This window comes from Ciconia boyciana, chromosome 15 (assembly GCF_034638445.1).
Source record: "Ciconia boyciana chromosome 15, ASM3463844v1, whole genome shotgun sequence".
Classification (NCBI taxonomy): domain Eukaryota; kingdom Metazoa; phylum Chordata; class Aves; order Ciconiiformes; family Ciconiidae; genus Ciconia; species Ciconia boyciana.
The window spans coordinates 16612388-16756566 of NC_132948.1; the positions used below are offsets into that span (position 1 = coordinate 16612388).

General features: G+C 44.0%; 1 protein-coding gene across 1 annotated transcript; it reads left to right on the top strand.

The window, feature by feature from the left end:
* Window positions 1–16274: 16274 nt before the first annotated feature.
* HIC2 (HIC ZBTB transcriptional repressor 2) lies at window positions 16275–89931 on the top strand. The gene is made up of 4 exons (XM_072880203.1): window positions 16275–16686; window positions 82328–82471; window positions 83918–84050; window positions 87204–89931. Exon 4 carries the CDS (start codon window positions 87240–87242, stop codon window positions 88950–88952), a length of 1713 nt encoding a protein of 570 aa, XP_072736304.1. The 5' UTR covers window positions 16275–16686; window positions 82328–82471; window positions 83918–84050; window positions 87204–87239; the 3' UTR covers window positions 88953–89931.
* Window positions 89932–144179: the final 54248 nt, after the last annotated feature.

A 144179-nucleotide genomic window follows, 5' to 3' on the forward strand; every position in this document is an offset into this window, starting at 1 on the left:
CCATATATCTACATGCAGCTTCCTCTACTATATCTCACTTTGTCTGGTTAATTGTGGACATATTCTCCACAGGGTTCTTGGCAGTTACAGCATACTATGAGGTCACTGATTCACCTCTGTGTTTTCCGAAACCTGCCTTACAGTCCCCCCATGTAAAACTGAAAACTAGTCATATGTGAGAAAACAGCAGTTTGCAAGAATGCTCACAATAAAAGGGTAAACAAGATCTTACACAGAACTGTGCCCGGGCTTGCATCCAAACACATTGTGTTATATCTTTAATATAAAGGGGTGTTTGTAAGATGCATTTCATTCTTGCTGCATGCACTCTGCTAGTGAATGCTCTAATCACCAGACACTAACTGTGTGCTATGCACCAATCCTGCAAGAACCTGCTGGTGAAATAAAACCTCCTCCCACACTTAAAGTACACCCCTGTGCTAGTTTTTGCAAGTCAAGCAGCCAGCGCACAGCTGTGCATGTTTCTAAAGCAGCAATGGCCGTTCCACGTAGTTCAGCTCCAGCAGGTGGTATTTGGGGTGTACACAATTGCTGGGAAATTGCACCTAATTGCAATTCTTTAAAATATTCTCTCAGGTCCAGTCTGGTCCGTAACCAATATCTATCTGATGGATTGATGGAGTACTGTCCAAGTGACTCCCATTTTGTTGCTGCTGTCAGATCAAACCCAAAATGGTGTCCTAAGGAAACCTGCTGCATCCCTTTCTCTCTCACACCGACACACTGCCACTTACTTGCCTATACATGCAGAATGAAACTCTTCTATGGAGAAGTAATTTTTTCCAAGTGCAAAGCTGGCGTAAGCAGAGGATATGTGTGGCCAAGATCTGCACAGTGCTTGAACTAAACTGGGAATTTCAGGGCCCAGTTCTTTATTGTTATTTTCATACCCTGCCTTTGGCTGTAGCTATCGCTCGTTTGAATTGGTAACCCTGATCCCTCTCTGCGTGCAGGTGTAAACAGAAACTCAAGCCACTTACCTGCAGGGAAGAGTCAGTCCCTTATTTTTCCACACTAGAAACTGTATCTCCCTATACAGAAGGTGCTGCAAAAGCTCAATTGCTTCCATCTTAAGATACTTTCTAGTATATGTTATGTCTGATTTCCCAAATGGTTACACCACTTCACACCAGTAGATCTCCAGTGACTTTGGTGAGACCTGCTAACCTACATTAATGACAGCACTGCTGGTGCCATGAAAGGATGAATCAGGGCCACTGAGTGCCTGGAAACTGCTGTGAAGCCAAATGTGCTGTTTATTGCCATTTTTCATGAAACCCGCTGTTCTGCTCGAGACTCTGTGCAGCAAGAGATTTACTGTTTCTTCAGCACTGCATCACCTGTGTCACACAACTACTTCTTTTTGGGTTACTTTTTCAAGGTGCTGTGAAAAGAGCATTTAGAAAACACTGCAGTTGTCCGCTACTGTTATTAAAATATGAAACATAGTTTTCTGAGTCTCCTGCCTGCTAAGATCAGCTCTGGTCCAGCAGGTACCCCATCCTGTTCAGGATCTTATCTCACTTCTATATCCAAGTTCCTGAGCTTCTGGATACTGAATGGATACAAGGAAGCTTCTCTTTTGACAGTAAGTGGCATCTGCACACCCAGGTCTTGGGTGTCATGCTAAGATCTAAGAAAATCAGAAGACACTAGAGAAAAATTAAGAGTATTAACATTGCTAGGGTGATAGCTCATTTGCCAGAGCAGTATCAAGAAATACAACACACACACCAGCGTGTCTTGCTCCAGTTTCAAGAAGAGTCATTGCCACGGATGTTGAGGCGGTATGCAGAAATGGATGTTAGATACCTCGAATGCAAAGCACAGGTACTGGCATACAGGATGTTATTACACATTGAACATTGAAATGTTCAGTTTGGTAGTGACTGGAAATTTTCATTCCACAGATTTTGAGTTGCTATGTGAAATGACATGAAAACCACCAAGTTTATGTTCACATCAAAAAAACCTACAAGCACAGATGGTACCTTGTCTTTCTGGCAGTGTCAGCAGGTTGAACAAGGATTAAGCAGGTAAGAAGGGTGAAACACAGGCTCCATGGCTGCCACTCGTAGAGCTCCCCTGCTACAATTGATTTCAACAGAATTATGATTCTTTCTGAACAAGAAACAGTCCCGTCCTGTCCCCTACATGCCCACCCGTCAGGCCTGAAGCTCATTAGTGGAGCAGCAAGAGATGCTTGCATTGTCACTCTGCATTTGGCACTTTGTAACTAGAAAATTTCTTTTTTCAGCTCTGTCAACCTAGCAACCAGCTAGCAAGTCAGTTATGAAAATGAGTTCTTTTGGAAATATGGTGTGGGGATGAGAGAAGGCAGGAAATTAATGAGTGATGAGCACTGAATGCAAGTGGGGAAGGAGGATGTTTACAGGTATGATCCTACAACCCTGTAAATCAAGTTCTCTGTTCAACTTGCTACTGTAACTGTGAATTCTGGGTTGAGCACTGATGTGTCAGGAGTACAAGCTCTGCAGGACAAGGCTGCAAATTCTGAGCTTCTGTGCAATGGCTCTTACCCTGCATTTGATATCATAACCAAATAATCATATTTTAATGAGGGAATAGAGCCTGCAGGTTCTTTTTCTTGTGCTATTCTATCCTGCTGCAAATTAAAGGAACACCAGGGAAGCAAGAATTACAGCCCTCTGTTTTAGGGATGGTGCACACTTGCTTAATATACAGCTTGACTGTTTTGCCACAGCCACTTCATTTGTATGATTTGCTTTGTAGCCCATGGCTCATAACAAAAAAATGGATGGCATTGGTTTTGTCATTGTGACACCAGGCTGGTGAGGAAAATACTCATGTATTTGACATTTTAGACTGAGCGTACATCAGGAAATTATGGGACTTTCATTTTATCTTAACAGCACATTTCCCACAACTATATGGAGAAAAGCTGCTAGATACCAACTGACACTCTCTTGTATTTTAAAAAGAATTGTAAGAAAGTAAAAATAATGCTAACAAGAGTTGCTAGGTACAATTCTGGAGCATAATCTAGTGTGAATTTGTTTCCTGTTATAAATGAAGTATTTGATTCTGTAAATACTGACCCCCATTTCACCGGGTTTACAGTTTATATTCTGGGATACATTTTAGCTTCTTCCAACAAAAACTGCTTGGAGTTTGGTAAATTTACAGGTTTTTACACAGTCAAGGAAGAAAGATTAAGTCTTAATAATCCTGACAATTAACTAAATTTCTCTATTTCAACTAAGACCTCTCTTCCACTGAGCTGAGTCCTCGGCACACGGCGCTGTACATCTCAGGCACTGCAGTACTTTGTTGTCAGGACCGTCTTTCGCTTGCAGAGCTCTTAAAAATGGATTCCAGCTTGAAGCAAAATTTCTGGTGACTAGTAACTACATGGTGATGGTATCTTCTCGGAACTGAAAACTGAGGGCTGACTACTGGCAGGGTTGCAAGCAGGTAAAAAATGACAATAATTTCATTTAAATTTATTTCTATGTCCAGGATAAGACAAGGGAAAGAGGCAGTAGATTTGGACAGCTGAACAAAACTTCCCTATAAATATTTGCAATTATTTTCAAGAAAAATATGCTTATTACCCAGTAATATCTTGCTGTCAGCCATGACACTAAACATTTGAATAAGTGAATTTTCACATTGGGCAGAATGATTTAGCACTTTCTTACTTTCTGGGAAAGTTTTTTAGCAAAACCAGCAGACTCAAGCTGAGTACTGGCATGATGGATCTTTTTAGAAATAAATGTTAAAAGAACCTGTGTTCCGTAAGTCCAACCCTTTCATAGGGAAACAAGGACAGCAATGTGTGAGGACCGCTACATGGTGTAGTGTGGTTTTGTGCCTCACGTTGGCGGAAAAAACAAGTTGACAGCAGCACAATTTGTAAACCAATTACTGCTTCTGGAATTGATAGTCTTGCGCTGCTAACTGGGGGTCTAACGGAATCAGGTGTTTGACTGCAGCACTGGCCAAACAAGGACAGACAGCAAATTAAGTGCTATCCTGAACAGCAAAGAAAATAGTACATTTCTTGCTCTAAATTAGCAACACTGAAGTTTTTATTTAGACTTCAAAGGCTTACATAGAGACCAAAGCAGTATGTTGCTCTGTGGTCAGTTTACATTAAAAAAAGTAACAATGCTAGATTGAAAGGAAAACAAAAAGTCACAGAATTTGCTCTTGCATGGAAAAGACCACAAAGTCTGGGAGCGTTTGCCACTGCGCCATGTGACCGACCTTCCCCTGCCCGTGGATGGTGGATTATCGTCAAAACTATTTGGACACACGCACATGACCTCACAAAAATGTGCACTAGCAAAAATATACTTTTTCTCAAGCCAAAAAGGGAACAAAGTTTTTCATAAAAGAGACCTAAGCCTTGCTCTTATGCTAGTGATTGAATTAGGTAATGACTAATTAGATGAGGTCATCACTTTCTATGTCATATATATACAGTATTTATGGAAAATTTGCTCATTCTAATTAACAGAGTAGAAATAGTTTCTTGACAAACTTCATTTTCCTGAAGCTAAGAGCCTTGAATTTGTTCCACTTTTGATCTTTCTTCGGTGGCTATGTTTGCTTTACATTAAAATAACTTCTAACATTCCCATTAAGGATAATCCCTCCAGCAGCCACAGTATGACATTTCTATATTAATCTTTTAAGCATTTTAGAAAAGCAAGGTTTCATGTTTTAATAATCACAGTGTTTTTCTCCGAGGAGTTGTAAAAATTTATGGGGCCTTTCTATCCTATTTGACTTCTACATCTTTAGAGTTTGGTGCTAATGGCCCATTCAGCCTGCTTACTCTTTGACTCCTTTTTTATTTCTTTTTCATCTTCTTACAAAAGAAAAATTGCTTCCGTGCCTTACACTGTTGCAGATGCTATTCAAGTCTAAGTAATTTCAATCTAACTAGCTGAAAAAAACCCACAGTTTGCCCTCATCTCGGAATCACTTGGGGGTCTCCACTGTAGACATGTGCATACAAATCCTTTAATTCTTAATTAAGAACAAAATATAGCCACTTGTTTAAAGCAGCAAAAGCAGCAGCAACAATATACATACATGCATTTTTAACAGGTTATCAGCCCATCTTAAAAAATACTTTTTCTGTTTTAATATTTTATCCCATTCTTGCTTTTTTAGCAGAAAAATAACAGTAATAGATTAACTATTTATGTGTATTATAATTTTAGGATGGCCATAAAAGTGGTTCTCCAGTGCCCCTGGAAGCATTCTTGTCACTCACACTTTATTCTACTCACACTTTATTCTGTGCAGAGCCAGGAAAGCCATTGCAACTAATAAAAATCCAGTCACGCAATCACAGTAACAAAACAAGCAAATTTCTTGCTGTATCACTGAGACCTCTCTCACTGCTCACAGTTTCACCTTCTGAGAGCCAACAAATGTCGGCCCTTTTGGACAAAGTAATTTCCAAAGTGGAGAGGAAACAATATGCCCACTTTAAGTCAAGACTGCTTCTGTTGATTTCTGTTGCTGAAATCCCTGCAGAAGAGGAGATACAGGGTCGCAATTAGGGAAGTCTCAAAGCATTTGTGGTTACAGAGAACAAAACCAATATTCTCTGTTCCAATGCAAGTGGAAGACACTTAGTGGGATCAATTTATTGTGAGATGCTTCACTCAAGAAATAGATTGATGTGATTCACACAAACAGCGGTACTGTCAGAAACAGGGTCTTTCCCCTTACTGAAGCCACCACAAGTCAAGTCTCACCTGACTGCCCTGTAGAGAACCAAGGGGATCAAAAAGTTTTGCAGTGTCTTATATAGCAACAATAAGCTGTTTCTTGATACAGTCTACTACGGCCCTGCAAAAAGACTGGGACAGAGAGGATAAAGAACAGAGCAGTCAGCAGCACTTTGCAATAAGTTTGATAATGAAGGAGACAGGAGTTTCAGGGGCTGGGAGCACTCACCAAGGAAACTGCAGTAACTATAGAGGAGCGGGAAAATGTAGTTTCTATTGCATATTCAGGGCTGTAATCAAAGAGATAAGTGCCAAGAAGATCTGCAGCATCCAGAAATTGTCAGGGTTGTCTTGCCACAGCTTCCTCAGTGATCTTATCCTAAGACAAGTGTTTCATAACAGATTGAATGATAACTAGAATACATGTTTAAGAATAGACAAGGAAGAAGCAACCCTTTTTTGTACGAGAAGACTCTATGCCCTATTTAAAAATAAAGTAAATAAGGGCATGGTGGCAGTTCAGTCACCACCGCCAGAGTCAGCACTGCCTCAATGCCCCTGGCAGCCAGCAGGCAGACGGGTCTTCCCTCACTACAGCCTCTGTGATTTACTGCACGCACATAAAGCCTGAGTAACATGAGTGCCTCCTGTATGATTTACAGAGGCGTGGGTTGCTCATCTAAGCAGAGGAGTGGGATGCAGAAATGCTTGTGCTCTAACCAGTTTCTGACACGGACTCCTGCAGCCCAAGGCACGTCATGTTGTTTCTCAGCCTCTGGGCAAGTTCTCGATTCCTAAAGCAAATCCCGAACATTTTGAGATGTGCTGTTAAAGGTTCCAGGAGAATGGGGAGAGCTTGCAGAAGTGCCCAGCTGTTCCACTCCAGCTCCCTTTCCTTCTGTGTATCCAGCTCTCCTCTCATTCAGCCCCTAACAGCGAGTACTGCTGAGTCGCTTGATATGCAAGAAGGTGCAAAGATTTTCTTCAGGAGCCATCCTTTGCCTCCTGCTTCTGGGAGAGCAAATGCAGCATTTCTGTTGTGCTGGATGAAAAGGGCAGCAATGATATTCATCTGTTTCATAACTACATACTTCTGGTCCTTCACTACTCCAGAATTTTCCTGTGGCTCTTGCTTGCCTGAGCACTTGGAAGAAAGATTTGCCTTTGTTTCTCTATTTGTACAATTATGAGTGTAAAATTTACTGCTCCGTATCCTTCTCTAGTGTTTGTAAAGCCACTGAAAAATGTAATGTCCTAAATGCTGCGTTTTTGCTGACAAGCTAAAGATATTTTTCAGCAAATGTTGTTGATGATATATACTGTTTTCCTCTCTACATCAAGTTCAATCTTTAGTGGACATTTTGGATAAGTAGACTATTACCTGGCAACATGTCACAGTTTGCAAATGCTACACCAAGGAACGGGGCTAGCATCACAATTTAGAACATCAAATTTGTCACCAGAAGTTAAGCAAAGGTTGAAAATATTTTGCTCTGATTCAGCCCAGAGTCCTGCTATGGACCTCCTTAGCCTGTGAACACCACATGTGTGGTACCAGGTGGCCACTGTGGTGTCTTTGGTGTTCAATGATACTCGTAGTTCCCTGTCCCTGCACCATCCTGTCGCCCATCATTGGCTAGAGCAGGCTAAAAGCTGCTGTAAATGACACTGGCCCAGGGGTGATAGAAGAGCACCAGGGACCAGCATCCGGGTTTCTAGTATGTTGCTTTTTACATGCATTGTCCTTAAGCTGAAACAGTGTGAGAACATTGCCAGAGATGTCGTGCCTCCAGAGAAACAAAAGGAAAAACAGAATGCAAGTATTAAAAAGAGGAAGGAGAAGCAGAGGGTCTGCATTCCCATGGATAACCCCTAAACTGGTACTACATCTAGAAATCTGCAAGAAAGCGCCACTCAGCCCTCAGCACTGGTACAGAAAACAATGAAACTAAATCACCCCAAACATTCATAACCAGTCTTCTGTCTGCTCCTGAAAAAAATCCCAATCTCTTGTTCTTTGTCCTCTGAACTATAGTCGCCTTGCATTACACGGTATGAAATGACTAGCCAGGCTTCCCATTGTCACTGGCGTTGATCACAGAAGATGACTATGAACTGACCAATGGTGTTTATAACCTTGTTTAACAATGTCAGGCACTGGGCTGGAGTCTCCTCTCCCTTTCACCCATGTCATTCCAGTGGCTCCGGCGTAGTTATTTCTGGTTTACACCAGTACCAGTGAAGTCAGATTCAAACAGAAAGGCAGTTTTAGGACAGAAAAATCCAACAACACTTTTGAAAAATAAAAAGAATGAAAAGTATCAGAACCCAGTGAATTTCTTTGCTTTGCAGTGCAGGTGAACACAAAAACCACTTTCCATGAAAACAGCATAGCGTATGCTAGAGTAAGAGAGGCTGGCCTTTGAAGCAGATCCCCTGCCAGCATAAAGCAAAACACGTTTCACACCCATATAGTTTCACTAGCACTTGAAAAATCACAGTAAATACAGTCCATGTTGGTACCAAACACGAAAACATCTCTCCGGTGGTAGAGAAACTTTTATCTTTGATCACCAGTGCCCTGCTGGCACTAGAACATATTTATTTTTTAGCATTCAGTGACCTTTGATACCAGTAACTACAGACGGCTGCCAAGCTGCCCATGGGCTCTTCCATGCCAGTCTTTATCTGCTTTGTACACTGGGCAGTTTGAACATGAACTCTGCTTGTTTGTGAAGAGGTAGGTAGGATAGGTAGCAAACCCTATAGGGACTGTGCCCCGAGTCTGCGAGTGCATGTGAGCATGTTATGCATATGCCTCTGTGGGTGACACTGATTCTGAGGCCACTGATACTCAGTTAATACACACCTATGTATGTGTGCACGAAACCAAGGGAACTGCAGATTTTTTCTCTTATACAATATAAAAAGTGACAGCTGCACGGCCATTGGCTTTAAAGGGCAGTTGTCAGCTGGGCTACCATGTACCCTAATATTCTGGTGTCCACTTTGTATGGAAATTAGCATTTTTATTGTCCTTGTATCTTGTGATTATCTTCTCTACCACATTAATTAAAAACACTGCTGTGACCTGACCAAACCTGTAGTACTCCCTGGGTTTGTACTTCACCCTGGGCAGTGCCAGCTTTGGGGATTTTGCACAGCCCAGTTGCTCTACGACAGTTCCATTTTTTTCAGCTAAGTTCCCAGCTGGAGAGGCACGTGTCACCCTCAGCTAGCTGTGCCAGCAATGACAGTGCATGGCTCATGTTCACCTAGATGTAACTCACTGAGAAAATGCCAAGTTGGGGAGGGAGGAAAAGGTGGCTTTTAGTTAGACCTCCACCAACTAAATCAAGCTAAAATTACCTACGGCCTTTGCTTAAGTGCCACTGCTTGAGAAGCAATCTCATTACGTGTGGTAAACACATAAGCTTAAAAGCATTCAGCTAAAACCAATCCTTCTGCTGTCCCCTGGTCACCAACTGGCAACAAAGCTCCACATCGACACCAATCTGGCAACCTGTAGCGTTTGCCCTCTATTACATTTTGCTTCTATAAGCACAGCTATTATTGGAACTGCTTACTTGACCATATTGTATGCTTTACCTCCATCTGACAATAATTCATTCGTCCAGCTTGCAACATTAATTACTTATGCATACTGTATACAGCGCCACTCAAAGTACATATACACAAAGAAAGCAAAAAGATTTTATGTACAGCTGAATTTGGTGGGTTTTTTCCTATTCTTTTTATCTAATGTGAGGACAAGAAGAGATTTTTAGGTTACCTATAACTTGAAAGTCAACACCACAACTACTCAGAAATGTAGCACAGTAACAAATACCGGCTGGCTCTGTGCGTTATTACAGACAATACACAATATAGCTCCGTATCTCTATGCTACCCAATAAGCAGTAGAAGCAAAACTTCACTTAAATATGTATCTATGGATGGATGTGTGTGTGTGTGTGTGTATGTGTGTACACACACATAAATGTACTTACATGCCAACACAAAAAAATAAAAACAGGACCAAAAAAAGCTAGTCAAAGCATACACATGCTTTTGATGATTAACACCTTCCTATCTGTAACATTAGAAACACGAGACTGGAAGAGATCCTGGCACCACAGAAATTCCCAGCCGCTATCAGCAACGTATCGTACATCTCTCATTCCACGGATCAGCATTTGTCTGTAAAGTAGTTGCAGTTTTCAGCTCTCTGCTCTTGTTGGAAAGCTCATGTCTTTTATGACTACCCTGGGCATCCTGATCGACTAAGACCTGTCCTAACACCTGTGATGAGATCCTACACAACAACAGACATGATGGTCCAGCAGTGCCTTGTGTAACGTCAGCAGTGCCTTCCTGTTGCTAGTGGAAGAACCTTTTCTAGGATCACGTTTGTCATTTCCATTTCCGCCTCATGTACTGATGGTTCACAGTCATCCACTGACAAACTAATGCATCCTTTTTTTTTGTTTTTTTTTTTGTTGTAGTCAGTTTTATTCCTTCAAGAGAATCTATTTTTCTTCATCCTTTGCACAGGGTTCTGTAGAGTTAATAGACAGACACATCCACAGAACAGTTCCTCTTACCCTAAATTAAGAATCCAGAAGAGGCAGGATAGATCTCCATTCTTGAGGTATCTTCCTGTTTTCACTGGCTGCAGAAGAAGCCCTGATGAGCAGCTTGAAGAAGATGCCTAATTTTCGATGGCTAATGGTGAAGTGCATCCCAAATGTATGTTGTTTTTGTATGGAATTGCACCCCATTTCCGCTGCTCATTGCTTTCACTGTCTTCCAGCTCACCAGCTGGGATACTCTGATCCTGTTAATGACAGTGCCTCTTCACTGTTTCATCAGAAAATTTCTTTAGCACACTCCAGCTTAAATGGCAATAGATCATTATAGTGAATATTAAACAAGTTCAGTCTTGAATCACTAGTAATCTCTCTATCCCAACAGTAATCTATTGGCACCTCTCCTTCAGACAATTCCTTATGCATTTTACTGTTCTTGTACTAATCCCCATCTTCTCCATCTTAATTAATAACTTCCCATGTGGCATCATATCAAATGCTTGACTAAAATTCATATAGATTAGATCTACTACATTTCCCCTTGCTTAGAAAATCAGTTATCTCAGCAAATAAATAGTTCAGGATACTCGGCAAAACCAGCGTTGTGGTTGCACTTTATCCCGTTTATCTTCTCTTTCGTTCTCTCTTTCTTTTTTTTCTCATTAATTATATTTTCCTTCAAAACTCTTCGGAAAGCGTGAAATGGTCTCAAAATCAATGAGCTCAGTGGCTACTTAGATAACTTTCTAATAATTTTTAAAATAAAAGTATTATATCTACTGCTTTCAAATCATATAAGAACAACCTCCAACTCCAAAATTTATTTCAAACTTTTGCTGTCAATCTGGTACTTGTTCCTTTGGAGTTCGGGGATGGAAATTACCTGGCCTCTCTCACTTGAAAACGTTGAGCTCTTTTAGATTGGCTTTCACCTTTATTGTGATAATTTCCACTTTCATTCCCTCATTCCAACTAATCATGCTGGTTTTGCTCCCTTCTTCAACTCCATTCTTCCTCTTAAAAGCTATGGCAAAGCTTTCATTTAGATTTTGGGTACAAAAGTATTTTTAATCTTTTCCTTGTCCACACACTTCGTAGTAGCACCAGTTCTTTTCTTGTTCCCTGTTTATTTACATGGCTGAAGAAATGTTTCCTTTTTGTTTTAATTTCCTTCTGACATCTATTTCAGAGTTATTTTCAGCAAGTCTCACTTTATTCTTAACACACATAAGTAGTGGTTTTGTTCATTGGTTGTTTTCCTTACTTTTTATTGCTCTCCCATAGTCTAGTGAAATTATGCCATTGCATAGACTATATTAACTAACAGGGTAGACATAGTTAAATACAGATGTTTTGTAGATAGGTACAGAGTGAACATATTAGCAATGAAATTCACAGACCAACAGAAATCAAAGACCTTGTTATAATGGAAGCAATGTTTTTATCTGATTAGAGTCACAAAAAGCCTTGCATCAGCCTTGTGTATGCCAGAATGCCTAGCAAAAAGCTTCAGCTTGTAGCAATAAAAATATTGTATGTTTCTTCTCTTCCAAGGAAATTAAAACTTTCTATCACTAAGAATACAACAGAATTGTACAAAATAGTACCTTGTACAAGCACTAAACGACTAGCCTAATTTCTCAAACTGTTACCTCTGTTTATTTTTTTTAAATTGGGTTTCTAACCCCATGATTTTGAACAGAACCCTTACAATACAAGCCAATGCAGAGCTGAGTGAATCTGTGAGCCATTGCAGCATAAAATTGGCTCTGAATTGGGAACCTTTCGGGCTATTTTTGATACTAAGGATTCAGATTACATTTACCGTTTCTGGTTTTCCTTGATTACATAAGATTTTCCTGAAAGATTGCATTTTGATTTTCAGCTGTGGAAAAATTATTTGGAGAATTTGTGCACTATCAAGTTTTGAATTTGTAAAAATAGGAACAGATATGAGAAATTAAGGTATCATTACACAAAGGTCAAAACGTAATGTGTAATGTTCTTTTTGTCCCTCTGCCAGCCGCAGTCAAAAGACCATAGATAGCAGTGGGGGAACCAACGAATCCAGCTAATTATAAAGGGGCTCTACCAAGGATAGTGTAATCATACTTAGAGCATTTGCAGCTAAGAGACAAAAGATTTTCAAAACCCGCCTCAGCATAAGACTCCTCCATGGACACTTCGGAGTCTGTTGGAAAAGACCTTCCAGACACAGATCTGACTGTAGAGGGATATTTCTATTGAGGGGACAGTAGAATAACGTTTTAATTTCATGAGCTATCACCAGCTGTTCTGTTACCATTCACGCACAATTTTCCTGGGTCACTGCAATGCCTCAGAGGATGCCTGTTTCAGCTCCAGTCTGATGTTCTGGTCCTCAGCATTTTCAGTGGCACTGTCAGGCGTACCCTACTAGAGAGGCAATGACTGCAAACCTCTGCTAAGAAACTTTTTTTTTATTTTTAGGGCTAAATCCTTTTTTATTCTTGAGGAGCAGGCTGGTTAGCCCTCGCCTTCACTTTGCTTTCAGACGTACACCCTACGCTGGCATTCTCTGCCCTGTATGTTTTGCTTGGTTCCTTGAATTATATTTTTTTTCCTTTTCACTTCAACTTTTCCGCCCAGCTTTACCCATCAGTTTACTACTGTAAACAACTGTTTTGCCTGCTAGATGGCACTGGACATCCACTAGCGTTGGGACTGAAGGCAGGTGGCACTGAAGAGCTGTAAGGGCACATGGCCACCCTTTGGTCGTTACTCTGTTTACTTTCTGCAATGGCATTTTCTTTCCTCGGATTACTTCATTCCTCACCCACAGCACTGGTTTGCCACTACAACAATTCTACCCATGCCCTCTTCCTGTTTTATGATGAGTTTAAACTTGCTATTAGCACAGCTACAAAGGACTGGAGCTGCTTCTGAACCCATCAGTTGGTCAAAAATGACTAAAACCAAACTGAAGCCCTGAAATTCCTCTGGGTTTCAGCCACTGACTTGGTTTGAGTCTAAGTATTTTGCAAACAATAACTTACTTTGGGGAGCTAGTATTAATTAAACTTTTCTGCCTGAAAGCATCATTATAGAGCTATTTGTGAATAGATACTGAGGGCTAAGGATGGTGTGAAATCTGCTTGTTCTTTGGATTCTGTTCTGGATTCTTTGTATACTGTTAGGACAAAAATCTGTTCGTCATAGCTACCTTGGATGCGTTGTACTCAACATATTCATCCACACACTGAGGAGGAAGTTGAAGCTTTCATTTGGGTCTGCAGAGCACCCAGCACAATCCACTGCTGCCATCCTGACTGTGCTCTTTTCAGAAAAAATGTTAAAAAACCCAGTCAAACAAAATTAGGAATCAAAGTTAATCACAAGTATCTGGCTGGAAACAGAAACGTCTCTTTCTGCAAAGTATCCACTAGCCCAAACCACCCTTCAGAATATGCTCATTGCACCACAGCATCTGTAACCAGAGTGCCACTATTACCCTTCTAGTCCGGTCTTTCACCTGAGAATGCTGTTCTCTGCACCTCAGTAACACATTTGCTTTTCTCATACACGGACACATGTTTCACCCAGTGCCAGACGTGCCCACAGTGGGTGTGATTTCTTGGAACTTGAGGGTGTACCCACTGTTTGGATGGCAAGTTCCCTGGTTGTGGTTGCTTGGAGACATTAGAGGTATCATGGTATCTGCCTTGCATGCCTGTAGATGTTTTCCAGGTAGGTGTGGTCATACTTCTACTTGGCTCATCAGATTCTCCACAGATGTCCATGGTTCTAGTGACAGTGCCAGGTCTAGCTTTCTCATTAATTCTTTTTCAACCTTATAATTACCATGTATATATGAAGCTGAATGCAGTGTTGCATCCTACCATATCATTTCTAGGTGCCAGACACCTAATTTCTATCTTTTTTTGTGTCCTCTCCACTGAGAATGTATCTCTCTCTCCATTTCCTTCGGGATGCTCGGAACTGATTGTCCGCAAACCTAGAGAAGATTCAAATACAAGTGAAGCTTTTTGCAGACTAAATCTTGTGGTGACATTTTAGGATGTTTCTCCCCTTCTTCTCAACCTTCTTCACTCCCTTCACTCTCAAAAGTTATCACCCACCTAGCAAAGTTGGCAGACAGACTGAAATACTTGTGCTTCAAGCCATTTCTGTGCAAAGCCTGGCACCTTTGTTCAAATGTCTGATGAAAGCGGGTTTGAACTAAGATGTTGGTCTGTGAACTGGCAGGGGCACGCAGCCTGTTCTGCTGACTGTTTCTGGGGCGGTAAGCTTCAGTGGCAGGAAGGAAGACTGAGGGCAGACGGTGGCATTGTTGAGGTCTTGAGATGCCACACAGAGATTCACAAAAGCGGGTCTTTCTAAACCTAAATGTCTAAACTTGCCTGAAATAACTCCAGGATGCATTTTCCCCCTGTTTAGATAACATAGCACAAGGACTTCTGTGTATTTGCCTACCAATTCCTCTGGCACAGCGTGAAGCAAATGGCTACCTACACTTCCCTGGCTATTTGCAAGGCCACTTAGCTTTAAAATACAGCTAAGAGCAGCACCACCAATCTTAAATTAACTTTCCCGGTGGGGGAAGAGTCTTGAATTGATCCTTATCTACTTCACTGGGTCTTCTGCTGACAGTCAGGTTTGCTGTTCTCACCACTGTTAAAGTGTTCTGCTCTTTATTGGGTGTACTGTGAACAAACCACCAGTTCAGACCTTTCTGATATGGCTGTTGTGATTTGCCTTATCTTTATTTGCTCCTCAAGCCACTTTGGTAGGGCTGAAGAAACCATCTCCTGTAAAAACTTTGAACTCTGGATGAGCAACTAGAAAATATCTTTATTACCAGGGAAGGAGAGCTTAGGTTGCAGCTGGGATCCAGCTGAAGTGTATGCGAACTGCAGGGATCTGCACAGGAAGTGGCTGAGAGAGTCGCTGGCACTGAGGCTATTGGGGAATTCTTAGAGATGTGTTAAATGGTAGGGTCGGCTTCACTAATGAATCACCTTGCTCAGGCTACAGAGAGTTTTGGTTATGGGTGGCTCCGAGGGCACAGAAGGAAAGAAAATGTCATCTCACACTTGCACCTAATACAGTGATTCCTACATGGGGTAGTGGAAGAACTCCTGTGCACGATTACAATAAAAATGTTTATATGTGTTGCTCCTGCTATTACAGATTAATTAGCTACTGAAGGGAGAAAGTGCTACAAAGGTATAATTCAGATTTCTGCACAGTTGTACTTTGTGGCAATGGTCAGTAAAATTAAGGTGATATCAGTTCACTTAACATTTTACAAAATAATAGCTTGAGCTTGCAGGCTGTGCAAATGCTTAGTGTAAGCATGTGAATAGCCCCTTCTTGCTCACTGTGATTACAGATGTGCTTAAAGTTAAGCATGCATGAAAGTCTTCGCAGGACCAGGGATGCAAAACACAAATAACTTTTCCCCTCGATATACTTCCAATAGGTAAATAACTAAAAAAATGCACAAAGCAAAACTTCAGATTTCTATAGATTCTATGGGTGCAAAGGCCATGTCTTCATCTGTGTCTTGGGTGGTGCAAAATACACTGTCAGTCCTTAAAAAATAGACAGGAGTGATACAAAGCTAATATGCAAATTGCGTTATACATGAGGATGTTTTCTTCATTTGTGTACAAAGCTCATTTCGGATTCCAATACATGAACAAGCTCTAATCTATATAATTTCCCTTAACACACACTTGAGACCTCAGCAGTGATGGGAGAAATAATCTTAACAAATGCCTTTTTCATTGCTCAAAACCTGGGCGGGAGTAGCAGGATTTGGGTTGCCGGGAGGCAGTGGTCGGGCTCCGGGCTGGGTTTCGGGGTGCGGGTGGCAGGGCAGGGGGCGGCTCGGGGTGGGGGAAGCCCTGGTCCCTCGGTGGGAGCTACCCAGCTCCCCGTCCCTCTCCCAGCCCCGCCGCGGCAACATTTATTGCAAAAGCAGGAAATTGCTTATTACTAAACTCGCTGGCAAGGAGCGGGAGCCGATGCTGTTCCACACCGGCACAGCACTTGCTTAGCTGCTGCCTGCCCTGCCTCTCCTGGCTCCGCTCTTTCTTCTTCTTCTTCCCCCTCTTTCTCTCCTCTCTCCCTCTCTCTCTCCTCTTCTTTTTTTCATTTTGGCTTCTATTCAAATGTGGGTCAGGGGTGAGCGGCTCCCAACGTCACAAGCTTGCAAGATGGCGCTGGGAGGAAGGCTGTGAGATGAGGAACAGGCTGGTATAAACCGAGAGGACAGGAGAGGGAGAGGAGGAGGAGAGGGGAAGGGGAAGAAAAGCTGCTGCTCCAGATGCAATAAGAAGGTAACGCGGAGCGGGCGCGGGCGCGGGCGGGGGCGCGGGGCCGCGCGTCCCGCTCGGGCGGCCGGGCGCTGCCGGGCTCCGCGGTGCAGCCCAGCCCCGCGCCCCGCTCTTTATTTGCAGCCCCGGTTATTTGCCCGTCTGCGCGGGGCCACTCGGGGGAGTCGCCGGGGTGGCGGGGGTGTCCCCTTGTTCCCTGCCCTGCAGCAGCCGAGCCCGGCACCAGCCGTAGTTCCATCAAAAAAATACAGATCGCTTTCCTTCCCCCCTTGCCCCCCGCTCTCCATGCCCCGGGCCCCCTCCCCTCGCTCGCCCGGCGCGCTGCCCCGTTGCTTTCGGGGCCGGGGCGTACCTACGCTCTATTCGCCACCGTGCCTGTCTGGGGATTGCAAACGTTGGCTATTTGGTTGAAGCGGCTGGAAACTTTCCCCCTCCTCCCGTGCCATTTGTGTGCGTGTGTGTGTGTGCGCGCACGGGGGTGCGCTGCCCCTTCCCCGGCGGCGGTGGGGTCGGGGCGGGGGGCCGCAGCTGCTGCCCGCCGGGGCCGGCCGGCGTGGGGGCGACCGGCGGGGCGGGCAGGCAGCCCCGGCGCAGCAGCCTTCTTCCCATCGCCGCTCGCCCCCTGCAAGTGAGCCGTATTTTATTTTTTTTTCCCCCGAAAGGAGGGAGCGGAGCCTCGGGGTGCCGGGGGGCGTGTTTGTGCTGGGGATCCGGCCGCATTGTGGAGGAGAGGGCAGGGAAGGGGCTCCCGGGACTCGCATCGCCTCCTTCCCCCCGCAGTCCATCCGCGGGGCTGCAGGGCGACGAGCCAGGCCGGCATCCCCGACCCCAGCGCCGGCCCCTGCCCCGCTGGGCACCCCCTGCTCTGCCGGGACCGCGGTGAACTTTCGCCCTGGCTCCCCCCGTCCCCGCCGCCCCCCCTCGGCCCTTCGGGATCGCGGAGAGAAGGACCCGCCGGCTCCGCTCGCCCTGCCCGTCGCTGCGGGTCTCCGGCTTTTGTTACGGCACCGTCTCGGATGCAATGGACGGAGCGCCGGATCGCGCACCCTCCCGCGGCCGGGGGCTGGCAGGACCCTGCCCGCCCGGCTTTGTGCCCCCGGAGGAAATGCGCGCTTCCCCGGCCCCGCCAGCCGGGCGCAGAGCTGTCCACCCAGCTCAAAAAAAACCCCACCAGCGCGTACGTCCCGGCTGGCAATGTTGTTGCCGAGGCGCGTAACACTGTAATTCAGGCAGCCGGGAGGGCCGATCGCTGCCCGCGGCTGCCCGGTCCCGGGCGAACGGCGCCGCGGAGCGCCGCGGAGCGCCGCGGAGCCGGGCCGGGCTCCGCATCCCCAGGCGCGCCGGTGCCGGTGCCAGCTCGGCGGCGGGCGGAGCCGGGCTTTTTTTGCTTTTCTGGTTGCATTTAAAAGCGACGCAAAGCCGGCGGGGGAGCGGGGGCGGGGGGAGGCCGTGTGCGCGGCCCCCCCCGCGCAGTGCGCGGCCCCCCCTGCGCGGTGCGCGGCCCGGGGAGCCCCGCGGCGCCCGCGGCGCCCAGCCCGCTGCCTTGCCTGCTCCCGGCCCCTTTTGTATGGGGCGAGAGCCGGCGGGAGAAGTCAATTATTGACTTCTGCTTGGACCGGCCCCAGGTGGCAGCGGGCACGGCGGCTCCCGGCGCGCCCCCCGCGCTCCCCGTTATCGCGGCCGCCAGCCGCGCTCCTCCCGGGGCGCTCCGCGGCCGCCGGACACCGCCCGGGCGCTGCCCCCGGCCCCGCGGTGGGCGCCTGCCGACACGCGGGGACGCGGCCACTCGCGGCTTCCCGCTGACACCCGCGGCCGCCGAAGCCCGGGGCCGCCGCGGCGCTGCCTGCGAGCGGGGCGGGCGGGCACCCTGGCAGCAGAGGAGCGGGCTGCGTAGGAAACCAAGCGCCTTAGCAGGCGGCTGCAGAAGTCGCCCTGGATGCTACTCGGTTGTTAGAACAAATCTGAGAGCGCGGCCAGAAACCAGTTAAGAAGAGCACCAAAATTAGGTTCCGCTAATAAGCTGTCCTTTGACCAAAACTGGTTTAAATTTATTGCGGAATGCTGTTTATATTTGAATGGCTCCCATGTTTTTCCACAAATTAAAGGGGAAAACAATACGCAATAGTCACTTTCATTGGAAAATGTCAGAACTACCAGCAGATGTTTGCTGTGCTTGATAAATACAGTGTATAAACAACTAGTATTTCAAGATGACTTACTACTATTTTTTATGACTCACAACTATTGTCTATACTACAGCAGCTCCGGAGAGAAAGCTGTAAATGACTCCTTAGGATTTCACAGCAAACCTACATGGCGAAAATGACATATGGAAAGAAAATTGACTTATTTCCACAACTGCAAGTGGCCTCCTTTTTGCGCCTTTTCATTAGCAATCTAATCCTAAAAGCATTAGGAGCAATTATTTGCAGTGGTGCCTGACATTCTAGGTCTAATTATTTAAATCAGTTTAACTTTTGATGGTTGACCCATTAGGTCAAATCTGTGTGCCCTTTGTTATATTTATTAAAAAAAAAAAAAGGAGGGGAGGGGGGTCTTCAAACTTGCCACCTGCTACTGCCATATCATTTTAGCTCTGGAGGAGATCAGCGTTAAGAATAAGCGACCTCTTACATTTGTTACTTTCCATTCTAACACGGGTAAGGAAATCCCGCATAAGTGCCGTGTTCTTTTGCGTCTAAAATCCGTTGCTTAACCACAGCAGGCTTGCATGGCCGCAGGGGTGTAAGCAGGAGGAATGGGAGAATCTGAGGATATAGCAGGTTTTTCTTATGTTGTGCTTCCTAATTACGCGAAATGCAGACGAGATGCACATACATAAAAGGGACGATTTTTCAGTGTTGGGGGGAAAAGCTTCTTCCAAAGGTCTGGGAGAGCTCTAAATCTTTAATGCATAAAGAAATAGCTCACGTTAGTATGCACATACGTTGCTGGGCGGAATGACTTATGGATGTGTAGATAGCAATAAGTATCGCAAGATGCTTGAAGCACTTGGTATCACGTGATACGCTGTAGTGTCGGTGCTGAATTGTTTGGCAGAAGCCAATGTGTGACAAGGGGTGGGGGGAGAGAGAAGGGGAGAAAGAGAAGGTGAGAGGCCTTATTCCAGAAGGGTGCATGTTCAATTTATTTTGATTAGTCCTTTAAAAGGACTAGAACACAACCTAATGCTAATCAGTTTGGCTATGTAATGGATTGAAACTCCCTAAAACATCCACGGCAGCCCAAAATTGGTGGTCACAGCATGAAATTGGAAGCTGTGAACAGCAGATCTTGCTATGAGAGTTCTCATCTTCTACCATCTTTACAGCTCATAGTAATTAAGAACTGTCAAACATAAACTGTATGTTGCGCGTTCCTTTGGCCTTGTATAGAAAACAGTACGTGGCTATTCTTTGAGCTCCTGCTGGCTTCTTTGATGACAGATGCTGGGAAATAGGATAATGTTTGAGAACTGAGGTGCATTTGCCTTCATATCAGAACTCCTGTTTGTGCTGACTGCAGCGTTTAACCCTCTCATCCAGTCTGACGAACGTATCGCAGCTTGATATGTAGAAGGTATTGGTATGATGAGGTTGTCACGTTTCCTCTACAGAAAACCACGTTTCCCATCCCCTAACCCAATCTGACTGATAAAGCATATGTACACAACTGCAGTTTCTGAGAACATCCAAGGAAGAACGTTGCCACAAAGTGGCATTTCAGTGCAGGAGCAAACGTGGTCCTGGAACGGGAGAAAGCAGAATCACATTGGTGACATAGCCATTATATTGGCTGTATTGTGACAGGCAAAGCTCAATGCGAAGGGGGACCATTTCAGTGTCAGCAGACATGCCTACCCTGCTGGGCTGGGAGAAAAATTAACAGGGCTCAGCTGTGGGACTGCAACGACAGAGTGTCAACCCAACCATAAGCAGGAGAATATATTTTAAAAAATAAAGATGACTTATCCTTTGGCTTGATGTGGATTGAACACCAGTGACTAAACCACTAGGGCTACTTAAATTGTTTTTATCTTGCTGTAGTATCAGGAGCAAGGACAATGCATCGCAATAGAGATTTCACTCTGCTGTGCTCTAGCTCATTGGCAAAGCAACTCCATTGGTTTGTTTAGGTCTTTTTTAATCAGCGGTGACAGTGTGCTTACTTCTCTCAAAAGTAGCAGAAACAATGTAAAAAAAAAAGTGTTCCTGAGAGTTGTATTTTCTTGTTCAGTTAGCATCTCCAGGTTCCAAGAGGATGCCAATTTTAGGCTGGGTTTCTTTCCTTGAAGTGTACGTGTATTACAAGCTAGCTGTCCAAACTTGTGTTACTCATGCTTCTTGTTTGTAATTCCTGGAAAGAAAATTCACCCTCCAGTGCTGGCTCCCACAAAACAAGGAAGAAATGAAACAGTGAGGTAAATCCTGAATTTTAAGCTGATATAAAAGGGGTTGTTACAATAGCTGTAAGGAGGAGACTAAAACACTGCAATAGCTGTACCTGCTGTAAGTGACAGGTGAGAGAAATTTTGTTCTTTTTCATCTGTGTTTGGATGCCGGCCCAGTGCTGGCCACAAACTGCAATCCAGGATTAATCCTCACGTAGTGTTTTCTTTCTCTATATCAGATTTCTCATTTTGTTAATAAGCACAGCCTACATGCACTTCAAGTCAGCTGTTCTGGAGTGGAAGCAACAGGGTTTTGCATTATTGAAATGACGGCTCTTACGCTTTCCTAGAGCCCGTACTGTTTGACCAGGGCAGGGCAGAGGGTGATCCTTGTAATCACAAATCCTAAACAGGGATTCTAGTTACTGATTTTACTTAATGGAAAGGGGTGGGGAATCTAGTTTATCCAGGATTACACATGTACTATATCACATTTTCTGATGTGCGCACTGTGGATTGGAAGGGGCTAAAGAGTGATCTTTTAAACTGAAAGCCTCAAGCAGGCGTTTGGAAATGGACCTGTTGTGGGAAACGGTTGTCAGCAATGGGCTTCCTTCAGCGCTGGCTTTCTTGCTAATGTAGAAAAGACAAAACTGCTCAGCTCTCCTGCAGAAAGTGTCAGAAGACACATGCACTGACAGCTAAGCTGGGAGAGGAAGGGTCCTAGTCCTCAGCTGGCAATAAGAAGAGTTCAGAGAAGTGCAGGGAGTTTCCTGCTCAAAACTGTCATCAGGGGCTGCTCTCCCCAGTAGAAACGGCCCTGAAAAGAGGGTGTACTTCTTGCGTCTGTTGCTAAATGTTCTGAGAGATCTATGCAGGAACTAGGAACAACTCCCTCTTGTTCTTCCAGCTTTAGATACTGGATGGAAAAACTTGCCAATGTTGTCCTTGCCCAGGTTCTGGATGGGAGGTAGAAAGCATTTCGTGTCAGTATGCTGGCCTGAGGCATTCGCTGTCCTTCGGTCTCTTGGGTAAAGGAAGAGGGGGTAGCTTTCAATAATATATCAGTTTGCCCTATCCGCTCCCTTCCCCCACTGAACCAAACACTGCAGAAGATAAAATTGTCTTCAAATCAGTCTTTTGCCATGACTTTTAAAAGAGATACTTGATGGACTGACTGGGGAAGAGACCTCATACGGTAAACAACCTTACTCTGCTCTTCATGCTGGGTTAGTCCCATTCATTCCTGGACTGGTTTAAGATGACAGGGGTGTACAGCAGATTCCTGCCCCTAAATGTGTGCTCATTTCCCGTTCCATAAAGAACCATTCGGTGTGTGGATTCAGTTTTCCAGGAGTCACGATTAGACACTGCCATGTCGGACTCCACTTACTGCATTTCCATCTGCTGTCAAGATGCCACCAGCCAGTTTGATGGTTTGGAAATCTTCTCTCTTGTCCGATAAAGAACAGAATAGAGTAATTTGCATTGCCAGTTTTAACTGAGAATTGAAATCAGCCAACAAGAAACCTTATTTTAAAGCTTGCTTATTTGTCCATGTGGTAGTTACTCTCCAGTGGAAAGACTGGATCTCACTGGTTTGTACCTATTAAAACATGTTGATGTGCAACTAAAAATAACTTTAAAGTAAATTTGGTATTATTTTCTGTTAAGCAGGAGGACAGTGTTTAACACATTCGAGCTATGATTTAACATGCAAATCAGAAACAAAATTAATTTAGTATGTTATTGTTTCTGAGAAATGTATCAAGCAATTTCTTATATAGCATTACATTCAATGAAATGCTAAACCTGAGTATTTTGAAGTGTTAAATAAAAATATTTGGAAAATATTTTCTTATCAAGGTACTTTCTGATGACATCTTGAGGCCCCTTCCTATGTGACTTGTTCTGTGATTCTTAATCAGCTCCACTTTAAATGCAAAGCAAATGAAATGTTCTTTCAGCAGAAGCAAATTGATTATTTTCTAGTTATGCTGCTCTTTTATGAGTTTAGAACTAGCAGATATTAGTCTCTGACACCCAGTTTTAATTTGGAGGGAAGTAAGCTTTCCTGCCCTTCTGCCCCTCCTCAAATCTCAATTGCTTTCTCCAGTCTGAAGGAACTAGCTATTGAACTAAAACTGAAAAAACCATCCTCTCTGTCCCTTTACAAGAGGCTCCTGATGTGAAAGGTTAGTTAACTGCCCAGGATTGGATGAAACAATAAAGTAGTGGCTCTCTGTGTTTAGGGATTGACTTTCCTCAAAACTTCACTAGCAAACACACACAATTGAAGACCGACTTTTTTTTAAACAAGACCTATTTAAAAGAAGGTTTGAAATTATGCCAGTGTATAGTGAGACTTGAACTTGTGCTGTTTTTATTTAATGTTGTTTCCCCTACCCCTGGAAGGGTGAGGTGCTTTGTTATTCCTAGTTTCTGTTTACCCTTACAAAGTATTCAAAATGGTCTTCATGTGGAACTTTTTGCATCAAACTTCTTGAGTCCTTGAAAAAGGCTCTTTGTTCATTTTCTAGGCAGTTCAAATGCTCTTTGATAATGTGATATTAGTGACATGGTTATGCCCAGTCTTCAAAGAAAAATGTGGATGTCCTTCTAGGCAGGAAAAATATCTACTAAAGTTGTAGACGGCAGGGAATCCACTAAAAAATATAGATGTGTGTGCACATCCATGAAGTGTATATAGCCAGAACTGTAGTACCAAAATGCTCAATAAAAGGAATTTTGGCATGAGAGTGAGAGTTGTCTTGTAATTCTTCAGATGTCAGCAGACTGATGTTTGGCTGAGTGTGTTTTAAAAGTAACGTAACTTATGACTTGAAAAGTTTTACCCAGAAAACTTGGTTATAAGTACTTACTGTTATGAATTGGTGCAGTGGTTGAATGTCTGCATGCGTTTAATTCTTCTGGGTGAGCTTGTGGTCTAGGGAACTCTGGGTTTAGTTTCTATCACTGATTTAAATTTTCCATGCTATGGTCATGAAGGAAGTTAAGCAACTTACGTTTTCTTCATCTTTAAAGTATGGAGAATACAATGTCCTTGGTTTGTCTTGTATATTTATCTTATAAATGCTCATCATATTTAAAAGTTTGCACAATGGGACCCTGACCTTAGCAAGGGCCTGTAAATGCTGTCATCATACACATAATTCTAATAAAGCTTCAAAATCGTGAAGTTGCCAAAGGACTAACGCTTTCGTATTATGCAAAACCCACAGTGGGGGAGGAAGAATAGAGAAGATTGCCCTCCAGTCCTTCAGAAATGCTACGTTTCTTAGTCTCCACTGTACTTTATCAAAGAAGGCTTTCAAAATTGTAATGAAAATTGAAACATGCCAGCTACAAAAATTATTCACTTTTTGCTACAGCATTGAAAATATTAACGACACTATATGTCCCTGCAGTGAACACTGGGGTTTTTTGGAAGGTCTGTTTTGCACTACCAGTCTCTTCCTGGGAATAAATAAATGCCTCTAAATAATCCCTTTCAGGATGCGCAGAGCAGCAGCTTGTATTTTTTTGTTTTTCCTCCCTGGGTTGCATGGTGCAGTGCCAGTGTACTGCGTGACGCAACAGTCTTGGAAATTCTTGGAAAAGCACTTCCGTTTGCTCTAGGTAAAAATTGTGTTGGCAGCAAAACTGACTCTGCTGTTTACAAGCTGGCAGCATTCTTAAGTGAACTCCAAGAAAAGTAGTTTAATGTATGCGGTTCTGCATATCCATCCAAGATGCAGAGGTGTTTGGGACTGCTGGCCTGTTATTATGGGTGGTGCCTCTGGAGAAGGAATGTCTTGAGTGTTTCCCCAAGTGTGGACCTCTTTTTAGTAGCTGTAGTCAGCTGGCTTATTCCAGTTGTGCTGGGTCTCCCAGTTTCTGGTTGCTACTTGTAAGTGATGGGTTTAATTGCCATAATGATATTCCTTAGCTCCTGAGCGAGGGAAAAAGTGACCTGCGTGAGGAGAGAGGACTATAAGCCGTTATCTTCATTCTGACAATCTCTATTTTGGTGGCTAAACCAGAGTTGAGTATGAGAATTTGTTTGCCACTGATTTGTTATTTGATTCTGGAAAAATAATTTAATCTGTCTGTACCTCTCTGTGTAAGGGCATGATATTTTGAAGATGGGCTGAATTTCCATTAGCATTTAATGAACAGTAAATAACAGTAGTAGCCGCTATTGCCTAATATTTCACCCTGTTATGGAGCAAGAGGATTTCAAGCTGTATGCTGTACTAATAATTCAGTGTCTTTTAAGTGGAACCAAATGCAGAGAAAACTAGTACATTTGATAGTGCTGTAGTACTGGAAATCATGCTGTTATTTAAAAGCTGCATGGAGGTGTAACTAACAACAGAGGACAGTCATGGAAGGAAAATATATTTTAAGGGTCCTGCTGGAACAGTGATCATTGGAGTATGGAATTAAAATATTTGCCTATCCAGCAAAGAGATCCTTTCCACCCAAGGATCTCAAAATGCTTTCATAATTAGTAATCTGTGACTTACAGCTGTGTCTCTGGCATCTTCATATAACCTTTTTTGAGCTGTTTATATGACTTTCTGAAAGCTGCACAAGGGTTCTTCCGTAACAGAACAGAAGCCATGGCCATAGCCAGACAAACCAGCTTCCACTCCCAGTAGATGAAAATGACTGATTAAGCATCCCAGTTTCTCTCTTTCACTTGTAATAAACAAACAAAATCTCCGTCTCCCTTCCAAATTTTGAGGGTTCATATGAAATGGGGCCTGGGCTACATGACGCCAGCTGTACCGTTTCAAAAGACTTATCAGTAGTTTCCTACCTAGTACCCAGAGCATCTAATATCATATGCCAGAGGCTTGGGATGTTCCCCATCCATGAACTGGTTGGACAAGAAAGGGGGAAAGGAGTCCAGGTGAGTCCAAGCAAGTTTCTGTGTGCACCTACTCTGCCATTATTCAGAATATTTGCCTATTTGTGCTCGCTTCCTCCGTGGTAACACATGGACCCATGCTACCTCTGTGTTTGTCTAAAACAGCTTGCGTTGTGCCCCCACCAAAAAGCAAAAAAAAAACCCCCAAAGCATCCCCCCCCAAACCTTCTTGGAGCAAAAGGAAAGCACATCCCCTTTTGAGGTGGAGGGGAAGCTGTTTCATTACAATGGCTTTGACCATCAAAAGTGGTGAGTGGGAGGGAATCTGACAGTGTTAGATCTGTAGATTGACTGGCTGGGGTCACGTTTTTGTAAGTGAGAAGGTAGCAGCTGTCCTTTGTGGCATGCAGGACGCAGCATTTCAGGGGAACTTGCAGATTTTTTTTCCATAAGAACCGCTCCATGCTGTGCCATGCTGCTGTCCCACCCCTCCCTCTTCTGTGCTTTGGGAGGGGGGAAGGGGCTGGGTGCCCATCAGGAATGCCTGCACTGGCACGGGGAAAGCAAGTCTGCCTCTACTAACCTTACACATTACTGGAGACTACTCAGTCAAGTTTGTTGCTTTAATTTTGTTTTCGGTTCCCAGTTTTTTAAATCTTCAGGGAAGAAGGGATGGCAGCATCTCGAGTGAAGTCAGTGTAATGCCAGGGTGTGGGATTTCCAGAATTCAGTGCCTGTCTTACTATTTTTTAACAAAATGCTTGAAATGAAAGAAGCGGAGAGGTAGTATGAACATGGCGGTTTTGCAATAAAATAAAAAAATGAACAGTGCAAACTGGTTGTTGGTCAGATCAGAGTCTTCAGGGGAAACTGTCTCTAATAGATGTCATTGTAAGGGTAATGCTGCACTTGGCACCAAAAATTAGATTTAATGCCATAAATGGAGATAAAGCACATTGCAGCTGACAATATACTTCCAGACCATGTCCCTGGCTAAAGAGCTTGCAATGCAAGGCACAAATAGGTGCAGTATAGATAACTGACTGGGGGGGGTCAGATTCTGCAAATGCTTACTTAGGCACTTTGCTTGAACTCAGTGTGACTGCTGGAGTAAGAGCTTGCACAATCCAGCCTGAGGAGTGGGGCTGGAGCCTTATAGCTGTTGGGTAAAACAGAACTGCTTGGGGGTTTTATTTATTTTTCAAGTGCCTGGTGAGGCGGGCTTTAAGTAAAAGCCTGCTTCCGACCCTGACTTGCATGCCTGTTTATTTGCTGTAATCACCTGTAACCTAGAATTGCAAAACTCCTGTGGATACACTGCTGATGCCTTTGTAAAGTTTCCCTAGCAAAAATTCAACTGGATTTTAAAAGCACATGCTTCTTTCAAAACGCTTAGCTATAAAGTTCAGCCCTGCCAGCCTGGTGGGCTGAGAACGTTTCAGAAAAGCTCAGAGGGCCACATCGAATACTATGGGTCCCATTTCCCAGTCTGATTTGTTGCCTGAACTCTTTGAAGGGAGTGGAGCACCTGCAAATCCCCTTCTGGGGATTCCCTTAAAATGTGGGGAAGCCTCCAACAGGTGTGTGGAGCTGTCGTGGCCTTGGCCCGAGGTGGGGAGAGGTGTGGCTGGGACCCGTCTGAACCTGCTCTTGGGCTGGAGCAGGGAATCAAAGAGGCTGTAAGTGGTAGCTGTTCTCAGCTCCTCTCATTCCCCTGAGCCTAGGGAGGGGATGCTAACCTTGGCCGGGCAGAGTTCAGTAAGCTATTCTCTGCTTTTCTGCAGCCTGTTAGGAAGCAGGCAGTGGGCAAGGGAGTTGCAGCTGCTTGTCCCCCCCTCTGAGAGGCAGCGGGTAGGCTGCCGGGGCAGATGCTGACTAATTGTATCAGGAAAGAAGTGGGAGGCGATAGAGCTGATTCAGATCCCTGGTTTAAAAATCCTGAGCCTGGCTGAGTGAATGCCTGATTAATGTATTTTCTTCTCGGATTCATTTGCTTTGAGGTCACAGTTCAGAGGCTCAAGAGAAAACAGTCAAGACATTACGAGTCTCGCTGGATGTGTGTCACATGCTCGCTGCCTAGGTGCTCACCCTGTAAAAGGCTTTGACGACGTGAAGTCCCCGACAGACTGCGGTACTACCGTGTCAGAGAAGGCCCTGGCTGGGATGTCTGCTTGGGTAGGGGTTTGAATCTTTCTTTTTCTTAGGAAGCAGTTCGTTGGCTGGCATTAAAAAGTTATTCCTTCTGATGGGTCATTGGATTGCCTTCATAAGACCTTTCTGACTTATTTTAAAAACTTAATGTTTAAGGGATAAACAAAGCATTTATTTTGCTTTCATTGAAAAGAGTGTAAGCACTTCCTCTGAGTAGGAAAGAAAAGCACAATTATTCATATGAAGTCAGTCTCTACAGTGAATGACTGGACAAAAAAAGTTCAATTGGAAGAGTACATAATTTCTACTGAGGGCAACAGACTTTTTAATTCTGTTCATCCCCAGAAGTCTTAGAGAAAAATGTCTTCTCCCTCCTGATTCTTGTCAGAGGATTTGGCAGAAAGAAATCTACCTCCTTCCTAATCTAGTTTTTAGAACGTATTTGCTCTTTAAGAACAAGCCAGCACAGTAATCCTGTTTCATGTTAACTGCTATGAAATATGGTGTTAACTTTTTAGCCCTATAGTGGCAGGAAATGGGATTTAAGATTTTTTTCCTTGAGTATAGAAGAGTTTAGGAGCAGGATTTAAAAAAAAAAAATTCCTTATAATCCTGTCTCTGATTCTATTTCCATAGACTAATCTTTCAATTAATCTCATTTGTCTATTATGCAATTCGGTGTATGATTTTAACCATGATAGTCTTTAAATGCAAGTTGACACTTCAGATCCCTGTGCTGGCTTCAACTCTTCATCCATAGTGTCTGCTTATTTCGATTTATGCTCCGGTTGTTGAACCTGTTGGATTCTTTGCTTCCTCCAGAATCCTCAGTTGTGCATATACTTGCTTTCTCCAACCATTTCTACGTATTTGCCGTATCACTGTAACCTCTTCATTCTCTGGACTGTGCCTATTCCTTTCTGTTTTTTCTGCCTCTTTCCACACAAACTTTGCACCATGTTTTGGGCTGTCCTTCATAAATGTAACAGTAATTTCTTCACTGTAAGCTACTCCAGAACTTCAGAGAGTCACCAAATAGTCTAGGGTTACATCCATGCAAGTGTTGGTGTAGCATCTGTTTGTGCATGAAGACTCTCTTTAGAGTAAGATCTGTGTTTCAAAACTCTCTGCAAACATCCTTCCTTTTATAATACTTGAAGGCCACTTGGCACAAATCTTTTTTTTCCTGACTTGTATGAAACTGATATCCCCGTAAATAAGAAAGTATCATTGCAGATACTTTTAGGGACAGGGAAAATGAGGAACATGTACTGTGACTTGCAGGAAAATCTTCTGGCTGTTCTATTGATGATGTCCTTCTGCTTCCCTTAGTATACTTTTTAATGTTTGATTAATTCTTCTGAGCAGAAGAGTCATATGATAAAGTTCTAAGGAATATTCCAAAAGAGACAAGCTTGAATGTGTTGCTGCTTTGTCTTGCTAGATACCAGTGGTTAGACTGAAGCCTCTGGTTGTACAGTTCCCACTTGTTCTTGACCTCAAACCTCCGGCCTATGTCAAAGTCTGGCTTTCCAGAACTGTGTGCCCTTATGTCTAGGGGAAACTTGTGACTGAGGGAAGGTTTGATATCAAACGCTCTCAAATCCTGTTGAAATCAGTAGGTTGACGGTGCTCATTGCTAAGATCAGGCCCAACAGCTACGATGCAATTTGCAGATCAGATCCCTCCTGCAGCTGGGTCACAGAGCCTTGGAGAGAAGCAGTAGACAGTCTCGTTCCCTGCCATGGACAGTCTTGAGCCTTCTCATTAAATTGATCATTATGTATTACACACACACACATATGCACTCTTTCTCTAATTTGAATGTATGTGAATAATACCAGACGTGAGTGTTCCTGTGTGGAATAACTGAACTCAGTTACGCTTGGTGTTCAGTTATGACAGGAAAAAATGGGGTTTGGTACTTAGTGCTGAACAGCAGAGGCCAACTCATCAAGTTTTTCCATTGCAACAATGCTATGTCTGAATTTCTTAAATAGTGTGTGTCTATAACAGGCCCAGAGACATGACAGCACATGTGGAGCACATGAAGGGGAAGACACAGGACATGAATTTTTCTGCAGGTTTTAACAAAGCCAGAATCTTCTGTGCCCTCTTTGGTCTGCCACACAGAACAAAAGCCCCAGGGGGTTTGTTTCTAAAGTCATCTCGGAGCTGCCAGCACAAAATGAAAGCCCCAAGGGCTTCTCCAGTCACTGAAGGGGCATCCACAGCCTATAAATGTGAAAATGCAACTGATCTGCACTTTGAAAGTGAGAGGACAGTGGCCTGGCACAGCCACTGGGGAGTCACTGCACAGTCAAGACTGACACAATGTGGAACTTGTGAACTTGTGCCTAAACAAGTCGTTCGTTTAACCAGTATGTGACTTATCGCACGCTGGTGGCTGTTGGGCCCCACATCCCGAATGTTCCTCTACCACCTTCCCCGTGTTTGTGCATAAGTCAGCTCCCCTTTGGGAGGGGAAGGACACTTGATGTGGCACAAAGCCTGCTGGAAAATCCCAAAGTCGTGCTTCATTTCAGACCTGGGCATGTGGGATGCCTGGCTCTAACAAGTAACATGAGTTTTCCTCTGCTGTCTTTTAAGAGGGACTGCCCACCTCTGTGTCTGGAGGCAAGGGTCTGCGTGGCCTGTATGAGGAGCAGCATGAGTCTCCTCCCGTTTTTGGCTCCATCCTACAGATATGCAAGCCTTGGAAGTGAGTGATGTTGCTTTCCCTGCAGGCCTCAGCATGCAGCTCACCCTTAGCGAGCGGGGCAGAAAGCGCTGTAGGAGGGAGCCGGAGGGCACTGTGGGCAATGCAGGGGTTCTTGCTCCAGCCCTTGGCTGTCTGCATCCCCGGCAGGCAGAGCTGCTGCATGGCCACCGTCACGGACAGTTGCACCTGATGTGTGGGAGTTACTTGGCACCTTGTGGATGTAGTTTCCCATTGATTTTTGGTGGAATTGATTTATAGAGCTATTTAATGGAATTGATTCTTTTTACAACTTTTTTCCCCTCTTAAAGACCAATTGTTTTTCTTGAGTGATGGCTACAAGTTTGTGTTTATGTATTAATATGCTCATGCACCCGCAGTCCCAACTGTGTTCTTTCTACTCACACTGCAAAAGAAAGTCTCAATCTCAAATGCGATCTTAAATTTTAATATTATATTTGATGTACGACCTGGAATAAATTAAACATGCTCGAACTTGCAAGATGAAATCCTAGTGGTGGGTATAACCACAAAGCAGTGTTCTGTTAAGCCAAGGACTGTGGAGAATGTCTGTTGTGGTTGTGTCTGGGTTACGAGTGGCTCCCTTTGGTTTAGTGTAGGTGGATATTTTTATTCTGCCTGGCTTGTGAACAACGGGATGAAAATTCAGAATTTACCTATGAGAAGTGTAAGACTCGGCAGAGTTTTCCTTTACAAGCCCATAGGTAGGAACCACATTTTTATCCTAAACCCAGTATTTTTATTGTACTTTATGTCTTTCATTGATTGTCACTCCAAAGTGGCTTGCGTTAAGAAAATACGATATTCTGTACCTGGAGGAATATTATGAGAAACGGTGAATAATTCTCTGTTATTGTTTTGCACTTTGCAGGTCAGTTCTGTCAGTAAGTTTAACTTACAAATTTATGTTGTGGTTTTGGGCTTCTTTCTTTTTTCCTTCCTTTCTATCTTTCTTCCTTCAAGAAGCACCAAAATAAATTTGGGCAGGATCCTAGCTCTGGGTGGGACTCCTGAGCATAAATTACGCCACCCAAATTTCCAGATCAGAGAGACTTAAACATGTGCTGAGGGCTTAGGACCCAGCTAACAACTGCCTGTCAGGATACAATGAAATAAATAATCTCTAAAATAGCCAGACCCAAGCCATACAAGATATTAGTAATCCAAAAGTACCTCCTTGAATGGCAATGTGAAACAAACAGGACATCAACCATCACAGTTGTTCTGTGTGATCCCCGTGTGAAACTTAGCTAAGCAATTTGGCAGCTGTATGTAGTACTAACTGGAGTTTCCAAGTGGTGGTCTGATGTAGCCCTAAGCATAGCACATTTGGGTAATCTAGTTATCACCAGAGAAGTGACAGAGATAGAGTCAGCACTAGTCAACATCCTATTTGAATAGAAAAGCTCTCAACTTCATGACTGCTTATCAAAACTTCCACCCTTGGCCAGCTATAATCTGTAGCCATCTAAAAACTGTTGAGAATCCAGCAGGGCCCCCTACTGTGCATTTCACTTATATTGTGAGTTTAACAGGATGACCAAGAATAATATAATTAGTATGCTGAATGTGCAACTGCTGAAGAAGTGGCTTGTACATGTGAACAAAGCTTAGCAGGAAAACTGTAGATGGTACGTGCATGATGCAGAGCAGACAATAGCAGTTTATCCGGTTGTCTTATATCTACAACTCTAAATCCCACATACCATTAATTTTGGGAAAGGACTCCAAATTGCTCTGACCCAGATTTTAAACTGGTAAAGGAACTTGAATTCACATGCAAGACAATATGGGCCCTTTTGCAAAACATGGTATTTAAATGTGGCTTGCTTAGAGAAGCCTGCAACAACAACCAACCTTCACCATGTGCCCAGAAGACAGCAAAGACTTTATTCAACATCTTAGTGATCCTAAATGGCAGTCTTTGAGAGGGAAAACTACATCATTACTTTGTAAATTAAACCTGCAGCAGTTGAATTATATTGTAGTTTTACAGAGGTGTTTTATATACCACAACCACATTGTAACTAGATTTTGTTTGCTTGGAATTATACTAGTGATTTGCAGTCTGTCTCTGACAGATGTGCATGTGTCTCTCTCTAACCATCACATGCCCTAAGCAATTATGCAGAGTTAACAAAACCTAGAGAAGGCAACTGCTCTTATCTGTCTTGCCCCATGCCAAGTCTTTGCCTTCCAGTCTCTGCTGGGAAATAGTAGAAATTCCAGGCATTCCTTGGAAGGGAGAGGGTTAAGTTTAAAGAGAAGGGTATCTTGTCTTTCACCACTACTGGGGTGGAAAGATTTTAACTGTGTCTGCTCCCTAGAGGTGCTTTGTTATGGGTGTGATGATATGGCCTTGGCATGTCCTTGTGGGATAGGTTGGACATTAAAGATCCGTACTGCCAAGGTTCTTCCTTGTCATATGGCCAGATTCTGGCATCGCGATTCTCAGGACATCAGAAAAAGCATTTACATGAGAATACGAGATTTCATAGTTGGTGTTATGTAAATTGGTCTATAGCAAAGTCTTTATATAAAAGCATTGTTTGGCTTAGGGACTGCAGAGCCCTAAGACTGTCACTGGGTGCTGTACAAGCACTATCTCTTCCCTGAAGAATGTCACAGTCTAAATGGACAGTATAGGCGAAAGGTGAGAAAGGAAGCAGAGACGCGAAGAGATGCATTATTCAGCCAAGGTGGTGTGACAGATGGAGAGAACTGGGAGGAGAACCTACATTCCTTCAGTTCCAGTTTACTTTGCTACCAGAACAGACTACTGTTATTACAGCACTCTTTTTTGCATCCTTACTCTTCCAACTAAATTAACTTTCCTTGCCTCAAGGACTGACACGGTCCCTGTACAGCCTTCTGGTGTATTTTAGCTATTCCAGAGAACTGGAACAACAAGCACACAAACAAGTTACTGCACACTGACTGATCATTGCTTACTCTCTGTTTGTGAGGCTTTAGCTCATGGCAGTGAAACGTAACCAGATAAAACAGCTTTGTGCCCAGGACAAAGCCAGCCATGCAAGTAGAAGTTGCTTCTGGATTTGCACAGCTACATGTCAGTCTTGCTTGTTCTGGAGATGCCTACCTTCTGTTTTGGTTGTTGGGTTCCTGGTGCTGTGCACAAATGGGTATAAGGCTAGGCAGTGCTAATGCCACACCAGTCTGCCCTAGCTCCATTTCGGGCATGCATGTGCATCTTACCTGGACTGTGTCTGAGCTGTAGCCAGCTCTCCCATTAAGTCATAGTGGTGTAAGTTGTTCTTGACTGTGCAACTTAAAAAAGAGCAACATCTAAGTCTGACCAGACTAAGTCTGACCTCTAGCCACCTACTCTCAGAACACAGAATGGACCCCGTTTTTATGAGTCTCCTTGAGACAAAGTGGCAGTAAGAGGAAACAAATGCAACTTCTAACTGCCCTGTACTTTGCCCTGGCTCCATAGGATGGTTTTATCAGAAAGCTCCTGTGGTTGCCCACTCTAATCTTGCTAGTGTTTTAAATTCCTTGCCAGACGCCTGCTTTACTAAGAGTTTGAGGGATTGCATTTCTGTAGTGCTTGGACTCGGAAAGCTACGAGATGGAAACAAATATTCCTGCTCCAGAAGATGGTAAACAGGACCAAACAGTTACTTACTCTTTGTGTGTTGCCTTGGTAAATTTAAAGACTTCCATGTATTAAATGATGCAATAGCAAATTCCTTACAAAAAATAAAATGCCTGTAATCAGATAATGGTTGCTCTGGTGCTAGCGGTAACATGGCATTGAATATCTCTTGGTTTGGTTTCCACAGTTCAGGGGTGAGGGGAACTGGAGTGGTGTTTACGGAGCCAATAAACTTCTCACTAAACATAACTCATGGGCTCTAGCTGGCTAATAACCAGGACCTCAATGCCCTAACAGTTGGCCCCATAGATTTTAAAACAAAGCTTTATTTGAAGTGAAAACTTTAAGAAAAATAAACTTTAGGATTTAGTGGCCTCTAATATTATCCGCCTCTACTGGCCATGAGAGATCTCATAACTAGAGAGAGCATTTTTAAATATTTCTATTGCAGTCTCTTTGACCAATGCTAAAAGACTGCTTGCTGCAGAGATTGCCTCAGCATCATTTGTTTGTTGTTTTCAAACTTACAGGAATCCATACACTTCTTTTAAAATAGCACTGTGGAGGGATTTTTTTCCCTATTTATGTTTAAAAGGAACTTCTCCTCACCATTTGAGTGCTCTAGGCAGTCAGCATTTCTTCAGTTATAAGAATAATGTGAAGAGCTGAAACAAGGCTTACTCTCTTTAAGATGGCATTTTAAAAATTATTTCCATAACCTTTCTTACAGTTCTAGTTTTTCTCTGGAGAGGAGAGATCTTCAGCTGAACAGGTTTATTTAAACACTTGCTAGATTATGTAGCAGGATTTCCCTTCCTCTCCTCATGAATGAGGACCTGTGCTTCTGCAGGTTCACTCAAGGAGCGCTCCTCCTCGGAGCACTACAGAACTTAAGATTTGGATTGGTTTCAGATCCCCATCATTTCCCTGTGTGTAGAATAGTATTCTTGTGTTCCGTGTTTGTTTAGTTTCTCATGAATGAAATTTAAATTCTGAAAGAATCCCTAGCAATTTTCAGAGGAGTGTGGGTGAGTGGTGGTTCTGCTCTCTGGTGCACGTGTAATTTGTACGGGGAGCAAAGTAGTTCATTTTTAAGGACTGGGAATCAGTTAATTTAGATTTCTACTAATGGTTTTACCTTCTCTAGGAGACCTTGCCACTTTTTGCTTCAGCTTCTTCCTTGGACGGATGAAGAAACAACGCCTGCCTGCCTCCTTTCAGATGCTTTGAAGTCTGTAGATGAAAGATACCATATGAATGCAAAGTACTTGCCAGTTAATGTCAGCAAGTCATTTTGCTTGTACCTTGATGGAAAAAGCTTTATTGTAGGCTTACAATGAATGGATCTGCATATGCACCAGTAGTTCTTTCCCTTTTACTTAAGTCTTTTGGAGAATTATACTGACTACCTCTCAGAAAGATAGAGGGAGGTTAAATAGCAAGCAATAAAAGATTATTAGAGGAAATTTCTTGTCATGTGATACCTTAAAGATAATACTTAGTAATATTTTGAAAATGAAAGAAAATAACGACTATGGACCCAGTCACAAGGAGTTCCTGCTAAATACTCTCTCATTCTCTGTCTTTCAGGGATTATTTTCTGATGCAGAGCTAAGCCTAGTTTCATCAATACACAGAGAAGTTCTATTATTATACACTGATTTGATAAGATAATACAATTAGTGTCTCGGTCCATTGATGCAGACCTCTACTGTCCAAAAACAACATTAGGTTATTAAATCAATTCTCATATTTGTTACAGTAATAAGTTAAAATAGCATTATTTAGATACTGCTTGTCTAAACTGAGATAAGTCATTCAACTGTATCTGTGTTTGCTTATCCACATTCTTCTGCTTTTAAAAACCAGCACAAATTCACTAGGTAGGTGTAGGCTTTGGATTTCCTGGGTTTTATTGTTTGGTGTGCCGAGGTCTTCCCCGTCAGTTATTTGTGTCTTGTCTGTGTGGCTCTGCCTCCCCTGCAGCAGATGGGCAGTAAGGAAATGAGGGCTCCAGTGGATAAATGCAGCAGCAGCAGCAGCTGCTTTCAAGAAGGGTATCCATGAAGCAGGTCACAAGTGAGATAGCGTCTGGGCAGCTAATCTGGACAGACATCTACTAGCAATTTCTGCTGACACATAGATTGGGAGACCTGGAGTTGAAGGGTAAACTGGCACAGAGCCAAAGTCGACAGAGAGAAGAATTTGTAGGTAGAAAGGCAGGTCTAAGTTTCCCCAGATTACAGTTGTCTTGGGGAGCATGGGAGCCTTCTGGCTCCAGAGGAGGAAGAAAGAGGCCTTGCCAAATGCCCATTTCAAGTATAAATGCTATCCCAAGCCCCTAGTTCATAGGCTGATACAGGTATTTACCATTCTGCTGGAAGTGGGTTGGCTTACTCAAAGGGTGCAGGAAATTGGTTTTGTAGGTAAACTTTGATGTGTTTTGCCTTTTTTTAGCTCTAAAGGCACAGATCCTATAGGACGATGACTGATTTAGCCTGATGCTGAGGGACCATTGTGTCTAGTGAGATCTGTTGTTTTTTTTTTAAATATTGTATTTTATATTAGCTTGGGCTGCAGACCACAATTCTGCTCTGTCCCCTGGTTTTGGAGCACATTTACTTGCATGGGAACATCCTGCTTCTTGCATGCATGAGGACTTCCAGGGTGAGAGCCGAGACCTCTTCAGCTTTGTTCCCAAATTCTGCAGTGGAAAACAGGACTCTATGAGAATGCAAAGGGCCAAGTTGTGCTGCTGTGTGCTCCTGGCATGCTGCTGGCATGACTGGGCAGGGACAGATGGAGAGGGAAGGCTATTTAACAGGGCCGTGTGCTATTGGAACTTGCCATCTAACATTCCTCACTTTCCCCAGTGTGTTCTCCCCCTTCCAGGGTGGAATGCAGTAATTGCCATACCAGAAAGAAGGCATGATCTGTCTGTCTAGTCTGGCATCCTTTCTCCAAGAGAGGCAAACACCAGATGCTTGAGGGAAAGCTACAAGAAGTCCTAAAACAAACAACTATGGAATAACTTGCCCATAGAGGAAGTTAGTGGTTGGCTTATGCCCTAAGGTTGAAGAGTTTCTAGCCTTTACATGAGTGTTCTGTGTAGCTGGGTATTCTCTATCATATACAACATACTTGCACTTAAGCCATTCTTGCTGTCTCCCTGCCTCTTGAACTGGGGACCAAGGAACTCCACAGGTCAGCTGCACCACTGCACACTGTGTTTGAGTGGTCCCCAGTCTCGAACTTTTGGAGGGACAGGGATAGCAAGGTGTGATATTGCTCCATCGTGTGTCACTGATATCGTTGCCTGTAGACCAGCGATCACTCTGGGCAGCTGTCATTCGCATCTCCTGTTTATTTCGTTTGCTAGTTTTGATTGTCTGCTGGCTTTTCTCGATTGCCTTTTGTCAGCAGCCCGTCTCTTGTGCTAAAGGCATAAACTGTGTTTGCCTGTGTGCTCTTTCTGTAGTGCTCCATTTTGCATACCTCCATCCTCTGCTCTCAGTCCCTTCTACCTCTACCTCTACAGAAGTCTTTCTACGCTGTACACAGCTTCGTGCTGTGTCTCACGTCTTCCCTGTGTGTTAGGCCCGATGAATATATTAGATGTTCCTGGTCTTTCAGTAGCTCTTCCTGGAGAGGATCCTGAGAGACCGTGTTCCAGGCGGCATTACCAAATGACAGGATTTACTCTGTTCAGGAAAGTGCGATCTGAGCTCTTCCCTACTCCTCCCTTCTAAACACAAGAGCAGGAGGGTTGGCTCCACTGGGTCTCGATCAAGGCCACCAGTAAGGGACCACTGAACTCTATTGCGAGCCAAGATAAGAACTACTATCTAGTTCCCTCCCTCCTGGTGTTCTCCAGTGACTAAGTCTTTCATCACAAGCTGCACATACGAACAGCGTGTCCTGCCGCATAGGAACATTGCTGGTAACTGGTGTGAAATAGCCGCCAGCAACTGAAAGCAAGAAGGAGAGAGGCCTGGCTAGAAATGAGAAAGACCTCAAGTGATAGCTTCATTCTCTGGTGCTGGTGTAGAAGTCAATATTACGCAGGACCTGTCTTCACCTCGGGGACAAGGAAGGGGAGAGTGCTTTTTTAATTATGTATTGCTAATTCTTTCCCAACCAGCCAGCCTGGGATTTCCTTGCATTCTGAGGCAATGCTTTCATCTGTCTCCTGTTTAACAATCTTGACTTGTTTGAGAAGTTGGTTTTCCTTCTTGTGGAAGATTGCATTGGAGCCAGAGTGTTGTTTACTTAATATCCATAATAAAAATTCTTTATCCTTTTTTTCCTTCCTCTCCTACTCAAAAAGGGGTGGCATGGAAAGTAGCACGTATTCTGTGGGGGAAGATCTTTTGGGTTCAGCCTATTTAGTAACCACAGTTACCAGACTGCTCTCACTTCAAGCAGTTGGTCAGTCTCCCAAATGCTAGCTGGACTTCTATAGTCTATGGTTCTGAATGGCCGCAAGCTCTCCCAGCAATCCTAGGTAAACTGAAGTGGAGAGGTTAAGTCTCTTTTCTAAATGGCAGCTAGAAGTTTACCATTACTTGCCATTTCTCCTCTGTGAAATTATTTTTGCTGAGCCCTTTTGATGAAAAAATGTTGTGTCCACGCAACTAGCTGAGTTGTGGTGTTGTATGGCCCTTGAAGAAGCTGTTAGGGGTCTGTACTGCTTAGGTAAGCTGGAAACATACCCAGTTGCTTACAAACAGCACAACAATCTCGCTTCTAAAACTTGAGAACTATCCTCTCTGTTAGGTGGTCAGATTAGTAGCTCATGGAAATGGTGGAGGCCCAATCTAGATCCAGGTCCACAAGCAGACTGTTGCACAGATGTGGCTAGGATCTGGTGTCTGTCTTTTCTGTATGTGAAGTAATGCCATGAATGTTTCTTATGTGCTGTTGTCTTTTCCCATTTTTTATGCTATCAATGTCCTTTTTCCTTCTGATATTTTAATTTTTAAACAACACATATGCTCCGGTAGATTCAAACAAAAGGCAAATGCAGAGCCAGAGGTATGTTTTTTTAAGGCAACTTGAGATTTGTAGGCATGGATAATTAGAAAAATTTAATTTATAATTTTAGTTAGCTTATTTTTAAGTGGGGGGGAAATTAACGTTCTTTAGCATGGAAGTGGGGAGACTTCCTATGCCACATTCAACTCCAGCATAGCATGTAACTTAATCCTTTGTTCAACCCACTAATCCCTGCCTGGGCATTCTTAGAATTAAAATGCTCTTAATTCAGTAAAATGAGATAAACCAAATTAAAGTTCTGTTTAATACTGAATGAGTGTGTCTGTACAGAGATATGATGTGGTTTAGCTAATTCACTTTAAATTCACAACTTTAGTTAATCTGAATTAAGTTTCCAAAGTCCTGCGTGTAAAGACCTCTTTATTTAGAAAAAGCTGCTCTTGTGGAAAGAGCAATGGACTCAGCCCTGTCCTGAGGCATTCTGGCATGCAGCTAGCTTTTTCAGAGAGAGAGTTTCTGGGCATTAGTAAATTGTCTACCACATCCTTTTCTTCTCCTCTCAGAACGCCTGTGTGCCACCTCCTAATATTGAGGTTTCTGAGCCATTACTCTGAGTAACTTGCTCTGTTTTTATTTGCTGTGCAGCTGAGGAAACAATATTTAAGTAACTTGCGTCATTTCAGAACAGGGAAAGTTAAACTCATCCTAAAACCAGCCATGAACATACCCTTTGATTTGAAAGGCCTGTCCAGTGGATGTTCACTGCCCAGGCCAGATACAGAGCAGGAAGCAGAATGCGGGATCTCTACAATAGTAAAGGTTTGTGCAGTAAAACCTGACTTCTGTTGCATTTAGATGGGAAAGCCAAACCATTAGCACAACTATCTTTTAGGGTCGGAACTTGAGCTCAGAGATTTGCTCCTGGAAATATGTGCTTTTCTGCTTGGTAATGATCTTGTGGTCATGTTACACTTTTCTTAAGAAAGGAGAAACTGGTCACATGGGTCAAGTAGAACCATTTAGGACAAACATGGCTTCATGAAACTTGCTGCTTGCCAGATGCAGGGAGTGCTGGACCACGTGAACTTTGACTGCAAGTTTCACCTAGTTCTGCTTATTGGACTGTTGTGTGACTCTTGCCCTAATGGGAAATTGTTCACAGAATCATTGCATTGTCTCATGGGCTGCTGGTTTTGCCAAAAGATCAGCTGGGGGGGATCAGTTGCTTTCCTCTAAAATTTTTCGGTTGGAATTTCCACTACGTTGATCATGGATGTTATGAATAATGGGTAGGAGATAACAGAGCAAAAATTATTTTCTTTCACTCCAATTTTGAGCTCGAGTACAGAGGCAGATAGACACAGGGGAGGTGGTTTTCTATGGGTCAGTCGATGAATTCATGTTCCTTCCATCTGACAAAGTCACACCTGACATGCTGAAGTCTCCAGAAGCCCTGAAAGCATCATGCACTGTGTGTGTGTACTATAAATAAACTTTTAAAAACATAATTTAAAAACACCTCTGGCAAAGCACATGCTTAACTGAAACTCACCTGGTGAAGGTTGACTCAGGGGTGTAGGAAGGAGATGGGGAAAGAGCAAGTGGGAGGAAATAAATGGAACCTGCTGTCAGAGAAAAGCCACTCGTTTGTAATTTTCAGGCTGTCCAAGCTCTTGGCATGTCAGCTTTGGGAGATCCCTAGCTACTTGCTGGATATTTGCCCTTGGCATGCATGTGTGTGCGTAAACTGAGAATTCCAGTATTAACAAAGCTGCATGAGCAGGTTTAGTCAACCTACTAGAAAAGGATCAGATGTCTTGGAATTATGGTTGATTCTCCAATTCTAGGAATCCAAATAGCTCCTGCTGACAGTCTCCAATTAGTTAGACAGAATAATTTCAACAAGTCCTCTTAATGAATTTTCACGTGTTCAACCTGCAATTTAGATAGCTGCATCCCTTTATTTTAAATGGACAATACTTTTGATCTGCACAGAACCAGAGGCTGTTTGGGGAGATGGAACTCTTAGGGTAAATTCCCCTGATAATATCTGTGTAGGTATATAATCTGCACTGCTGCTGTCTCAAAGCAGGGCTGGCTTGCTTGTTTTTTAAAGATGTATGAAAACATGATGCATCTTCGAGCAGGAAAAGGAAGTCTCCTATACCAAAGCCTCTTTAGATTGGCCACTAAGAGGTTAAACACATTGCCCAGTTCTGAGGAAGCCTGTTCCAAGGAAGACATTCACTGGAATAAGGTTTTGCTGCAGACACATGCTGATGTGCTTGCAGCAAAGACTGCAGGCTTATCAGTAAAGATAAACATGCAAGAGCTTCCAAAATGGTGTGTCCCTGCCACTTGTTTGGGATCCTTTCTCAGAGACCAAGAGAAAATACAAGATCTTCTCCAAGACAGATGCTACTTCGAAGAGGGCGGCCAGCAGACTTTGTAGAAACAGAAACCATGTATTACTATGTGGTTTGGAACAGGTACAGGAGATATTAGTTTACCTGATTCAAAATAGTACTTGAGACCTTGCAGTATCATGTGGGGTTGGCTCTTCCCACTCAATCATCAGTCTTTTGCTGAGTGTCCAAACGCTGGACAATGCTGGGTTTTGTTGTCCTCACTTAGTTACTTGCCATAGCTAATTTCTGCATGTGGCTTTCTGCTGCCAAGCAATCTCCAGGCTTTACTACCCATTTGTTTGCCATTTCCCACAAATACTTTGAATGTTATTTCATTTTAATCCTGGTGCTTGAGAGGAGGGGAATGGAGATAATGTTTCTTTAAAAGAATGGAATAAAAATGCACAGGATCAGCTACAGAATTTCTGGGCACAGAACAGACCTCTTGACTTGCCTGCAAAAACAGTCACAATGGTAATATTAGGTATAATTATGGTGTAGCCTTGTGAATAATACATTTTTCTTTATTTCCCTGTCTTCCTGCTTCTGTCACCAAACACTGCAAAGCAGGAGATGCAGAAATCAAGTACCTGGCTTCTTGAGGTCAAATTCCAAAAGTCTGCATTGAAAAATGCAGAAATTATTCCAGATGGGTGAGGACTGGCACTTTCTTTCTGTCCAGGAAAGTCCGTGCCATTCTGAAATCTCAGCCTGGGTCCCTCTGTTTTGCCACCGACTCTGATTGACACCTACATGTGTGTGGCCCTTTTACACAGCGGTGGACTTAAGTTTGAAAATCCGGACATTTTTGGACTGTGACAACAGTTGGTATGGTGTTTCAATCCATATTTTAGTTTTTAAAAATTATATATATTATTTAAAAAGGGAGTGTAGCAACTTATTGCAAAAATCAGAGAGGAGAACAGTTTATAAAAACAATTTAAAAGTTTCTCTCAGTGGAGTGAGCCTTTGAATGTGGAAAGAGGGACTTGTACAATTTCAAAAAATTCTCTTAAACTTGCAATGTGATAGATAAAGCTAGTTCTGAGAATGTGAAAATGTGGGCTCCATGTGCTAAAGCTATTTGAAAAGAGGTGTGAGTGAAGGGGCTGAGGTTGGTGTGAACGTCAGACTTCCTGCCTTCTGCACTTTCTGTGTCGCAGCTGTAGCACGTTCATAGTGTGGCACTTCTTTTAAAAGGGACTCTGAACTAACCCAGCCTTTCAGGAAAAGGCTAGCTGCAGCCAGAAATTCTGGCCCATCGCAGGATGACAAGAGGAAGAGCTTTGTTACTAGCTTGTGTTTGATCTTAGCTGCTTTTTTTTCTGCTTGCAGTAGCATGCTAATGATACCTGTGGGAGGTGAAAAATGGGTGAATTCCTGCTAGGGTGCGGACAAGTTCGCAGTTTAGTTCTTGTCCTCTTCTTCCCCTCTGGTAAAAATTTTGGGGGCTGTCCTAGATACATAAAAAGGAACTTTTTCATAGAATAATTTTCTGTCTTACATCTGCTGAGGACTCTGAATCAGAAAGGCAGTAAGCAGTTGACTCAGTTTGTTTTGTCTCTTCTCCCCCTTTCTTATGTTTAAAATTATGAGTATTTATGGGAAATGACTGGCTTGAAAGTCTGGGACAAGTCTGAGCTGCCCATAAGCCATTCCTTTGCTACAGTTCAGTTTTGCCTCATTTATTTTAAAGTTTAAAGCTGAAATGCCAAGTGTATCCTGAATTCCCATTCTGTTTCAAATGCCAGAGTTGCCGGTTTCACATTTCTTAGATGTGATTCTCTACACGTTACCCCACTCCTGGTATCAGAGAATCCAGCAGGGTGGGTAGGCTGCACCCTGGGTCAGAAGAACAGGGTGATGGTGAAACAGAAGGGTGCCAAACGTGGAGGCAAATATGCCCCAGTTTCTGCTGCTGCCCAGGGAGAGGGTCTGCAAGTCTGTGATAAGGAATGGAAAGAGACCAAAAGGGATGGGTGGGCCCCCAAAGGCGGTGATCTGGATGCCAAAATATCTTGCTCCAGCTTTGCAAGGAGCAGCATGCAAGTGCTTCAGAGGGAGGGCTAGCTGTGGTTTGTGGTTTAGGGAATTGACACAAATACTCTCTGGACCCTTTTTTATGGGCCTGCACAGCAGTGTTCTGCCTGGGGAATCGGGGTCTCTCCTCCTTGGTGTAATCCTTTCTTGCTTAGCGGGTTCGAGGCTGTGCTCAGAGCAAGCAGTCATGGCTGTCTGTCAGAAAGGCTCCTAGCTTAAGAAGTAGGGCTTAGCATCCTACGTAGTTTATGCTATGTTAGAGTTAGATTAGGATGAACATGTCTGTAATTAAACACTTGGGTTTGGGTTTCTGTTTTTAAACTACTCTTGTAAACCAGCAGTACATACTGTGGCAGGCAACCTATGACAATGTTTTTGTGCCCAAGAACTGTATGGGCTAGGCTATTTTTTCCTTCTTTCAGTAAGTGAACTGTGTAACTTTTTTGTGAACAGAAAATACAGAACAGCATGTTGACCTTCATTGCTGATCAAACTTCAGTTGCACTCAGATATAGGTCTGGTAGCAGGTCTTACCTGGTGACTTTCTTTCTCTCAATGCACACAGCTGGTCACATGGAGGGGAAGTGAAATACTTCGGTAATATATATAGCACAAATGCCTGGATGGAACAAGAAGAAACAAAGTGTGTCAGAGGGGAAAATGCACTGCAAATCTTTCAAATTCAGTAAGAAAACATTTCCATAGTTCAAATATTTAATTCTCCATGAAAGGCTGATGCCGAACCTGATAAAAGTCATCCAGATGGAGAGAGATTGCTACCTAGTACTAAAATACCAGCATGCCTGTTGACCTGTCCTGTGCTCCTCGTACCTGGCAAAGCACTGGTTACGGTAATCTCCCAGTCTACTTCCCTTCCAATTGAGAGTTCTACAGGGATGACCAGAGGGAATCTTAGTGATACTACAAAGGAGCCTGTTTGCTTAAGAGGGCATATATACATCTTTTAACAATCTGTTTGTGTACCTCCTTTGTGGGAGGATCCCTGACCTTATACAGAGAGGGACAAGTGCTAATTAACTTAATTCTGGGAACAGGAGGTGGTATGACCTTTTCCAAAGTGATTCTTTTGGGCTAGAGTTTACACAGAGGTATTTGCTAGGACTGGTGCCTGGGTTTGCTATAAAAACATTATTCATAGAGAGGTGTAAAATTCCCTGGTGTGGCCGGGGGAAGAAATTAACCTCCCATGCCTCTGGTTTGGGTTCATGGTTCCTTGCCTAAGAATTGTTGGCACTGTGGCCAGATTTATGTTATTGAGTATCAAAACACAGTTATGTTTTCTGTCTTATCTTTTAGCACTGAACACAGCAAGTAGATCCAAGTTATTAGACCATTGTTTCGGCCACCACTCACCTTATGTTGTGAACATCCCATCTTTTATTGGCACCCCAGGAGGAAATTTTTTTTTTCTAGCTATCAAGATGTTGTCTGTCCTGAGCATCTTCCAAATTTCTCTCTCTTTTGCCAAAGAAGTGGTAAGGATTCTTAAAGCCATTTCATTGCTGTACTCCCTCCGAGCAGCTCAGGGACACAATTACAACCACCCCGAGTGTGCCTATGCCATTTGATTTTTGTTCTTGCTGCCAGCACTAAGCAATCAGTCCCAGTTGCCCCAGTGTAGAAAAAAACGGAGGCAGCTACAGCACTGCCTTAGCAGCAACTGCAGAAAGCAGGGCTTGTGGAGGCGTGCCTGAAGTGAGCAGGACAGAGGGCCATTGGTCTGACTCTGTTGAGGAGATGAAACTCAGCCCCCACGAAGGAGGCAAGTTGCTGAGGACCCCCTGACTGGCCATGCGTCAGGCTCACAAAGTATCTAGGAAGCCCTGGCTGCCTAGAAGTGGGCAGAAAGCTGGCCATGGGGTCTTACAGCTTGAGAAGAGGTAACAAGGCAGCTGGTGAGACTGAATTTTCCTCAGGGAAAGAAAGATCTTTGGTCCCTGCTCCCTGTTGTCTTCTAATGTTTTTTAAAAAACCCCAACAAAGCAACTCTTCCTCATTCCCCACCACCACCCCCAAAAACAAAAAAGCACAGGTTCGCTGGACCCTAAGAGAAACAAATGTAAGCACCTCTTTGGAAAACACTCCTGAGGCCTGCGGCCATCCCGCATTCCTGAGGAGGCTGCAAGCCTCCTCCCCAGCGTGCCTGCCCAGCAGGGCAGCTGGCTCCCGGGCTCTGGAGGCCACGCTGCCATGCTGCCCCTCTCACCGCACCAACATACCCACTCAGAGCCCGATTAGGGACTCGGACCTCTCTTAAGCCTGTCCGTAGCCATGTTTTGTGCTGCTCGTGCTCGGGAGATGACTGCTCAGGAGAACAGAAGCAGCATCTTTACCATGCGGTGTTTTCTGCCATATTCATTCAAAGGACGGCTCCATGTCTGAAGTGCTGCCAGACTGATCTATGAATGTTGCAAAGCAAACAGCTGCCACGTCCTCATCCTACTTCTTGTCACGGCATCGCCAGCAGAGCAGGAAGTTTTTCGGTAATGTAACTAGGTAAGGGGTATTTATTTAGATGAAAATGAAAGTGAAATCACTATTTCCCAGTTGGTTTGACCCCTATTTACAAAGATCTAGTAATGCATGTATGTAGAAGAAATATCTACATGAGTGAAAATGTGCCCTGCTAATATTAAAAGGTACACTGTGGAATTTTGCCTAAGGATAAAATGTAATTTTAATTGAAAGGTGCTGTAACTTGATAGGGAATATCCACAACAGTCTTGAGGATCTACTTTAAAATACAGTTAAACACAGAGCCAACTCCCACCACTCTGTCTCTTAGAGCTACGTGTCCTCTTTGATCCATTCATGGTGCTTACGATTCCTAAGAGACATGCATACTGCCAGTAGTCAGAGCTCATTAATATTTATATGATACCTTCCATCTGAAGATGTGCGCTTTGCAATTATTACTTAAAACAATTTCACAAACCCCTAAAATTTAGCTCCACTTCATAGCTTACAAAACTGAGACCTAGAAAATTTGTGTGTCCTTGCATGAGACAGAATGAGATTAGGAATGTGGAAGAGGTGCATGGACTCCTATTATGCCATATTTCTTTACCTTTCCTTCACCAGTAACTTTTGAAAAGGCAGCACAGGTTTCCTTTGGCAATAAGATGCACTATGAGCCTGTACTACCTACACTTCCCTTCACTCACCTTCTCTTTCATTGTGGTTCTTCACACAGCGTTTGCTTGCTTTTTAGAAAGCCTCTTTAAAAATACAACTTGGAAACGACTTGTCAGCCCCACAGAAAAGACCCTGAACGAATCTTTACTTGAACGTGTTAAACCCTTCCCTAGCACACTGTATTTTAGTTCCTGTGTAAGAGTAGACAGAAGGGATGGTGGGTTATAATCCACACCAGACGTGGGCTCTCTCCTCAGTCCTTCCTGGTGCATGTGGAATGAAGGAGCTTGGCTCAGTGTGAGACTGATATCGGGAGGGAGGGCTTGCCATGCAATTAGACCAGTTCACTGTAAACACCTAAGTTGCAAAAGTGGCTCAAACTTTGATCTTTTTGTTGTGGAAAAGAAAGCAGAGACCGTGAAACCTGCCCTCAGTCACAAACAAGGAGGTGGACATTACTCAAACCCAACTGTGGAAAGTAAATACAGATAAATGTGGTCAAAATGAGAAAGCACTGCTTTCTTCCCCATCCCTTGCTCCCTGGTGTACAGTCTGCTTTCACCAGGGGCTCCTAGTCTGACTTGCTTAGCTCTGTTTGTGAGTGCAGACCCCAGTCCCACACCTGAAACACCCAAATCCAAATGCTCCCCAGTGCTGTCTGGGATAAGGTTTAAGCCACAGGTGCAATTAAGCTTTTAAGTGGTAAGCCTATTTGGTTAGGGGCACACCTAGAGCTTGCAACAAGCTGAGAGAAAAACGATCAGTCTTTCAAACTGACAGGCGGTTCCTGAAATACTGCTGGAAGGGTTAAGAAGAAGCTACAACATTTGTAATTCTCCTGGTATTTATTGTAACAACTCTCTGAACAAGTTCTCTGTGGATGCATCTGGCTGCCCTAGTGAGGTGGGACTTGATTTTAATTACAACTCCGGTAATGGATTATCAAAACGATGGTGTTGCTAAGGCCCTGGGCACACTTTTCTTAGACCTCTCTTCTTCCCCCCCCCCCCCCCCCCCCCAAATCTGCCTGAGCAAACACTGGAGCAAAAGGAGAAGTTTCACAAGTGTAGGCTGTTAGCCTGTGGTCTCTTTTCCTATTGGCATTTGGAGCTTTGATTAGATTTTTTTAAGGGAAAAATGTCATAGCAGGTTGTCCAGTAAAACACTGGTGAATGTTGTAAGATGCAAATGTTCATAGGCATTCAATGAGTGTATGGAAAATGCTGGATGTGAGACTTCAGTGATTCCTCGACATTCTGATTTCTTTGCGCTGTGTCATAGCTTTGCTTTTATAATCATTAGGACAACATCAGAGACCTTTGCTTTGCATAGCCTTGAGTTCTTGGGCAAGGATTTAAAAGTGGAACATTAAGATGCGTTAGCGAACACGTCCTAATTAGTCTCTACCTTGGCTACCACATGCTCAAAGGCCATGAGCCTTACCTACACTATGCCTCTCAAATGCCTTCAACAATATAGCATTTTATCCTAGTCTAGACAAAGTCTTAAGGGTTACGTTGTCTAGTCAACTAATCACTCCTTTTAGTGGGAAAACTGCTTTCCTTCAGGATTGTTTCTCTGCCTCCTTTTTCCTCCTTGCTCTTTTCTCCCTCTTCCCCCTGCATACCTTCCCTGCAGCAACTCCTGTTCCATCTGCTGTAATGTAAGCATTAACTATTTAATTGCTGATTAGGAAGATCTCATCACCTGGGCTTTGGAACAATATTGGAGTGGGAATAGAGGAGTGGGAGGCAGAGGAAGGAGATGTGCAAATTTCCAGTTCTCTATCACAGGCTGACCTGGGAGGGCATTAGTCATTCTTGATGCCATGAGGGTGTTTAACGTCTCTTCAATCTAATGGGTAGAATGGTTGAATGGGATTTGGATGTAACTGAGTCCTAGTCATCTTTTACTGCTGAACTTGCTATTTGACCTTGAGTGAGCTGGGCCTGGCCTTTCATCCCTTAAGTGGATAGAGGGCAAGTACTGTAGCTAAGGGCTTTGAGATTCTTGAATGCAGAAAACATACTCATGCAAAGGACTAGTTGCTTTTCCTCTATAATGAAATACTGTGGGGTTTTGGAATTTTTTCTTTATGTTTCTGCACCAAGTTGCACAGAGATGAGAGGCTGGAGGAGATCTGCAGTTCTCCAGGCAGTGAAAGCCCTTTTAGCTCTCTGTTCCCAAGCAGCCATATGGGGGCTTTTACCCAACTGACTTATTTCCTTGTGTGATGCAAATTCAGCTGGTGGCCCCCTTCCCTCCCCCTGGCATCAGCTCTTCTAAGCATTCTCGTGTTATCAGCATTTCAGCTCCTCTTTGCACTTGCAGTACCTAGTTGCCACGGTCAGATGTAGTCTGTAGTGTAATACTTGTGAAAATTCAGCAGACTCCTGAGGGACCATGGGTGATGTGGGGAGAGAAGGTGTGCAGGTGGACTCTGCAACCCATGTAGATGGTCTCTGCCCCGAGGACTTTTCATGGCTAGTCATACTTGCCAGTTTCTCACTTGGTTTTGCAGGACCCTGAAAGTTGAGTTGGAGATGGGAATTGGACCTTTTCCTTTCTGTCATGAAAGAGAAAGGACTGAAATATTTTGATAATTGGAGAACTAATGAAATTGCCATTGTAAAAGACAAGAAAATGGTATTCTTAGCAATTAGCAAGGGAAGGCATTTTTATCAGGCGGAAGCTATCTTCTTATTTGTATGGGGAGTTTATTGTTAGCAGATGTTTAATTTCCGTAAGCAATTAATATTTGGAAAGCTTAAAAATTATTTATACACATGTAAAAAACCCTTGTATTTTACTTCAGTCTGTGTGAGTGCTTACTCCCTGTGTCTCCTCAAAGACCCCACAAAGACAAGAACTGGCATTCTTGATATTTTCAAAGAACGGATGGGCCAACGTGTAGGAGAGCACAGAGAAGAGGATAAGTGTATATATGGGCAGGGAATGGAAATAAAGGAAAAAATACCTTTGAGGAAAGGGACAAAAAATGCCAAAATACATCTCATGCTGTCTGCCTTCATCACAAACAACTCCCACCTCCTCTCCCCCACCCCCACCTCAAAAAAAAACCCAACCCAATTCCATTTAGAAAACATCCTTGCAGATCACGTGGCAGCTGGCAAAGGCTGCTAGCCCTTCTGCCAAAGACAGCTTAGACTCCTGAAACAAAGCAAACTGGGTTGAAATTCTAGGCATTAAAAAACTAAAGCAGCTGCCTCCCTGACATCCTGGGTCAGACTCTGATTTCAGTTTCGCTTCTGCTAGATCTTAGGTAATGTCGTTGCTACAGTGTAACTGAAATGAGAACTGTGTCTGCTAATCTTGACGTTGGGTCACCCATTGGTAATCCATTTGTTATCTCTGTTACATTTGTGGGAGCACACACACCCGCTCCCTTTAGACTGCAGTAATTTATTTGGCCTATTTCATGTCTGATGGTCACTTGAAACTGTACCTCTTGCCTGTCAGCAGCTGTAGTTGTTTCGCTAAGTGACTATCTAAAGTGCGACTTCCTTGTGCAAATGTGTATTTTAGACACTGTCACCAGAAATCCAGTGGTTCTCCTCTCTCCCTACCCCTCCCATCTCCTTCAGCTGTTTTGATTTCAGGACACATGGCTTAAATGAACGTATGCTTGGAGTTTGCAAAGTGGCTTGGATGACAGGAGAAATCGGATCACACAATGAAAGTTCAGAACCCAGCCACCAATTGGTACAACAGGAGTCTGCAACTCCCTTAACGCTCATTACTGTCTCGGCATAACATTTAGCAATGTGCGTTTCTCGCGTCCCCCTCTGAAAAATGGTAACGCAATTGAAACGAGCAGGCGGAGGAATGTCACCACCTCCCTCAGAGCGGCTGGGCTGTCAGCCTTCACTTTCTGTGGTACCCCCAAGGGCTGTGGGTATCGGGGTGGAGAAGGGCCTGCACACCTTATTGTGCCTTCTTGCTTACGCTGGAGAATCTTCAGCTTATCCTGCCAGTGCAGTGACTGCATGTGGAGGAGGGGGAGAGGTTGTGTTGCAACCTCTGAGAAAATTAGTTGTCTCTATTTTATCTTTTGCAGCTGCAGCACTTTTTTTTCCCCCTCATCACCCCCCCCCCCCCATGCGAGTGGTATGTCTAAACCATATCCTTCAAAACCAGTTTTCTAAGCAGATTAGATGGGTAGCAGAGACAGCTATGCAATCAGGCAAAAATGTGCACTCAAGCCTTCATTTTGTGTGGTGGCCGGAGCAGTAAGTGTCTACCACCTGGATTTTTTTTTTCTTCATTCTCTCCCTTTCCTGTTATTCTGCAGTGCTGTGGTCTGTTGCTGTTGTAGACTGAAACAAAATGCTCATTCTGGTCCTTAATTATATCAAAAATAGGGAGGGGAAGGAAGTTGGGTTCCATGCTAATACTCATTAACATGAAGAAACATAAAGCATGCTCCCTGGCTGGCATGCTTCATGCAAAGTGACATTTGCTCCCTGTGAGCGTGTTGAAGGGTAATCTGGGGATTACCTACGGGTCCTTCAATACCAATCCTCCCCTGACTGGCCTGGAAAACCAGCATCTAAGTTTACTGCCCCTCTGAACTCAGTACACTCTCCTGAACCACCACTGCATGTGAATTTGGTCTCTTGCTGCCCTGTATCTTTCACTGCTCCCTATCAGCCTTGTTGCATGCTAGGAATCTGACAATAATGGTCTTCACCTGCTTTGAGATATCACGAGAACTCTTAAGCATCGGTATTGGTTTCATGTCTGATCTCTTATAGGAGAACGAGCTGAATTTAGGATTAAGCTCTATAGACAAGTTTGGAAACCTTACGGCTTGTTCAGTGTGGGTGGAAAATGGGGATAGGCTAGTGGGCTGAGTGGCAGACCTGAGGAAAAGAGAGTTGAGTAAGCTTTGGCTTTCTTCCAGGAGAGGAAACGGAGCAAAGTGTCCCAGGAGCCATTTGTTGCTCCTCTGGAGGAGAGGAAGGAACCCAGAGCAAGGCGATCAAGAAATGTTTTTCCCTGTGAGTCTGGAGAAACACCGTGGCTAAGAAAAGGAGGGAGAGAACTCGTATGATAAAACTAGAAAAGAGAATTTGGGGATTGAGGTTTGGGGGAAGAAGAGAGGAGAGAAAATAAACCCTTTATTTCCCATTTAAGGTATGGAGAAGGAAAGAAAAGAGAAACTAACCTGAAGACTTTGATGTGCTTTATGGGGTAAGAAAGAAGCTACTAGAAGCCCAGACAAAAAAAGTTATATTTGAAATATTGATAAAAAACTGTGCTTGAACATGTTGGCACAATGCACTTGATTATCTTCTGCTGATCCCTCAAAAGTAAAGAATTACTTTTGAGAAGAGGAAAAAATTGCAGACAAAAGAAAGGCTCAATCTTACTGGCATAAAGGGGGTGAAAAAGTGGGTGGAAAGCTGGTTGGATGTGTCAACCACAAAAGTGGTGAGATATGATCATACAGAATTCAGGTTTTAAAACACAAGGAAATCATGCAGAGATATTTTTCACACTGACTCGTAAACAGCGTCTTTGGGTGTGCAGCATTGCCAAATTTACCCTTGCTACAGGGGCAACTTACAGTAAGTTCCCACCGAAGCCATACACCATCTGTTTGAATTACTTAGAGGAAAGGTTCATCTCCTTATTCCCCTTCTATTAGATGTGACAGATTAATGTCTTTGAGGGCAGATCACTGTTAGGCTAAATCTTTCTCTGGTTATGATTCCTTATAACTATAAAACAGTCACAAGGTTATGGGGTTTAAAAAGAGAGGTTTATTGCAGTTTCCAACACTGAAACTACAGGCTAAGTGTGTCTCCTTTTTCTTTTTTCTAAAGTAAATCAAAACCATACATGCACATGCACTCTACCTTCTCTCCGATATACAGACCTAGGGGTAAGAACACACATTACAAGAGAAGCATTATAGAGTCTTCAGGAAAATTACTAAAATGGCTTTCTGGATGGATTAGTATGTGAATATATACTAATCCTCCCACTGAGTCCTCTCCACTTGTTTTAAGAGCTGTTTGTTGAGCATGAGTTGGTGGCACCTCTAACATTTGGGGCAGAACTCGGAGCCTTCAGCAACTCCACCAGCACTTGTTTCTACCCAACTATTGTAAAAGCCGTGTCCGTGCCTCGGCTAGAAGCAGCAAGGGATCGACTATTTGCACATCTGTTGCAAAACCTCTAGTTCAATACTTGTCAGACTCTCTCTAAACTAGTCGTTATACTCGCTTGATGAACTCAATCCTACAGTCCTTGGGTCACAACAGGAGCTGTGTAGGAGGCAGAGGGGTGCTGATATTGCTACAATTTAAGTTCCCTGCTGGGGGAATTTCTGTAAGAGAGCGCCTCATTCACTGGATTATTTTTAAGACAGTTTGTACAAATGCTGCTGTGGTTAGTAGGAGCTTGATTTGGGTTTTTCTTTGGAACGGCTTTTTCAGGGGAAAAACACAGTTTCTTTAAAATAGAACCTTTTGTTTCCTAGAAAAGCCCAATTCTAGTTTTCTGATCACCTGTAAAATTAATAAACTAGCTTTTTACCAGAAGTATTACACTGAACTGTCTATACTATGTGAATGGGAATATCTCTTTGCTTTGCTTTAACTGGTCTGAAAGGCTTCACTCAGAATTGGTTCAAAACATTGTGTTGGATTCCAGGTAGTGCTCGGCTGCTCAGAGAGCTGTTGTCTGATGTTCTCGTCCTCTTCTGCTGGACTCCAAGGGCCCTGGCATCCCCATATGGCATTACAGGTCTCCTGGTTACTGTGCTGTGCCATGGGACGCCTCGGTGTGTGCTATGGGAACTGCCTTCCAGCCAGGGAGTCTGACCCAGAAGTGAGACCAGGGTTATCAGGCTGCCAAACTGCAGTGTCTGAGGCAATGCAACATTGTGGGAATAAAAGCAGTTCGATAGTGTACTGACTCAGAACAAAATTTCTCAGGTCAGGTCACCAAACCAGAATGAACCAACTTTGGTTTCAGTAATGTAAAAATATTCCATTTCAAATGACACAAAATGCACTGGTGTTCACAAATAGGTTTGTGTTTTGGTTTTTTTTTTTGTTTTAAACTTGTGAACTTCCGTTCTACAAAGAGTCTCTAATTTCAGTTTTTCTCCCCGAATTGGGATGAGAGCGAATGTTGAAGTACTGGAATTTCTTCCTTTCTGGGGAGGAGGTAGCTGCTGAGTATGAGCAACCAGTTTCAGGGTTAGGACAGCTGACTCTGAAGACCTGTACAATGGAGCAGAGCAAGTGATGGTGGGGCAGATAGGGGATGGAGGGGAGGGGAACAGACAGGCAGAAGTTGGAGACAGGAATGAGAAGCAGCAATGAGGGCAAGAACAGAAGAGTAAAGAGGAGAGAGCAGAAGTTTCTACTTGGCTCCCTGGGCTGTCGAACTGCTACATTTTTGTGCTGTGTTATGCTGTTGGCTGTGCCTAGATCAGCACCTTCTGTTTTGCTGAGTGACCGGCAGACGTGCAAGCTGGTGCCGCACTGAGAGCTCCTGTCAGAGAGAGCTTGAAGCACTTCACAGAGAGGGCAAGAGCTGGGTGAGGTGGAGCTGGGGTTCACAGCAGTGCACAACTAGGCAGTGCTGCGTGGTTTCACTTCTGCTCACTGAGCAGTCGAGTCCTGCCGTGCATGCAGGACCAAAAGATGAGCGTTTCTCAGTTCCCATCCAGGCTCTGAGCAGGGTGCTGCAGCCCTTGCAAGTCAGAGAATCCCTCTGCTGCTAAGTCTTTTTCTGCAAAGTAGAAAGAACAGGATTACCCTTTTCTGGTGTGACTGGGAAGGAGGACTAGTGACTGTTCCTAACACACTGCAGAGTGTTTATTATGCTGATGCTTTTATTATTTAACAAGTTTCTTAACTTTTTTTTTTTTTAAATATACCGAATTGATACACTCCATCCATCAGCAATGCCCTCCAGGAATGAGTAGCTAATTAGAGAGCAGGACTTGTGAAAAGACAAACCCGGGTTATGCACAGAACAGGTTTCTCCAGTATTTATTGCCTATGTTACTGGCCAAGCTTCCTTGTAAGTAATAGTCAAATAATCGGCCCGGGTCCTTTTGTGAATGTTTTGAGTCTGTGTGGTCCTCCTTTGTTAGAGCAGCTCATGGTTTCTGAAAGCTTCTGCACCCCCTGTTCTGAACAGCAGAGCCTGGTGGCACCAGCTGCTTCTGCCTGGAACAAGCATTTGCATGTGGCATTAAAAAAAAAAAAAGCCAATTTCAAAATGTATTTGCTTTTCCTTATCCCCTCATTTTTCAGCTCCTCTTAAAACTCTGGAAATATTTAAAAGATTAATATATTTAGCTTTTGCTACAAGCATCTTTTAAACAAGTAAAGCTTGAAGAGGAAAGAAATCTTTCCTTCAGAAATAAAACAGCAGCCAGTGTTTGGAAATATTTTAACAATAGACCATATGGGAGTCCCAAACTATTAAGCTTTATTATTCAGAAGGCGGAAAATGTGGTTTGATATTCAATTGATATACAGCATAAATGAGAGCCGCAAACTCGGCTCCCTTGAGCTGGGATTCAGATGTTCTCTTGAATATAATAACTAACGCTTTGGCCTAGTTCCACAGAATGCATCCAGCCTGCTGATCATAAGCCAAGAAACTGTAGGCTTCCCCCCCTCCTTCTCCAAAGTACTTTTCTCTCCTGCCAGCGTGAGCTTTTGGCCTGAATATAAATCTCCTGATATTAGATGCGTATAGAAAATGGGGAGGATGCTAATAGCGCACAGCAGTAGAGCTGTGTGTGTGTGCATGTGTGTTTGTTTTTCTTCTGCTTTAATGATAAGGTTTTCCCTCTGTGATACGCTGTCGCTGTCGGGGGATTACGGTGGTCATCCTAGGTGGGAGCGTCTTTGTTCCTGTTTCACTGTTTTTTCCTTAGTGCTGTGGGAGCAGGTGAACATCTTTTGGGGTTACTGTGAAGTGGTGCCAGAGACCATGAGAGTGTGGAATTTGTTGGCAAGAGAGACTGGAAGTGGTTTCAGTTTCTCCCCCCTTCCCCCCGATTTGACTTGCATATATTTATAATTGCCCTTTCCCCTTTCTATCATGTCTCTCTTAACTTTCTCTCCTATGGGGAAAAGCACCCATAAAAGTTGCTTATAAAACATTACATACATGGACTAAGATAGTCTATATGCAAAGGGAGACTGATAGTTACACAGATACTGCAATCAAGTAATGGCAGGCTGGATCACCTGCTATTTTTTGACACAGGATCCCTGATTCACTCCGTGTACGGGATGGACCAGCTTTGTCAGTGTGAATGTAGGAGGTGTGGTATGAATAAGGAGTTGCAGGGACACAAGAAATGGTCTTGCAGGTCTGGCAGTTGAATGCTGCCCTGAAATACTGAGTTCTGTGTCTGTCTTTGCCAGAGAGCTCCTTTGAGATGCCAGTATTATCCTTGGAAATGGCTGAACTACGTCCACTGAAACTTTCTGCCCTATGCCCCTCACCAGAACCCAACTGCCTGGGCACAGACCTCAGGCATGGAAAATCATGCAGGCGGTGATGTTTAACAGTCAGGTATACCAAATCAAGTCGCGCTCTAACAGTCTAGAAGCAACTTTAACAGAGCATGTTTTGATTCTATTCCCTCCCTAGAACACATGCAACATGAGATGGCTTTCTATATATTTTAAGTTGTAGGTGTTCAAGATTTTTCTCAGATTGTTGTGCTGCAGGACTTGACCGGTATCTATAAGTAACTCTTCCCCCCCCAGTTTTGTGACAGACATCCTAAGCTATGTTGGGTCCTATCTTTTCTAGCCTCTCAGAATCTGAAATCGGCCAAAGAACCTTCTCTATGGTCTCTGATTTCCCCTAAGTAGCTAGAAGAGTCCAGCATTAAGCTGTCTGGCATTTTTCTCTGTAAGTGTGATGAGCCCAAGGAAAAGACCTTCATTTTACATTTAAGTCCAGGAATGCCTGTAATACAGAACACTGTAGAGAGTATAAATTATGCACTCTGAATGTGAAGTTCAGTTTTGGCTTCTGCCTTTCCTCCATTTCTCTTTTCAGTTGTTCATGATAGCTGAAGTTTTCCATGTTTTTGTCTCAACCCACACACAAATTTTTTCCTCTGGGGAAAACTGGAGCAAAATCAATTTTAGTGCAATTTTTCAAGCCTCTTTGACTTGCACCTACATCTGTTTGGTGTGGGGGAGTGGAATTTTATCATAAAACGTTTGATTTATTTAATGTATTCAATAAGCATCCAAGATGTGCCAGGTACTTTCTCAGCCTTTTTTGGATGAGAAATCTTGCAAGCTAAGAACTTAATAAACAAAGAAGCTACAGAACTCAAAATTTCCCTGCTGTTAAGGTCTCCATATATCTAAGGAATAAACCATGTTTGAACAAAGCAGATCCAGAGACTTGTAAAGTACAAAATGTCACATGCAGTACTGATGAGATCTAACATTATAGGAACAACTAATTTTTACATATTTCTTGATCCTGTTAGCTGCCCAATTTACAACAAACTCAGCTGAGATGTGTCCATACAGTAGCTCTACTTTCCTTGCAACTATAGGTCTATTTTCATTGATGAAGCCATTGCTATGATTGTATGATGCTGTACTAAGGGCTCATCTAAACAGGGTCATTGGTTCAGACCAAGGTAAGTTACAAATCTGAGCGGAAGACCTATTCCCAATTAACTTCATCACCCTAACGAAGGGGTGATTTGGAATAGTTAATAAGGAATAGCTGTTCTGGAATAATCCCTTTTTAAGACAAAGCCTTGTTCTTTCTATAATTGCATTCTAGGAAGCTATTCTGTACTGAATCAGCATGGGATAGAGTGCCTAGAAGACGTTCAGACCAAGCACAGCTAGCGGTGAGTGGGGCAATATACACCGGGATGCCCTCTTGCAACTATTATGAGTGAGCAGAACAATAGCAAAATTGGTTGCCTGTGCATCTCTCTAGAAGGCAACAGAAAGTATTATATCAAAATTGCTGTACAAAGGCCTCTCTCTTAGCAGGGATGAAGTATGAGCTGCCTGTTACTGTCTGAGCATTAACCCCGTGTTATGGACAGAATGCATGTTTCAACTCATAACTGATGACGATTTGATTAAATGTTGGGGTGTGGAAAGGACTTGTGTGATTTTTTTCAATGTGTATATTCACATTATTATGTGGGGAGCAATCAGTTTATCAAACCCATCTGATTATTCAATAGTGGGGAAAGACAATTGGTTGGAGGAAAACTTGTATTGTTTCTAAGGTGGACAGAAAATGAGTTTAAAATAAATTTGCACAGTCTTTTTTTGAGGAGAACCTACACTAACAAACTAATAAAATAAAGGAAAAGCCAATAATTTATAATGCCATGAAAATTTTCCTGCAGCATAAAATTTTGTGCTTGACCTTGCCAAGGAGGATGGGCTGGAGTAGAGATGGTGCTCTTGTGCTTTAATGCATTGTAGTTGTGATATAGTTGCTGTTAATTCATAGTTCTCCTGACTTTTGGAATTCATCCCTTTCCTTAAAAGGGAGGGTGGCAGCCTGGAGTGGAGAAGCTCCAACTGCAGCCCTTTGGATGTTAATCCACCCTGACTTTCTTAAGCCTCCTACTTAAATCATTATCTTAATGAATCACCATTGCTGCTATCTTCAGTGCTACACAGGAACATGCAAATTTTAAACAGCCTGGGGGAAAGACCTTTTTGTCTGTAAAGTGCTCTGATACTTGCATTTAGATGTTGCCGTGATAGGTACCTTGGATACTACTTTCTGCCTAACCCCATGGATAGATCATGGGGTATAGTGTATCACCAGTGTATGCCTGCTAGGTGGCTCTCAGGGCTTGCCCCTGAGAGGAGATGGATGCGATTCTGCTACCGATTGTAAGAAGCAGCTTTAGCTCAAGCAGTTCAAGCCAGATTGGTGTGCCGGTTTGTCATTCATCTAACTGCCTGTTGGCTATGCTTTTCTATAGTTGCAAAATGACAAGGAGTTAAGGGAGCGAGGATGGGGGTCCCTCCTCAGCTCTGCAGCTGCCATTGTGACTTTGGGGCAAGTTTCTTCACCTCTTTGCTTGACCTTTTTCACAGCACAAATAAATATGCCATGCAAATGTTAATGTAGCAACTAAATTTTCTCCCAAGTAGGTATCAAGAAATTTGATACAGCAGGAAAATTACCAGCTTGCTAGAAAATCCTAAGAACATTTGTTTGAGGAAAAACTGAACATAGCGAAGCCACTGGAAAGTATCTTCCAGACTTTCAGTATTGTGTCGTCCAGATTTCTCCTTGAAGAGTCAACTTGCCTAGGCATTGAGCTCTGCCCACTTTCAGCTCTCCCAGACAGTCACTTGAGAAATGTTTACTTGTAGACGGTGGGTATGGAGAGAGAGCCATGTGTAGCTGTTTCAGGTGGCAAATCTTTGTGGTTATTTGCAATATGCATTGAAAGATTTGATTCCTTTATTCATTAAACCAAGAGATGAGGTAGCTGTTTCATGCAAATGTCCTAGATGATAAGAAGTAGTCTTCTCAAATTGCAAAGTAAATTCACCCATTGTCCCTTTTCTGTGGCTTAGAAGAAGAGCCCATTCCCTTACTTTGGGTAACTTTTCCTCACCAGTAATAGTTCTGCTTCTGGAACAACGGCAGGATAAATGCGGAAGATACCAGGTGAACAGAGATCCTCTAGTCTCAACTGGGAGAGCACATACTAACAGAACTGAGCTTAAGTGCATTTTCTGCAATAATATTATCAATTGTCAAGTCCTGCTGGGAGAGTTATGCCCACAAGTGGCCAGAACATCTGTCTCAAGGAGGGCATCCTCATCCTTCTCAGCTAAATCTTCTCTGAAACCAGTTGAGCTGGAACTAGATGTTTTTAGACTAAGAAATGCATTTTCTTGGCTCATGCTAAAGCTAAGTAACATGTTCTCAACTGGTGATCAAAGAAAGGGGATGTGAGCAAACGGGACACGCTGACTTTTTGCAGCTCAAGGCCTGGACACGAGTCCAGTGTGAGGCAGGAGATACCAGCTGCTTCCTTACCCGTTTGTGCACGCCTTCCCGGATAGCAGCAAGTAACTAGCCCTGTGGCGCAGACTTTTTTCCTGCTTGGTGTAGCTCTGAACAGACTGCCACTTTCTTGTCATAGTGTTTAAGACACTTTTTGTAAACTGCTTTACAATGGTAATTTTTCTGCTCATTGTGAGCAGACTGTTGTGTTTTCTGTATTCAAGCTCCTAGCTGGTTCTGATCCCTTGTTGGATGGCAGCATTTTATAATACAGGGGGTAAATTAGCTGGGGAAGCCATCTATTAGATTCATCACTTCAAGAACAGTCAGACTAGGGATTTCAGAAGAAATACCAGAAGTGATTTATGTATGTGTGTGTACAAATATGCGGTGTGTGTGTATATATATTGTGTGTATATTTCAAAAGAGAAAATGGAGGTGACTAACATTTGAGGCTGAGTGAAAAACTTAAACTCAACTTTTTTCTCATTCCAGTCTTGGAAAGTAACGGTGATGGGTGTGGGCAGGTCTCTGGCTGACTTTCTGAATTGCCTTTATGTCAGGGTTCCAGCAAGGGATTTGGTGGAATTTGTCATCCTATTGAGTAAAAGTGATGTTCTATCCCACATTAGTTTCCTTAGGAAACAGAAGGAAAGGGACTCTTCTCCCCAGCACTTAACACGCCCAGTGTTATTTTTGCAGGCACTGTATGCAAAATGTTCAGAAAATGAGATATCCAGAAGGAAGGTTTAGATTTCAATATGCTGAACTGGCTTACATTATTTGCCTAGCTTTTGCATGCTATCTTATGCTTGTGGGTAGTAGTAGAGTTTTGTTGATGTACAAAGGTTGCTATTTCTATAGTTTGCTCATTCAAATTCAGAGGTTTGTAACTATGGAAGTAAAATCTGTCTGTGCTATTATTTTGTTAAGCTGTCTTGAGCTATTTCTGTTAACCGCATGTTCACAAGAGTCTGTGTTTGCTCAAATTACCTGCTCAATTTTCTGGTCAGGTATGCTGAGATGTGGTGTTTCAGCTCATAACTTTGTTTTGTGTTATCTTTCTCACGGTCCGTTACAACTGCTTCCCAGAAATTCTGAAATTGGGGTCAAACGAACTGCCCTGATGTTTTTCCCAGCATTTGCTAATTTGGCAGTATTTGAGCTGCTACTAAGAAGCATAGAGAAACTGCAGCTGAGCGCTGTGACTGACAGTGCTGTTATGAACAAGTGATGCACGTAGCATTACACAGGTAGATGGACTTTAATCTGCAAGCATATCTATCATTAATTTTAAGGGCTTTTGGAACCATGGTAGCTCAGCTAAGAGAGGGGAGATAAGCCAAGCAATTATATGGAGCAACTATATTTGGTGAAGCACGTCTCTTGGGATTAGCAGGGGCTCATGAGGCAGGGAAGTGAATTGTGCATCACAGTACCAAGTCTGACTGATCCTTCAGGACAGTCACTCATTATATGCGGACGCCTGGGAAATTTCTTAAGACTGGGATATTCACTGGAATAAGCTTAAGAAAGTTTCCTTGGCTGGTCAGTATATAATTTAATGCAACAATGCTTCTCCTGGCTTGTTGGGGAGAACCATGTACTTTCTGCTTCTCGGGCTTGTGGGGCTTCTCACTGGGTGCACAGGTGAAAGAAAGTACCTGTGAGCTTTGAGCGGCTGCAAACTGCCATGCTTTTGGGAAGAATTTGAGGGGGGGGAATGGCAGGGATTTGGAAGCTGTGAGTTTCACTGGCTTGAATTGGGTAAAAAAAAAAAAAAAGAGAGATCTACAGTAGCAGTTGTTGGGAGATGAAAAATTTCACCTGTCACCTCAGCAGACTACTTAAGAGCACTATCTGAAGTGAGTCCCCAAAAAGTTCTAGCAGAGGGATTAATGGCCAACTGGGAGGAAATGCTACACTCCCTGAAGAATCAACAAACTCTCTGGATGTTTACCCAAGCTGGTAAACCAAACAGAAACCATCAGTATGCTGCTATGTAAATTCATGGTGTGCCAGTATCTTAAACACTGTGCAGTTCTGATTACCACCTCTCGAAGGTAGTGGAGGACTAGAGAAGGTCTGGAGAAGACCATCAAAGATGGGTCTCAAGTCAGTCAACGTGATTTCTCTCTTTGCCATAGAGAAGACGTGACTTATTTCAGAAATTGCAGATGTTTTACGCTGTTATGAATGGGGTGGGGAAGGGGAGCAGGGAGTTACTCTTCATGGGTCTTGTGTTAACTAAACTGATTCAAAGCAGGCAAAGAGGAGGCACCTCTGTCAAGCAGCAGTTACCACGTGAAACTCATTGCCAAAGGGTATTATGGATAGCAGAAGTCTAAACAGATTGAAAAATCTATGAAGGACAGGTAAATTCTTATTAAAAGTGATGGCCTGGATGTCAACCTCTGAATTAGGAGTTCTTTAATAATTGCACAGGGTATAAGAAGGGAAAAGACTGCCTGTACTCTATTTCACTGCTTCCCTCCCCCCCCCCTTCTGGCTACTCCTGAAGAACAGACAGAGCGCTAGACCTTTGCTCTTATAATATGGTTATTTTTATAGTTCAAAACTAGAAAGGAAACTAGCTACACTGCAGTGCACAGAACTAGTTTTGCCTTGCAGCCCACAAGTAATGTAAAGCACACTGAAATTAAGAGAAGTAGGAGACAAATGCCTCCTAATACCTTACAAATGTGTGTGTTATAAAATGCCTCTGTAGCCTGCTTACTTTGTTAAAATTCTGACTTAACAAAAAGCTGAGCTTGTTAATGAAGCTGTGAGTCACTACAATGTTTCTGGTTATTCTTCTCACTTTCTGTGTTTGGTGTGACAGTTGCCTGATAATGCACCTAATGAGCTGGCTTAAACATTTTAACTTGAGTAGTAGTGACACCTTGGGCTGGAAGCTGAGGATGGCTGCCCTCCACAGAAAGGACTGGGGAGCACAACAGGGAGGGAAGAAGTGGCAAGCGGGGAAGGAGGCTGAAGAGGAGGCAAGATACTAAAATCTCTTGTATATGCATAAAAGCAGGAAAGTCTAATACAGAGCAGGGCTTATAGTTGTGACTGCAGTGGCAACAGTCAGTTGGTATTTGGGAGGTGAAAAAATCAGTTTTACATTTTGCTAGACGATTGTACCGCAATACAGCAGTGCCTCCTGGCAGGGAAAGAAATGTAATGTAAAGCAATACAGCGTGGAAGAGCAGTTGGAGAGCTGTCAAAAGCTGAGTAGCTTGGAATGCTTCCACGTGAACCTGGGAGCAAGCGAGCTCGCTACAGCGTGGCATTCCCCTGCCCCGAGGAGGAGTATGGACTGCAGCACAAGCGTGAATAACGTACCTTACAAACAACACAGCTCAGCTCTCTGGAGGAAGGCTACAAGAGGCTCTTCTAGGCAAAATAGTGAGCGTTTCTTTTTTTCTCTTGGGAGATTTCTCTTCCAGCTCACAGAGCCCTTCTGAGTTCACATGCCAGGCAGCCCTGGGGCAAATGAGTTTGTACCTGTCAGCTGTCCTTGCCTGGCACACCTGAGTACTCAAGGGCTGCCAAAGGGGTAGCGAAAGGCTGGAGCTCTCTAAAGTGCAGGCTGAACGAAAGCTGCTGGGCCTGATCTGATTGGGCAAACAAGGAAGTAATGACTTTTTTTTTTTTTTTAACGGTTTGTATTTCCAGAGGGCTTTGGTGCACGGCATTGGCTTTTATTCCAGATTTTAGATGTTGGATGTACTTAGCAATCTTACTTGTGGTTTTTAACCGCCTCCCCCCAGCATTTTCCTTTCCTTCAAATCCTCTGCCTTGCTCTATACATTGCTACTATAAATTGCTTAGGATGATGGGTCCTGCTTCTTACTTGGAGCCTCTGGATGCTATTAACAAGTAATTGCTGGAAAAGCTTGTTTAAACATGAAAGCCCTACGTTATTTTTTTAAATTGCCGTTTGAGGTGGCTGAAATGCTACTGAAAGATTATTTTCCTTTAATACTGGACAAGGAACCTTATTAGGTAAGGGAAATAGTGTTCTTGCTAGACTATTTCTGAGGTACCAAGTCACCTTCCTTTTAAAGAAGGGATGTGTAGTTGTAGTCCCCCTGCTTGCTTCTCCCCTGACCAGCAAAACAACTGATGTTTACAGCAAGGAGCAAAGACGTTTTATTGGCTTTATTCCTTCAATGCATCCAGACTTTCTTTTTCAAAAAACCTGTAAGAATGCAACGATTCATTCTGCAGGTTTGCTATCTAGCTACAACTTGAAATCCAGCAATACTGGTAAATATCCAGGGAGATTCTTTCAATGTCCAAGCTACATATACGAGGGTTGTCCAGCATGATGTAGGACCAGGGCACTGTGTCTAATACACTATTACTTTTCCTGTTGTAATCACATCAGTCAGAATACTGGATGGTTAACCTGTGGTCATGAATGAGCTTGAACAGGATCCTCCACCATTCAAAAACCAGTAGCTACAGGTAGCACCTCTCCAGGTTAAGACTGTTGTTAGATTGGCTGAAGCGCAACAGATCTTGCTCAAAATGTAACTGAAGTGTGTTTTGTCAGTGGCGATATGAGTGACCATTAGCCTACTAGCAACCATTGGATAATCAGGTGAAATTTGCATTTCTTTTACGTACTGAAAACTGTTAGGCAGACCTCCTCACAGGATGAGTGTCTCCTGACTTTAAGAACAAATGGTTCATTTTGTTTTGATGTTTGTGTAGCTACAGGGATGCAGCAAATGTACTGACTCTTTATTCCTTTTTACTCTTTCGTGTAACTCTACACACATTATTGCAAGAAAGCAGCGTGTGAGCTCATAGCTGTGCCTCATCACTTAATGAAGCATTCGCTTTAAAGAAACGACATGGACCTTCTGTGGAGGCTGTAGAAGCAGTAGCTAGGCTGGCCAGGTCTGAGCCAGGAAAGACTTCCATTTCAGGTGTCCTAAGCTTAACAGGCAGTCAGGTCTGTGCTAGCAATTAAGGTGTGAATTTTATAAATGGAAGTGCTGCCTTGGGGAGGAATAAACAAATAAGGAACTTAGTGCAGAAATGGTTTGAGAAATGTCATGGATTGTGAAGACAAACATGAATTTGGAAGTAGCATGGGAGGATTTCATTAATGCCTGTTTCTTCTGCACCTTTCACATAACATTGTGTCTGATCAGGTGAAGGTCTGTCTTTGGTTCCTCTGCCATCTTCCTGATAGCAAATTAAGCTTTATCTTTTTACATTTGGCATGTGCGTTAAGATTTTTTGGGAAAAAAAAAGATTTCTCTCTAATATAAATTGCTAAACAACATGTGGACAGACACAATCACAGCCTCTCAGTACGTATGCCACAGAAAGGGAAGCAGAATGCATATTGTAGGAATTGATACATACCTCTTGCTTTCATGGCGTGCGAGTGTTTCTCTTTTCCCGTTATTGTTTATTTCAATTTGTGTTTTAGTAGTCTTTATGTTAGGAATTGGTAAGATATTGAGCAAAAGTCAAGTGCATCGTAGATATAGTGCCTAAAAGCTACTGAATTGAACAATCTTTTTAATACCTAGGAAAAAATACTTGCTTGAAATTACAATAGCTGCCTTAAACAATTTTCATAAATCTTCACAGACCTAGAGTTTAGGTTTGTCTTTATTCAGGCACTACTTGTCTTCTGCCAAAGGCTTAAAGAAAGACAGGACACTCAACTGCAGAAAGTCTGTCCCTAAGCATGAGAAACAAGAGTTTATAAGAAAGTACTGGGCTTTTGATAGATGTAGCTGCTTTTGCAGGGAGACCTTGAGGCTGTTTTTGCTGATTTTTTTTTTTTTTTAAATTTGAGTTTATGTAATGCTGTAAAGGATTTCAGTTGAGAAAACAATGAAAGCTTCAGAAACTTAGGACGCTTGTTTTCCTTTTCTAAGCTGGTGAATAAGAACTAGATATAATGGGAAGCAAATATCTGGTAGCTCTAGATTTTGAAGGACAAGGCAATGAGAATTCAGTTTTAAATCATCAGCGGCATCAGCTCACTTTTTAATAAACAGTTTGTTTTAAATGTTAAATATGTTTGGACTTTGTTTAGTATGCTTGATAAGAAAATGAAGTCAGAAAATTCTCAATGGATGGTTACTTTTTGAATTTTCAGGCAGTATGATTCAAATAAGAAAAATAAAATGTCTAATAAAAGTCATTGGCTGTTTATTAAAATAATAAAAGGAGGAAAAATGTCAGCTGGATAAATACTGTAAAATAGAATAAATGTTTCAACTGGAGATAGTGCAGCGCTCTGGTTAGCAAAAAAATAATACCAAATTGAGAGCAAGACTATATTCAGTTGCAAATTAATATGGCTTAGTAGTTACCAGCTACTGATCATCCTTTATGTAAAGAACTAGAGTGTAAATGTGAAACAAGATTAAAATTGGTAGCTTTAAATTACTTTGATTTAAATCCACCCTTCCTCTACCATTGGATGCTATCTGAATAAATAAGTAAAAGCACATTTAGCTGCTGGCATGGCATTGCCATGGCTTTTCCTGTCTTTGCTATGATGTGATAAAAAGATAAAGGAAACTCCCTCTGTGTGTTCGTGTATTGTCACTAACGTAACACTTCGTCCCTCTTTCCTCTCCTTCCTCTGTCTCTCATCTCCATTACCCTCCCCCAAAATTTAAACGGGCAAGTGAATTTTAAATTTGTCATGTTTCTCATACGTCTCAAGGTGTGTGAGCTGCCTCTGGAGATAAGTGCACCTGGTCTCCTATTTTACTGTCTTCTGTATGTTTGATACAAACTGAAAGAGAGCCCTAAAGAGGTTTTTCTTATTTTATTCCTGGTCACATGTTTGGTACTGTAACTTCTGAAAATTAAAATTAATTACGACCTTAGAGGCAGACAGTCCAACAGTGAAATAGCTTGTAATTTATTTGAACTCTGAAATTCCACTGATTAAAATTGTGTAAAACTTTCCAATAATTTGTTTATATATTATTTTAAGAAAAAAAGCCCACCTTAATTATGAGTCTGGTTCCTCAATAAAAAAGGATAGCTATCTGGCTAATCATTGCTATGCACTAGATCACTAATTTTCTTCTTAATGACAGTAGGATTTTTGCCATTTTCCCCTGTAAAACTTCTTCAATTATATAAGGAATGCATGTGGTTTAAGGGGACGCTGTCTGGGATTTTATGCCCCAAGACAGGCATGTCACGAAATAGCTGTAGGTTGGTGAAGAACCTCTGCTGCATTGCTTGCAAGTACTGACAAGAGTGGGAGTTGAGCATTTGGATGGAAGCCTGTACAGAGTCTCATGGACAGCTCTGTTCGCAGCTACTCCTACTTGAAATGAGTTATTTTGTTTTGCTCTCACCAAGAAATTCAGACTTTCTGAGTCTTCAAAGAAAATGTGCATACTGCTGTCTCCCTGTGGGAACACACAGCTCCATCTGGGTATACGTAGAAGTTGCTCATAAGAAGACCTGGTTTTCCCAAAGTCTGAAAATTTTGTTTGTGGAAAAATGAAGCGTGCTCCTATACTAAATGTGGGGATTTTCTTTAATGGCTTCTTAAAGAATTGTTTCCGCATTAGATGCGTCACTAAGTATGAAGGTTTCTGGAAGTGCACATTCACAGTTATGAAATACAGCTGGGCCTCCATTTGTCTGTTGGGGACACAGACCTGCTCTTGTGATTTGGTTTCAAGTTGCTCGAGAAAGACGTGACAGTGTATACTCTAAGATCTCATGACAAATGTGTAAAGTTAAGTGCTTTTACCAGGCTGCCTGCTAACTGGCCAGGAAGTCACTAACACTGCGGCTGGCAAAGAATAAAGAAAATGTAAAGATGCTAAATCTTGGTTATTGGAAACTGCTCAGCATTTAAACTCCTGGTGTCTGAGAACATGGGGTGGCATTTGCAACAGATGTTTGCCTGGTAATCAAAGACCCAGTGTAATAAATAGTTGGTTAAAGAGTAAGAGTTCACCTGGTGGTTAATGATGATTTTTATGGCTATGGACTTGAAACCTCTTGAAAATGAGAAATGCCAGTAGTAAGAAGTGTATGTGTTTCTAGGGGTAGATGGATTTTTGGGGTCCTGCTCATTTGTTTGAGAATGAAGTATCATGGAATGGCCTTATTCTGAATAGAGGCCTCATTTGAACAGAGATGGCCAGTGAGATGAACAGATGACTGGGATGTAGAGTATGTGAGAATTTCCCTTTGCTTCCGACCTGCACTGGACTGGTGAGTTGGGGTCACTGAACCCACTGTATCATCCGGCCCTTGAGGGGTTATAAAGCAGAGGCGGGCTGAAAAAGTTCTACCTACACCACTTCAGAAGAACGTTTAGCTTGGCACTGCCTTCATCCCTGGCTGCTCCTGATGCCTGGGGCCATTTACCATAGGGATGAGCAGACAAACCTGATGTGTGCTTAAACCTGGAAATATGAATTAATTAACCAGTGGAATAATTTATGGATGTGGTAGATTCCTCATAAATTGGACTTTTCATCAAGATTGGTGCATGCATTCTTGCTCATGCACTCTTTCTCCTAAAAGCTGTTGCCTGAATGCAGGAATCGCTTGCTGGAAAACGAAGGCACTTGTGCTGTTAAGGAGGAATAAGAAAGGAGGATCCTGCAGTGCCCTGTGGCCCTCCACCTCTGAGCCCATGCATGCTGGTCAGCAGCTTCTCGCATCCATCGGTGCTCCCACTCCGTTAAGTACTACAAGATGCTTTTCATGAGATGGGTGGTGTGGGGGCAGCTCTTATTCATGCTGAAGAATACCTTTGTATTGTGATGCAGAGCTATAGCTCAACCAAGTAGCTCTCTTCTTTTTATTATCTGTGTCAGTCACGAAGATATGACACAGAAAATGCCATTAATGCATTTGCTGCCCTAAAAATTTTCTTGTTGGCTCTTTCAGCTGCTTAGGCCAGCAGCTAGTATCCTCCAAGGCTTAGTGAAGAATTAGGTTGAAATTGCCAAGGGTTGTCTCTTTCTGCGCTGACTTAGGGAGGTATGAGGCTCGCTCTCCTTTGTCCTTCCTTCATCCTGCACTAGCCATATCTGCCTTGTGCCCTGTCAGCATTTTCTGCTTGGGAATGGCTGAGTGGACTTCGCTCTGTTAGCTCTGCATCTTTTTTATTTAAAGGAGATCTTCAGAGTGACTATTTGGCATAAATCAGTTGAGAATTTGCTGGTAGTAAGTGCAGAGGAGGGAAAGAAAAGAATACTTGGAGCCCTCCATTCACTTTCTCTTGGCAGCGCCTCGTTCCTGCTCTTGGAGGAGGTCTTTTGCTTGTCCCTGAATTGATTCAGCCCCCAGAGCACAAATGCTCCGAAGCTGCAGTCGCAGGGTCGCTGTCTGTCTCCAGAAAGTCATGTGGCAAGGGGCTCTGCAGCTATGGAGAGCAGCTCCCCCCGTCCAAGGAGTTACAGGATACCGCTGGGGGTAGCTACAGCTGGTCTGCACTGGCACTAATATAATCCCACAGGACTGCGTCCATGCGACACAAGTGTGACATGAGAGGTATTTAAGGAGACACACCTGTTTCAGGCACAGGCCTGCGTGTTGCATGCCTTGGAAATGGAAGGTTTTGGTGGAGCGGGAAAGACTCCCATTTCATCCACAGGAGGGCTTTGCTTTCTTCTTTCTCCCTAGTTTCACATTATTTTATAATTCCCTAATACTATGCAATCCTGTGGCCTGTTAGCACCGGGCTGTTTCAAAGGCCAGGCTAGTGTTTGCATTTGAACTTTTTTTACCTTAGTGTGTGATTCCAGAGTGATTAGCAGGAAAGAACAGCTTCTGGGCTGAGTGATGGTTTGGGTGTAACTGCTCCCAAGAAAGGGCAGAGAATTCGGAGAATGTCATCTATGTGCGGGGTTGGGTTTTTCAGTCCTTTAGATAATTTAGATTTTTATGTTGTGTTTACCTGTATTTTTATTATAAAGCCTCTATCTTGCAATTTGGAGCAGTAAATCACATAAAAGTGATATAATCTTACCAAATTTTTGTACAAAAATATTTTGTCCCTTTGGTCTGAAATCTCTGAGTGTCTTTCCCTCTCTTCTTCCCATCTGCCCCCCCATCCCAAAAATTGTTGTGAAATGGCTACCTTCCATACAGAACAAAAAGCAAGCAAATGCAAAATAAATGTCATGGCTGTGTAGTACAAAGAAATTAACTTGCTTAGATTTTTATCTCTCTTTTGTAAGGTAATCTGACATTTGTTTGGCAGAAGATAATTTTTTTTGCCATTGAAAAGGGGATCTATTAAGATGGAGGAAAAAAATTGCAGGGTCTGTCATATGACTTGATTCCATCTGTCTGTCTTGTCTGTCAAGTAGAATGGAAATTTCCTCTCAAACTTCCTTTTTATGTGATGTTAATGTGGAATCTCCTAGTTTGCCTTGGTCTCACTCCACATGCCCCTTCTTTCCATGGATTCCTGCTCTTGGTGAGGTTTGAAGTGCTTGTTGGTTTAGGACAGCTACCAGGATTGAGGCCAAGATTTTTCCTGTACCTGATAGATTGTTGTTTGAAAACAGTAGGAACTGGACAGTCTTTCCCTCCCATCTTTATTTGAAATAGAATTTGCCAATAAACATCCAGTATGCCAATTGATTTTAGAACTAATAATGGCTGGTGAAAACAAGGAAGAGAGGGCAAGAGGCATGTTTTACTCTAGGACCTGGTTAGTTTGGGCAGTTAGGTATTTAAGGGGAAGGTGGTTATTATTCCCTTCTATAACAGCTCTGAATTCTGAGTGGGGTGGACTAGAATAACCAGACCCTGAAGGGACAACAGATTTTCCTTCTCAGAAATGAAATGCTGTTGGCAGGGGAGAAGATCCTGGGAATGGAGACTCCTCGGCTCCAGCCTCACCTGGCCTATGGGGTAGGCTCACTGTGACCAGGTCATTGACCCTTATGGCAAAGGAATATAAATCTGAATCTCATTAATCCTGATCTGAAAGATGGCTGTGGTGTGGCAAGAGCCTCCTCGCCTGTATGGGTGAGCAGAGGTGCTGACCAAAACCCACAGTGCTCTTTAGTCCCTGTATGCTGGCATTCACAGTTCGACCAGCCCCAAAGCCTCAAATCGTTTTCCTTCCTTGTGGGCAGACACATTTTTGTACATATGAATGTGAAAATACCTTTGATTATGATACTAAGAAGCAGAATATCTCATTGTAAGGGAAGCATCACCCTCATCTAGCTGTGGTGCCTTCCATGCTAGCTTTGTACCTCTGCACATCACAGCATTTTGCTGCACAGATACAGCCTAAGGTAGACATGGCTTCACTATCCTTGCTAGCTGGGCTCTTTCCCACCCCTGTCCCTGCTGGATTCTCCCTGAGTTAATCGCTTTCCAACCAAAAACCGAAAAGATTTGTTCTGGGGGTTTTCGGGGGGTGGGGAGGTGGTTGGGTTTAGTGGAGTTTTTTGTTCCTTAACTGCACCCTGCAAAACGTCCTGGCTGAGTTGTTTCCAAATACTGGCATCTTTAGGGAAGGGGTTATAAATTGCTAATTTAAAGCCTGCAACAGGATAATTAGCTAACCAGTTTGATGTAAATGGCTTAATGGGGCTTTACTAGCCCCTTTGAACTTAAAGTAGCACTAAAAAGTAAACTGTAAATACCTTCAAGGAAAGTACTGGCATGCTTGAATGTGGGGCTGCTTGGCTGTAAGGAGCAAGCCTGCTCGACTTGCCAGGAATCCAGTGGCCTGTGTGACAGCAAACATGTCAAGAGGGTGAGGGGACCAACCAGGCACCCCTTGGGGAAGGCTCTGCAACTACCCTAGTTCTTCAGGAAGCACATAAACTCTCATATATCAGGCTTTCAAACCTGCCCTGCCTGCTTTGGAAAATTTAAATCACAACCTCAGTTTAAATGCAACTGTAATGAATTTCATCAGGATTGAAGAAAAAAAAACAAAACAAACCAACCCTGAGGGGGAGGCAGCCACTAGAGTCCACCCTAATTTTCCTGGAGTTGTATTTGCATTAAGGTCTTTTGGCAAGTCCAGGCAGAAACTCTTACTACACTTTGTTTCAGAAGACCTCGTTACCCACTGAATCTGCTGAGACAACATACTGCAGCCCTGCAGCAGATTCCGGTTTCTGATGCATCTTGGGGACTTTTGGGAGAACCTCTAAACTTTCATTCTTGCTGGGATGTTACAAAATTCCAAGGGAGGAAGTCAACTATTAAGCATCTAGAAATGAAGATAATTACAAAGTGGAAGCATCTTGTGTAGTTAGGCGTTGATCTTGCTTCTGAGTATGCAAACTGGGGTGTCAGAGAGGAGAATTTCAGGCTCAAAGGCAGACAGGAGTATTCCCCTCTGTCCCCCCCTCTATGGAAGAGAAGCTCCTCCTGGTCCGAGTGCTGCTCTGCTCCATCTACTCATTGCACATGCACCACGCAGTGCCAGCAATAATTCACAAGAACTTTCTTCTCTTCGTTGTTCCTCTGTCTCACCACCATCTTCCACCTATTGGCAGCAGCCTTCCTGGGTAGTGGAGGATGTTTTGGAGTTTGCAGCACAATCCTCAATTACTACTGCGATCTCTGACACATGGGATTTGGCTTTACAGCCAGCTTTGCTGTTGAGTGTTCCTGGTCCTTGGCTGTGCTCTCCTGCCTGCTCTGTTGCACTACCCCTGAATACCATAAGGCTGTAAGGCTGAGCCAGACCCGAATTGATGCAGGAAGAGGGCAAGACCTAACCTTTTCAGTGGCAGCCCTGACTTGGATGGGCTAAAACAGATCACGATGTCTCATCATCTGTAATGATGGATCTATTTCTCTGTGGTTTGTTTTTTTGTTTCTTTTTTTTCCAGCAGGGAAAATAATGGGAAATAATGTACCACTGGCAATGTTAATGCTGGCTTTAAAAAAAGAAATATAAAAGCACTGAGGTCTGTTGTAGAGGACAATGATGCAGAAGTGCTACATCTTATTTTAAAAACCATGCCTGACAGAGGATTCAGTCCTGCACTCTAATTCAGTTCAGATGTCTATGGGCCTATTGTATGCAAAGATCAAAATGCTCTACTGTGGCCTTTAGAAGAAGAGGCAGGAACATGGCACTTCTTTGCTCCTACATGTTGACTGAAGAAGTTGGCACCATGGCACTACCTGATTGCTGTGTGTGGGTGGGAGCACAGGGCAGGATTAATTTGGGGTTGATTGTGTTGGCAGGGATCTGTCAGCAGAGCTTGCCCAGCTGCCTGTGTTACGCTGTAGCTGTTAATCCTTCACTTTTATGAGCACTAACCTAGATCACATATTTTAAAAAATTAAAAATGCATGCGCTATTAGAGAGAGATACTTGCAAGCAGAGGAGCTCTGTACACATGCAGTGTTGACAGCTGGAGACTCCCTTCAAGGAACGCCAGAACACCTTAGCATGCCAGCTTTGATATCTTGGCATCTGACCGGGAAATGCAAATACTCAATCCATCATTCCCACATGCTGACATGTATCCAAGGGGAACTTCTGTGAATGTTGTTGTTATTCCCATATAATTTCAGCTGCTGCTTTGCTTCCCAGCACCACCCCACCCTGTGTCCAGCTGAGTGCAGTGTCTTCCAGGCCTTTTATGCCAGATCTTTTGGATTCATTTCTCTCACGGGAAGGCAAAAGGGCATTAGTGTGCATGTGCAGGAGAGGAACAAACTGTGTGTTTGGAGGGGGTGGGGTTGTTTTTCTCTTTTCTCTTTCTAATCCACCCCCCCCCTCCCCCCCCCAACCCTTCTGCAGATTTTTAGATTCCTCACTAAGTCCTTTAAATAATATGATCAATTAAAAACCAAATGAACAAAAAAGCTTTTTCACACTTCCCAGGAAAATAAAAATTAAGTTAAAGAAAAAAGTGGATTGTGATAATCATCCTTTCTTTCACATAAGAGCTGGTCAGAGTTGGGGCTTCTTTCTGAAGTTCGGGTGTGCTTTACGTTTCTTCTAATAATCGTATGTTTGTCTCTTATAACAAAAGTTTTATATGAATAATACTAAAAAATACGTATGAATAAATGCTAGCGTGACTAAGAATTTCTACTGTGCCACTCATCCCATTGAAAGATCCAAACTCATTGGTCATTTTTGGGCACCTCAATAAATTTCAGCGCAGTTGTTAGTCCTGTCTGAAGCTTTGCATATCTCTCAGTGATCCAGTCACTTCTGGGGGCGAAGAATTAAATTCTGCTTTGCCATCTTGCAAATATAATTTTCTTAGCAATTTCACTATTTGTTAAGAATAACTGTCTTTTAAAAACCCCACAATAATCCTCCTTCCAATACACCTTTTGTTTTGAAACCCACTGAACCTGACACCCATATTTGATTTGTTGCTTCAAGAATAACAGGGAAAATGTGAGCAGTAAAACCCGGCCCAGCACAGTCGACGGCTGCTGCTAGAGAAAGAACAAATTATGCGTAACAGTGCTTTCCTGACCTTTCCTCCGGTTTTAGAAACATGAAAACTTTAATCAGCACTTTTTTTCTGGCTATTGCAAATAACAGAAAGTTGTGTGAAAATTAGAACATAATGAAGACAAATTTTGGAGTGGTGTCTGCTGCAGGTCTTGGGTGTGTTCGCTGAATTGCCTCCTGCTTAGAGAGCAGCTGGAAAACCCAAGTCCTTTCCCAACATGTCAAAACCAACTTTTTCAAAGGATGCAGTAGCTGTGCCAAAGCACCTTGCCTATTTGTAAGCAAATGCATACTATTGGGACTATCTCTGCCTGGGCCAGCGTTCTCACATGCAGCTGGCTGTATTAAATCAATTTGATGAATTACTATATCCTTTTTAATTTTTCTACAGGCAGGTCCCTGCTATTTCTTGCCTGCACAAGATTAAAAGGGCTTTTACATTACATACTGTTATAAGACTTTAATTGTCTGGAATGGGTCTGTGTGTGCAAAGACTGGTCCTGGAAGGGTCTGGAGGTTTGGGATTATTGTCAGGCTTCTTACACTGAGGTAGCAGAGAAAGGTGTGTGAAAGCTGTGTTAGCATCCATGATGGAGGATACTCTATGATAAGAAGGATGCCACCTATGCCACTTAGTTGACTGTTGTTTGGTTTGGGATTTTGGGGTGGTTTTCCTGCTGTTAAAACATATTCTATGAGTGAGGTGTCTGCCAAGAAAATGCCTGGAGAAGAGAATAGATTAACCCTAGAGGGACTGACTTGATGGGTCAGAGAAAGCTGAATGGCATCATGACAGTGATGCCATCAATGACATTCCTATGGCTGATGAGGCATACCTCAAGCTCACAAGCCTCAGGACGTGCGTGTTTTGGAGCACCTGCACTGTGGCATAACAATGCTACAATTTATTCGGCCCTTCTCCGTGACAGAACTGTGTGTGGCTGAATAACGTGCAGCCAAGGGCCAGGGACTGAAAGCAGCCAGATACTAGATACAGGTGTTCAGGAACGCACAATGCCGAGAGAGAGACTTTAGTCCAAACATATCCTCACTAAACACATTTTTTGCATTCTCTGTGAGTCTCTTGATGCTGTTGTATTAGTGGGCTCTGCTGGAAGTGGTAAGGATGTAAGAATTTTATTTTTTCCTTCCAGTCCAAGGTGTAATATCAACCTTTGTTGTGGCTGGTAGCAATAGTTTGTACATGCATTACTCCTTCGGCCAGATTCTGATCCTATTTGTGCAGCTATAAAACTGCTGAGTTGTTTCATCTGTGTAACAGAGGTTTCAGTCCTTCTGGCTGTTTTGTTTTTTCTGTCTTGGTTCTGTTTGTTGTTTTGTTGTTTTGGTTTTTTTTTACCGCTTTCCTTGCTGAGAGGGGAGAGCTCTATGGGAAGTGATCCAGCAAACTTTTAGAATAGCCTTTTAGTGTGGTTTTTTTTTAACTCTTGCTCAAGCTTTTAAATATGTGAATTGTCTCTGTGAATTCTCATCTGAGTGCCTATGAAACTTGCCAGCCAAGCCTAAATCTTACAGGAGGTGCGGCCACATTTGTGTCTTGGAGCTCTCTGGCACAGGCACCTGGTACACGTGTGTCTCCTGCTAGTTTCAGTACTGTCACAACTTCACCCCTCATGCCTGTTTCTCTGGTACCTCCTGTTTTTCCCAAGGTTATCTTCTATAAATAGAATCTGCTCCAGCTTTTCATTCCCCCACACCCATCTTGCAGAGAATAATTACCGATGCGATGGTTTTAATAGTGCTGAAAGAAGGAGGGTTATCCATTCTGCTGTGCTCTTTGAGGCTTTTTCCTGACAGGAAATAAATGCACAAATTGCTTAGCAATTTCCTTAGGTGACAAATGTAAAGTGAGTAGCTTTTGAAATACTTAAGCTTGAGTATTTAAACATTTGATAAACCATGGGTTATCTGAAGAATAAAATTGTGATTGTTTTGGCATGCACAGAATTCCATGCAAAGGTCTCAATCTGAGTATAAAATCTAGTAATTTCCTTAATTATTGTTAGACTGGTAGAGGTACCTGTGGTATCTAGCGTTCACCTGTCCAGAAACCAAAACCATGCTCAACCCAGGGTAGCAGAGATGCTTTGGATGATGCAGCTATCTGTCAGCAGCCGATACAGCAGCCAGAAGACGCAAATATTTAGAGTGTTCATAAACCAGAAAAAATTCTCTAAAATTAAAAAAAGAACTAAATGAAAGCATGTAAGGGTTTGAGGTGATGATGCTGACTTTACTGTCCTTCAAACTATGCCTGCAGCAGCCCAGAGCTTAATGTCGCATAAACCAAGAGAAATGAAAGAGAAGCCCTCTCTATAGGCTACATGATGCAACTGGTGAGCGGTTGCTCAGATAGCAGGGTGCTCTGCATGGAGTAAGTGCCTACAGATAGAAATGCTGTGTAAAGGAATTGTTGCTGGCGCACAGATACATGCTGGCAAATGAGACTGTATTTGGTGGAAGGATAAGAATCTACTATAGCTTTTTAAAATCACCCGTGTTGTGATCACCTTGTGATAAACATTATTCTCTCCAGTGTAAATAACAGTATAGCACATTTCCCAAATAATCTCTTAAAATAAAAACAGATTGGCGCATAAGAGTAAACAGAGTCGGAACAACCAGTCAACCTACAGTATTACTAGCCAGAACTCAGAATGAAATGGGAACGGCAGTACTTTTTCAGGTTTTACAGCCACCTCTTTGCTCTACTTTGACAATCATTTATTACCACTAATATTGTGCTTTGTAAACTTATACCGTGCTTTATGAAGTAAGACGTTTCCTATTTTAAGGATCTTATAATCTTGTGGGCTGATAAGGGGTGTAGATTATCCCTTGGGTGTTCATAAATAGCATTAGCACTAAGAGTTTTATTAGTGCTGGGTCCTTTCAAGCCTGTGGCTCTTTCTTTTTCTTAACAACACTTTCCTAGTCAAGTGCCGAAATAAGGATTTCGACACCTTGATCTTCCAGGCTGGAATAGTGTGGGCATTCTTTTGTTTTGCTTGTAGTGAAAGCAAAACCCAGGCAGAGTCCCAGTGCAGCGACTGTTGCTCTGCATGGGTTTAATCTACCGCCTTTGCTTGCCTCTCTCTCCGAGACTACAAATCTGGAGTTTGGGTGATGGCAGCAGAGAGCACATTTGGGAGGTTTGTGTGTGTGTGCGTGCGTGTGCGTGTTTTAAATAAACAAACAATGGAAGAGCAACTTCAACAAATTGTGAGTAGTGCTAATTTGTTATAGTGCTGTCTTGCCTTCTGGCAGTGTTGATTTAGGAGAAGCTGAGCAGACTGCAATGGATGCGGGGAGCCGCTGGATCTTTTGCTGTGGGGTGTGTATATAGTTCAGTATAAAATGCTTCTAGGGGTCCTGTCCTGAGGAGCTTCCAGATTACAGGGTAAAGCACATGCATAGGCTGCCAATCCCCTTTTCAAAACCAAATCTGAGGCAAAAGTACCTTCCCCTCTGCCTTGCTCCTCCCCTTCCACTTTTTTTAAATGGAGAGATGTTTTAAGTCTTGATTCATGACAAAAGCCTGTAATTTGTGTGTTTTGAGGACTGCCAGAAAATCCTTGACTTTGACAAGAATAGTGTGTAGGGAAGCAAAGGAGGAAGATCCTTTGCTTTGTATTGTAGCAAAGTTTTCAACACCCCATGACCTTGCTGGGCTGCCTTTCATAATGCGCCTGGGGCTGTAATCCCCAAGGCTGAGAAACTGTCTGACAGAGAAGGCTGGCCAAACGTGCATGAGATATCTGCAGCCCTGGACCACTGTTGTGCAGTGCTGCAGGATAAGGATGGCAGGACGGGAGCCTTGCTGGGAAGAGGTGGATTTTGGAAGTGTATGTGGAGTGACCTCTTTGCAGCCTGTGAGCTGAGTTTAAAGAAAATCTGAAGTCTCAAGTGAAGAAGACAGGAATAAAACAGTCAAAGTGAGAAGCAGTGGTTGAGGAGAGGCAGCCAAAGAAATGAAGAATTTTGAAAATGAGTAAACCCTGCTTTCCCCTTAGGTTATCTTCAGCTTGGACAGATTTGGATGCAATGCAGATAGTTTGCAAATCTTTGAGTCTGCTAGTCCTTCTGCTTTTACAAGCAATAGTGGCTTTCTGGCATCCTCTAGTTTGCCAGGCTCAGAGTTGAAGAAACACCTTTTGGTGGTTGCAAAGAACCAAATGTGTGAGGGAGGGTTCAGGATGATCAGTTAAGCATCTGATTCAGAGGCACATATGGCAGGCAGCAGTCTTGATACTGCCAGGACCAATTCTTAAACAGGGGTTTGCTTGAAAGGCTTCACAGGAGTGGAGCTTAGAGACAAAGATTTCTCTGGGAGGTACAGGACTGAGTACGCGGTCAGTTCTTGTCAGAAAAAGAAAAAATGGTGGATAAATACAAAAGGTGCTGTATTTAAGGCATTGTTTATTTGTGTTAGGGAGAACTGCTGCTGCATTTGCAGGTATGCATGAGATAAGGCAATGAGATTTGGTCTTGTAGAAGAAAACGAGACAGCAAAGTTTGTTTCTGTGCTCACTGGTATATGGCATGTGGTGAGAGAGATGACATTTTGGTCCAAGGCTGTTACTACCCTCGTCCTTCCTGCAACCCGCAGCATGAAGCTCAGTGTTAACTATCGCAACAAGTTCATGATATGAGCAGTATTCTGTATGCAGATACTCCTGTGCAGACTGCTTCTCTCTGCAGAAAAGTTTGCTGAGTCCACAGAAGAAATAAAAATAAGCAGGCCAATTGGGAGGATCTTTATCAAACCCCCTCCCATTTCTCCCAGTACTCTGAGGCCTTGTTTGCACTAACAAACCCTGTAACTAAGGGTCTGAGTCACAATCGCTAGTGGATTTAACACTCCCAGCTGCCTGTCTCATCCCTGTCCTGGAGATCCCTCCCCAGTTGCAGGGACAGCTGAAAGGGCCATGCATTTGCTCCAGTATTGCTGCATTTCACAACACAGCTATCAGCTTGTACCTGTGGTGACTCAAAGCCCTAAAGCTGTGCTGCAACTGGGAGGGTGCTGTAAAACAGTTGGGAAAAGTTGGAAAAGGGTCATGGACATTCCTTCTCTGCAGTGCTGTGTGCTCTTGCCCCCAGAGCAATGCCCAGCATGAAGCTGCCACCCTGTGCACCCCCTGCCAACTCTGGTTTACCATACTGAAGGACAGGTCCCGAGCTTTTAGGACCAGAAGCATGTTCTCACATCTTCTATGTAATTCATAGGATTGTTGATTCTGCCTAACGATCTCTGGGATTAGCTGGGAGGTAGCAACAATCCTTTAGTCACGTCCTAAATTCTTGCATTGTAAAGGCAGAATTCTCTACATCAAGGCTCAAAGGTAGCTGGGAAACAGAGGAATTTTGCATACCAAAGGGGCCTTAACTGGTGGATGGGTAGAGGGTATCCTTCCTCCTGTGTGAGCTGAGCTACTCCACTGAATACGTGTGTAGATTAGTGCAACAAGGAGTCGATAGATTAGCATGGGACAACAGAGCTGTCTTTACCACTTGCAATGCAGGTACAGTTGGAGCTGAGCTTGCTCAGTTGTTGCAGGGCTGCAGAAGAGCCCGACATCTTTGCTGCTCCCTAGCTTCTGAGGCTTTATTTGTTTTGTGCCACTGCTGTGTTCCTGAGATCAACTGTGCTCTGCAGATATGCAGGAATTTTTAGTGCCTGGCTCTGCTTGACAAGATCTGCAATGTCCATGCCTCTTCTCTTCTCCTCCCACTAAAGGGTTTGGGTAGTCTTAGGCTCCTTCATGTCACCAGTGAAAAGAAATGTATAATATACAAGGGCTCTGTTTAGGAATTGGCAGGAAGCTTCATTTCTGACTTCAGTGTGATGTTCTAAGAGTAGGAAACACCTTTGTTTTAAGCAGTTCTCTGCTAATCTCTGCCCTAGAGGGGAAATACAACTATGGAGAAGAGCTTCTTGCTTCACAGTAGCAAGAAGCAAATTGCTGTAATCTGGATGTAAATCTGCATTTGAGCTGCTGTCTCGAATCCTGTCCAAGAAATACCTTTATGCAGCATTCAGCCTTTCTTAAGCTGAGTATTGCTGAGTGTTTTGCATAGTCCTGATGCTGGCAGATGCAGCCAGTAGTATGTTGCTCGTATGCAGTCTAGAGTGTGTGATCTCTTGGAGAGGGGGGAGCTCCAAATCCCTGGGGCTCTGGCCTGTTATGCTTAAAGTTGCATGCTATTTAAATGCGGGTTGGCCTGTTCATGCTGGCAGTGGTGTGTTCAGACTAGTTCAGCAAATGCTCTTGGCTCAGTGTAGCTCAGGTCAGTAAGCGAACGCTTGCTTACATTTCACTTCTTCATTGTATTGTCAAGATCTAAAAATCTTCAGTCTAAAGCAGTCAAAACAGGGCGATCTGAATACAAAAGACCTATTAGTTCAGTGTGAAAGGGATTTAGTTACAGAATTGTGGGGATAAGAATGCAGGTGGGAATGATGGGAACACTGTCCTGGGCCTGAGCCCAGCAGATGTCCAGGATGAATGAAGAACTATCTCCTTACATTCAGCGTCCTTTTCACGAAGACACTTCCTATTTGCCAGGCCAGTGTCCTTCTTTATGTTCTCGTCCAACTACATTAATTATTGTAAGTCTCTTTCATTTGGCCTTTTATCTTTTACGGTTGAAATTATAATCAATATTCTTCTAACTTCTTAAACGTAAGATTTCTATCATCTCCAGCAGCACAGCTGGAGAAATGCAGCCATCAATGTGAAAAGAGCTATGCAGAAGTTTCACTTTGCCATGAGGGTCTAAAAACCTATTTTAAATCCCTGTGAGGCTGCAGGCTTATTTCTGTTCTGGTTTTTTGGTTTTGTTTTGCTTTGTTTTTTCACTGGGGCAGCATCACCACTTGTAGAGAGGGACCTGTGCTTAGCATCTACCCTGAGACTATCCTCCTTGATAACCCTGCTGGAGCTGATTACAAGAACTCTGGGGGAAGGAGGATATGCACTGCAGAGGATACCCTAGGTTTGGCAAGCTGTGTATCTGTGGGATGTGCCTTTCCCTGACATGCAAAGATGTTGTTGCTTTTTCCTTTGGGCAAGGAAGGGTGGAATTATAGATCTTCAGTTTTGTGACTCTCATACCAGTTGCAGTTCACCATGGATCAACTTGATCTCCAGTCTCCAAGAACGTAGATTAAATTATCAGTGAAGCATCATTATAAATAGGAGAGGGTATACAGTATTTTCTTCTCCCGTCTTGCTCCACAGATGTAACAAAAGCCAAAGGACCCAGCGTGGCTCAATGCCATACCATCTCTAGAAGAGCAGGATTTCAAAGGCTTGGGAAGGGGGACAGGGAAATGGGGACAACATAGAGGATCAGCATTTAAGTGTTTCTTCCATTGCCTGTACTGTGTGGGGAACAAGACCATGAAGCTCTGGTTCCAGGCTTTTTTCATTGTAGAGGCATTTCTAAATGGTGATATTTAGTTGCCTGAATTTCTGGGCAGACGGAAGCTGGTGCAGACACCCTGGGATCTGCTGTTCTTGGATATATACAGACTGGTCCCCCTGAAGCTCAGTGCTGTTAGGAGTCCTGAATGGAGGTGGCCAGAGAGAGTAATCAAGAAACTCACAGAGGCCTTCTGCTCTGTTTCTGTCACAGTTCAGCAGTTCTGGGGAGATGGGTGGAGGGGAGGTTGTTCTAGTAGTTACATATTTAAGGCAGGTGGCCGTTTTAAAATGTACGTTTCAATTTTGATTGCAGTTTTTTAATTGCATTTAACAGCGTCCCTGCTGGTTCTCCATTCTGCATCCGTGCAGCCACGTTCTATTGATGGCCTGTTGTGATTTCAATGGAACATCATGGGATGTACCTGGCACGTCGGGCAGCACTGGATGGAGGTGCCTTTAGCCCAATGTACCTGGCATGGTAAGCGGCAACCAAGTGGTTAATCTGCATTCTACTGCTCATAGTCTCAGCTTGTATAGCAAGGTGTTCCTGCTTTGCTGCAGCCTTGCACTGACTAGAAATCACTTTGCTCTCCTGGTGTTAGTGCTTTCATGCACACAGGGCCCCTACCCTTTTCACCCATGGAGATTCCCCTTCCTTCAGCAGTTTGCCATGCAGTAGAGAAGGGCCTAGCCATGTCGGGCTCTCCTTGTTATTCTAGAACAAGAAAGAGAAGGGACTGGGGAAATCATCTGACGCTCTTTCTTCTCTCCTTTTTGGGCCAGGAGCTGGTAGCAGTTGAGCATGTATTGCCCACGTACATAATGTCCAAATGTTGCCGCACAGAGGTACCAAACAGATGCTTGTGTCCATAAGCAAAGCTATACTGTTTCTGCGGGAGTCCTGCAACAGCTGCTTCAGGGAGCCGGGAGGGCAGTTCTGCCTGGCACTAATTGGAATGTAACAAACTAAACAAGGACCACTTTAAGTTTGCTGATGTGGTATCCTCTGTGAAATGATCCTCCATTCTCCTTCTCCTTTCCATGTCCACACCTGCAACATCAGCTGCACATCCTGCTCTGTCCTGCATGTCGCTTTCTCTCCCTTCCCCAGCTTTGCAGACCTCTCCCTGAGTAACCTGACCTGTTGGTCTTACCTATTTTGAAGTGAGAGATATTCCTGTGAGAGAAACAAGGGTGCTGCATCCTGTTTTCTGCTTGAGCGCACCTCACAGAGCTTTTGCTGCTCCACTGCCAATGATGAAAATGCATGTTCTTCCTCTGTTTCGGAGTTCTGCTGTCTGCCTGCTCACAGGGGCTGAGGATAGGGAACCATTTGGGCTAACACAGTTCCTGCATTCCTCCCTATGCCTCTGCTGCTCTGGAATGTGGATACCTTTACAAGCTATGGGCTAATGACCTGCCAACTGCAGCTCCTCGGGGGAAGGTTAGTGGCCATGAAAGCCTACCTACCAATACCTCAGGAGAGTCCTGGAAATAGGTTCTGTTGGGATGTGGGGAGAGGAAGATCAGATGAGCCCGTGAGGAACAGGAAAGCTCTCTTCCCAGTGGGGTCTTCAAGTGCTCTAAAAAAGTTAGTTCATCTGAAACTGAAGGGTGCAGAAGTCATCTGTTTCAGTTTCACCCAGATCCAGTAGCAGCTGGACACAGCATTTTTAATGTCACAAGTAAATTGGTGGGAAAGAGCAATGTAGGGAACAATTGATTTAATTTTGTCTTGTTCTTCCCCATGCTCACTGCTGCAGTGTCTGCTCAGTGTAGCACAACTGCTTGGGAAGGTGGAGAAATAAGTAAGCAGGCCACTATCTTTTCCTAGGTATATTATAACATGCACAGTAGGCTAACGCTTTAACGGCATCTAATTTGATACATCACATCTAATCTGTTTGTTGGTTTTTATCTGCAGTACTGTTAGTTCACTGTTCAGGTGCTCGGTGTCTAGCCTTCTCATCCATCCACAAATCCTCTACGTGAAATGAGTGATTCCTTAGATCTGTTTTTGATTGATTCTTTGCTTCACTGGTGTTGCTTCTTAAAAGGTAAACAATATTCATACGCTGCAATCTGTAACTCAGAGATTAAATCAAATAGCATCTCCTGCCAGAGGTTGCTAAGATAACACCTTTAGCATTCATTCAGCAATGACTTTTAGGAAGAGATTTAGTGATATTAAAGAGAATCAAATCTCTAGTGAATATGTAGATTTTATACTATTTAAAGGGGTGAAGGTATTCCTCTTCTCCTGTACTTTGGCAATCTAATTTTCTGTGACGTTCAGAGTCTTTGTGGAAATTGAGAGAAAATTAAGTTTTTCCTGCTTTGTAGCGAGAGCAGCACAGCTCCTGGAGCAGTCTGTGTGTTCTGCACAGTCTTCATGCCCACAGGATCACAGTGTGCCCCAGGCTAGGCACAGCAGCTCACAGTCACGCAGCTCCTTGGGCAATATTGCTTATGAAGACGCTATCAGCTCTTAGCTTGCGAAGCTTTGTTTGATGTGTGGCATCTGCTTGCAGCATTACTGTATTCTGTGATTTGTGCCCTGTATTTTCATGTCTTTGCATGTGCTGTGTCTCAGTGTCATGGATATGGTGGAGGTAGTGGAGAGCCTCAGTCTTGCTTCATTCCCTACTTGCACAAGAATACTACAGCAGGTTCATTGCTCTGAAAAATATGTGTCTTGAATGACTAGGAAGCAATCTGAATCTGAAAAAATAACTTCTCTAATGCTATTTGTCCAAAGCCTTCTGTGATCCTGTTTTAAATGCAAAGGAGAGAAATTTTGCACACCAAATTCAATGATAAAAGACTGTGGCCCCAGTGAGACATCTACGTATTCTTGAGGTCTGGGGTTTGGTTTTTTTACTAGAAATGCATCTGAGACTTTTCTGAGCCAGGGCTCCTCTGAACTGGGAGTATGTTTTTTCAATCTTTTTGCAGAAAACAGAAAAGGAAGGATTCTTAAAAATGATACTGAGATACAAGAAATATAAACCACTGTGATTTTTCAGGGCTTTTGGGGGCTTTTGTTGTTGTTATTGGTGGTGGTGATGTTATCCAAATGTTCAGGGTTTGTTAAGAGCCAGTCTCTGCAAACTAACGGAAAGCAAGGCCTTTGTAAGGCTGCACCTGCCATTTGTTTGGGAAGATCTGCTAACTTTTATACTGGACTTAACCTCATAGTTGTCTTTGGTCCCATGCTTTCAGCTAAAGTGAGATCTTAGGAATGCCATAGATTAAGGAATAACGCCTGCTTCTCTTTCACTAACAAATTTTCCAACACACCCCTCTTCCCCCACCTCTGAAATGCATAATTCCTAAAGAAGGGTTTGTAACTGGTCAGCTCTGGAAAATATCTGGAATGGATTTATTTTTGTTCAGGACTGCACAAGATACACAAGCCAGGTTGATGCTATAAAGCTTTTGTCAACAAAGGTACGTCAGTCAAAGATGTGTTCTCTGACCCATGTTGCTGTCCCTTGGTGGGCAATTCTGACAAAATTTTAAACATGGGGCTCTAAACTTGGCTGCAGGTTTTGCTGCCTTGTTCCATTACATTCATTTTGTTGGGGTTGCTAAATCCATGTTAGACTTCAGCTAACAAATTCAAATTTGATAGGCAGTGTTACAGTGCTTAAACCTGACCACTGCTTTTAAAATCTACTAAAAGTAATAAGCTACCTCATACTTATGTCCTACTGAACATGAATACTTCTGTAAAATTTGAAATGTGACATAAATAGAGGTAATTTAAACAACTTGTACTATGCTAATTTTTATGCTGCAGAACATACTGAGGTTTAACAATAACATTATCTTCCTCATGAAGGTCAGTAAAAAGCAGAACTATAATTCTACCCCTGTTTCCAGGGCTTTCCCTGCAGGCTCATTACCTGGTTTCAATATCATTTAAGGCAGAAAGAAAAAAACAGAAGTAAAAATCGAAAAATATTTCCCATTAGTAGCTGCAGCAAGCCTTGACTCTTTGCAAAGGCTTAGACAAACACGTATCCAGAGATTTCTAGACCTCTGCTTCAAGTGCTACATGAATGGGAAATAAGCTTGCTTTTACTTCAGTAACATACTTTTTTTTTTATTAGTCTGTTTAGGCAAAAAATATTGGCTATGCTGTTTCCTTTCCTTTCCCATATTTGTCCTTTATGGAACACCTAAAAATCATATCCAGGGATTTTGTGTGTTATGTGCACAGAGAAGCACCATTATGTTTGTAGTGAAAATAGTGTAGTAGTAGGCTGTCTCTTGCTATTCTTGAACAGGATGCATTTATATATATAGCTGCTGTGCTATGCTGCAAGCCATGTTTTTGTCCTTCCCTATCAATATATCTTGGTGACCCAGAAGTGCTTTCACTGGCCTGCCTAGATAAAAGTGGGTATTTGGTGCCTCTGTGCTGTTGCTTCTTCCTCTTAATCAGCAATTCTGGAAGCAAGCCACCAGAACCAGACGCATTGCCTGCGTGCTGCAACTCTGATGTAACTAATTACAGCAAAACTTGTTTTTAAAGTGCTCAACGCTTCATGTCAATGGATTGGGATATGGACATTGCCAGGGTGGTGGTTTTTAAAGCAGCCTTTCATACTCTTAAGGAGATTTCCCATTCACACCTCAGTGTGATTAATTCCATCTTCAATGGATTTAGTTGCTATATGTCATTTTCTCAACCCCAGAGCAGCTGGCTGTTGTAAGATTTCAACATGTAGGAGTCAAGAAACAAACTACATGTTAAAGCAGGGAAGCTGCAGCTTATGCTAATTATTTTACATGCTCAGATATGCAAATGGCAGTGAAGTAGATGCTTCTTTTTTCTTCCTTTTCTTCTTGCTCCTCGTCCTCCCTTCTGATTTGTGTTAGGAGAGGGAAACAGCTTTCCCCTGTACCTAACTGTTGTTTTCTTGCTGGTATCTTTTGAATAGTAATTCCAGCCAACAACAACTGCTTTTGTAAAAAGATATTTACAAATCTGATTTTTGAAAGACTTGACTCAAACCTTACCATGAGAAATACTTCTCTCTGTATTCCAAGCAGGATCACAGCTTGCAGGGCTGAATGTACCCAGAGCTCCTTAGTCAGTGTCAAGCCTAACATAGACTGCACCGTGTTAAGCTAGTCTATTAAATGTAGACTTGTTTGAGTGGAAACAGCAGGTTCACACCTCTCATCCTCCTGTTTTGCAGGTGGTAAGGTGAAGGTGAAAGGAAGAGAAGGTGGAGATGGAACTGCCAAATCATGCCAAACAACTGCTACTGCAGCTGAACCAGCAACGAGCCAAAGGTTTCCTCTGTGATGTGATCATTGTGGTAGAAAATGCCCTGTTTCGTGCCCATAAGAATATCCTGGCAGCCAGCAGCATGTATTTCAAATCCCTTGTCCTGCATGACAACCTGATTAACTTAGACACGGACATGGTGAACCCCACCGTGTTCCGGCAGATCTTGGACTTTATTTATACTGGTAAGCTCTTAACGACTGACCAGCCCGGTGAACAGAACTTTAACGCTCTCCTCACCGCAGCAAGCTACCTCCAACTGCACGACCTGGCAGCTCTCTGCAGAAAGAAGCTGAAGCGGAACGGCAAGTCCTTTGCTGGCAAGGCTGGTGGCCTTGGTGTTGGGAGATCTGCCAGGAGTCAGAGACTTTCCACTGCTTCAGTCATCCAAGCTCGCTATTCAGGGTCAAATGAGGGGTTGAAGGGCTCGCACTCAAAGGAGCTGTCAAAGGGAAAGCTCTCCGATGACGAGGTCTTCATCAGCAGCTCCAACCAAGAGAACTGTCACTCCTTAAGCAGGGGAGCCAGTAAGAACGGCGGTGGGGGCAGCAGTGCGAATGGGAGCACCGGCGACCAGGAGCTAGGCCTCGACCTGTCCAAAAAAAGCCCGTCGCTCCCTGTTGCAGCCTCCCACGATGACACGCAGCACAGTGAAAGCCAGCATGGCTCTCCCCAATCTGCCTCAGCCCCCGCAGCCAACAGTGCCTCATCGTTCGACGAGTCTGGAGTCGGAGCCCCTCACAGTATGGCGGACAGCAGCGACCCCATGGAGATGGATCTGAGCGAAGAGTGCCACCACGCATTGACGGAGAGCAGCCAGCGCAAGGGCCTCCGGCACTCGTCCCGCAAGAAGGAGTGGATCAAGAAAGACAATGCCTTTGACCGAAAGGAGGGGGGCAAAGACAGGGACGAGGGCGAAGGGTTGCCCAATGGTATCCTGCTGGGGCCCTTGTCCAAGTCCGTGGAGCGGAGTCTGGCCGGGGCCTACGGTGCAGACCTACCCTACCCGTGTAAGGAGGAGGTGGAAAATGGTAAGGAGAACAGTGACGACAGCGGCCAGAGTGAGAGCGAGAGCGGCGGGCATACTAGTGCCAACTATGTCTACCGGCAGGAGGGATTTGAGCCAGTGGCCTACGGTGACAACCTGTATGTCTGTATCCCTTGTGGCAAAGGCTTCCCCAGCTCCGAGCAGCTCAATGCCCATGTGGAGACACACACCGAGGAAGACCTTTACATCAAGGAGGAAGGCACATATGGTGGCAAGGATGAAGCCGAGGATTTGTCCAACCCCAACCAGTCCTATGCCGCGGAGTCCCGGCCCTTCAAGTGTTCAGTGTGTGAGAAGAGCTACAAGGATCCAGCCACGCTGCGGCAGCATGAGAAGACTCACTGGCTGACGCGGCCCTTCCCTTGCAACATATGCGGCAAGATGTTCACGCAGCGGGGCACCATGACACGGCACATGCGCAGCCACTTAGGGCTCAAGCCCTTTGCTTGCGAGGAATGCGGGATGCGCTTTACCCGGCAGTACCGACTGACAGAGCATATGCGTGTCCACTCAGGAGAAAAACCTTACGAATGTCAACTGTGTGGTGGGAAATTCACCCAGCAGCGCAATCTGATCAGCCACCTGCGAATGCATACCTCTCCCACATAAGCCAAAGACTCCAGAATGAGCTTCGAGCCCATCCGCAGTGATTTACCTTTCTGTAGACTTGCTGCTTAAAAAAAAAAGAAAAAAAAAAAGAAAAAACAAACAAAAAAGGGGGCAACTCCCCATACACTGTTCAGTCATGGGAGGCCTAAACAAATGTAGCTTTAACATTTAAAAAAAAAAAGTTCCTTTTTTCCCTTTTTTTTAAAAAAGAAAGGTCCACAGCCAAGCTGATGCATTTAGTCCAACTCTCCCTCCAAATCTTGGTGACCTGGCAAGAAATGCCACTTTTTGCGCACATCGACTTCATTGCCATGTTGATTACCTGGAGCAGGTAGGACCACGGGGAGCTTTCGACCTCTGCTGGCTCCCCCCTCCCTGCCTCTTTCCTTCACGTTACTGTTGCCCTACTCACCTCCTCTCTTAAAACCAAACTCAGTAGGGACATTTCTTGCCATTAAAAAGAAAATGAAGTACACCTTTTCAGTGGCCTAAGTAGCTGTGAAATAACATAGCGTTGCATTCACAAGTGCGGAAGCTGTGTCTGTGGACCACCTCACAGGGTTGGCAGCCCCTTCGGATACTGTGGGAAAGCCATAGCCGTGGTGGAACCCACCACCCTTCCCCTGGGCTGGTGGTGGTGGGGAGAGCAGTCTACCTAGGTGTGCACCAGCCAGAGTGCTTCACTTAAAGAAATGGCAATGCCTCCTCACCATCCCTCCCTCTTTTGGTTTTGATCTTTATCCTTGACACACATAACCACACGCCACCTTTTCCCACAAAACAGACAAACCTCTTCTGCCTTACCCATGACTGAACAGGGACTGGATGCCCTGGGAATTTCTTTCAGTGAGCAGGGGGTCGTCTTTACTTTTCTAGTAGTTTCGTATGAATATTCTTTGCTTAGAGGTACTTGTTTTATTAAAGGAAAAACCATTGTAACGTTTATGTGAATGTTTGAACTGGAAGGTCTGAGGTTAATTCTAGGGTGGGTGGGCGGGGAGGGGGTTTGATGTAGGCTGGACTTGCTACAAGTTCCTTAGGTACTTTTTTATTATTTTTTATTTTATTTTTTGTGTGTGTGTATGTTTTTAGCTTTCCTCCCTCACTAAAGAGCAAGTCTGTGTGGACAGACTTGTTACCTTTGCTACCTCTTGAATTCATGAGAACAATAAGATGGTTAGTGAAAGATTAGGCTTTTTTTTTCTCTTATTGTAAGTAATTAAATGTATAAAAGTAGAAGCTAAATTAAAGTTAAGGGATTTTTACCACCCTGTCCTTCCATCAAAAGTCAGCTATAGAAATGTTAAAGCAAAGATCGGCCAAAGACAAAGCAAAAAATACGCTGAGCCAGAGGCTGTGCTGGCTGCTTGGACTGGCTCATTCGCAGTCTCTTGGCCATTTGTAGTCACTTTTAGATAAAAGAAGAAAACTTCTCTGAGCTTTTTGGGCCCTTTCCAGCTTTGTTTATTGAATCTGGATACTATGGGGAGGGGAAAATGTCCCCCTCATCTTCCACTCCCCCAGCACATCTGGGTCAGTCTGTAAACACCTGGCAGGACAGAGGGTGAGGGCATAGCAGCCTATAATTTACTAGAATCCAGAGTGCAATAAGGTGGGGGAGAGGAGGAAAAAGCAAACCAAAGTGTTTCATATCCTCCCTTTTAGACAATTTAACACACGCACACAAAAAAAAAAAAAAAGAAAAATGAAAAGAAAAAGAAACAAAATGTTCTTGCAACATCTGCATAAGACATCACAGCCAACAGCTGCTATTGGTTTAGGAGAGAAGACAGAGAACTTAGCCCACCGATTCTTGGCCCTCTTGACTTTGTTGGCGTGACCTTGTGGAAAGCTATGGCTTATTTCAAGCCTCCTGTGACTGTGGTGGTAAAAATTCACAGCCAGTAGAATCATCCCTTCTGAATTGAGTAAGGTTTACAGTTGTGTTTTTTCATTTGTTCCCCCCCCCCCCCCCCCCCCAACCAGTATAGTCTCTATGCGTAAGGTTTACCAAACCTCACATTTTGTCTTTTTTTAAAAAAAACAACCAATTTTTTTAAGTTTCGACCAAAAAAGAAAAAAGGAAAAAAAAGAAAAAAGTGAGCATGTTTGACTAAAACAAAGAAATATAAGCTTCCTTTTCTATTGGGTTTTTTTTGTTTGTTTGTTTGGGGTTTTTTTTGTTGTTGGTTTTTTTTTGTTAAGGTAGACTAGCCCATAAGAAGTTTTTGGGTCAGCTGAATGAACTGAGGAAACTGGAATCCAGGCTCCAAGCAATAGACAACCCAAAGGCGCTGAGCCTCGGCCTGGTGTCACGTTACAGGGAACACGCTTGCCCCTTGCCCGCTGCGCTCCAGCGTGCTTCTCCCAGTGCCATTGTCCGCTTGCTCCCGGACGCCTGCGTGCGAGGGGAGCATGGACTTTTGGATTTTTCTAATTGTGCTGAGATGCACTGTTTTCTTTCGGGGGGGGGGGGTTAGGTGGGGTTTTAGTGTCTTTAGCACTTCCACATTTTGCATAGACATTGAATTATTTTCTCCTTGATTCCTTGCCAAACCCCCCTGAGAATGTCCCCAAAATAGTTCTTTGGGGAGGACAGGGAAGGCCTTGCCACCTGCCTTTTCTCAGAGCAAGTCTCAGCAGGGCCCAGGGACAGCCGTGCAAAATTAGTTCCTAGGCACTTTCACTCTGCCTTTACCTTCCCTCCAACCTTCCTAAACCTGAGCTGAATCCCACGCTGGCTTAGGCTGCAGCCAGAGCAGGCTCCCCTTGCTGCTGGCTGGCTAAGGACCCATCAAGTCCAGATTTTCAAAACAATTTTTAGCTCCCTTACTGAGAAGGGCACAGCTGGGGATGAGCCCTGTCCCCCGCTGTGGGTTTTGGATGCGGGCTTCCCCCATTCACTCGTGGCCCTGCAGTTTGCCGAGATGGGTCTGCCGCCGCTGAGGCAGACGGCCAGCAATGGGGACAGCAGGTGGGTGTCTGTGCAGAAGCCACCCTTGGGACAGCAGCTCAAGCTGTGACCGACCAAGCCAAGCCACGGAGCAGCCCCAGGTGCGAGGAAGCAGTGAGCTCCTCAGCGGGCAAATAACCTGCTCCCCCCCGCACCCCCCCTTTAATTCCATTTTTACAACCATGTGTGTGGGTGATGTAGCCTCTCCCCCCACCCCCAGGCCCCCTCTTCATTTGCTTCTTAGGCCTCAAGAATCATGTTGAAGTTTCAGGACCCAATGCTATTTTAAAAAATTCTTTTTCAGCACGTCTTTTTTTTTTTTACTTTATCCCCTCCCCAGCACTTAAACAATACGACATAAAGTCTGTGTACAGCAAGGGTATTGTACAAAAGGAAATTTTGTTCTTTTTTCAAGTAGCTGTGTAAAGTTGTGTTCCATAGATTGAGTATAAACAACATTTTCCAAATTGTGACAGTAATAATGAATAACTAATAATACTCAAAACTTCAGGGACTGTTTCAGGCCTGCTTGGGGCCTAAACACTCAACTGCATTTGTACGACATAGTATTGTATCAAACATTTTTCTGTATTTTAATGAGAAAGCAAAACACTAGTTTCATATTTAAGATTTTAAGAGTTTTAGGGTGGGGGGGAGGGAGTTGCTTTTTTTTTTTTTAATTTTATTTTAATTTTTTTTTAAATACACAAAGAGCCTCAAGAGGAATAAAACAATTTAAAAACAAACAAAAAAAAAAAACAAAAAGAAAAAAAAAAGAGGCCAGGCAGCTTAAGTATATGCTTTAGTCACTTAGTTCCAGAATGTTTTCGGAATAACAGGAAAAAAAAAAAGATAAAATAGCGAAAGTTGTATAAAATAATAAAGAAGCTCATACCCAAATTCACAAAACTATTTTTTAAACCAAAGCACATTTGAATGAGTATGGAACCTCACTTGGCTCAGAAAAGTACTAATATATTTATCTCATTGTTTACATAAACTTTTACAGTTTCAGACCTCAACAGATCTAGGGGCCAGTCAAAATTAATCTTTGCTTTTTCCATTGGTTTGTCTCTGAAGGCTACGCAGCGTTCCCCAGCTTGGGAGGGGAGATCTGTGTCCCAGCCTGCATTCCAGCACTGCTCGGGGAGGGCGGGGAGAGGGAGGGCAATTAGAAATATGGCACGTAGATATTATTTTTTTTGTCTTCAACCCGTGAGAGATGTTGCTGGGAGTGAGACCCAGGCACTACTGTGGAGGCATTCCAGCCTACCTCTTCCTCAGAGGAGTCTGAGGGTACGGAGAGGGTAAAGAGAGATGCGAGAAGCTCTAGAGATAGAGACGGATGTTGTCAGAAGATGGTGGGAGCTGCTGTACCCAGCACATCTCCTTAATGTTAGCCATGGGGAGCTGGGCTGAGCTGTTTTCCAATCCTTTACTGCAAAACCTCCAAAAGCAAATTCCTGGCAAAAACCCCAAAAGCCCAGCTCTGTGCATTTGGGGGAGTTAGCAGGAGCCACAAAGATCACAGAAGACACCAAAGAGCTATCGACATGCAGCTTCTGTGAGGCTTTGTGGCTGCTGACGTGGAAGAGTACGCACAACTCTGAACCACCCCTCTGCACTGGGCAGGGGCTGTGGCAGAGGTGGCTGATCTCCCTGCGGTGACTTGGGTAGCTTTAATGGTCTGGCGTGAGGGCGAGAGCACGGGCGCCTAGCTGCCTTCTGTTCAGAGCTGTGCTGGGGCCCGAGCTGTACTGTTCGGTCCACCTGAGCCACCTTTTAATTAAACAGCTGGATTGGTTCACTCCAGACCTTACAGTCATGTGCAAAGAGCCCAACCAAAACTCCTAAGGCTTCCTAGGTGGAAACCTAAGCTTGATTTGCATGTTAGAACAGTTTAAAGACAACAGTGTAAAGATGACCAATGAAGATGGTTTGCTAAAATACCGCTGAAGCCAAAAAAAAAAAAAGGTTTAACAAAAAGCTCCCCATCATTAGTCTTGACCCTTTGTAGCTTTTACCTTCTACACCAAAGCCACCTCAAACATTTGAGGGGGGGCTGATGGAAAATGAAATATTAATTTTGCCTGGTCTTAATATCTAACAAAGATGGTGCAAACACTATTTGACAGTGTTGTTTTTGTATCAATATGTATGTGCAGTAATGAATGTATTTATTTCTCAGATTCTGTATGCACAGTTTTGCAATGTAATTCAGAAAGTTGCAAACACAAAGATGTGTCCGCAGGGTCTTCTCTACAGGATTTCAAAAAAATGAAAAAAATATATTAAAAAAAAAAGAATCTCAGAGACTCTCAGCATAGCCATAAACCATAACCTGTGAAGACAATACAAAGACTGGACTTTTGTAGCTTTGCATAGAAGAGGAATTTATGTTTTGCTGTATTTAAATGTTTCCATTTACAGTGTCACTCTTTTAAGATTCCTGTTTTGGTTTTTGTTTGTTTTTCCTCTCTCTCGTGTGTGTGGAAAGCATTGTTTTCAAGCAGTGCAGGTTCAAAGTCTGGGTTAGCAGTATTTTACCGTGTCGCTTCAGTTCTGAAAAGCAGGAGTATGGGTCTTGACCAGGGAAACATCCAGCACACTCAGTGAAACGAAACGAATTCTGAGGTGACTGCTGGCAAAATCCGTAGAAGTACAAGTCATCAGAGAAACAGTTGTGTGCTTCCGATTGCAGCTTGTGACTGAGACAAGTCTGTTATCCTGCCTGAAGGACAGGACGTAGCTCCTTTACTAAAACGTCCCCTTCATCCCTCACTTACTGTTTACTGTGGTAGCAATAAGGATCTCAAAAGTGGGGAGTTGATGCCTAAGATAGCCAGAGGAAGCTTCGTGCCAAACCCAACAGCAGCCTCTGTGCCATCTTGTGATGGGCCTTGCAAACGATACCGAAGCATCAGATTCCCTGTAGCGTAAGGTGGTTAGAGTCCCTGGGAAAAGCTGTATTTTACAAAGCCTCTTGTTCCAGTATTGGTGGAGTTAGCAGTTATGGACCTGCTACAGCCTTAAAAATTAGCAAGAAGAAAGGATGTCTGTTGATTTCTGGATATTTGCCAAATTCGGAAACTTTTCCAATCAGCTGTGCTGGAGTTAAGGGAAAAGCAAATAAAAAACAGAGAGACAAAACCTCCCTAACATTTTAAATGGGTTTGAGAGGCTCTAGATAGTAAACATCTAGCTCTCCCCAGACAGCAGAAATGCTCATCATTGAGATGGTGTGTTTGAATAAACATTTGTTTAAGCAAGAGTTTAAAATCTAAATGAGCTCTGAGCTGTAATTCTGGAATAATTAAATAGACTTCTGGCATTTTTTCTTAGTTTTTGTTTAAACTTAATGATTTGCTCAGCATCAGCAAAGTCTCTCAATTTATTGTAAAACCCTTTATTTCCATAAGCTTACTCTTGCACTCCAGAACTGGCCATATTCTTGAAAAAGAAAATTTGGGGGTTGCCTTCAATAGCTGAAAGTAGCTTGTTGCAACTTTTAAAGTCCCATGGTGCTTTATTGTCCTGATATTAGTGCAGGAGACAAGCAGGCAAGCAGCAGCTCATTCTCAGCCCTTTTCCACTCCTCATATTTTACTTTTTTTCAGAGTAGGGCAAGAAATTTCACCTTTGATGATTGCCCATTAGACTCACTAAATTTGCTACTTTCCTTGTAAAAGGAAAATATTTGGGATCGCTTGTGAGGCAGTTCCAGCTCTGCTGTAAGGCTCCTAGCTGGACCTCCTAGTCAGGAAGGCTTCTTTGTTTCAGCCCTAGTTCATCTCTGTGCCACAACAGCATTGCTATTTATTCTGCTTTGCTTGTTTTAACTAACTGGACTCAAAAATACTGAAACGTAAGTTTAGAGCTAGAAATGCATTTTTTGTTCAGTTGTCTCCTATCACAATCCTCTTCTTCCCCTTCTTCCCCAATTTTCCTAAGTATTTTGAAACCCAGTGTTGAACACATAGGGATCAATGGATCAGTGTTTTTTGAACAGAGCAGACCCTGTGGGATGCAGTAGGGAAGGCCTATAACAGAATACTTCGTGCTGCGTTTGTTGGCAGTTAGGGGACACACTTCATAGCACTTGCTTTCCCTGAGGAATGGGACGTTTTTTAAACTTTCTCATTCCCAAGTCATCAATCGAAGCACCTAGCACAACTGTTGCTCTAACTTCCACAGGAGTTTTGACTGGCTGGGGATAACTTTTCTATGATGAGAGGATCTTGTTCTAGCTGGCTGGATATTTTTCCCCATTTTATTTTAATATTTTAAATACAACTGAACAAGGGATGTTGCATCTCTCTCTTTTTTTTTAAATTTTAAGCCTTAACTATCAGTCAGTCTAGGAGCCCTGGATGTTTCCTGGGGAGGGGGAGAAGAGGGGAGGGCAAGGGAAAGGCCGACATTCCTGCTGCAATGTTCTGTTCATTTCCTTCAAGAGCTTGAATTCAGGTCAAAGCCACACATAGTTGTGGCTTCAACTCAAGTGTCATATAAAAAGATACAGAAATTATAATATGATCTCAGCATTCAGAAATTTGCAGTCTTAATGTACAGTGATGAGAAACTGTTATTTTATGATCTTTTCATTAAAAGCTTGATTGAAAAATTACATCTTTTGCTCTAGAGTTCACCTTGTTCCTATAGCTGACTCTCTCCATGTTTTCTCCTCCCTCATTTATTCTTGCCCAGGGATCCAAACCAGCTACTTCACAAAGCAGACCCAACACACACACATACGTAGCCTGACGAGCCACACACAACTTCTCATTTTACACACCTATGCACTTTGCTCATAAGCCAAAATCCAACGCTTGTTAGAATATAAGAAAGGATGAATTGCATGGGCCAGGCCAGCATACAGTAAATGTGCAGGCAATGGGTAATGGAGGAATTGTTATTTCACCTTTTTTGTTGTGACCCTGACCAAGTTGATGCTGTTTTTGAAAAGTTACCCCTGCTTTGTCCTAACCACAGTTTGAAAGCAGTGCTTGTCAGAGACAGTAGATGGACCTGCCGATCCATAAATCCCTTCAGTCTATTTGGGCTGTAAGTCAACTCCCTGGGCACATCTCTGAGGAGCAGAGAAACAGCTGAGGCAGAAAAGTTTCCTAAAATAAATTATGGTTCTCCATCCACCTGTGGTGCAGGTAAAAAGCGGAAATGCTTCCAGGGAAGATGGCTGTAATGACAAAAGCACCCACTGCAGATTTCAACCTCTTAAACGTTAAGATCCAGACATTTTTCCTTGGGCATGTTAAGTGTGACGCTAGCAAAATTAATCAACATTTCCTTGGCCTAGGTTCATAACAGTGTTTTCTGGTTCCCAGGACAGCTTTTTGGATCTAAGGCTCCTTCAATAAAATACCTATTTAATGGAGACAAATTAAGCATCTTCACCATAATGCAAGAGCCAAGCCTAGTATTTTGCAACATTTCGCTTTGTCACACTACTCATCACCACAGTTTTGCTGTTTCTCCCAGAGCCTGTTGGGTTGCCTTAAGATGCAGCAGAGTAACCCTGGCGTTGAATGAATAGATTTCTTTTTTCTCCTCCTTTCTTTTTTTTTTTTTAAACACAATGCTGACCATATTTTAAAGTGACTGACTGAAGGAGCTTCAAGTTTAGTCAGTTTTCTGACAGGTTGCAAAGTCAGCAGCATTGGTAAGAAAATCATTTTTATTTGTCCTTGGAGATGTGTTTTACCCAGCAAGGTTAAAGAGAAGGACAAAAACGAACAGAGAAACAGATGAAGAGCTACAGAAAATCAGCGGCTGTTTTTCAACAGCTCAGATGTGGTAGTGAGCCTGTACTCTTCTCCCAGCTACCAGTGACTTTTCCTTTTTTTTTCCTTTTTTTTTTTCTAATTTCTTCTGGAAGTTTTTGCTTCCTGGCACCCATTTCTCTGTGGCATAAGTGGTTTCCAGCATAGTTAATAGATTGCATGTTCTATTTTACTTTCTTTGCCGTGGTCAGCTCCTTTTCATCTCATAAGATCCTGTGACAACTATACAAAACTCTTCATATAATAACTTGCAACTGAAATGCAGCTGCCTCTGTGGTGGAACACTGAAATATGTACAACTGAAGTGCAGAGCGCAGGATGTAAAGGATACCAGATATGTCTGGAATGCCTGGGAATTTGTACTTTCTTCCCTCTGCTTTCATTGCCCCCATTTATTGGTAGGACTTCTTTTCTCCCAAACCCACATTTGCTTTCTCTCCACTACCCTTCTCCCTCTTGAAGAGCAAACAGACATCGGGTGAAACCTTTGAATGATAGGTTTGGTTTTTGCTTTTCTGCAGGAAATATAATTTCATAAAAATTAGAACTTTTCTATGGAACAAAACTCATATTTTTTTTAAAATGAAATTTTGTTTCAGCCACTGTTGAGGTCCCATTTGGACCCTGCTGAGTAGATACAGATGCAGAATGTTTGTTTGTTTCACAAGAACTCTGATGACTGATATCACATTAAGAAGTTAAAAGGGAAGGACAGGGTTTTTTTAAAAGAATAATTTCAGGTCAGTAAAAGCCAAAAGACTAGCACCTCACTTTGCAAATTATTTCTAAAATATGCCTTCATCCTGTTTTGTATTGAAAATAAACTTTGAAGCACTGGAGATTTTATCTGCAAGTAATGCCAAATTTTCAACAGCTCTAAGAATGCTGAAGCTGTTACCAGCTATTAATTTTGTGTATCTATCTGTGTTTTGTTTGTCTGGATGCACTACAAAGTTGCCCAGGTTTAAACAAATTGATTTTGTGTGCACTTATGCAAAGCCTGCTATGTACCAAGTTTAGTTAAATCAGTAATAGCTAAAGCTAGTGCATTTGCCTTAGCAAAACTCATAGTTCTTTGTCTTGTCCTTTTCTTGCACAGTGGGAGCCACCTCCTGCAGCCCCCCGTAAGCTGCATCTTGAGAATCCAACTGAAGGAGAGGCTGGCTGTGATGTACATATAGTCTTCAGCTCCCAACTCAGGACTATGCGATCCTTTATGGCAGGAAGCAAACTACCTAAAAGGCAAATAATGCAATGTTTGCATCCACTTGGAGCCTAGCCCCTAGACTGCAAATGTAATGCTGCTTTCATCCATCTCTGCACGTTCCTGTTTGCCTTAGGTCACAGCGTGCTTCTGGTAACACTACTGTTTCTTCGTGTTAATTTCATTAAGACTGTGTTCTTCCAGCATCTGAAGCCAACACCCATCCTACCCCCCTCACCTTGAGGTACCTGGTTTACAAAACCTGGCATAGAGGGCCAAAAATACTCCAAAGTTTGCTATTTGGACCAAAATTGCTTCCCTCTACAACTCCTCTGGGCGCTGCTCTTGCCTCAGTTCTGCAGTTTCCTCCCTCCTACAGGTCACCACACCACATCTTCCTTCTTTCCCTTCACAGGCTCTGTAGCAGTGATGGGTTTTGTTTTTTTTTTTTCCTCTGCAGTTCTGCTGTCTTAGTGATGAACACTATTGGAAACTGCTACAGAGCAAGGTCTGAATCCATGTGTTTCAGCTCGGTAGGTTGAGCCAGTTGTAAGAAAACATGATCTCCCTGCAATTACAGTGCATCCATAGCTCCAATACTATAGAGTGAAAAACATTCATCATACCGTCTTCTGCTGTTTCAGGTGCTAAGAAGAGAGGCCAGTGTAGCTGGTATGTATCAGCCCAGGAGGTGATTGATGGTCCTGCCCACTTCCTTTGCTTTCTGCCTTCTCACCATTTTGCCCCTTACCTTAGTTTCTTGCTTAGTTACAGAGAGCACTGGGAGAAGAGATGTTGCTCTCTCAGCAGGAGAGGGTAACTTTTTTTAATAATTTGTCTCTGAAGCAAAGGCCTAATTCTCCCTCTCTGTTCTTGTCCATCCTCTCCTTGTACACAATAATTAGATTTAAATAAAACAGACAGAATCCTGCACCCCTTGCCTCTGGATTCAGACTCATCCGGTTCATTTACTTTTGCTTAGAGATTTTGAATTTGATAAAAATCAAGAACTCTTCCAGAAGCCTGACTTGAAGCAAGCAGCACTTAAGGCTAGTAAAAACATGATATAGCCTTCCCTTGATTTCAGAGGACAGCGGCGGCAGAGCAGATGCTAGCTCTAAGGTTTTTTGGTCAGCCTCCCTGCACAGCATGTGTTTGCATTGTCTAGTTGTTTGGTGTGCACCTACTGCCCGGTACGGGCGCTAAGGATTCAGACGCAGGAACCTGGCCAGACTACATAACCACATCCCCTGGCTGTGGCCGCACAGTGAGCAGTTTATGAGCACTAGGCAGGAATCGAGCTCCACACCTGGGCAGACGCTGCTTCTCTGTGGCCCTATAGATCTGTGTGCCTTTACAGTAACGGGCCTCGCCATTCAAACGCCATCTGGGACTGGCCGGACAGATCTGACCGCAGCACAGTGGAGAGGGCAGCATCACCAGATGTCACTTATCAGCCTCCCAGGCATCCATAAAACGTGCAGAACTAAGCTCTGGGTTTCTAGCGTTGTCACCAGAGGCTCTCTCTACCCCCATCGCCTGGCAGCAGCCTCCTGCCAGCTCCAGCTGGTCCCCTTGCCACAATAGCAGCCAAAGGCCAGCCAGGGAAGATTGCACAACCAGGCCTTGATCTGTATTTTCCACTGCTCAGCCAGCAAACCCCTCCTTTTTTCCAGCACAGCTGTTTTCCATCTCTGCTCAGGAAACATGCCCTGTTTTTGATTCCTGGGTCTTGGCTTTATGAAGCAGTCATGGGCAGGCTGTCTGGGTGGAACGGGTCACAAAGTGGCTGTGGGATAACTCTGGATTCTGAATGCCAACACAGAACAAAGGGGAGCTTTGCCAAGGCTCAGGTGAGCCTGGGGTCAGCACACAGACAGGCTACTGGCGCAAGCACGAATGCAGGGCTTGCTTTCTCTGGGCTGTGGTGTTTGAAATCCCCCCTCCCTTTTCCCTCTCCTGCCCGCTTGCCACAGCCTTTTCCTGGTTAGATCCACGTTTCAGTAACGACGGGTGCATGGGTGATGGTGTAACTTTTTTGCTACACCTTACTCATGCAAAACTCCTAGCCAAGGTGGCTGTCTCTTCTTAAGCCACCAGCCTTGTATGGCTGGGTTAATAAGCTGCCAGTTTGTCCCCTTCTAGGCATTTTGGTTGATAGTATCACGACATGCAGCTATGGCTTGGTAACTTGTAGCCCTGCCATTAAAGACATTTAGTCCACAGCACAAGCAGAGGATGGTGGAGTGGCAGGCAGTGGGTGGAGGCCCAGGGTGAAGCACAGACCTGGATGTACTCCCCTCAGGAACACCAGCAGCCAGAAACACCCTGGCATTGCACTTCTTGGCTCTCTCCCCAAAACACTGGAAATTAGCCAGCTCCCTGGTCATATCGACCTGGAAATTAGCTAGCTTCCTCAAGGGTTAAGGCATTAATGTTAACACCATCTATATTAACTAAAAATGATACATGTGCAAAAAGGGCTGAGTTACAGCTGTTACAAGAGTCATACATTGGCTTTTCTGAGTCCTTTACATGTGAAGTGTGGTCCTTTACAGCAAAGGCCTATAAAGTGTCTTTTAGGCTGGAATGGGTAGAAGGGGCAGTTACGATGAACAGCCTTGGAGCTCACAAAGATGTGCTGCAGAGCAGGCTTTGAGATCACCAAGGGCAGAACAAATGGTGGAGGAGGCTGATCACTTTTTCTCTTTTTTCCCAGAGGGGCAGAGCTAAAAACCAGCTGGGCAGCATCATCAAACTGCCTGGCTGTGCATAGGTAGAAGCAACAAACAGAAAAAGAGAAGGGAAGCAGAGTTCCGCCTCCTTTTCTTTTACAAATTTATACTTGATAAGTTCCTGGCCGCTCTAACTGGTTTAAGAGTGTCCACACAAAGGCCTTACTGCCATAAGAGGAAGGATTAAAAAAATCACTTAATTGAATCATTGCTGTCATCACACAAGGCACAGCCTGAGCAGCAGCAGTTGACGTGGGCAGCAACTAGGGAATCTTCTGCTATAGCTACTTCTTTGCTTTTAGTGGGAGTCTTTGTTTCAGGGCTGGGGGTGCAGGTGGGAACCGGAGGAGGGGAAGGAAAGCAAGCAGGCTCCAATGTCTCTAGCAGTGCATTGCAGTCCTGCCCAACAGACAGATGTAGCCTGCTCTTCCAGTCTCAGGTCTCTTCTGAGCAGAGCGTGCCACTCACACCAGATTGTGCAACAGCAGTTTAGGATGTGTACAAACACTGGCAGGAGGGAGAGATGTCAGTCCTTGGTGTAAACTCTGACCTAGCCTGGCTTCAAGCCACTGATCACAGTGGCAAGGTGTATGTATGCCAGGGCTTGTCACACACTCACAGTGCACTCTACCCTTCCCCACAAGGTCCGACAGGCTCCTCCTGTGCTTTGCTTTCTATGTGTACACATAACACAGTCTATGAGCACTTTGTCCTGCCTCTTTCCTTTGAAGGCAGCAAAGGTGACAGGGATCTCCATTATTTTAGAGAGCATTTAGCTTAATCTCCTGAACTCCTTACAAGAGGAGTTCCTCCTGACCTCCTGACCACTGTGGATACTTTCTACAGAGGCATATTAACTTCCCTTTATTTGGTTGGAGTGCCTGCCTATTCTCATTACACTTTTGCCCTGCACAGTACTGTTCTGCAAACTATCATACTACAGAAGACCTCTGACCACAAAGTCCAGACCAGTTCCTGGTCCATAGCAAAACTGTAATACAAGTAAAACAACAATTTTCAGATGGATCACCCTTTCTGGCGGCGTCAGATAGCTCAATAGTGGCTCATGCATGGTCTGTGGGGCACATCCTCCCAGCAGCATGGCCCCTTCACACCCTAGGAACCAGTGAAGCAACATTCTTGAGCAACGAAGGGAAGCATGACACAGTGGCACATAAAAAGAACTTGTTAAACTTCTTCCACTGCCGTGTTCTTTCTGCTGGGCTCTGATTTAACCTTCTCTCCAATGTCAGTACCTTGCCTTTACCTTCATCCCCATTTTGTTAACTCATTTTTACAGTTTAATTTTCTTTTGCACAAGGCACAGTTAAAGAGGCTTAGGGAAAAGAAAGACTTGCTTTGTTTTGATGCCAAAGGTAATTTTTTTAATTTCTTTTTTTCCCTTTTCAGTTTTTTTAGTCTAAACAAGAGATGACATACCTTTTGAAAAGCAGCTTTCCTGGGGTTGCTTGTGCCCTGAAAACATATACACCTGGAAATTCCAGTGCTTGAGAAGAGCTGTATAAGATCAGTCCGTAAATGTTTTTGCTGCACTTGCGGAGCTAGAAGATGGGCTAGATTCCATGCTCAGTGGCTTCAGTCTTCCCTAGAAATGACAATACACGGAAGCATCAGCACTGAAACATAAGAGCAGACTAAAAGACAAGGCTTCTTTCACTTTAACAAGATCTCTTGAACAGCCTTCCTCAACATATTCAGAAAGGTGATGCTTTGACAACCTGACCTCAAATTATGCAGTATACCAGTATACGTAAGAGACTTCTTAATGCTGCAAGAACCACAGTGCCAGAAGCACAAAGCAAAGCTTCTCCAAGCCTTCTTAACAAATAGACCTAGTCCTAAAAGTTTCTGTATTGGCTGGTTCTATCTGCCTCATTAATTCTATCATTTCTCCAGGCTTAAACTGCATTTCTTTTATATGAGCAAAGCCTGGCACTGTCTGCTTCTGGAGAGCACTAAATTCTTCAGACAGCCTTGAGGTGCTTGAAGGGAGGATCTGTGAACACATATAAAAATATGTGCGAGCAAACTATGAAGTCTGTTACAAAAGCCAGAGAGGTTTAAGCTGTGCTGCCCTTCAAAGGAGGCCTGTTCTGAGCAGAATTAGGTAACATCCCATCTAAACCACGACTGCCCATGTCACTTAAGCTGATGGAACTGAACATGTATTAACCATGCAGTGGGAGGGAAGATTTCAGAAAAGGTCCTTCACATCTACAAGCCTTTGATCATTAATTTAGCCTTTTGTTCCTTGGTTCCTGCTACAGCCAAAGCACTCCATCAGGCAGCCGAGGGGATGGCTGTTTTAGAAGCGTGCATCGCAATAAGGAGAGTTAGCAATCTATGTCAGGTTGCTCTAGGCCTTATCCAATTGAGTTCTGAGAATCTCCAAAGATGGAGCTTTCATACACTTGCTGGGCTACCTGTTCCAGTGCTTAACCCCCTCTCACTGTGAAATCTTTTTCTGTACATCCAAGTGGATAGGTAATTCAGTAGGCTGTCTAAAATGCCAGCATTATACTTTCCTCCCTAACTTGACGTGTGGAGGCTCCAGGCCACCAGGAAAATCACAACAGTCACAGCATTACAAAGGGAGCCTGCAGTGTAATTATGTATGGGCACACAGGCTGGAGGGGCCCATGGGTCTGGAGATGACAAAAGCATGGTAACTGGCTACGCCTTGTCTTTGTTTCTCAAGGCCTGTGCCAACTGTGCTGCCAACCATGTGTACTGTGCACATTAGGTAATGGTCTGGAAAAGCCTTCCCTCTAGAGGCATGTTCTGTGTTCATGGTCTTTGCTGCCATGCAGCCAACCAGCTCTCCTTCCTCTTCCTTAGCTTTGTGAGCCTGGGACTGTGGAGGAGTCAGCCCATGTAAGGGCTGCAAGGAGCAGTCATCCTCTTGTTCAACTCTTCAGCTTGTTAAGGAGTGGCACTATGCAATGCTGAAGGCAGAAGCAGGGCACAGATCCTGAGCAGCAGGTGTGGTATGGCACAGACCGAGAGAGGGCCTGGGGGGATCCATAATGCTGAAAGCAACAGATGCCCCTCTTCGTCTCTTACAGAATCACAGAATCACATAGGTTGGAAAAGACCTTTAAGATCATTGAGTCCAACCTCTTAGGCAAGCTGCGCCTCAGTGACTTTATGTGCTTTTTTAAGGTACAATTTAAGGTACAGGGAAATCCATATTTAGGAAGTGGCAATAGGAGGAATTCAGCTAATGCCACCATATCTGCATCCACTCTGCTTTAAAGAGTACATAGGGCCTTGCTTTCCTCTGACAGATGGGTGAAGGGAGAGGCCAGGGACTGGACATGCATTCAGTTTATTCTCCTGGCTTTGAAAGGCTTAGTTATAGTAGGGCTGAGAGCCAAATGCAACCCTGTCTTGAGCCGCTCCTTCTCCTCCCCCACTAAAGAATGATCTTTAAGCTCTGGACTCTCATCTCCACCCAAAATGACTGCCCTGATTTATTTTATTCTTTTTTGTTGTTTCCTTTTAAATCACTCCTAAGCTAAGCTTTTGTTTGCCAAGTTTTCAGCCTGGAGCAAATTTTTACAGTCGAATTATAACCTCCTCTCCTTCCCCTTGAAAAAGAGGTGATTTTCTAGATATGCTGCTGTCCCACCCATTACTCACCTTGCTGCTGGGAGGCAGGGGAGATGGCAAGCTTTTTAAATATCAGCATCTCAAAGTTCAGTGGCACAGGCATGGGCACACATCTGGTTAAACCATTTCCCCCCTGTCTTGGCTCAAAATTCTTGGCTGAGACATCTCATGGCAGTAGACGTGTCCAGGGAGCTGAGAGGGAGGGAATAAAGGAGACAAAGTGGTTAGGTTTCTCAGAAAGGGAATGGTTGTGGGCTGGAATATAAAGAAATGCCAGGACTGGAGAGTCTGCTCTCTCAGCACATTACAGGGTTTTGACTCTCCAGGGCAGTGTGATGCTAACCCACACTTGAGAAGCCCCCTCTAAATCACAGACTGCAAAAAGCAGAAGACAGCTGAGGCCATTGCCTTCCACTGAAGGGACAAATGGGAGATGGTCTGAAAAGGTACTATGACCTGGAGCCTCAGAGGGACTTAGACATTTCTTTTCCTCAGGGATTTCAGTTTCCCCACTTAGAACCCAGTGAAAGCCTGAAAATCCCTGCTCATCTGCCAGTGAATTCTCAATGCCAATTTTGAAGCCAGTAACTTTCTGGAGAAGACGTTTCAAAGCAAGCAACTTCCTCTCCCCAGCCGCCTGCTTTACCAGAGGGGTCCAGTCCCTCGTGCTTACTCAGAGCATGCCTAAAAATGTTATTTGTTGTCTGGGATGGGGTGTGGGAGAGCACAAATAGGAGGAGAATAAGACATATTTGGTGAGAATTCCCCGTGGATGTGTCAGATCAGGATTGAAAGTCCTTCACTGGATTAGAGATGTTTCTTGTACCAGAATTGATGCCCAAATTACTCTGCATTACCACCTTTTATTATTTTTATCAACTTATTTCCCCTCCTCCCACAAGATCAGTTAAAAAGCAGTGGTTGCCTCCAGGCAGATTGCCTGCCTTTCCACCACAGTCCCTCTCCTAAGGAATTGCTCCATGTTAGGAGCCACCGTAGTGCATAATGACATTTTTACACATGCTGACACTGGCAGCAAGTTATATGATTGCTAGGCTTCAAACTACTCAGTGCACAGGTCTTCTAGAAGGGCTGTTGACTGGGAAGGAGAACAACCAACATTCAGCACAACAAAAAGGCCAATTCTGGTATTGAGCTTCTCTGCAATGAGGGGAGCTAGACACAGGACTAACTTCGAACTTGGTGACATCATCAGATGTGCAAAGCCACACAAGATGGTGCATCTCAAGTTCTGAAGAAGGTCCAAGGGTAAGAAAACCACAGGGTAAAATGGATCTCTTGCTTTCCCCTGTGAGTTAGAATCTAAGTGAGGGAAAGTAAGAGGAGCCTCTTCCTACAGGCAAGCTCTCAGCTGCATATTAACTCCACTGTCCAGGGAGTCACAGAAACTGAGGACAAAAAGGGACCTTCTGGTCCATCTGCTTGCTCCAAGGCAGGTCAGCTCAGTCTGCCATCCTTGACTGCAATTTTTATACTGTGTTTTAAGTATTTCCTTCACAGACCCCACAGCCACCTTTGCACTTTATTCCAGAACTTCATTAGCTTTACTGCTATAAAGAATTTTTCCTAATGTCTCGCTGTAGTTAAAAACCTTGACACTTTGTCCTATATGCCCTGGATATGGAGAACAAATTACAAGCATTCTCCTTGTATTACTTGTATTGTCCCTCCAGCCCTTTACTACTCCATGATGTTATCACATTTCTCCTTCATTCTTCTTAAGAGCCTCAGGCTCTCTCAGCTCTCGTCTTCTAGACCTCCTAGATCCTCTTCTGATACCTTAAGGCAAATGCCAAGCTTGCTATCTTAGCAGAGAATGGCATAGCCCCACACTTTGGGGGCAAGGACTGAAGTGTAGCTACATGCCAGATTGTCTCAAATAATTGAGCCGGCTTGAAAATGTCTTCTTTCCACTGGCTTTGCTGTGGTACTACAGTTCACCCCTTTCCCCAGTTGTGATTATCAGTTAGTCTGCAGGCTATGTTCCAGCACAGCCTGGAAAAAAACAACTTTAAAAAAAATATGGAGAGCTGTTTTTAACTGGGATATTTCCAGGGATCTATAAGAACTTCTGAAGCTAGTTTCACCTCCCAAGCCAGCTCATCACAACTACCCTCTAACAGGTGTTTTGCAAGTGTAGTTACAGAATCACAGACTTGCTGAGGTTGGAGGCACCTCTGGAGATCATCTAGTCCAACCCCCTTGCTCAAGGCCGAGTCAGCTATAGCAGGTTGCCCAGGACATGTCCTGCTGGGTTTTGAATTATCTCTGAGGATGGAGACTCCACAGCCTGTCTGGGCAACCTGTTCTTATGTTCAAACACCCTTACAGTAGAAATCACTAAGATGACCCTGGCTCCGTCCTCTTTATTCCCTCCCATCAAGTATTTACACACATCAGCTAATCATATCCAACTCCAAAAACCTGCTCTTTTCTCTCCTCCACAGGTCTTTTTCCCATTAATATTTGATCTGGTCAGTAAAGCAGATTCCAGTTTTAGGGAGCTGCCAGGGTGACACACACAGCTAACAACCACTCAGGTGACCCCAAGTGTTTGCTTGCTCCTGTTCTGATCATATCTACATGACCAAACCTTGTTGTACTTCACAGTGATGAAGAAGCAAGGATGCAGGCACCATAGGTATCAAAGCCGGCATCAGAAGACAGGGATGAAGAACTGCTCTACTCATCTTCTGTATCACATTCTTGCCATTCATTAAAAAAGCTCCCACCAACCACCACCACCATCATGTCTAGAAGCCTGCAGGGTGATAAATACTTAAAAGCCCCTGTGTAAGGAATCTTGTTACGCCTGCCTGAATCTGCAGGCAGCCTGAGAAGCATGAATAGCTGTCACTTATCTTGACATAAGGTAACTAAGAACCACAGTTCTGGAAAGGGTAGGAAAGGATAAGAGAGCAGCAGCCCAGTATCTTTCCCAAAATACTGGATTTGTTACCCAGCTTCCAAACTACTATCCTGGCTATACTACGGAAGGATCACAGTAGGGTGGAGATAGAGAAAGAAACTGCTCCTCCCTCCATTCTCAGTGGTGTGCCAAGATCCCAAATTGCACTAATTTGACCTTGCCAGACTTTTCAAGGAAACAATTACAGGGGTCTCTGCCCTTGGGACTTTACATTCAAAGTCTCCAACCCTTCAAAGATGTATGCACTTTCTTGGCTTACAGCTGCTCATATCAACAAGATATGAATGAGTTACAGGCAAAGAAGAAAGGCTGGGACATGCATACTCTTGCAAGAGTTGTCGGAGAGCAGAAGACTATCACAAACTTTTCCCTCTCCACCACGTGAAAAACTTTACAAACCGTGGACACTTGTGACCTTCCCCCTTGTCTAAAGCCTGATGTTTCCCTGGAATATTTGTCTTTCCTACACTTCCCCTCAGTAATGATCCAATCAAGTAGAACTCTTCTGGTATTAATCCGATGAGCAGGGGAGCACTTTGTGGTTAATACTATCAATGGGGATGTCAGGAAGGCTTTGACAGGATTATCCTTGGAATTTGCCATTTATTAACTAGGCCATTAGCTAAAATGGCACAGCTGGGGCGGGGCCGGTTTTGCTTTGCACATGGGAGATGCCTTGTTCAAGGGTGGGGAAGCTGAGGGCGGTGGAGTTCTGTCTCCATCTGATTCAGAGATCTTGAACAGCTGCCCTGGCAGCCCTGAGATATCTTTCCCCATCTGTGCGTCTTTCTTTGCTTTCATCATCTCTTCCCATTATTGGGAAACCATCACAAATCAAGCTGCAGACTGAGCTAGGAGAGCTTGCACCACCAAGTGTAAGCTTGTGGTCCTGACCTGGGGAGGACGGGAATGAAACCCTGCTGTTACAGGCTGTTCTGCTATGGGAGGCCAGAGATAAACGCTCCAAGCCCCTAGCCCAGGGCACCAGGAAGGAGAAACTGGGTTTAGAAATAGAGGCATATTGAACTTGCAGAAGCAGCTGGGATACAAAGTAGGTGCATGCAAAAAGTTTAGGCAAGCAAGGGAAACAAAACAAAAAATTTGTCTTCTCTCCTTGAAATTTAGCGCTGCTGTTTGCCCAACACAGACAGATGGATAAACAGAGTCAGGTAATGGGAAGAATACAACCAAATATTAAAAAGGAAACAAATGTAAAAATATAGTTGCAACACCCTTCCCCTCCAAGCAGGTTTCTATCCCAAATTCCAGAGGCACTAGGCATCATTTGCTGTGCTCCAGACAACTTTACATGGGCTATTGCTGGATGGAACTTTTGCAAACTTCAGTCTCAAAGATCATTGCACCAGAGAAGAGACAGACAGAGGCACCCAGGAACAAAAGTAGCTGGGCCATAAAGCAAAGGGACAAAGAGTGAAAGAAACTCCCCTAACACATCGCAGGACATGTCTTACTCACTCCTTATTCAGGCAGGAGTAGGAAAATAAAACAAGACCTCTATTCAGTGCTATTTTTCTTGGTAGCACACCTCAGGAAAGACAGCAGGGATTCCCTCTGCACTGCTAGTTCTGCAGGATGAATCCCATGCGATGACACTGGTTTCCTTGCAGAAAAGGGGGGTGTCATCCTCGGGGGCTGGTGGAGCACAGGGCTCCAGAGCAGGGATTGCAGGGAGAGGACAACAGGTGCTCCGCAGGACAGACGTGAGTCAGTGTCTGGAAGTCTAAGGTGAATGTAGCCCCGACAGAGCTTGAAAGCTGCCTCCAAATAGCATCTTCCTCTACCATTGCCAGGGACAAAACCCATGCCTGGATGGAACCAGCCCACTGGTGTGGCCCAGCAAGGCAATTTTTACATTCTTACAAACCCCAGAATCACAAAGGCATTGATTGAGAGCTTTTAGCAGCTCTCAAAGTTTGGGCACTGCAGTACCTGTCACTGCATTCAGACACCCCACAGCATTTATTTGCCATGAGTAAGTCAGTGGAGTAACTGGACTCATCATGGAACAAAACTGGGCTCTTGCAGAGCATTTAGACAAGGGAAAGAAATGTTGCTCTTCTTGGACGGAGCACTGAATGTAGAAAGGCAAAAACCGGCACTCATTTCTAAATCATGTCCTGCCTGGTCAGCTAAAGAATTAGCACTGGAATCCAGAACGCTGCAGGAACAAAAGCACATCCAACCCATGCAGTCTCCGCTGCTTCAATACACACAGGGAACATATTTATGTAATTCCATCCACTCGCACTTGAAATGTGGCACATATGCATAGAGAGGCCTGCAAAAGAAGGCCCTTGAAATCTCAGTAAAATTTGTAAAATGGATTTCCTAGATCATAAACCAAGATCTTGCATCAGCCCTTTACCATTTATTCTACACACACAGAATTAACTGAAAATTCAACAGCTACTCCATAACTTCTCACATTGCCTATGGAAAAACCTATCAACTCATGTCTCAAAGTCCAGGTGTGAAATTCCTGTTTCTCAATTTGTTCCAGCAATTGGTCTGATGAGGGAACATCCCAGAAAAGGTATTTCTTCACCAGGTACTTTGCAGAAGTCTGGCTTCTGAACCCAAATTCCCTATACCAATGTATCTTCTTCACCTTAAGCAGATCACTTAGTCTTAATTTAGAAAGAAGGCTATGGGCTCTCCTTGAGGCAGCTTGCTCCAGAGGTCCACCAAAAGATAAATGAAAAGCCAAAAAAATGTCAACATAAAATAGAGACTGAACCTAGCAAAACTGCTGCTGATATTCGGGAGCAGAAACCACATGCCTCTTGCCTGAACAATTTCCAAACCATAAATGATGTTTAATGTGGAAAAAGTCATAAATGTACAAAAGTTACTTCTAAAACCAAAAGCACAGAGTTTCTTACTTACAGCTTTGATGAATGAAGTGTTCTGTATTCTGGCGTCACGCTTGGCACTCTAAAGAACCTTTCTGCTAGGTGGAAATTAATGGCACTGCATGTCAGCATGTCCACTGGCTTTGCAGCAGGCTGGAGAGTGCCCTTCAAGATCCTAACACAGGCTATTTCTGTTGACTGCTCAGCAAGATGGAATATGTTCTCCTTCCACCAGTGGTATATCACAAGGAAGGGTTAAATAATACTAAAAGGACTTTAAATGTTGCTGTTCATTATGTTCTTTTGTGCTCTCAGTTTTTACCTGTCTTTCAGCTACGCATTCTCTACTGTCCAATTCAGCAAAAGATAATGTGTGAATAAATCATGCACAAACCAGAAGTGGTTCGCATACAGCAAAGCAGATTAAAGTATTTCAAAAGGACACAGGAGTTAAAGGAAATGATGCTCTAGTCTCCTCTCTGTTGCTGTTGATTTGCAGACATTTCCAAGTATGTTCCAAAACTATATTTAAAATTAAGCTTTTAAAGTAAACAGTTTGCAGTGGGCGCCAAGATTGCTTTAATGCCAAAATAGAAAACTCTGTCTGTCTGGCACATGCATCACTTTCCAAGCAGGAAATCCAACAAAGCATTTAATACAACAGACATCATTTGATAGTCTCAACTAAGACGCCCACTTGGCACTGGCAGTAACCAGTCTTCCATCAACTGCATCCAAAAATGATGCTTGCCTAACTCGTTATCATGCAAAGCATTAATGGGAGTATCTTCCTCTTTTGAAGTCCGTTGGAACTGGAAACGTAAGCTGAAAACGCCTGGTACACAACCATGCAGAACATCTGAGAACTACCCTTCCGAGATGGAAGCAGACAGAATAACATTGGAAGCAGAGCTTCCCAGCCTTTTCTGTACTGTGAGTCACATCATCTACACACAGTGCTGGGGAATCCCTATGGGAGCTACAGCCATGGGGAACACAGGGAAGCAAAGCTAATAACTATTTTATATATTTATTTGAATAGCTGGAAGAGGTCAGTAAGCCTGTAGCTGCCCTGTCAGCTCTCTGAAGGCAACTAGTGGCTAGTCAGCAGACCACAGTTTTGAGTGCTGCTATCTGAGCTGTTTTCTTTTTTTCCCACCACACTTTTCACATTACATAATCCCAAACTTTTGTACAAGGTTCTTTTTCTCTTCCTGCATCCGTGAGAGGTGTGGGGTCTTCACTTGGTGTGAGAGCGTGCTATATTAAGGCCTTCACTTACAAAACACAGCATCACTTAGAAAAAGCAGTGATGCGTAGTGTAAAAGTTGCTACAAACATGCACGTAATTTTGCTTATAAACATATGTATGACATCAGATCCTCATGACAAAGTCTTACTATAAATGCTTGAAGATTCATAGTTTTCCTATGCAAAGGTGGTCTGTTGAAAGAAATTCATAGCTGAAAATATTACATCACCGTATGATTTAAGCATATCCCTCAGCAATCTTCTGAAGCCTTGCCCCTACTCAGAGAAAAGGCATGCTACGTACCAATGGATCTTTTTGAGCAGGTCCTGATAATCGTTTTCGTCATTTCTAACAACCAGTGACTTGGTTTTCCTTTTTCCCTCCCGCACCTCACTCAGTGAATTAAACAGGCTGTCAATGGCTCAAGGCCAAGTCTGGCCCTCTCACTCTGACAGCATGCTTTAATTTTGCTGTTCAAGCACTTTTTCCGGGACAGGTGCCCAGTTAAGTGCTTTAGAAACCAGTGTTTACTATTCACGAGAGGAAGAATTTCAGGAAAAATACCATCATAACATCCATGACGGGGTTTTTTATCACTCTTGTTACAGCCATGCACTTTTGGCATGTCAGCCTTCTGAAATGTGCCTCTTTTGGGGTCCAACCCACTCTAGGTTGCAGTTTTCTGTGCATCTGGAGTGAACATTGCCTCAGGTCTGGTAGCGTGCAGATCTGTGGCAGTGTTCTTCCTGGGACACTGGGAAGCAGTGATTAACAGACCCCTTAAAGCCAAGCAGTTGGAACTAAAGTATCTCAGAAGAAATATAGTGCTTAACGGACCCAGTGTAGCATACCTGGTCTTTCCTTAAGGCTGGAACTGGAAAGACCCAAATCCTTTGTGTCTCAGCAGACACCTAATTCCTGAACAGGCTACAGAGTTGAGTGTCCCCCCTAACAGCTCCTGAAGTTATCTCTCTTTTTCACTGTCAATATATTTTAGTATTTGACTTCTAACAAGATTTCTCCCCAACATAAGCAAATTCCACATCATATTAGTGGCTGGTGCAGCTAGGTCAGTCTGTACACACAGCTAAGTGTCATATACCAGATACAGAAGGAATTAGCTTGAGTTCCACGTGAATGATGAGGCATTCTTCATCAGTGGGAGTTTTATTTTACTCTCTTGCTCATTATCAAATGCTGCTCCTGCTTCTTACTCATTTGCAATGTGCCTATGTCTTTAGAGCTTCTGTACAGCCTCCAGCAATCCAGGCACTGCTTCCATGCTCCATCCTGGTGCGTGCTTGTAATTACCTTTCCTGTTTTTCCTATCCTTTTCCCAAAAGGCTGAGGCACTTTTTCCTCTTTGCTTTTTCTCAGCTATCATACGTGTTTTCCTCACACCTATTCAAAATTCACCACCATAACAGTCCAACATACCACCACTGTCTGTGTCACAGCAACAGTCGTGGAGCAGTCATTTCTGGAGCTGCTATGGAAACACAGCATTGCTGAAGGAGTGTTCTGGGCAACTCATGGCTCCTCACCTGCAGCCTGGGGGCACACCACCTGAAGCTGCTATCACGATGCCCTATTTCCTATCTCATTAAGTGCAGAAGGTAAATTGCAATCCTTTGTTCCTCAGCGTGGAGTACAGAAGTATCCTGAATCAACTCTTTTTTTTAAAAAAATATGCTTATTTCTTTTGGAGACTACTTCCAAACGTGATTTTAAAAAACAGTTAGGAATGAAGAATACAGTGGTACATTATTCAAATGAATGAAAATCCCCACCACTGTAATGCTGCACCCTCTTTCTCACCTAAATTCACTGAGCTTCAGCTTTTAACCACTGAATACTAATACTTTTTTTTGCCCTAGTTGGACAACTCCGTCATCAAAGCTGTACTCTCTAAACAAGTACCAAGAGATTACAATAAGACCCTTCTTTTCAGTAAATGAAACATATTGCTAAATGGGGTGCTAAAATTGACTCTGAGTTATCAAATGCAGAAGTCTCCAGCTCAAAACACATAGACCAAGGGACAACAAGTGTTGATACAGCTTTGAGTCAATGGAAACATTGAGATTATTTCCACCGGCATCGGTGAGAGCATAGCCAGGTTATAATGCAATAAAGAGACACTCTGGAACCTCAAATTCTTCTAAAGGAAATGGTCCTTAGACCAGGCTTGAAGCTTTCTAGTGAAGAGACACAAAAGTTTGTCCTCTTGCCACACAGACTTTGTTTGGTGACTAAGTATGCCTGAGTATCTTGTTAACATGCCCTACGATCTCGAAAGCTGACCCTTTGCCATAAGAAGTGTGACAAAGACACAAGCCCTTGAATGGGGGAAAAAAGGCTGTATGCCCCAAGCACTGTAACCCGAATAAAGGTGCTTTCTAAAGGAACAAAGACGCTTGTACACAGGTGCCTGCTACAATTGCTGCTGCTTGAGTCAGTGGGTAAAGTGCAAGACAGCAACACTTGGGAATTGGGCAGCACGGGAGTTTGAAGCAAAGAGGCTGGTCTGCTTAGCCTCTTGATTTCACAACAGTTCCTGAAGATTTCTGAGTTCCAGGAGAGCTGCCCGACTTCCTCTGAGCCTCTGCCTCCAAGCTGCATTCGCAACACTGGCGGCCTGTGTATTTCAGGAATGCGAAAAACTGGCACGGTGAGGTCTATGATTCAGCCAAGATGATGTGTTGGGACATGACTGAAGTTAATTAAAAGGAGCTTAAGACAGACAGACAAAAAAAAAGAGTTTGCAAGACTTCTTAAAGAGCCAATTAATTATTATTTGTGGCTGCACACGCCAGCTGGGCCACAACATGGAACCTCCCCAGCCCTTACCACTCACCTCAGAGCCTTTATACAACACCAAAGAAACCCCATATGCAGGTCAGCCTTCAGGAGCTCTGGACCAAACTCCCTGCACTGGAGCTGGGTAGAACTTTACTGAAATCAGCAGAATAGCATCGTTTACACCCACAAATTTATGCTAGGTCTTAATGGCGCACACAGAAGCAAGAAATGAACAATATCTTTGTTGACATGTAAAAAAGCATGGGCTACTGCAGAGCAGGATGACCCAGGGACAATCGTCTTCGTGTGCATGGACTGGAAAAGGAAGGACTGCCTCTGCCTGGAGTCAGGGTGGGGGAAGAGAGAATAAATGTGAATAATTTCATCCTCTCTACTGTATGATAGTGAGCATTTTCAGAGCTGCACGAGGCACCCACACTAAAAGAAGCACAGTTTCCCAGAACACACTTCCAGACTAGTTTCCTATAAAGAATTCATTGCCTCCTCAGCAATTCCCTAAGACTCTAAATTCCGAGTCCTGAGTCTATGGTGCCAAACTCTTCATCACCTCCCCAGGACAGCAGAGCAATGCTCACATGCATAAGCAACCTAAGCAACCTCCTCGCTTAAATTCTTCTACGCATTCAGCTAGCACCGTCCCAGAGGGGCAGCTGAGCAAAGACAGCAGTGGGTCTCGCCATAGACGAGCCTGGCTGGGAACTCGCAGCCTCGTGCACTGCACAAAGACACAGCAGTCGGAGCCACCCGTGGCCTGAGCAGGCTGCCCAACCCACGCTTACCAAAATTTGCACTTTTCCTGCTCTAGAGGAACAGACCCTACTACACCCTGTCAGTAACCAACAAGTATGTTTAGCAGGAGGCTGCAAATTTTAAGGAAGGGGACTTTGTACTCCGTCTCCCTGTCATTTCCCGGGCTTATGGCGATTACAGCTTACAAGGCTCCTGTGTGCATGCGACTGGCACAGCTGCTCCCCAGCCGGGCGAGGAGCCTCCTACCGCTGCAGGCCCCACACCTGCTTGCACAGCCCTACCTGCATGTATACCTTGGCAGCCCCTGTGGCATTTGCTGGGGTGGGGGTGGGAAGACCATGGTGTCATTTACACACAGGTTGAGCAAACCAGGTGCAATTACTTTGGGTTTGTCTGAAGAATCCTCCACCCTTCTCAAGCTATTTAACCCCTGCAGTGCCAAACCTTTATGCATGCCCAGGGCAATGAGAGCATTAGGGTGCTGGTTTTGGCTGGGATAGAGTTAATTTTCTTCATAGTAGCTAGTATGAGACTATGTTTTGGATTTGTGCTGAAAACAGTGTTGATAATACAGGGATGTTTTAGTTACTGCTAAAGAGTCAAGGCCGTTTCTGCTTCTCACACCACCCCACCAGCAAGTAGGCTGGGGGTGCACAAGAAGTTGAGAAGAGAGGTGCAGAGAAGAAATCTTTAGGTCAATCATTACTCCCAGATTCCCAAAGGCACCACAGGAGGAAGAGGTCATATTAAAGATCCATTGCCTAAAGACAGACAGCCAGAGCTCCAGCTACTGTAGTCTGAAAATTATTTTAACCAAAGCAATCAGAACACATAGTAAATACCGTAAAACCAATTGTCATCTGAAAATAGTTTCCTTGCCCTTGTGCTACCTGGCCTTGGACAAGCTAAAATGATGCTTGAAAACCCTTTGAAGAGCACAGCATAGGGACCAATGTGTTGCAGGTGCAGTGGGCAAGAAGATGGCAACCTACCCACTCCTCTCCAGAGGCTGGAGGAGCTCTTCTGGTGCTGCCCTGGTGGGAGTGGATGGCCAGTATGGGGAGCCTTAGGAAGCGTTCCCTGCTTCAGCCTTGAGACCCAGTGTCTGTTCACTACCATGCTGACCTGAAGGGGCATCTCTTCTACACGTCTTTGAAAATAGAGCACCTACTGCACACAGCAGCATATACAGTGGAGCATAAGCAGATAAACTGTGGCACTTCTGAGCAGCACATACCCCAACAGCAGTTCACGTGTAGCTCAGATGACTTACAGCAAGGGGGCTGTGGTGGTACAAGGACTGCTGGGCAACCCAAGCCTTCAGTACTGGGAAGCAGTGCAGCAATATCACTGCACCATCCTTGGACACTGCTGCCCGTTCAGTCCAGCTCTATCCCACAGTAGAGAGGCAAGACCCCTGGGACCCATGGTCTGAAAATCGCTCCCTGGAACACCCACCTTTTGCCTTCCCACCCACTGAGCTCTCTGCTTTGTGGGGTATACACCTTGTGGCTCTCTGACACAGGAAGATTTTGGTATGCAATTTGTAGGGGCTAGAAAATTATCCATCCCTGAACTCAGAGGTCCATAAAGTCAACTAAAGGCTTATTACTCTGAGTCTGTTATGCTGCTCAAAATTAATACTGTCACAACACCTTGAGATGGAAACCTCTATGGGAAGTTGCTGACTGCAGATCACTCAGGCTGAGGGGCTCATGTTTGCAGAAAGGCCTAGAATGGCAGATTTTATTTGAGTTTCTATCTCCAGTTGTTCTTCTAACCCTTGCACAAAGGGCTGAAGAAACAGGGGAGGGACCTGGGGGGAACTCCCGACTGAAAGTAGCTTAACACCTTGCTGGATCCTCGCCAAATGCAGTTTCAAATTAACAACTCCGAACTAGCAGGAAAAATGCTTCTCTCGACCCCCGGGGGTCACTGCGAGACCCAAGCACAGGCGCAAGGCAGAGCTCAGATCTGACACAAAAAGACAGGGTTGCTCACCTCTCTCGGGGGCTGAAGCCCGCAGAAAGGGGCACTGCTTCCAGGAGGAGACAAAGCCTGCAGACCCCACAACAAAGGCCACTTTTCAGCAGCGCATAAAAGGAGGGCCTGGCTCTGCCCCTCCAGCCAGACCCCACCCCTTGCAGCGTGGAGGCCTTCGCCCCAGCGCCAGCCAAATCTAATCAAGTCTGACATAGAAGGCAACGTGGACAGCCACTTGCCTTAGGCACCCCCTGCCTCTCCTCCTCACCCACAGGCCTCCCCCCACCCACACGGGCGCTGCCTTGCTGGAAGAGCTCACATGAGCCTCACCACACCATTCCTGCCTCCTAAGGCAGCCTGCCCCTGAGCTTGGCCTCTGGCCGTCACCCACCTCTGGTCAGGCATGCAGCGGCCCGCAGCCCCGCCAGCCCCTGGGAGGATGAGGTCCACCAGCCTGGAGGGCCCCCGGGACCTTTGCTGCACCAATGCAATAGATCTGCTCATGCTGGGGGAGAGGTGGCCTGTGGCCCTGCTGTAGTGGGGCATGAGCCCTTCCCTGCTTGCAGCCACAACTGAGGTTCCCTTTCCCTAACACCCTCCATACCAGCACCCATCAGCGGGTGCTATGTACCTTGGGGAGTCTTTGCCCCCCAGTCCTTACAGTTTAAAGCACAGCCCAGTGTTGATTAAAGTACACAGGAACCGGGCCAGATCCTCAACAATACAAGTTTCCCTTCAGATAGGAGAAAAAAAACCCCCAAAGCTCTAGAAGAGTTCATTTAAGCATTGCTGGGACAAACAAGCGAGTGCTGAAGGTAGAAAGCAGCTTAAAGCAGTCAGACCCATCTCGTAATAGCAGGGAAGGCTGAGTATTTCCTAAAATTGCCCCTCCTGCATTACCTACTCCGCTCCTCAGGTCAGGGCTCAGTATGCTCCAGAGCCGTCAAGAATCTAGCAAGGAAAGCTGAATAAGCATTGCTTGAAAGGGAGGAGGCAGGAATTCACCAAAAAGGAGGAGGAGAGAGCGCAGGCTGTTTTTAGAAGTACTGGCACCACCTTAGTCTGCAGCAGCCAGGAAACTGGTTGGAAGCCCCACGACTTGAGCAAGACACCCAGACCTGGGAGCCAGAAGAGGAAGGGACTTGGCAGAAATTCCCTTGCAAAGCGAGGAATAATTTCTGCAGCAGAATATTCAGTTTGGCCTCGCTGCAAACAAACCCTGCCAGATACCTGATCATGCCACCAGCATATTAGCACTCTGCTCCCCTGCTCTAATATAGCCATGAATCTTCTTCATCCACTTTATCTTCCATTTGATCTTTTTTAGACAGCTTCCCTCTAACCCCAGCCTTCCTGCACTGCTCTGGGGCCATCACAGTGCTTGCTGCACCAAGAGCAGCCAGTGTCCCATCCCCCCTGGCTTCCAGCTGCCCACCCTCATTCCTCCCACACTTGCCCTTTGGGCACTGTTGTCTCACCCCCTCCTTTGAGAGGCTATGGCTCATAGCACACGGAAGGGTGAAAACCACCACTCTGGTCTTCCTGGGGTTAAAGACAAAGAGGCCAAGCATCAAAGAGCCAACTCAGGGAAGCTTTGGCACCATGCAGGAAGCTGAGATAACCTGGCTGATGCATTGCTAAACTCACTGCTTCAGTTTCTCTTTACCCTTCCTCTCTGGGACTAGCTGTATGTAGCACACCCCATGGCACAGTGTGGTATAAAACCCAGGGCAGCTGGAACGCTTGCAGGGAAACACAGCAGATAAGGTAATATTATAGCACTGCATTTATTTTCTTACTTGCTTGCAACACAGAAGGAGAGTGAGAGACTCAATACTAGGCAGCTGGAGCGCCTGACACCCACAGTATCGCAATGGAGTTAGAACACACCTATCCATACTGCAGGAAGTTGCTGTGTCAAGGGTTGGTGGTGCCAGCATAAACCTATGGGCAAAGGTTTACACCCATGCTAGCTAGAACTTCGAGAAGAGAACAATACCGCTTCAAATACACACAGACACCTAAAAGCTTCACTGTGCAAATGACAGCCATGTCCTTATTTTCTGAATGTGTTTGTCCCTTTTGAAATCATAAAAAATGAAGCAGAACTATTTTAACTATTAAAAATGTTTTCCAGGGCACAACAATACACTGAATAATTTCCTTTCACTATATTCCATGGAAACAAAAATAACCCTTCTAGAAAGACTATAATAAGCTGGTCAGAGCACATGTGTATTTTTGTAGTGAGGTGGGGTCCGTCTCTTCTCCCAAGTAACAAGCGATAGGACAAGAGGAAACGGCCTCAAGTTGCACCAGGGGAGGTTTAGACTGGATATTAGGAAAAATGATAGGGCAAACTGAAGGAGGTTTAGATTGCATATTAGGAAAAACGATAGGGCAAAATTCGGACAAACTGAAAGGGTTGTCAAGCACTGGAACAGGCTGTCGAGGGAAGTGGTGGAGTCACCATCCCTGGAGGTATTCAAAAAATGTGTAGATGCAGTGCTTAGGGACATGGTTTAGTGGTGGACTCGCAGTGCTGGGTTAACGGTTGGACTTGATGATCTTAAAGGTCTTTTCCAACCTAAACGATTCTATGATTCTGTATCTTTCCCCAACAGACACAGAAAAGATAAATCTGCAGTTGAGTTGTAGTCCTGTTTTAACATGCCATCTAATAAGACTGTCAATTCTAGTCTAGCTATGATTACCTGTTGCTAGAGGAATAAAATCCTAGCTGAAAGTCTAGAGCTAAAACATAACTACCCTGGAAACATCTTGTTAATGAACAAGTGACTGTGTAAAACATCCACTAGCATCCACAATTATGTTTTAATTATCCTCTGTGTTGAAGAGAAGCATAAACATATCCAAATCCACTTGGGGAATGCTAAAAAATGAGACAGAAGAAAGCAAAGTTCACTTCGGACCTGATACTTGCCACGCCAGGTTTGAAGTTACACAGGAACAGCCCCTCCAGCAACAGTTCTGGTCCCAGACCTTTTGTCCAATGAATCCTGCTGCAGATGGGACCCTGCATTCTTCCCCTTTTAGAATAAACGCTTGCACAGGGAAGGCCTTGTGCTCACACAACAAAGTGGGTGACACCAGTAGGCATAGAGGGAAGTACACAAAATGGGTTTGATCACGGCTAAAGGGGATGACTGATAAGCAGAAGAGTACAAATTTTGGTTTTGGTTACTTTAAATTTGAATAAGTCTGTGTCTTTGGGTCCATGCCTAGATTTTGCAAGCTAGCTGGATTCCCATCCTGTCCTTCCCTCCACATGCTCATTCTGGCCATGAGTTTAAGGCTCCTGAAAGGCACCAGATGTTGGGGGTGTGGGGGGTGTGTGTGTGTGTTTATGTGTTTGAACTCCCCTTGCAAAAACAACAACAAAAGAAGGGAAGAAGATTGGATGACTTCAGATTTGCTTTCCAGCAGAGTATGACTAAGGCAGGGAGGTAGCTTGGTAAATACACTCAGGGAGGACTACAGGGAGGGACAAAAAATATGGAGAAACTCAATGGAAAAGAAGCAAGAGGACAGAAGTTTCCAGTCATTACCAGAATGAAGAAAATGGAGACAAAACAGGTGATCAGGAGAAAGTCTTTGTGGATGCAGCCTGGAAGGGGAGAGCCAGGACTTTAATCTCCAGGCACAGTCTAATATGGACCCAGCAGACTGTCAGCTGAAGTAATAGGTGAGAAAATTGAGGGCAGGAGACAGAGAGCAAGGCTCACTTGGTGGTGAGCAGTCCAAACGTTGTGCTGGACCCTGTTTTGGTTAGTCACTGTTGTGTTACTAGGGATTTCACACTGTCTTTCTAGAAATTTATAGCATTCATGAACCTTCTTCTCCAGGAAACCTTGCCATGCCTGCATCGAAGACCACTGTGATCAAGGTGAGCCACAGAGCAGCTATTGGAAGGCATAACAGAAAAGGTGTGAGGTTGAATATGAGGAGAGAAAGCGTCTAAGAAATCCAAATTGATCCTGGTTTGTGGGACAGGGACAATCTCAGGAGGAAAGGATAATGTAGACAAAAGGAAGGCCCTGGAAGGAGAAAACACAAGTTCTTTGAACTGCTTTACTTTAAAACACACACATTGCAAGAGATGCGCACACACACGCACACACACAAACAAATCAAGTATCCGCATGAACACAGTTGGTTCTGGATATTCCTTCTTTCTTTAATTGGTCCCAGGTGAGGCATCAACAATCACATCTGGAAATTTTTATACAAATGGCAGGAAAGCCAATGACTCGGGTCACAAATATTTCACGCTCTCTCTTTGCCAGAAACACAGGACAAATGTGGTTTACATCTGCCTCCCTATAAATACACGCACTCACACTTGCAAGATTGTCTGCTATGGCAAATACTTCTGCATGTAAAAGCAGAGCTGGTCAGTATGCCCCCCATCCCACCCAACATGGATTCGGTCAGAACTGAGAAACTGGATGCTGGGTGACACCTGTGGTCCAGGTCAGGCTTATCATTGGGATAAGGATCAAGAGATGGCAAAGACATCCCCACTGACCGTAGAAGCAAAACACAGAATCAAATTACATGGATGAGGACTTCTAAAGCTGCTGTAGCCCCAGCCTTCCAGACCCAGACTCTCCCTGAGACCACAGGAGAGGCTGTGTCAGGCACACCGAGCTTCTGCCTGACATGCAAACTCAGCTTGGCTTTCAAAAAGCTCACTTTTCAAGGAAAGAAGCCACCAGTCCTCCTTTAATCTTTTAATGCATTCACTGGAAGCCAGGATCAGGTACAGCAAATGCCAATATTCCAGCAGTGGAAGCCACAAAGAGCTGATGGGCTTCAGTTTCCCAGCCGCTCTTGCAGAATGAAAGACATTAATACTCATACATTTAAAAAAATGAGTTGAAGTGCTTCTTTTTGGACTGGTCTTGGTTTGGAAGTGTAAGGATTCTTCCTGCCTCAGCTGCTAACAGGCTTGCTGAAGAAAGGCAGTGGTGGCAGTAGCTACGACCTGAGTTTATCCACTTGTAGTCAAGAAGAGATTGTACTAGTTTCTTGTCTGTGATGCACCAATTCAAGCAGAGCACTGCCTGACTTAACTAGTTCTACCCAGCATGCACTGGTGCTGCAAAATGCTATACAAATTCAACACATCTCAGTAGTGAGGACCTATCTCTTTGGCATCAGAGCCTGGACTTAGATAAGTGCTAACAGTAGCCTGTTTCCTAGCAGTAACACTGTGCTCAGCTTCATTTTGGGAGTAAGCCTCAGAGAACACACGATACCCTCACACTGTTGCTGTATGAACATTACAGTTGCAAAAGATGGACACACCTTCATTACTGTCTGTGTCAACACTGCTCTCAGGAATGCAGGGAAGATGTATTTCTCTTCAGCACTAGCTAATTCTTAAAAGAACCACAAGATCCTTAGTTCTTTGCTTTTCTGAGATGTCCTGCTAGCATAGATGATGCTGTTATTCCTCTGCAGTAGACACTGATTTAGTACTGAGACACCTGCTGGGTGCAATGAAGTGTGCAAGGAAGGCGTGCAGGAACAGCTTACACACTCCTAATGAGCCAACTCTGATCCTATCTATGGTAACTTTGTGTTGCTCCAGGGGTAAATAGGCTACAGAGGTGACTTAACCAGATGTCAGAGGGAGTCTCCTAACACCACCGAAGCAATCCATTCGGTGTTTTTTCATTCCCTCTCCCTGCCCTTAGCATAGTGGATGTGGCAGTAGCTATTTACAGAGCTCTGCCAACTTCTGGGTAGCAGGGTATGACAAGGGCCACTGCACTGAACCCTAGAGCAGCCTGGAGTCTCCAGCTATAAACTCCAAGATGATGAAGCTGCTTAGCAGACTTAGATAAAAATATTTTTCCCTCACTGAGGAGGCTGCCTAAAAAGCTAAAGACACAGCTTTACCTACCTCAGCATGCCCACTGGTATGCTTCATGCCATCAGAATTTGCAATGGACAAGAGAGTCAACAGCACCCAGCTACTGCATCTCTTGGGTTCTTTTTTTTTTTTTTTCATAATCTGTGGCATTTAGCTGGGGTACCTGGCCATATTTTCCCTCATCCAAAGCTTTAAAGCAAATTGGAAAGTTCCATGTATGTTCAAGCAAGAGCTGATCACTCAGGCAGAACAGCACAGCAAGATACACATTCCGTTTAAGTCAGTGGAATTCTAAAGGCAAAGCACTTAAAATTGACAAAAGGTCATTATTTTTTATTCCATGTTTAATTAACACATCCTATTTACCTCTAGTCCCACTGTTGCAAGAGAGGGCTGAATAGCTTACTCATTTTGGGGATTTTTAAGGATTAAAGAAATTTGATTAAAGATACCATCTTTCGATCATTTGTTCATTAGATCTTTAGAGTACTCCATTAGCCAGGCTGAAATGTGCAAAGCTGCTGGTACCTGTCCTGTCCTCACAAGTCAAGAACAGGTACTGCCTTAACAGGTACCTCGTTAGCCTCATTCGTTTTGGATTTCTCTTGGGAACCCCTACAAGGGTCACTGCTGGAAACAAGATCACTGAACTGATCAATGAATTTGTCATGGATGGCTCACACTGTTCTCTTCTGGCACTTTGGGAGCTTTCCTGAAGCCCACACCAGGCTGGCCAGCATCCCTGTAGGACAGAGGTAATACATAGGACTAAGAGAAACTGAACCACGTAGAAGCACAAATGTTTGGAGTCCTCATTCTGAGTGCTGACAGACACTGCCGTGCTCTGATTTATTCTCTGTAGCCTTTTTAAGGGCACACATTGAAATGACCTCCCCACGTGTCTCCACCAGTGCTCATCTGGTATGCCACAGGTGTGAGGCTGTTGCTGCTCTTAACATCTTTTAAATGTTCCACCAGATGAAGAGATGAATTCCCTTTGTTCCTCGGAGATGGAGTTTCTTTCATTTCCTGCATAAGGATGCAGTCCACACTTCTAGTAGAGGGAACAGATGATGTAGGCCTAGAGGGTTAGGATGCATTTGCATGGGATGGGTTATCAGGTGTTTTTGGACAATTAATCATTTATGCCCATTGGGCTCTTATGTCTGGTAACAGCAGTACTTTTCTGAGGGTGTGCTCTGTTTCACAAGAGCTCAAGAGAAGAAAACCACCCTTTCAAATCCCTTTGCTCTCAGCCCATGGACAGAGTCCCCTTAAAACCAAAGCTGAATGAAAGGACCCTGATTTGGCTTATTTGCATATGTGATTATGTAAATCAACCTACTGCTTGTTATCCCATGGCAGCAGACCTGCCATACTAGGCTGCAGAAGAGCCTCCAGGTCTGTGCCACAGTGGAGAAGAAGATTGGATTATAGAAAGGGACATATGCGTGAAAACAGGTCCTAGCTGCATATTCACAGTTCATCTGCAGGCACATGGGAAAAGGGGGGCTTAACCCTTCACTGTCAGAAAGGCAGGAAAGAGGAGAACAGTGCAGCAACTGGAGAATGCTTAGATATAATGCAGCAGCCTTTGTTTGAACATGTTTAAGGATAAACAGCAGAAGTATCCTGTGACCATGCAGAGAGCAGCCTCCTGTGTGCAAGAGGGTTAATGATCTTAAGCCACCAGAAATCAAAATGGTGAAACATTTCCAGCCCTAGGATCATCACAAGAACTGTCTCATTCACGTATCACTGTCACCTTGTGAAGTGCGCACACTATCTGCTTGTTGCTCACCAGCACGCACGGTACCTACCTCCCGAGATGTATGTTCTGCATTACTGCACAGCTCTCCTGCATCCCACTGCTGTCTAGATTGTTATCTGTCTCCATACCTCCAGCCTTCCAGCTGCCATCCTACAGATGCAGCATCCAAACCAATGCTAGCTGCACTGCCCGGGTGCCCAGGACATGCCACAGCCCTGTACCTCCTTGCTCTTTTATTATGGACCTGCCTGCCTAGCACCTCACTACCTCCCAGGCTCGGCTGGCCGTTCTGTTAACAAAGCAGCTTCTTATCACTGGGAGGCTCAACAGGCCCTGTCAGTGCAGCGGCACTTCTAGGGTTAACACAACCCCAGTCCAGCATATCTAAGCATCTGTAGGAAGTGGAACATTTTAATGCTGTGAGGAAACTGCTGTGTGGAGGACAGAAACGAAGCAACTGGCCCTGTCTCCATCAAGAGGAAATAGAAGCAGTGTTCAGGGATGCATGGAAAGTGCTGAGTAGTCACAAGATGTATTTTGCAAGCTCTAAATAATCTCTTACTAGGGCTAATAAGGTACTTCTCACAAAAAAAGTATTAAAAGTAACAAAAGGAAAAAGAATTGGCACTTCTGGAGAACATGGCCAACATGGACCAGCCATCTCTCAAGGACTGATTTTAAACTGACTACAGATGTAAGTGACAATAACTTTAGGGTTCTAAGAAATGTCCCAAAGCAAAACTAAATATGCATCTGGATTTCTCTTTATTCTGAGATTTGAACTTGGGCTGGTTTTGGCCAAGAGTCACTCAACTTTTAAAGCCAACTTTGCCCAATCTAAAGTTTCCAAACCAGGGCAAATAAAGTGGATTTGGCAGTTTCCTTTGGAGGGATTTTGCATGTGTGACACAAACTCAAAGCAAAAGGTACTGGGGGGGGAAGAGGGTTGGTTTTGTTTTGTTAATCCTGCCAAGACTAGGAACACAACGGGAGATTTTAGCAATACTGTAGGTTGACCCAGACCAGTAACATCTCTTCAAATTATGCTGTTTTTACCTATCCTGGGTCAGCCATCCTAACCTACCCTTTATAAACATATGGAAAAGCACATTAACATGCAGTAGCTGACACTGGCTAACTCTCTTATTTTCCTACTGCAGGCAGGACCCAGGTAAGAACAAACAGTGCTGAGTCAAAACCAAACTTAGTAAAATGGCAGTGCTAATGCACAGCCCTGGCAGTCCCAGAAGACCTCACTTCAAATATCTGCAGTTTGAAATGTAAACAAATAAAATAAAATTCCTTCACTTACAGGATTTCTCATCCTCCAAACATCCTCCCAATCATCAGTTTTGATGCCCCTCAAAGGCAAGATCAAATGCAGGAAACTGGGGCATCTGGATTGTATCTGTGCTCTAATCCCACAGTTTAGATGCCAGCTTCCTCTTCTGTGGTGGCAGTCCCTCACAGATCATGCTTAGAATTAGGGGAACAAACCACCATGAGTTTCTTTCCGCTGTCTTCAGAGTTAAGACAGGGGTATAGCTGTGGGGTTTCTTGCACCCCAGCTGCACTGCTTTAGCCATGGCACTGTGTTGATTCTGCCAGAAGGATGACACCATAGGAACAACATCCATCTAGCTCCAGCAAAAAATATTCTGGCAACTTGCAAGACAATTACTAAGCTTCCACTCATTTGTGTTTGTTTCGTCACAGTGGAATTCAGGGTATGTGGTGGTGGAGTCCAAACAGCCCTAGAGGCTTGCACATGACTGCCAGTCATGGTCACTCCAGAGAAGAGAGAAAAAGCAACAGAAAGGAAGGAATACAGCTGACGGAAGGAACATGGAACATGCATACGGACAAACCCATCCCACCAAGCACTGCAAGGAGGAGCAGGGTGAATCCTTAGGGACATGGCTTGGAAGCAATGGGAAAGACTCTTGGATGTGCTTAACAGCAGCAGTATGAGCTAGCTGCTGGCAAGGACTATCAATGGCAGCATTCGCATGTTATGCTGCTCTTTCCCCCTTCTTGAATGCCCCTAGCAGGCTTGTACCACTTCAAGGTACCAAGCCCACACATACACCAAACCTCTTCTCTTCGGTCTCTTCAAAGCTGGACATGGACCTACACTGTTACCTGTACCTGAGAAGGCCCGGAAGCAGCTCCCTTACAATCCCACTGATCTCTTGCAGTCAGGAACTGACAAAAAGGTGGGAATGCAACTGTAGCCTGCAGAGACAACTTTGTGTGTTTTAAGCTGCACCAGCTGGAAAGGTGACTGCTAAGTGCTAGAAACTGCTTTATCCATGGGTTAGTATAAGGCAGCTCTTGTCAAACTGACCAAGAGCTTCGTGCCCTAATAGTAAGGTATTCTCTACCTTCTGCTCCTCCGTGTGTCCTTCCCCAGGAGTCCTATGGCACCAGATAAAACAGCCTAAGGTCAGAGTGTGCTTTGAATGGCAGCTGTTGTAGCACCCACAGTGCCCTGTCCCTAGCCTGAGCGAGAGCATCACTGACATGAGGCATCCAGCCCCAGCCAACCGGAGAGGTTAGAGTCCAGCAATGTCTTCCCATTCCCGGCTAGCTGTCTCCCATGTGGCGACGCGTAGCACTATTCACCCGACTATTGGCCCAGCCCAGAACTGTTTTTATTAGAAAACACTAAGGCAAGCCTTTCCAAGCCTCAGAAGAATCATCTTGTAAAGATCTGGGCTTGAGATGCCAAATGATTGCTGCTTTGGCGGAGTCTGCACATTCATTTTTTATTGGTCACAAACGCTTTCCAGATGCTGGCATGCTGGCTGCAGATTGCAACTCCGGGGACTTGGCTCCCAGCCCCAGTCACTTTGTTAAACTCTTGACCTGCTGTGGGTTAAAAGAAGCGGGGAATGGGACTGAGTCACCATGAGGGCACTGCTAAGAGAGAGTGCGCACTACACAGCAGAGACCCATTTCAGCAGCTTTCTGTGCTCAGCTGGCATGGAAAACATTTAAGGTGGTCCACAGCAATCCAGCTCAGCTGCCAAAGCTGGTGAGAACTGCAGCATAACACCAGCCCGGGGTTTAGGAGCAGGGACAGAGAGGCTGCCCTGCAGCTGGATTTTCCACCCTGCAGCCCATACACTTTCCATCTTTTTTTTCCTCTGCACAAGTGGATTTCCCATCCCTGCTCCAATACTAAAGCAATCCTCTGAGCCAGAGCCATGTGCAACATCAGACTGAAAGCTGAAGCCAGGAAACCTTCCTTGGGTTCAGGTTTCATGACAAGCCTGAAGCTTGTTCATCAAGGAGGCTTGCAAACCTTTGGGGAAAAAAGAGTTTCTGGATTCTTGGTTGTTATAGGATGTCCCAAATAAGGGAAAAAAAGAGAAGTGAACAAGCAGAAGGAAACACAATTTTGATAGAGCTGTTTGATATTTTTCTGACTTCAAAAATTTCCTTTTGAAAAACATAGCTGTTAAAAATCACTGGGTTTTTTCTCCCCCTCAATAGGGGAATTTTTTTAAACTACTATTTTGCACTTTCTGATAGATTCCTCAACTGAAATTTTTCTGCAGTTGATTACTTTCTTTAATATCAGTTTTCAAGATGAAAAAGTTCTCTCAAAATCTCAGTTCAAAGAGAACTCTTTGAGCCGAAACAAAATTTTTCATTCTGCTTTGAAATATCCAGCCAACAGCAGTGTTTTGGAGAATGTATTTCCATTCAGGACTTCTGGACAGAAAGGAAAATGGTTCTTGATGAGCTCTATTGACTGGAGCTTTGGTGCAGTTTCCCCCTCCCCTGTGTGGGCATGCTGCCAGGGGAGCTCAGAGAGCAGAGTCCCTCGGCATGTCCTCTGCCCAGGTCATCAGCTCAAAGCTCTCATCACTGCTCTCCTATCCACTCCCTTAACAAAATGCTGCCTACACCACAGCCCTGACAAGCTCCTGGTCTCTCTCCTGGGGCAGGTGATGAACTACGCTGTGCTGGATGCCAGGCAGAACAGTGGACAGGACGGTGGTGCAAGAATGCAGACAAGGGCTGTAGACCCACGCAAATGAATCAGCTCCTCCAGCACTCACGCAATGACGTGGTGGTGACAATGGCTGTTAATGCCTAGTCCACTCGCCTGCTACTGCTTCAGCTGGGGGAAGCTGCTTGTAGAGGTCCGCTTGCTCCCCTCCGCCCTAGCAGCTGGGGATGGAGATTTTTTCAAGACACAGATAGAAGCAGGATGCTGAGGGATGGCTGGGTGCCTCACTGCTCTGGTTGTTAACTTCTAACCTTCCTTCAGACCTCCACAGGAGCTCAGTGTTACCCACAGGCCATTCATTAGAGCAGGCAGGGCCTCAGGGTCTTGAGCAAAAAAAGGGAAGAGTGAGCAAGCCAGTCCTTCTCCTCAAGCCTTCAACAGCCACCCAAGGAAGAAAAGCCACAGGCAGGGGTTTCAGTAGGTAAGCTGGGATCTGCCTCTTTGTACTCATCCTGCTCAACAGAGGCCTGCCCATGGCTCTCCTGCCCATGTTTGCAAGCAATGCACAATCCCTTCAGCATTAACTTGTGCATATAGAAAGCTCTGCAGTCCAGAGGGAGTATTTGGGGAAGGTTTTATCCCATGGAGCTGGTCCAGTGATGCTAATTAAATAATCACATTAGAGCTGAGGGCTTTCTTGAGTAAGTGTTACCACTTGAGCTGAATTGCACCTCAGAGCACGACCAGGTGTGCTGCCTAGACTCCAGAGAGCCCTGCCAAACTCATTTCACTTGTGATGCTAAGGCCAATTCCAGCACAGTCTCCAGAGACTAATAAAATAGTGGAGTAATCCAGTGTAAACCTGAAACCTTTTAGGTTCAGCCAAGTGGAAATCCAGCCTGACTCCCCACCCAAAAACAAACAACTGAGAAAAAGAGAGAAAGTTTTACATAATAATCTATCCAATGTTACAGCAGACAGGGTTTCTCTGAGGACATTATGTAATGTCTCGTAAGGGCTTTTAGCTGAATTACCAGGTGACTTGCACAATTACTAAAGAGAAAAACAGAATCACAGGTGAGCAGTGGGTGTGAGAATATGCATCTGCCTGTTGTACGTTAGCAGCAGAAGTGATTCAGATTCAGTGAGATGTCACTGGAGATAGGCTCATGCTACAGACCTCAGATTTGGAGTTGACAGGCTGCAAAACCTATAGCTGTTTAGATCTGACGTTCTGGTCCAGGCCTGTCTTCTCCAGCACTAAGGAGGACCACTCTGCAATCCTTTGTAGAGGGACAGAGTCCCCAGGGTGAGTTTTCCTGCCTCCTCATATCTTCAGGCCTTATACACCAGGAATCAGTTCTGGGACTGATCATTTGTGCCACAGGGACACAAGAGAGAGCTTTTGGCTATTTCCTCTCCCACAGTCCAAGGATGGGAAGGATGAAAACACTCCAAATGAACTCACACTGCATAGATACTGACATTTATGTACATGCTATTCTCTCCCCCAACCCTTCCGCTCACTGAGAACTGCAGGGGCACAGGATGAAGGACATGTGCAAACACAGCCAGTACCTCAGATAATATAACCCCTCATGCCAGCTTACTGAGTTCTGTCTTAAACTCAGCTCACAGCAAGAAGAAAAAAAAAAAACCAACCAGCAAAAAGCATCACTTTTTGCTGGGAGCCTGCTCCAGAATGTCTCTCCTCTGATAGTTACGAACCTTCTAATTACCAGCCTAAAGTTACTACTGGCTAGATGATACCCATCTGTTCTGTGCCAGCGTTGCCTTTAGTTTAAGCAGTTGTTCTCCCTCCCTGGCATTTACCTCCCCTTTTCCTTCTGTCCTGATGTATTTATAGACTTTCTCTCAGCCTTCCCTTGGCCAGACTAAACTCTTTATTGAGGGAAGATTTATCTAATGGGTTTACATTTGCTTTTGCCATATATTGGTCTGTATTTGTCCAGCTTCAATGTCTGAGTGAAGCAGCTTTGCTTTCAGATCAGCACTGTCCTTTTAGCACATCACTGAAGAGGTAGCTTATACATCCATTAAATGAATGAATGTTCTATTGCTATGCGGAGTGCTTTGCAACAGAATACTCACTCACATGAAGACAAATCTACAAAGTACTATCAACATGGTAGCGATTTATTGGAGCAACAGGTAGATATTAGCACACAAGGCAAGAGAAGAATAAGGCGGATGGTATTGAGAGCTGTTTGAAAGAGAAAAGAAAAGGCACTTGGCAGAATGAAGAAGAATTAACTTCCAGACAAGTGGAGAGACCTAGTACTGCTCTTCAGCAAGCCCCTAGGCAACAAATCAATGATGCACTGCAGTAGGAAGAACTTTTCCTAAAGAAGAGGAAAAACCAAATGTTGCCAAAATTTTTATATTAAAATGTCTTTTCTGTAGACAGTTCTAGTAATGTCAGAGTAATTCTGCACATGGAATCATAAAATTATACCACAGGAAATGTAAATCCTTAATAATCCCCCACTTGCACCATAATCAAATTGCTAGTATCATAAACCTATTGTGGTAAAACCAGCCAGACCAGCAAAGGAGAATGCCTCTTGGGTGAGCACACACAAGGCTCACATGATGTTGGGATGAGATAGGAAGGCTTTGTCCTGTCTGCTTTTGGGTTCCATAATGCTTTTCAGTGTAGTAATATAGCTTATATGCATACTATCCTCTTTGCTGTGAGTGCAACCCAGAGATACCTATGTGAACCCAAGCCAGTGTATGCAGCTGGCTTAAATACATCTGTGAACTGCATTCTTAGCAGAAGTTGCCTTAGACTCCATTTTCTGGCCAAATTATTGCTAACATTTTGAAGCATTTTCTACTGGAGACATTTTTAAGGCTGGATTTTGTACATGGGTATAAATCAAACAATTCCACTGACAGCTGACAGAACTATTCCAGATTTCACCGGGGCAGCTGATATAAAATCTCAGCATTTTGTGCCCCTCCCAAACTCTGCTGTGAAGTCTTGTTGGTTAACTACCTTTTGTATTTCAACCAAGAGGCAGCTGCATCAGACTAGAGAGTAACTCTCTGAGTTAATCCATTACACTGTGTTGCTTCCTACAGAGAGACCAGTGCTATACAAGAACATAGCCTATTATAATTTACTAAGTGCAACTGATTAGGTAGAATTCTAGGAGATACGGTCAATCACCGAGGAAGCTTTAAAACACATTCATATCTCTTTTAAATGCATCTAGTTCTACATTTTATAGATTCAAAGACTTTTACTAACCACCGCTGCAAGCCACCAGCAACACCTACTGTTTACATGATGGGTGTCCTACCAACAGCTCTTCTGCTCCCCCTAGCACTTGTTCCTATTATTGCAGATTATTTATAGAATTGCCAATTACTAATAATTTGACAATGTTCTGATTGCAAAGCTGGGTTTCACCCTCCCACATGAAACCTGTGGGAAGGGAGGATGGGTGAGAGTCATGAGAAGATCCCCCTGAATCAACCTGGGAACAGCTGGTTTCAGCTCACCCCTACACATACCAGCCCTCACTACACCTGCACTCACAAGGGGTTGCAGAGCTTGCTTCTCCCAGGGTCCACCACAGGCCAGAAAACTCATTCGTCTTCCTCCCATTCTGGAATCTCATCTTTCTTGTGTTCCTCTTTGCATATGGAGTGGGGAACAGGTATGGCTCATATGCTTCTGCCTGGACTGGCACTCTCAGACTTACCTACACCTGCATATGAACACACATACACAATACATAGTGAGTAAGCAATTCACAGCAGATCTCCCTGAAATTCTTCCACTTTGAACTCTGTTAAGTATGATAATTATTATTATTACTATCTTAACAGGTTTGCAGGACATACCACTGCTAACTCACAGACCCAGTGGATCTCAAACCTCAACTCTGGTGCCTCTGTACAAATGGACCATGGCTCCCTTTAGCAGCCACTCCGACACAGCACCTCCCTAGACCAACAGGAACTTCCAGCACAGAGCTCCTCTGTGCATGCGGCACACTGCCTCCGGATCAGGGCATTTGTAACACTGACATCAGCACCTTGCATCAGGAGTCCATTGCTCACCCATGTCCTCCATGACTCACTGTCTAGTCTCACGTTCGCGTGTGGTTCTTTGTAAGCATTTCATCAGTAATAAATATACGTACACATTCATACTCAAATACCCTAAACCTGTATCTGATATCATGATGCTGACAGGCATCAAGAAAGGAACAGTGGGTTTGGGGTCCCTTATCAAGGGGCAAAGATTGATGTTGATATAGATAGCCTCATCCTTAACTAAAACGAGAACAGGCTCTAAGGAGGAGGACAGAAAGACAGACTTCTAGCAGGCAATCTTTGAAAAGAAAACTCAAAAATCTCCTACAGACACACCATTTAGGTTCCCTGGGGTTAAGGCAGGAGAAGGCTCCCCAGAACACACCCTGGGGTTAGGGAGATAGGAGTATGACTAATTCAAGTGCATCATACCTCCCTCCCTCTGAAAATTAAGGAATAAACATTGACTGTCAGGGAGCAGCCAGCAATTTGGGACTGGGACTTTACTCCAGGAATTTCTTACTCTCATCTCTTTGCTGACTGGCAAACAAATTTCTCTCTTAAACATTTCCTGCTTTCTTTCTCTATCGCTTCCTTCCTCCAAAAGTGTAAAATGAATCAACTGGATAGCAAATCAAGAAAGAAAAAGAAGATATGTTTATTAGAAGCTGGAGAGAGTAAACATCTACCTTCAGTTGCAGGGATTGGCACAGATTCCTACCCATAAAGATAAGCCTCCACAGCCGTAGCTCTAGGAGGTTAGATCTTCCTCCAAGCATGATAGGCCTCAATCCAGTGGAGCGTACAAAGAGAACAGGGATTTCCCCAATATTGGTACACACCATGTTAAGTTCCACCTTCAGGCAATATATAATGGATGAATTATAAACCTCTGAAATCTAGTTTTCTAGTACAAACATTGGTAGATCCTTGAAACAGTCATATTGATATAACAATTACACCAGATAGCATTGTTTACTAACTGCAATAATACACCATAATAAACTATAATCTACCGTGACATTATAACACTGTATTATGATTACAGCTAAAACAAATATTATGCTGAACTGTGTACATGACACTTTCACATTCTTCCACGCAGCCACACCTAAGGCAACTAATTTAGCATGTATAAAAAACTTTGCTTAATTTCAAGTTTCACGATTGCAGAAAGTGCCAAAACAAATTGAAGTCCACAGGCAGAACAAAAGGAAACAGAAGGTTATACAACCAGCCATCTTCAAAGGCAAAAAGGGAAAAGACTGGCAAAGGCAATCACTTGACAGAATTTGAAGGAAAAGAATGTTGGGAGGGTTATAAAACAACATGGTTAAAATGGTCACAAAAATGTTTGATTTCCCTTTCCTATACAGGATTAGCAAAATAAGCAAACTGCACACATGTGGTGACAAATGATTTGATCACATTTGTTTAATACATACACAGCTGAAGAGCACGCTAAGTAAACTTCCAAAATAGAACTACGCTGCTGTTCCTGCTGTAACAGCAAGAAGCATCGTAGCTGTACTATGATGTGCCGTGCCCTGCGCAGGAACATTCAGACTATTCCACAACCTCTTCTAATGCCCTCTGGAGCTTCAAGAAACATGGTGATAAAGTTTACAGAACCCTGAATAAAGCCCCTCACACAGAGATCATCACTCAGGTGGCCTGGTTGACAGTCGTTATGAACAGTGCTTCATAACTGTCACTTGTTGCATAGTTTTGAAACGGTCATGTAGTACGTACATTAAAGCAGGAAGATAAATCCATATTCAGGTAGAAATGAAAACATTTCCATTGGCTAACCCTAAAATGCATGCGTGTGTGCACAAACACACACGTGCACACACCCCCTACTTTATCATAACACTTTCCAAGCACAGCATTGCTACACTGTGCATCACGGCTTTGGGGTGATTGCTCCAAACGCTGTAGGATGAGGATTCTTTTTTCCACTCTCCAACCTCCCATAAGAGTAATGATTTTTTTGGCTTTTGCCTCTGCCTGATTTTGTTTAGTGACAGTCAATTCTAATGTTTGCAGTTAGATGTACAGCAGACTTTTCAAAGTGGTGTTGAGTTCTTCTGGTAATCTAATAATTGCAGTGAGCAGGCTGGACAGGTCTTCCTGCCCTACAGAAAGGACTGAATATGCCATCTCTCAGTTCTGCTCCTAACCCTTCGTTCAACAGCCTTTTCATTTGCTTATTTCAGCACTGGATCCACCCTATACATGAAAGGCTCAGCAAGCCATCATGCAAACTAGCAGAGTTTTGTGCAGAAGCCTTACATGCAGGCAGAGCTACAGCTAACATGGTTTTGGTTAGCCCCATAAAACCAACATCTCCCAACTTTTCAAGAGTTATGACTCTTTCTCTACCACCCCACACTGTCATAGTTGAAATGAAGACATAAACAATTTTCATCCATCCCAGCCTCACCCCATTCAGCACAGATGTATGTGAAACACCAATAGTTTGTGTCACAAGACTGAAAATCAGGGTGTTCATTTTGGAACTGGTAGGCACATACACACTTAGCCTGGAATATCATAAACGCAGTTTGCCCTGAAATCACCTAGTAAGCTGTCCTAGTTCTGGCTGGGATAGAGTTAATTTTCTTCACAGTAGCTAGCATGGGGCTATGCTTTGGATTTGTACTGGAAACAGTGTTGATAACGTAGGGATGTTTTCGTCACCGCTGAGCAGTGCTCACACACAGTCAAGGCCTTTTCTGCTCCTCATCCCACCCCACCAGCGAGGAGGCTGGGGCGGCACCAGGAGTTGGGAGGGCACACAGCCGGGACAGCTGACCCCAACCAACCAAAAGGATATCCCACACTGTATGGCATCATGCTCAGCATGTAAAGCTAGGGGAAGAAGGAAGGGGGCCATGGTCAGAGCAATGGCATTTGTCTTCCCAAGTCACCATTACACGTGATGAAGCCCTGCTTTCCTGGAGATGGCTGAGCACCTGCCTGCCCCTGGGAAGGAGTGAAGGAATGCCTTGCTTTGCTTTGCTTGTGTGTGCGGCTTTTGCTTTCCCTATTAAACTGTCTTTATCTCACCCCACGAGTTTTCTCACTTTTGCCCTTCCGATTCTCTCCCCCATCCCTCCGGGGGGGGGAGTGAGCAAGCGGCTGGGTGGGGCTTAGTTGGCAGCTGGGGTTAAACCACAACATAAGCATTCGTGTCTGAGTGACCCTCCCATTGATTTCTGCTGCCACTCAAAGCACTGTATTACTGGTGTGGAAGTGTCATTGGACCATGAACTGTGCGTCCTTCCTTTGGAGTGAGAGGAGCAGGGTAGGTATACCAATGCTGAGCTTCAAGCTGGTGCAGGTAGATTTCTACCATCAAAGTGGTTCTGGTATCTCTACATTGTAGTCACTCTAATTTAAGAAGGGGGGGGAGACCAGAGACTGATGTTTTATGAAAATTGGTATTCTCCCCCTCTGCATGATAGCATCTCCCACATCAGAGAAAGCCCAACAGCTGTGGGCTTCCCATCCAGCTCTGGCTCCTAAATGGCAAAGCTGCAAACAAACTCTAAATTAGGCAATGGCTTCAGGTAAAAACAGAATTACCACACACTTGTCAAGTAGCCAATTCAAAGCAGATATACCTGAGGAGGAGGCTGAAAGTTTGATGGCTTTTCTGGCTTGATTGGCTGCCACGATGCCCAGGATGACCAACGACACTTTCTTGGGCAGGAGCCATCTCCTGCAGGGCCCACACCCTGAGTAGAGGCTGCTCTCCTTCAGTGCAGCTGGCTCCTGCAATGGGTTCACTGCCTAGGTGTTTGCTCCTTCCCAACTTCTGAAACAGGTCCTACTTGTGTGTGTGTGTGGGGGGGTGGTTTGGTGTGTCTCTGGTATTTATAATTACACATTTATTGAGCTTGTGCAATCCAAACTCCAGCTTCAGGCCAAAAGTTCATTGCTAGAGGGGTTCAATAAAGAATTTCCTCCTGAGAATGGAGAATTACATCACTTGCCAAGTGTGTCAGGCGGTTTTCCAGCCTCCTGTTGGGTCACACCCATTTTGACTACTCTAGTGGCTGGATACTGTACATGCCTGGCCGTATCCTTAAGCTCCATTGGATTAATTGTGTCTGTACACTCCAGACACCAGAAAACAGAGTAAGTTGTCATACAGCCCTTCCTGACACAGGCCTCAGGACCCCAGAACAGCTGAAGCAAGTCAACACATAAGGACAAAATTGGATTTCCAAGCAGCAGACAGCCAACTGTTGAATATTTTGCATGTATATCCCTAAAATATCAGACCGTTCTTTCCAAATCTCATCACACAGGCAAGCCTGTGGTAACATTTTTCTGATGGAGTGCTTCACAATCTCAGGGACACACTGCTTATCATGCTAGAGACAATGCATACATTATAATAAGTGATGGCTTCTGCCCTAAAGATTTCAGTTTCTGTTCAGCATGGTATGTTCCTTTCGTATTATTCTTGTAGCATCATGAAGAGCTCAATACTTGATAGTGTATTATCATCTCACACTTAAGGAAATACAAATACTGGTCCTTCCATGTGCCATTAAAGGATCATTGCCTGTGTCTCCATACACAACACACACACCTGAAGACCCTGAAGTTAAGAAAACAGTTCACCTCTAATGCTCTTATGTGGTATTGCACCATGCTGCCATGCCAATTAACAGAATAATCCTAGTGCAAACAGGTAAACCAGAACTCTTACACAGGCAGTTTTAGTTTATTATGGAGCCCGATACCACTGTTGGTACTAAACATGGGGAATGAGGCTAGTTTTGTTATCAATATCAAGGCTCATGTGAGTATAAATGCTCTTCCTTAGCCTTTATATATCAGCTCCCTCAATGACCTTACTGCATTAAGCCTTGCAATGTGATAAACAATTTTGCAGGTGGGGAAATGGATGCAAAAAGTCAGAGGCCTTTCAGGGGATCACACAGTGAGTGACAACTGAAGCCAAGACGACCTACCTGTTCCTAGTCTATAAACTTCATTTGCTGACCACCAGGCTAAATGTCCTCCACCTCTGAGGGGAGCACAGGCGTATGGGCCAATTATGAGAAGCAAGTTACAGGAAGACATGGATTTTAGTAGGAGAACAGACTGCAGCGGAGGGATTAACGTGATTTAATGGGTCACTTGGGGAGGAGAATTGGCAAACATAAATACAATCCTAGTCAGCGAAATTTAAATAGCAGATAAACCAGCCCTAATTGTAGACAGATACCTATACTGCTGCAGATACCAGGTCCCTTTTCTCGCAAGGAAACTAACAGCTCTGTGCCCACCAGCCTCAGAGCTCCTGCACTCAAAAAGGAGCAAGGAACACACAAATATGATTTGGGGATATACAAACAGCACAGTCTGGTGATTTCTTTCCAAGCCAAGGCTGCCAGAATCAGTATAACCTCCCCAGCTCCAACCCTGATGCAAGAGCACATGCTAAGCAAGAGCACATGCTATGTAATGAAACAGCACATGCTAAGAACCTTGCAGTTTGAGGCTCTTTGTTATGGATTACTCTAACACCGAGGTCTTCGATCAATGAAAGGATCTTGTGTGGTTCCAAAGCTCCTGGAGCTAAAAGCCTAGAATAACACAGTTTTTTCATTCCCCATGTTGCACAGCCTGGAGCCAGTCTGGTGTCTGGGATAATAGCCAGTGATGTTTCTGAATGTTTTTCAGGTCCTACCAGAGGTTTTGAGCGCAGCAGATCCCCGTGACACGCACACATCTTGTGATTTGAGACTGGCTTACTCTGCTAAGGCAGGCGGCATTACCTGCCATGTCAGCCCCCTAACACAGGGCATGTCAGCCATGTCAGGCATCCGTCCAGTCTAAAGAAAATGATCTCTGAAATGTTTTGTCAATCTTTAAACCTAATCACTATGGCACAGCTTAGCTGGAGAACCCCCTGAAATCCAAGGTAACATTTTCAGGGACAGACATATATGCAAACTCAGGAGAAAAACAGGGGCTGGAAGGAGCCTCCAAATATAAATCACATTGTTGCTGACCAATAATTGTGCCAGACCACCTTAAATGGACACTGTGCCCATCTGCTCTTCCCCTCTCCTCCCCCACACCTCCTCCCTCAGGGTTGTAAACCATCCTGCAATATTTAAAGTAGCATTGTTCACCTCCCTTCTGAAGCCCCTGGACCATTTGAGTGGCTATATATTCTCTCTGTGCTGTTTGTTATTCCTGAGGACATGCACATTGCTGAACATAGTAATAAAAATTTCATAAAAGAGGTTGCCAAAGGGGTGCGTATAAGGGGATTTGTAAAGCTCGCACACACACACACACACACACGAACACTCACACACTCTCCATTCACCATTAAGAAAGGGCTGCAGCAGGCAAAAGCAAGTACCTCTGTACAACAAAAAGAAACAGCTCTGCCCCTGAATGAGACCTGGCAGTCTTAGGTAACAGAGCAAAGATCTGTATCATCCAGTGATTCGATATAAGCAAACACAGAAGCGTGTTCCTTTGCAATCCCCAGCAAGTTAAGTGAAAAGCAAGAGGAACTAGCAAGAAAACGCCTGTACAAGGCATGCCAGTATAATAGTGCTGTGCATGCATGTTGGTGTACTGCCTTACTCATCCACAGTGAGCCTGCTTGCACCTTTCCTGAGTGCAGATTAAAACGACAGGGAGGAACATTGACTAGAAATGTATTTAGGAAAGCACGCTCTTTTTTTCCCCCCACCCTTTTTTTTTTTTTTTAATAGCTTTAGTGCTGGACTGTCGGCTCTAGAGACTGAACTCTCCAGCCATCCGCTGCATGCTGCATGTAACACGAGCAGCCGGTCTCAGCCACGTGCTGCCATCTTCATGGGATGGATCTGCCTGGGACTGCTTGGGCTGGCTCCTCTCTGGGGCTCTCTCCCAAGATTGCCAATACTGGCCTGGTCTCTCCACAGGTTTTGGGATGTGGAGGTCTGAGACCTTCCAGGTTCACTTCCTTTAAGGTGACCAACGACACTGAGGTCCCTGTGGCTTCTTATTGCTAACTGCTTTAGCTTAGGATTGTTGATCTTTACTTTCTAATGCTCATCTGCAGCCTGGGACTCCATGGCATAGCACTGGGGCTAGTACTTGACTCTAAGCGTGTACAAAGAGCTAAATAATAGTTTGAAGTGCTGAGCAAAACCATTAGCCTCACAGACTGTCCTCTCTCAAAGCTAATCAGAATTAGGTCTCATATGAACAGAGGCATCTAGGAAAGCTAAGGTGCTTTCTGGTGATCCGTTTGATTCCTTTTCCCGTTTCTATCTTTCCCTAGGTGATCAATGCTCTGCTTAGCAGATTGAACACTCACATTCAACAACTCTGGATCATTAGCTCACATTTTCTGGGCAGGACATTGTATTTTAGGCACCTCTTAAAACTGTTTAATCTGGTCTGTGTGCAGTATTCAGCAGATGCTGCGCTCCATCTCTGAGCGACTTCTGTGTCAGTGGTGAAGTCACATTTTATCTGAGCTATATCTCTCCCTTCTGGATGGAAAGCACAGTATAAATGTATGTCATTATAATAAAATACAACCAGAAAAGAAACAAAAACCCCACAAGAACCACAAATGCATATTTTGACTGTACTAAAAAAAGTAGAGCATTTATAGAATTGTAAATAAATGACCTAGGGAAGTCAGGGTCTTTGTTAAGCCAGACATTAGGAAATTATTGCAACACAGGTTATAGCCCTCACAGCGAGTAACAGCCCGTGTGGAATGGTTATGGCAGAGCATTCAGTTACACATTAGGGATGTTTTTATTATAACACGAATTTACAGGCTTCGTGATCTCTCTTGTAAATAAAATACATATTAAGGAAATGTAAGCAGTCAGCTTTCACTGCTGGGCCTTAAATATTTGCCAGTTTTACATCAGGTAAACAGGGACAATCTCACAGGATGGAGAGCTTGCTTTGTGGTTACCACAACAGGAAACACCCAGAAAGGACAGCAGGTATTTAAGCAAGCAGCAAGCTTAAAGGAACCAGCTGTCTTAACACTTAGGAAAGAAGACTTCCACACAGAAAGACGGATGGTCCAGTGATGATGCCTACTCCATTCTTTGAAATACATTTATACAGACATGGGCATTTGGGTGGGCTGGTGGTCGGGTGCCTGAACCTCCAAGGATTCTTACGTAACACCAGGATGCTATTTCTGCTCAGTTTTCTGCCCAAGTCTCATGCACGATCTACGGCTGTACCATAGCAAGCATTAATAATTATTACACAGGCAAACAGATGCACACTGCGTGAAGTGCCTTGGCCACAATTTTACTAATGTGCAAGAATATATTCACTGAGAAGAACAAATTCTTTTCCAGATTACAATCTGTATGTGCTGAATATTCCATATCCATTCACCAGCCCAGCAAGCTCCACGTGTGTATATTTAAACACAAAATGTACAGATGTTCACTGTAATTTGCCTCGCTGAACATCATGTCTATTTAATCCATTTTGAAGGTCAAATATACTTTAATATTTTGGCAAATGCCTTTGGAACCAACTTTAATTAAACACCACAGTTAAATTGGGCAGTAAGTTTTCCTCAAAAATGCTTACAGCAACCAGCCTGAACAATTAGCTACAGGCTTAGACCGATGCAGCTGGGGAGCTGGAGCTGGGGTTACTGCGCTCTGCCAGACCTGCGCTGGCTCTGAGCAAGATCAGCGTGGGTGCCTGCGCTGCACTCCTGGCAGAGCACTACACAACCAGTGACAAGGAGCAACAGCAGAAAGCCCCGAGGCAGAGCACAGCAAAAGAAGTAAAAGCTGGAAAATTTTAAAAGTGAACCAGAGAGGAAGCTCAGCAATGCTCTAAACCTAAGGGCAGCTTGTATACAAAATGTCTGAGAATCACTGTCAAGAGCATCACACAAGTATTAAGGTGAATGAAGTATTAGTGCTCCCAGGAAGGGAGCCAAGAGCTGGGACTGGAACTCAGTTGTTCTTGGAAGATACCGCCTTCATGTGAAACACATATATACAAAAATATATGCTCATTTCATGGTATACATATGTAACAGTGCAGATGCACTGCTTCGCTACGAGTGCTCAAGCAAGACACCTTTTGCATGTCAGCAGGAGTTTATGCAGGGTTTTCACGTGAAATGTACATCTTATTTTCACACGTCAGCTCAACAGCATGCATGAACACCAGATTGCAGGCACATGTGCACATGCATTTGTTCTTGTGAAATACTCTGGCAAGTACGCAAGCTTTAGGAAAATGTTCTGTCAGACATTATGTTGACAGATGTTGATGCAATGCCTCTTCCAACTTACAGAAACCAGTCCAGACATCATCTTTCCATACACAAAGCCAAAACTGGAGTGTTAAAAATTCAGCATTGACATTGCATCCAATATTTTAATTGTTATCACTTGACCCTTTGGTCCATGCTTGTTTGAGGCAGCTTCTTTTTTATTAATATCTCAGCACACTGTGTGACACAACTTGAGTGTGTCCTAATTTAATTTTAATTAGTGCCGACTTTTGCTTTCCTCACTAATGAAACAGTGCTCATTACGAAGTGTAATTGAAGACCCCTAGAGGGAGGGGCGCCTGGAGACCTCATTGTGTTGGTACCCGGCATCCTGCCCAATAAAATTCCCTTCTGAACGAAAGCAGTTTTATCATTAATTCATACTGCAGGGGGGCTAACTAGCTGCCAGCCGCTGAGTTCATACTGCTCTTAGGAAGAGCCCAAAGCCTGTTTGCTTTCTCCAAAGAAACAATTCCAATTTTCTAATGACTAAAATACTTACATCGTAAATCCTTCGCTCTCATTGTTAAAAGTATCTTTGAACATCGGCTGTTATGAAAGTATGCCTCTTCATTAGAAGCAGACTATTCATGAACTTTTTTGTGTGTGCATTTAATTGAGCTTGAATGATACAAATATTGAGTTGTGGTTAACTCCATTGAAAAAAAAAAAGACACATGGAAACTTGCTCAGTTTACAAGCACTCTAAGATGACTGGGGCAATCGCAGTAAGAATCAAACTCAGAAGAGCAGGCCAGGCAGGTGGTTAAGTGACCACCTTTGGATGTGCACATGGACTGCCATGAGGTAAGAGGTCTGTATGCCCAGAGCACCCCCAGACTCTCAGTTTCTTTGCTCCGTAGGTGTGTAATCGTGGTAACTGCAGAGAACAATTCTTCACATGACTGTATGTACATTGTTTATGGCAGACTCAGGGCTTTTTGTAATTTTGGCTTCAGAAGCTTCCCCTCTCAGTTACCAGACTGAACATAGAACTGCCATTGCACTCTCTCTGAGTAATGACAGAGTATTTACAGGGATCTGTTCCGAAACAGTTACTGCATTTTAGATTACCCTTCTGCTTGGAGCATGTCAAGCCTCTAACAACAGGACAGGTCAGAGCAAAATGGGACCTCCAAGTTTATCAGAGCTATCACCATATCAAACACTGGGGTAGAGTTCTTCCGGCACCAATGAAGGTCTTGAGTCTGGGCAGTCGGCACCATGTCTTGCAAGAGCTGAGGGTGCACATGCC

What these genes read in the sequence shown, in the direction of transcription:
- HIC2 (XM_072880203.1), top strand. Translation starts at nt 87,240, where the DNA reads ATGGAACTGCCAAATCATGCCAAACAACTGCTACTGCAGCTGAACCAG.